Raw genomic sequence first — 139,596 nt, 5'->3', positions numbered from 1 at the left:
TGTGTAGATGGTGTAGGGCTTCGCTGTGTCATGGGGGATGTGGCCTCTGCCCTGGGGGTTGGGCTGGAGTGAGGCGCTGGCACTGTGCTGGCAGCTGGCTCCTCGGCTTGTGCCTTGGTGGTGGTCACCGCTGTTGAGGACACCGAAGCCATCGAAGGGGTGTTGGTAGACTCTGCAGTCACACTGGAGGGGGCAGGTGTGGACCTACTTGTCTTAACCACAGGCCAGTCCTGGGACGTCTGGACAGTGGGCCCTTGTGCTTGGGGACCAGTGGGAGTTGCAGGCCTTGCCGTGGAGCTCTCGGGTGTGGGCTCGGAAGGGCCGTGCGTGCTTGTGGAACTGCTCACGTTTGCTGTGGTCACGGCAGCAGTCTGAGCATGCGGGCCCGACGTAGTCGGCGTGGCTGTTCTTGCCAGCGTGCTACTTGGCACTTGTGCACGGGGCGTGCTGAGCAGTGGGGGCCCAGCAGTGGTAGCGGACGGCGTCCGCAGTGGGGACGTGGGGACGGGCGGCGCAGACGCCAGGGGAGCGCCGGAGGCCGCACCACCAGTCGTGCCTCCTGCAGTGGCTGGAGAGCCCGTGTCCGTCCTGACTGTTCCCTCCATTATGATGCCAGTAGATGTGAGATTGGCTCCTGAAGTCCCTTTGGTCAACGTGACAGGAGAAGTTGTCACTGTGGTTATTTTCTCAAGTGTTTTATTATCACCTGTTTCCACAGACGTATCATTCTTGACGACTTTATTCCACATCGTGTTAGGGGCTAGGGAGAGAAAGAGACACAGTTTCAAACGTGCACACGTGGATTACTCAGAGACCTCTCCGCTCCGCCCCTGCGGGCCAGCCTTGCTGTGCCCCGTTTCCTCCGCCCGGCGGGGTCGGGGAGGCGACGTGCCGTGTGAACACGTTGCCCTCCCTTCTCCCCGCAGCACCGGACGTGCAGCCTCCGCACTTGCATTTTAAAACTCCTTTGCCCTCCTGAACCCCCGGCCCATTGAAGGCTTAAGATTTGATCCAATTCCCAAAACATCAGAGTGGAAATCTCACATGACAGGTGTGACTCGCCATACAAAAACCCTATTAAACACACACCCGGGTTCACAAAGTAGAAAAATTCTTGGCTTTGTGGAGGTGTTCACTCAGGAGTCCTTGAAGATGAACTGTGCCTGGCACAAGGTAGGAGCACAGTTACGTATTTGACGTTTGAATGACTGAACTCGCCAGTGAAGATCATTTACAGGAGACATGAAATCGCGCAGCCAAGCAAGTGAACTTTTCGGGGCTCAGCCACCTGGTCCTGCTGGGGCTCCCTCCCGATGAGAGCCCCAGAGAGGATCGTCCGGCACCCCTTCCCAGCCCAGCCCCGGAGCGGGCCGGGGCTCCTGACTCGCTGGCCTGCGTTTGCAGACACTTCTCTCATGGGCTCAGGGTGCTTTGTGGCCACTGTGGGCCTGTCCAGCAGTCACACAGCTTTCTCACTTACGTAGATCATTAGATGCCCCTTGGCTTTCAGATAAGGACAAGGAGGAAATCCAAACGAGCACAAGGGCTGTCCACATCTTGCGGGTAAGCTGGGAGTGAGGCTGGTGGTCCCCGAGGCTCCCAGCCAGTGGCTCATCAGGCTGTTAATGGTTCCCTTCTGCTTGGCCAAGGACTCTGTGGTCAAGAAAGGACACTGGTCAGCAACAAACAGCCTGGCCTGCAGCCCAGGCTCAGCCTTGCACCTGCTGTGGAGGGCTCTGCAGGGTCCCAGGTGCAAATCAAGCCAAGTGCTCAGACCAGGCCTTGGTGCCCAGGGAGAGCACAACACGTCTCAGCCGTGGTGGGAATAACGACCTGCCCCGTGCCTTGCATGTGATGCACTTCTGACTCGATTTCACCATGAGTCTCAACCTCCACAAGTTCCCACTCTCCCATCTTGACGTTTAGCATTTAGAAGAGGAGAGAGGGCCAAGACTTGGCCATGTTCATAGGGCTAAAGCCTTCTTATCACAAAGACTGACAGAGTCTTCCTCCTCAACCTGTCCCACCGTCTGCAGAGCACAAGTCAAGCCTAATGCACCTGTGTGCACCCTGTGAGATGACCACGCCTTTCACATGGGAGACACTACTTAGCCAGCCAGCCAGCCAGCCATCCATCCATCCATCCATTTATCCACTCATCCATCTACCCATCCATCCATAAGTCCATCTACTCATCCATCCTTAAATCAATCCTTCAATCTATCTATCTACCCACTCATCCATTCATCCATCCATCCATCCATCCACTTATCCACCTATTCATCCATCCACTCATCCATCCTTAATCCATCCATCCATCCATCCATTCATCCATCCATTCAACCATCCAATATTTACTGAGTGCCTACTCATGTGCCAGGTACTGCACTTAGGACAAAAAGATGAAAAACACACAACCCCCCCTCCAGGGGACGTGCAATCCAGCGGGAGGCACAGGACAGAGGTTGTTACAGGCTGGCACAAGTGCTGAGCAGGGGTGTGACTCGGAGCCGGGAGCAAGGAGGAAACAGCATCTGGGCAGGCCTTGAAGAGGGAGGTGGGCTGGTCTTCTGGGCAGAGATCCTGAGGGTGGCAGAGGACAGGGTGCCATAGGGACCCTGAACTCAGCCAGTGGCGGTGGTGGGCATGCCAGGCAAGGTTTCCTGAGAACGTGACACCTGGGCCACATTCTGAAAGCTAGATGGGGACCCACCTGGTGTGGGGGGACAAGTGGCTAGAGAGCAGCAGATGACCACAGCAGGGTCAGAGGCCAGAGGGGAGTGGTGAGACAGGGATTAGGCTGGAGAGAGGAGGGAGGTCCTGGGAGGTCCCACGAGCCCCATGGAAGTTTGGATTTCACAGCAGGGAGACAGGAGCCCCTGCAGAGCCTTAGACAAGGGTATGGCAAAAGCAGGAAGGTGCTTTTAGCAAGAGCAGTAGCAGGGCCGCCAACGAGGGGCAGCAGGGGCCACGATCCAGGCACCTGACACAGAGGGTGTCACTGAATGAACGAATGGGTGAGTGAATGAGTGACTTCTCCACTTCAGAGACCGTAGCGGTCCCCACAGCCCTCTCACTCGCTTGGAAAGCAAAGCCCTCTTCATTCTAATGCTCCGCAGAGGTGATGTGGAGGCCTTAGTGCATTGTTAGAAAAATTGTTTTTTTTAAAGCAAAATAATAATAATGATAAAAGGAAATGGTCACAAGGCAATCAGCACTTAGCAGCCCATAGCAAAGTGAGAGCCCAGGCCCCGTGGCTGCAGGTGGACTGGGGGTGGGGGCGCTGGGGCAGCTACCCACTCGTCACTCAGGGACTGGGACCGCTTGTGTGTGACTCGCTGGAGCAGCCTCTTAGCTCCTCCAGCATCCACTGTCACTCCCTTGAAGAAGCCACAGTGACAGGGAAGTGGGGCAGGCAGGACCCGCAGCGGCCAACGGCATCTGCCTGAGTTCTAACCAAGTGACCCAGGCAAGTCACAGAACCGCCTGAGCCTCCCGCAGCCGCGTGAGGGTGAACCGGGGTTATGCAGGCAGGCACCCAGCACAGCACCGGACTGAGCCACCAGCCCACCCAGCAAGCACTTCCAGCCACACAGAAGCAGCTCCCGTGCGACATAAGGGGTGTTGGGGTTCTGCCTCCTGTAATCAGTGGGGGCTGCTGTAAAGTGGCCCCATAACTGGAAAGCTTCCTCTGAGCACACTCTTCTGGAAGGCTAGTACATTCCATGACACTTCTGATCCCTTTCCAAGGATCACTCGGTTTTTTCTAGCTTCAAATTGTGCTCTCTCTGCAAAGTGGTCTGTCAGGGCTCCTGATGTATCACAGGTTTAGAAAATGACTCAGCCTTATAAACCACAGATTTGCATTTGTTTTCTAGAGCGCAAAAAGCATTCTTTGTTCTGACAGAAAAAAGTGGGGGTGGGGTGGGGAGAGAAGAAACAGACCAATCTTATGACAGGGAAGAATTGAGCCTGGACGGTTTCGGGCACAAAGGATGCACAATCCTCTGTTAGCCAGAGCGATGCAGCTGGGCTTCTGGTAAACACCTGCACTGAAGCGGCCCCTTGGCCGGTCACATCTACGGAATGCACGTAAAATGCTCCCACCACTGGGCCCGGGACGCTCCCCAGGCCTGAGCCCTGGATTTGAAGGTGAGTCCAAGGTCAGATGATGGGACCAGGGTTTCCCATGGGCAAGGAAGGTCTTGGCCCCTTGAACACGCCCCAGGCCTATGGCCTTTTGCTGCCCCGCACTACAAATCTCTAGGGCAGGGGTCAGCAAACTTTTTCTAAAAAGGGCCAAATAGCAAATATTTCAGACTTTGTGGGTCATACGGTCTGTGTCTCAGGTACTCAATTCTGCCATTGTAAAGCAAGAGCAGCCCTGGACTATATGTAAATGGTAGGCATGGCTGAGTCTCAATAAAACTTTATTTACACAAAACATGCAGCAGGTGGGACCTGGCCCATGGGCTGTAGTTTGCCAACCTCTGCTCTAGCGCTGCAGCCAACCTTAGGGTTGTGCTTCAGCTAAGGTAGGCAGGAGCTGATGCCATGAACTGAATGGGTCTCCTCCTTCCTGTCCAGTTCCTCACCCTGAAACAGACAAGGCAGACTCATTCCTGGGGTGGGGGCAGCCTCTTGTTGGTCGTCTGCTAAGGGTGGGTCTTCTCCATTGCCCCGCGTCAGTGAGCTGCAGCCTCCCACACACACAGAGCAGACTCCTGTGAGTGCCCCAGCATGACCACGCAAGGCTGAGAGAGAACCATTGGTGGTAACTTGCATTTGTGTCACAGAAGCAGAAGAGGGCCATAGAGAACTGCATGGTCCCTGTTCCCTCATGTCTGACCCACCTACCTCAGAAGGGAGGACCGCTGAGAGTGCAGGGCCACAGCCAGGGGCCCCTTGCTTACTGAAAGGCTGTCTGTCTCTCTTTTGCTGCCACCCCCTGCTGACCCTGCAAAGCCCCCTCGGGGCCCTCTCTGGGCTCGCTGTCCCATCATGGAACAGGCAGGCCCAGTCTGCAGGGCCTGGGATACTCACCAGAGGCGGCTGCTCAGGGTGTGCTCCCAGCTGGGCCACTTCCTCGGTGGAGCGCTGTGGGCTTGGCACCACGTGACCGGGCGAGGTCTGGCTTTGCAGGTGAGAGCGGTGAGGTGGAGCACTCCCAGGCCACGGCATGTTTTGCGGCACATGTGAGACAAAGGCAGATGCTCCACTCTCATAACAGACACATCTAGGGTTTGAAAAAGAGTCAACACTCCTTAGGAAAGCCGGTGGGGGGAGGGGCAGAATCCAGTGGGGAGGGAGGCACCAAAATAGCCACCTTCAACAGATCATTCAGTATACTGCGAAAATGACAACTTGTATCAAAGCTTTCAATGTCAGAACTTCTGATGTAGCAATTTCTACTGCAGGAGTTTCTTCCACGGAAGCACTTGGACAGATGTCCAAAGGTGGAGATCTACAAAGATACTCATCACAGCATTTACAATAGTAAAAAACTGGAATAGTTCTGTTTGGTCCCGTTCTTATATAAAACACTATGGCTGCTGTTAAAAAACATACAAACCTCTATTTATCAACATGGGAAGATGCATAACATGCGTCACTAAGCGAAATAAGCAGGTTCCACAATAGTATGTGCACCATGATCCTATTTTTGTTTAAATAGATATATATTAAAGGGTCTAGAAAGATTTGTACTAGAACATTGATAATATCCCTGAGAAATGGATTTACCTGTGATTTTCATCTTCCACTTTTTCCTTTTTTTTTTTTTACAAGCATGTATCACTTTCACAAAACATTTTTGAAAGGCTCCAATTAAAGAAAAATACTCTGGACCTGGCACAGTGGCTCACACCTGTGAACCCAGGCTGAGGCGGGAGGATCACTTGAGCTCAGGAGTTTGAGACCAGCATGAGCAAGAGCAAAATCCCTTTGCTAAAAAATAGAAAAATTAGCTGGGTGTTGTAGTGCTTGCCTGCAGCCCCAGGTACTTTGGAGGCTTCAGCGGAGACAGGAGGATTGCTTGAACCCAGGAGTTTGAGGTTGTGGTGAGCTATGATCACGCCACTGCACTCTACCCAGGGCTACAGAGCGAGACTCTGTCTCCAAAAAAAAAAAAAGTAAATTAAAAAAGAAACCACTCTGATTTTCTTCAAATACTTTGAGCTGCTAGGCAGAAAGGCACAGGGATATCCCAACTGATGCAGTTTCACATGTAGATTTTAATAATTTAGAGAAACTACATGACTTACTTATCAGGAGGTGTATTTTTCTAGGAGCCAACCAAAACTTTAGAGGAATGCAGTACAGCTGCAATGCAAAGATGTTAACCGGCACAAAAAATCCTCCATCGATGAGTATTTAACATAAACTCCAGAGGACAGTCAGATGAGCTTATAGCTGATCCCCTCCTATAGTGGGCAGGTATCAGTGGGCGGTGATGACGAGGACCACCGGGGGCCTGCTCCCCAACACAATCGCCCACGAGTGCACACACAGCCACGCACGCATACATTCAGTCACACACACGCGAGCATGAAGTCACACTCGTGCATACACACAGCTGCGCATGCACACACTGCATGTGTGCAGTCACACAAGCACACACGCAGACACACGCATGTGCGAAATCACACAAGTGCGCATACACGGAGCATCCCCACAAGGCTGTCTCAGGAAAGCTGCTGAATACCATCACTGCTTACTCCCTCCCGGCCAGTGGGCTGAGGTCCCTCCCATGGAACAGGAATTGCCGCTGCGCGGAGTCAAGAACAGGCCTTTGCTGTACCATGACTTCACCTCTCTGGAATGGTCCTGCCTCCACTTTCCAAAAGAATATTCTCAATGTCAAGATCACAGTCGGGCCCCTGTGATAATCTTTATAAGTTGACTCATGATGGACAAACCATTAACAAGACTTAAAATGATAGTTTCCCCTGAGAGGGCTTCAGTGAGCCTGAAAGCAGAGCCTGGCCCTTAGGAGCTGCCCCGCTATTCTCAGCATCATCTGGCACAGGCAGGCTGTGTAAAGCTGAGCTCTCTGACCACAGGAGATGGAAAGGATAGAGCACCCTGGGGCAGGAAGGGAATAAGTGAGAAAGAATTAAGTTAGGAGACCAGGGCAGATGGAAAGATGGGAGCTTGGGCTGGTTGCTGGGAGTTCCCTTCTTCAGGGATCAGCTCCCCATAGGCTCTGCAAGGAAGGAGCAGCAGGACACCCCCTTGAGCCACGTGATGCTCCATGAGAAAGGCACCCCCAGATTGTGCCCCTGGACATCAACTTTCTTATCCTTTTCTGGTCCATATCATTGAGATGCCTCCCCACACCTTGTCTCTGATTTCTTGTTTTCCAACCTTGGCTTGATTTTTAATTCTTTTATGAACCTGTTTGTTATATACAGGGTGTTGTATAATTTCAAGTTACATGAAATTAGACTCCAAATAGCTTCTTTTTTTTTTTTTTTTTGTGGCACAGAGAGGTTCCAAAGATCCAACCCAAGTAATCTTCAGGTGCGGTAAAGGACTGTAAACGTCACCCCACCCTCCATCGTGCTATTAAGACTTACTTGGCAGCAGCAGCGTGGCCCCAGTCCCTACTCCAAAGGGGGAAGCTATACATACCAAGGAGTAGGGATTGCAAAACAAATACAGGGCAAACTGCAGACACCTAATCCTGACACGTCACCTGGCTGAACTTTGGTAGTGGAAGCCCAAGGAACACAGACTTATGGTTTTGTGTATATAGACATTGTCCTGTAGTCCAAAGGATGTGACTCCGTGGCAGATGAGAACCTGGAACACTGGATATCATCTTAATTATACTGCTTGCTTCCAGGTTTCTGGAAGTTTTGGTGTCACAGCTGAATGCTAAGGCCTAGTTTTTGCTAGCAATGTGGGTAGATTTGATATTCCCTTTGTCCATCTGGCAGGTCCAGTGTATAAATGGAAAATTTGTACTTTAAATACTCTCCTCGCTGATTTTATTGAAATTTTAGAAATGCTTCCTGGGGGCAGAGGGATTTGCAAGTTGTTAAATTCAAATTTCGAAGCACAATGTTTATTTCTTGTTGCAAACCTCATGGATGCTGATTCCTTATATATCAGCCTAAGGTTAAATGCACACCCTAAGCTGCCACATGGGAGACTACTTAGGGACTCACGTTGGCGAGGTAGGCAGGTGGATAGATGAGCAGGGGAGAAAATCCCAAAAAATGCCCAACACCCTACCAGGTAGAGATTGTCTGGGGCGTAGGCCTGGGTCACTCACAGGGCAACTCTTTCTCTGAGGGCAACACTTCCTGGGGCACAATCTGGTCCTGGATTTGCCCGGGAAAGACCTTTTAGTTCGCCCCCCGGAGTGTCCCCACTCTGCTCCCAAACTGGAACAACCTGCCCTCCTCTTCTCCAGCGTGGGATCCCCTTCAGCCTTCCTCCCTCCTCCTGCCTCTGCGGCCTCATCCATGCTCGGCCCCCAATTGACTCCTGTTCCTTCCTCTCTCCCCCTATTCCTCACCTTCATTCTCCTCGTCTTGCACTCACTCTATGCCCCCATCCGTCGTTTCTCTTGTCCCTCTCCTCCTGCCTCCTCTCGCACCCATTCACCCTCCTGCCCGTCGTGCCCCCATTCAACCTTTCTCCTGCTCCCCACCTCCCTCTCTCAGTTCCAAGCCGGTTCACGGACCCCTGACAGCAACTCCCCAGACAGCAGCGCGAGCCCCTTACCCAGGCGCGGCAGGCCTGCGGCGGCCCGGCGGCCCTCGGACAGCTGGGAAGCGCCCGCACCCCGGTGCAGGGACGTGGCCAGCAGGGCAGCCAAGACAGCTCAGGGCAGCGCGCCCTGCCGGGGCCCCGCCCAGGCCGCCCGGAAGTGACGTCACGTAGGGAGGGCCCGGGGCGGGGCGGCCTGGCTGGGACCCGGAGCGGCCTTGGTGGTGCCCGGCGCAGCCGGATGTGAGCCGGAAGCGAGGGGCGTGGCTGCACTTAGACCCCGCCTCCCCGGGCCGGCTGGGGCTACGCCTAGCGCGTGGCCGGAAAGAGCTATTTTCGGCAGGTCTGCGGCCCGAGAGGGCGTTCGGGGGCTCAGCCGTCCTGCTGTGCTAGCGGGTGTTTGGGGGTCCCGGGGTGGGCAGGTCGCGCTCAGACGCACCTCGACGGTGCGCAGGGTGCCGAGCATGAGGGGTGACCTCCAAATGCCTCGTAAGACCTTCTGCCCGAGCCTCCTGCTACATTCCTGCGCTTCCTCCTCTTCTTGTGTCCAGCCACTGCGGGAGGCTCCGGGTGTCCTAGGAGTCATGGTAGGGTGGCAGCTAACGGCTTGTGCACCTACAGTGTGCCAGGCCCGTCCTAAGCACTTTCCCTGCAGGACCGCTGACTTAATTCTGCAGTAGCGCCATGGAGGAAGGAGCTTCGCCCCCAGACTTGGGCGAAGTGCTTTGTAACTGTTAGACGTGAGGTAACAGTGGGGCAAAACGGAGTGGAGAGGAAAGAGTGTGGGACTTGAATTTAGTTAGAAAAAGGTCTTGCAAGTTACTAGTTGTGTGACTGAATCCCAGTCTGTGTAAGACCCTCCGGCATCCCCAAGTCCAAACCAAAACCTGCCTGTCAAGGATGATCTCACAGGAGTAAACCAAAAAGGCTTTATTTCCAGTTTTATAACCTGCTTTGGGTCTTGGGCTAGGAAAATAAACCAGACACAGAAAGCTGAGAGTGTGCAAAGACAGGCTCAACTATCCATCTCCGAGCTCTAGGAGCACCTGAAATTCAATTTAGAATGTCACCACCGCTGTCTCCACTTCAACCTCGCAGTTTCATGTTGTGTGGAACTTAACCTGCAAAGACATGGGTTTGCTGAGACCCAGGCCAGCTCGGAGGGTATGTGAAGACAAGATCCTTTTGCTTTGTGTTTGCTTTAATTTTTCCAGTTAGCTCTAACATGAGAAGTGCAGTATCCATGCTCACTTCAGAAGTGAAAATATACCCAAACGGCCAACTAACTGTACTTCTGTTTGCCCACCTCAAAACTCAACGTTTATAACTCTGTGTTTTCATTTCCTCTTTGGCAAAATGGGGACAATTTTTACTGCTGAGGCTGAAATTACAAAGATAAAACATAGCCCCTCCTCTCTAGAGCAGAGGCAGCTGGCTCACCATCTGCTTTTGCAAATAAAGTTTTGTTGGAACACAGTCTTGCCTCTTCACTAGGTATTGTCTGTGGCTGCTTTTTCTTTTATTTTAAATGTGGCTGCTTTTTCCATAAAAGGGCAGAGTTGAGTCTTTGCAGCAGAGCCTGTATGGCTCACAAGGCCTAAAATATTTCCTCTCTGGCCCTTTATAGAAAATGTTTGCTGATCCCCACTCTAGAGTGTTACTAGAAAATGGGTTTCAGACAACATCAGAAATATCTGGCAGGGACAATGTGACATAGGAGGAGACTCATTCTCATATGGGGACCTACTGCCGGTCGGTGGTGGATTGGAGGCAAGTGTTCGTTGAGGGCACAGCTCTGGGAACTGCATAGCTGCTTCTGTAGAGTATTCGGAAGAGTAAAGCAGGGCAGGCCAGCGGCTTCTGATGGCCGTGGATAACGTACATAGAGAAAGATACACTTAAATCCTCCAGTTTTTGTCTCAGGGCACAGATCGTTTCATGTGCTTTCTGTGCACAAGTAGCTAAATAAACTCAGGGCTCAGTCCTCTTAGTTGTTGAATTAACGTTATTTGAATATAAGTCCTCAGTCTCAGTGGATGCCACATTAGAAAGTTAGGGCTCTGGAGTAACACTGCCTGGCTTCAAATCCTGACTCCTTCATTTTTTTCACTGAGTGACAACAAACAAGAGGTTTAGACTGTGCCTCAGTTTCGCCATACAGTTGATTTTGGTATTTGCAGTAGTAATGTTTAATAAGGTTGTCAAGTACGCTGACTTAGGAAATACCGCTCCTGGGGAAAATACAGGATTAGGTTCCTGTGAGCCTCTGGCTACAACATTTTTATCAGTCGATCAATACATAACCTAGTTTTTGTGTTTCTTTTTAGACATCTTATTTAATGTGTATTATGGATTCATCAACATTGAACCCATGGCCCAGCACTGTAACTTATGCCTAAACAAAGCTTATCGAACACATGTATTTTCTCCCTAAGGCACAGCACAGCCTTTTGCGCTCAGGAAAACTAGAACGCTAGACAGCACTTTGGCGTTAGGCGCGGGGGCCATTTTAAATGACAAGATCACCAACAAAAAGCACAAAAATTTGAAAAACATGGCATTAAATAGACCCAGAGAAGGGCACAATTGAAACAAGAGGGCAGAGGGAGTGTCAGCTTGCTGGATCTCATGTGGGAACATGCACACTGGTGACTCAAAATTTCCCATTCTGTGCACATGCATGCACACGCCTTGAATGACCTCAGAAGTGTGACAGGTATTGGTTTGGGGGTTAGAAATAAATTTTAGCTAGCAAGTGAATTTGCAAATTTGGAATCCACTTACCGTATGCTAAAGTAGAGAAATAATACAACCTGCCTCATCAGATACTTACAAGAATTAAACGATAAATAAGTACAAGTGCTTATAATGGGTATTACACATACATAGAGCACTAGTGAATATTAGCTATTATTATTACTGATCCTGGAAGAGCAAGACTCTGATATTTGGAATAGGGATCTCTAGAAGTATGGGATGACTCAGAGTCCCTGAGTCCCAAACCGTTCTGAACTCCCTCCACAGTGTCACACCAGGCAGACCCTTCCCTTGTCACAGGAAACTCTCTCTTCCCTTCTGGAAGTTTCTTCTCTCATCGAAGGGAGTTCTCTTTCAGGAGAGGGCCAGCACTTCCCTCCATGCTCTACCCTTTATTGTCATTATTTCCAACTAGAATGTTCATTTTCATGCTCTGAACACAAAACTAAAGATATTAAAATTATGAGAATTTTGAGAAGAAAAAAGAATATTTGCTGAGGATAGGCACAGAGAGAGTCGCTTCATGATAATACAAAATTCAACTCACCTGGAAGCTGTGAAAATTCTAAACATTCTAAATTGGAATGTGCCAATAACAAGACCTCAAAATAGGTAAAGCAATATTGGCAAAACTACAAAGAGAAAAATCCCCAACATAAGGGAAAATTTTAATACATTACTTTTAGTAATGTGTAGAACAAGCAGTCAAAAACCAGTAAGATTATGAGAGACTTGAATGACACCACTAACAAATCCTGGCTAAAGAATGTACATCGGCCGGGCGCGGTGGCTCACGCCTATAATTCTAGCACTCTGGGAGGCCAAGGCGGGCCCATCCCTCAAGGTCAGGAGTTTGAGACCAGCCTGAGCAAGAGCGAGACCCCTGTCTCTACTAAAAAAATAGAAAGAAATTAGCTGGACAACTAAAAATATAGAGAAAAAATTAGCCGGGCATGGTGGCGCATGCCTGTAGTTCCAGCTACTTGGGAGGCTGAGGCAGTAGGATCGCTTGAGCCCAGGAGTTGGAGGTTGCTGTGAGCTAGGCTGACGCCACAGCATTTTAGCCCAGGCCACAGAGTGAGACTCTGTCTCAAAAAAAAAGAAGAACATATGTCGACCACCCTACCTAATAACTGGCTGAATTTGCTCATCACATTTGCAGATAACTCTGACTCAGATGAGTTATAAATGATACAGTGTAGAGTTTCAGACCGTGCTTTGGCTCACCTTTCGGCCTTTTGTCGGCCCCAGAGGGCTACCTTGTCCTTGGCTCTGTGGAGGGTGGCAGGGCAGAGGAAGGTCTACTGGTAAACCCTGGGCCCTCCTGCACCAGAAATCTGCGGCTTGAGCAGGCGCAAGGAGGGTGCTTACCCAGCACGTCTCAGCAGCAGCGGCAGAGCTCGATGCTGCCCTACGTGGGCGAGGGCTGCGGTGCTGTTGGACGTGTTTGCATTCCAGGAACCCAAGGAGCGTGGCTCAGTCTCCCAGACATGGAAAAGTGAGGGTGGAGCAACTTTGAGGCTGAGCAGGAACTCTTGGCAGAAATGGTTGTTTAAAAATTGATTTAAAATGTTTGTGCAAACAGTGCATCTTGAATATCCCGGTTACTAAAATTTTGAAGAGGTCATCATTAAAAAATCTTGATCAGGGACTCTTTGTGGTCATTGTAAGCATACATATTCACTATGAAACAGACATGGGTGGAGAAGAAATGATGGGAATCTCTAATATAAATTTAGTGGAAAAGGACTAATGTCGTTCCATAAAAACTCTTGGTGGACTAGAAATAGAAGGATATTTACTCAACATGATACAGAATAGTTATTTCAGGCTATTACTCTACATCATACTTACTGACTTAAAAAAGCTAGAGGCATTCCTAGGAAAATCAGGAACAATATGCCTGTTCTCAAGCTCTTAGTAGACTTCTGGCTTTTCTAGTCAAAGCAATGAGATAAGAAGAATAAGTAGAGTATAATTTTCAAGACAAATTTTCATTATTTACTAAGATATGAGCAACTACCTAGAATATCTAAGAGAGCCAACTTAAAATCAATTAAAACTTATGAGAACAAGTTAATAATTTGGGTAGTTGCAAAATAAATATGTCAGTATATTTGTCATATACCAACAAAAACCAGCTAAAAAATTTTAAATGTCAGTTACTATGATAACAAAAATATAAAATACTTAGGGATACAGTAGTGAGAAATATTCAGGACATCATTAAAGATGTAAACTTTCCAAAATTAATTCATAGGTTTAATGCACTCTTTTTTTTTTTTTTTGAGACAGAGTCTCGCTCTGTTGCCCGGGCTAGAGTGAGTGCCGTGGCGTCAGTCTAGCTCACAGCAACCTCAAACTCCTGGGCTTAAGCGATCCTATTGCCTCAGCCTCCCGAGTAGCTGGGACTACAGTCACGCACCACCATGCCTGGCTAATTTTTTCTATATATAGTTTTAGTTGGCCAGATAATTTCTTTCTATTTTTAGTAGAGACAGGGGTCTGGCTCTTGCTCAGGCTGGTCTCGAACTCCTGACCTCGAGCGATCCATCGGCCTCGGCCTCCCAGAGTGCTAGGATTATAGGCGTGAGCCACCGCGCCCGGCCTGTTTAATGCACTTTTAATACAAAACCTCATTTTGTATTCTTATGGAACTTAAGAAAATAATTCTGACATTCATCTGTAACACTAAATGGTCAAAACTAGCAAGGAAACTGTATTTCTCAAAATGTCTACAAAACACGTATCACTTTTATAATAGAAAAAAGTGTTTTATAATAGAAAACTATTTTTAGGAGAAATGCTCTTTAACAACAAAAGCCAACTTAATCCCGATACTCATTTAAAAGCAGCATAGTACACAAAAGCTGAGGCATAAACCTTTCTATCCACTGCTTATTAGATTAGTTAGAAGTTCGAGTCACTCCACAAAAAGTGACAAATAAGTAGAAAAATAGTTTTTTGAGAAGAAGGTATGTGATTTGATACTGTTTTGCCCAGAGAAGAAACAAATAAACCAGTTAGAGTCTTGCAGAACCCAAATGGTTTATCCAAGAATTATGTTGGTCAGCTGTCCTGTATACAGTAGCAAATACACAAGTGTCACCTGTCTGACCCATCCTGTACTTGGGAAATGAGGGGCCACTTCCTGTCCTTTGAGATCTTCACAGCAACCACAAACCCTATCTTGTCCTCTGTGTTCCACGTAGACATTGGTTTATTTCCAGCCAAATGGATCCAAATGCCCAGGTACATTGGACTGACTCTAAATGCTAAACCTCACTCACTGTACCTGAGCGTAGCCTAAGTCATAAGGCGTCACAGGGAACCCCATCCGGGACTGCAGCGGGAAATGCTGCCTGTTTCTTCTCCTTTAAATGTCTCATTTCGCTTAAGTTTTCCTGTAGCATTCAGTGTCACTGATCATCCCCCAGCCCCGTCACTCTTTCAGGATTTTGTCTTTTGTGGATCACATACGTTTGGAGATGTCACTTCCTTAAGAGTGTTTGAATTTCTCCCCAGTGTTTCCGGGAAGGCAGCTTGGGCCAAGTGCTAGGGAAAGGCTTCTCATGCCTTGAAAACTACACACAGAGGTGTTTCTTTCCCGAGCCGCAGGGGGGCTATGCCACCCTCTACTTTCCGGAGCACTGCCTTCTGTCAACCTCCCACCCAACTCTGATGGCATCGGACCACTGTCTTCCCTCCACCCCCAGCCCTGAGACCATCACAGGAACTCCGTCCTTGAGTCCTCCTAGTTCTTGTGACCTTTGTGGCTTCTCTGGCCCCAATGCCATGCTCGGGACCCTGTCATCAGTCACATGGAGAGGCTCCAGCTTGGGCTCCCACTTTCGAACCATCCTTCCAGCTATCCCATGTCATTGTTCCCCCCGCACCTGTTCTTGGGCCAAGGCCACACCTGGTGGCCCTTTGTCGCTGCCTTCTCTTTCTTCCTCCCCTAGCTTGGATTCTGTGATCCAGAAAGTCAGTCATTCTCTTGCTAATAGACAGTCTTCAGCTTCCTTGTCCTTCCAACGCACCCATTGGCAAGGGCAATGGCAACGCCAGAGGCAATGCCACACCACGGGGGAGTCCAGCTGTCCACCTCTGCCACGCCTGCACCTGGGAGCTAGAGAAGATCCGTGGTTTCCTGCCTCAGCCGGGCTTCGTGCTGCCAGACCCCATGCTTCCGTGCTGGGCGCCCTCTCCTGTCCATTTCCACCGTCCTCAAAACCGCCTCGTTCACTTTCAGCAGAAGGTCGTGCCTCTTCTTCGAAGAGAAAGCAGCAGCGGCTGCCTGCACCAGGCCTGAATAAATACACATCCGTCCTCTCCTCCTCCCCTCCTGCGCAGTTGGGAGCAGTGTTCCCCTCGCCTGGGGTGTGGGTCCTGCCCTGCACTGTCCCCTTGAGAATTTCACCCGCTGGTTACCGACTGCGTTTCCTGGACGCCCCACCTCTCTCGACGGGCATCTTCCCTTGAACGGTGAGGCAAGTGCAGGTCCTAACCGTCATCCACAGAAGGCACAAATGGGCAGCATAATTCATAGTTGTAAAGTGAATAACTATTTAATCAACTACCTGCCAGGTCAAGAAATAGAACTTTGCCAGCTGTCCAAAAGTTGTCTGTGTGTCCGTGGTTCCTTGGCACGACCCTCTCCTCCTTCCCTCCAGATACCAAGTCTCCTGCCTCTCTCGAGAATCATCTCCTCGCTTTCTGTTACAGGCCGACACCTTTGCAGCATCCTAGACAAACTTAGTTCATCTTGAGTTTCATATGAATGGATGGTGCTGCGTGGGGTCTCTGTATCTTCTTTTGTTCTGTGTTGGGTTTTGGTTGTTTTATGTTGCTGTAACTTGTTTATTCTCATTGCTATTTTGCATGCCATTACACAAATGACCACAGTTTATTAATCTGTTCCTCTTGTGAACCAAAATAAAATCTTAAGCCCCCTCAGCGAACTGAATGGACCCCCTCCTGGCCCAGGAGACCCCAGAAATACCCTGAAGTTGAGTTACTGGCCATGAGAAGTGAGGTCAGACGTGCCTTGTCATATTAAAAGAGCACAGGAGCCAAATGGAAAGGGCTCCTAATGACCATGGTTGGAAAAACTAAAAAAAAAAAGGATAAACAGGGGAGAAGCGACAACTCTTCCTTATAGAAGGATCCCCACAATTGAAGGTGGAAGGAAAGGGGGAACCGGGAAATTACAATTAGAACACCACAGTCAGAGTCGCTCTGGACAAGGTCCGCGGATGAATGTTAAAATTAGTGGGTGGAAATTAAAGCAGAAGCAGGATATTTCCATAGTCTCAAAGTATCTCCCCTAAGACATTTAGTAATTAAAAAGGGAAAAATAGTAAGTTTAGAGTGGAGAATCCTGGCAGATACCATCTTCTCAAGTGCTCAAGGTGAACATCCCCTGCGACGTAAATTGACACCGCAAACCCCTGATCTGATGCACGAGAAGAGCACGTCGTAATGTACAACCTCAACCTAATCACAGAAAAGCGCTTCAGACAAACCCAGATCGAAGGTATTTTACAAAACAACTGACCGCTATTCAAAAGTATCAAAGATGGAAGTCATGGAAGTCAAGGAAAGACGGAGGAACTGTCACAGATTGGAAGAGACCAAAGAGAAATAACAACTAAATACATGTGGGATTTAGGATTGAACTCTGGAAGAGAAAAGGGTACGGGCGGAAAAACGCGAAATCCGAATAAATTCTGTATTTAGTTAATAGCACTGTGTCAAAGTTGATTTCTTAGTTTTGACAATTGTTCTATGGTTACATAAGACGCTAACCAAGGGGGAAACTGGGTTAACATACGCGGGAAACAGGAAGTCTCTGTACTATTTTTGCAGATCTTCTGTAAGTCAAAATTATCTCAAAATAGAAAGTTAAAAAAACACAAAAGAATGGCCATTTTCACAGTAATAAAAAAATTCAATAGATGTCCTATATACAAATAACAGCCAGTTAGAAGATATGACAGATGAAAAATATTAACAAACATCTAGAAAATGTGCAGAATACCTAGGAATAAATTTTACAAGAAATTGCAGGATACCTGTCATGCGCCGATAGGTGATAGGGAGAAACCTTGTCTCTAAACATAAAAAAAATTTTTTTTAATGTATTATGATATATAGCCACAATAATTAGAACGGTATGGGTGTAAACAGAGCAATAGCATGAATTAGAGACAGGTCAAATTGTCCATGGGACTTTAGTAAGTAATAAAAAATGGCTTTTTAAATCAGTGTAGAAAAACCAGATCAGTCAATACACAATGAAAACAACTAAATAGCCAATTGGAAAAATAAAGTTAGATTCCTACTCTTTGCCTCAAAATACAGTCAGCTAAAACAAGATGGAAGTGCTAAAAGTGAAAGCAATGAACTTTCTAGAAGTAAAACTTGAGTAAATCTTTTTTTAGACTTGGGGGTATGGAAGGCCTTTCTAAGCATGGAATGAAGCTTAGAAGGCAAAGAAGTTAGAAAAATTGTGTAAAATTAAAACCATCATAAAGTGAAATACATGCTGGAAAATTTTTTCACAATATATGGGATGAACAAAGATCTTAGTTCCCTAAGTTATAAAGAGCTTGTTCAAATTGTTAAGATGAAGAGAAGAATGTCTCAACGGAAAAATCAGCAGGGCCACGTGCCCTCTGAGGGCTCCAGCGCAGGATCCTCCTTGCCTCTGCCTGTGGCCGGTGGCACAGACAATCCTTGGCATTCCTTGGCTTCCCAGTGGCTTCACTCCAGCCTCTGTCTCCATCTTCACGTGGGCTTCTCCTGCCTGTGTGTCTCTGGGTTTCTGGATCCAAATTTCCCTTCTATAAGGACTCCGATCATTGGATTGTGGCCCACCCTAATCCAGCATCACCTTATCTTATCTTGATTATATCGGCCAAGACCCTATTTCCAAATAAGATCACACTTGTGGGTAGTGGTGTTGAAGACTTCAATGTATCTTTTGGAGAACACAATTCAACCCATAAGGGATATGAATGAGCATTTCACAGAAAAAAATATATAAACGGACAATAAAACATTGAAATATTGCTCAATAACATAAAAAGTTAAAATGGAAATGAGTTTTTGTTTTCACCTATTAGTTTGGCAAAGATTAAAAAGATTGAGAATACCCAGTGTTGGTCAGGGTCGGGGGGTGGGGGGGGAAACACCACTAATTTGGAAGTCATATTTGCATTTTAAAATCTCAATTGCTAATTCTTATTTACACTTTATTTCTATTTCTATTATTTTTTTTTAAGACAGAGCTTTGCTTTGTTGCCCCTGCTAGAGTGCAGTGCATAGCTCACTGCAACCTCAAACTCCTAGGCTCCAGCAATCCTCCTGCCTCAGGCTCCTGAGTAGCTGGGACTATAGGCATGCACCACCACGCTCAGCTAATTTTTTTATTTTTCATAGAGATGGGGTCTCGCTCTTGCTCAGGCTGGTCTTGAACCTCCAAGCTCAAGCGATCCTCCTGCCTTGGCCTCTCAGAATGCTGGGATTACAGGCGTGAGCCATTGTGCCCAGCCTGTCCCTTATTCTTGATGTATAGTCTGGGTTCTCCAGAGAAATAGAACCAATAGGTTATATATTTAATAGAAAGAGAGGGATTATAAGGAATTGGCTCACGTAGTTATGGAGGCTGAGCTATGGCAAGCTGAAGACCCAGGAGAACTCAGTGTAAATTCCAGTCCGAATCCGAGTCCAAGGGCAGGAGCAGATCGGTGTCCCAGCTTGAGCAGCCAGGCGGAGAATGCGATCTCCCCTGCTCTGCCTTTTGGTCTATTCAGGCCTTTGACACAGCGGAGGAGGCGCGCTCACATTGGCGAGGCCAATCTGCCTGACTCAGCCTACCGATGTACGTGTTAATCTCATCCAGAATCCCTCACACAGACAAACCTAGAGTAATACTCCACCAAATGTCTGGGCACCCCGTAGCCCAGTCAAGGTGACACAGATAATTAACCATCCCTCCTGAAGGTCATTTTCCCGGGCTTAGAACACTAGGTTGAGAGTGGTTTCTGCACTTGAAGATCTTCTCCCCTGTCGTCGTCAGCCTGACTGACACTCCTTTGTCGATATTCTGTTATTTTCTCCCCCTGCTTCTAAGATCTCTTTCTTTTTGGTCTCCTACTGTTTCACTGTTGTGCCAGTTTTTAGTTTCTTGCCTCTCTGCCCCAGATGCACCCTTCCTCGTCTGTCAAGAGGGAACTGGACTGGGGGGGGGCCAGAGGGGAGGAGGGGCCACTCGTCCTGTCTCCAGCACGTTCCTCTCACTGGGGCCACCCCACTGGGCAACTTCCCAACAGAGGGCTGGGGGGGGTGACACCTCCAGCCCTCTGTGGGCTCCCCAGGGGGTGGATTCCCAGGGACAGCTGTCACCAGACTCCTCGGTGACCTTTCCACAGCCATGCTCTCTCCAGCAAGGCCTGATCTCTTCCGGGCCCCTCTCCGCAGGGTGCTCTGTCTCGGCCCTGGGGTGGGGGCTGCTCCTGGTATTTGCTGTTTTGTGTTCTTTGGGGTTCCCTTGACCTCTTGCTACCCAACCCCTACTCCCACGCCCCACTGTGGTTCACAGTTCTTCGGCGCACACCCTCCCCATTCCAGCCGCCATGCGGGCCTGTCTCCCGACTGGACGCTCAATGGCACCCCCGAGAGGTCTCTGGGTGGGGGTTTCTTTGCGTTTATCCTGCGTGGGCTCCACGGGGCTCTGAGTCTGAGAATCGGTGTCTTTCATCACTTCTGTAAAACTTTCAGCCGTTATGACGTTGAACACTGCCTCTGCCCCCTCTGGTTTTTCCCTCTGTGACACCAGTTTTGTCCCTTAGATCTTCTCACTCCATCTTCCATGTCTCTTAATGTCCTTAAAAAAACAGCTTTATTGATATATAATTCACACACTACACGTTTCATCCATTTAAAGTGCACAATACAATCATGCTTAGTATTCATGGAGTTGCGCAACCAGCACCACAATCAATATCATAACACTTTCTTCCCTCCCGAAAGAAACCCCGCACTGACTAGCAGTCACTCCCCATCCCCTCTCCGCAGCCCTGGCGACAACTGCTCTATTTTCTGTTTCTGTAGATTTGCCCATTCTGGTTATTTCATATACATGAAATTAAATCATACGTGGTCGTGTTAGTCTGTTTTCTGTTGCTTAAAACAGAATACCTGAAACTGGTAATTTACAAAGACAAGAAATGTATTTCTTACAGTTAGGGAGGCTGAGAAGTCCCAGGTCAAGGGGCTGCATCTGGCGAGGGCCTTCCTGCTGGTGGACACTCGCTACAGAGCCCGAGGTGGCACCGGACATCACGCGGTGAGGGGCTGAGTGTGCTAACTCAAGTCTCTCTTCCTCTTCTTTAAAGCCACCAGTCAACCCAGGCGCAGTGGCTCCTGCCTGTAATTCCAGCAATTTGGGAGGCCAAGGCAGGAGGATTGCTTGAGGCCAGGAGCTCGAGACCAGCCTGGGCAACATAGTGAGATCCTGTCTCTACAAAAAAAAAAAAAAATTTTTTTTTTAATTTAAAATGAAAAAAATTTTTTAAATTTCAGAATATTACGGGGCACAAATGTTTTGGTTACACGAATTGCTTTTGTACAGTCTGAGTGAAAGGTATAAGTGTGTTCACCCAGATAGTGTGCATTGTACCCGTTAGGTGTGAATTTATCTATCCCCTCGTCCCGCCTCCCACCTGCTTGATTTCCACTGAATTTTACTACCATATGTGCACATGAGTATTGATCTATTAGTTCCAATTCAGTAGTGAGTACATGTGGTGTTTGTTTTTCCATTCTTGGAATACTACACTTAAAGGGATGGTCTCCAGTTCCATCCAGGTTGTCACAAAAGGTATTAGTTCACCATTTTTTATGGCTGAGTAATACTCCATGGTGTATACATACACTACATTTTATTAATCCACTCATGTATTGATGGGCACTTGGGTTGTTTCCACATCTCTGCAATTGTGAATTTTGCTGCTATAAACATTTGAGTGCAAGTGTCTTTTTTATAAAATGTCTTTTTTTTCCTTTGGGTAAATACCCAGTAGTGGGATTGCTGGGTCAAGTGGTAGTTCTACTTTTAGTTCTTTGAAATATCTCCATACTACTTTCTATAGAGGTTGTACTAGTTTGCAGTCCCACCAGCATGGTGTGAGTGTTCCTATCTCTCCGCATCCACACCAGCATTTGTTGTTTTGGGACTTTTTGATAAAAGCCATTCTCACTGGGGTTAGGTGATATCTCACTGTGGTTTTGAGAGCTTGTCTGGAGGTTCCAGCAGGGGAATGCAGCCACTCGTATACCCTTGACTGAAGAACGGTCCTCCTCTATTGGGAAAGGTTGTTCTCTTTGAGCACACAGCTTCGGGAGGGACGCACATGGAGCAGGGAGGGAGGAAGGGGACACCCGCCTAGCCAGCATGATCAGCTGAATCAACCCTGGTGATCAATGGGTGACAGACATCACAGCCAGATAGCCCTCACATCTATCATTGTGGTTTTGATTTGCATTTCCCTGATGATTATAGATGTTGAGCATTTTTCATGTTTATTGGCCATTTGTCTATCTTCTTTTGAAAAGCTTCTCTTCATGTCTTTTGCCTACTTTTTAATGGGGTTGTTTGATGTTTTCCTGCTGATTTGCTTGAATTCTTTGTAGATTCTGGTTATCAGCCCTTTATTGGATGTGTAGCATGCAAATATTTTCTCCCATTCTGTAGGTTGTCTATTTGCTGTACGGATAGTTTCCTTGGCTATGCAGAAGCTTTTAAATTTAATCAGGTTCCATTTATTTATTTTTGTTGTTGCTGTGATTGCCTTTGAAGCCTTCTTCATAAATCCTTTGCCTAGGCCGATATCTATAAGAGTTTTTCCAACGTCGTCTTCTAGAATTCTTATAGTTTCATGCCTTAGGTTTAAGTCTGTTATCCATCGTGGATTGATTTTTGTGAGAGGTGAGAGGTGTGGATCCTGTTTCAGTCTTCTACATGTGGCTATCCAATTTCCCCAGCACCATTTATTGAATAGGGATTCTTTTCCCCAGTGTATGTTTTTGTCTGCTTTGTCAAAGACCAGATGGTAATATGAGGATGGTTTTATATCTGGGTTCTCTGTTCTGATCCATTGGTCTAGGTCTCTGTTCTTGTGCCAGTACCATGTTATTTTGGCTACTGTAGCCTTCTACAAAATTTTTTAAAAAAAATTAGCTGGGCAAGGTGGCACATGCCTATAGTCCTACCTACTCAGGAGGCCAAAGTAGGAGGACCACTTGAAGCCAGGAGTTCGAGGTTATAGTGAGGTATGATCATGCTGCTACTGTACTCCAGCCTGGGTGACAGAATGAGGCCTCGTCTCAAAACAAATAAATAAATAAATAAAGCCACCAGTTACGCTTCCATGATAACCCATTAGTCCATCAATTTATGAATGGATTGATTAGTTTATGAGGGCAGACCCAACCACCTCCAAAGGCCCCACCTTTCAATACTGCCACATCTGCCACTTTGGAGATTGAGTTCCCAACACATGAAATTTAAAGGGGGACACATTCCAACCACAACAGGGGTCTTTTGTGACTGGCTTCTTTCCATCAGCATGTTTTCAAGCTCCATGTTGCAACATGTGTCAGTACTTCATTCCTTTTTATTTCCAAATAATATTCCTTTGTATCAAAAATCACATTTTACTCATCCACGATCAGTCAGTGGACATTTGGGGTTGTTTCCACCTTTTGGCTATTATGAGTACTGCTGTCGTGAACATTTGTGTACAAGTTTTGGTGTGGATTTATGCATTCATTTCTCCTGGGAATATATTGTACCTAGGAGTGGGATGCTGGATCCTATGGGAACTCTATGTCTAACCCTTCGAGGAACTGCCACACTGTTCTCCAAAGTGGCCGTGCCACTTTACATCCCCAGCAGAGGTGATTTCCTCCTCATCTGTCCACCTTTCGGAGCTGCACTCTTCGTGGTTTCTTCAGACTATCTCCAGCACATTCACAGCTTCCTATCATGTTTAATCTGTCCATTCGCATTTTCCTTTAAATTTTTTATGTTTTATTTCTGGAATCTCTCTTTCATCCTTTTCTCCAATTTGTCTGCAAATTTGATTTTTTTTTTTTTGCTACTTTATCATATTTTCAATATCCTCTTTTATTTCTCTAAACATTTGAAAAAGACTGTGGTTCTTAGGGTCCTGAGTCCCTACAGTTTGCCTTTTCTGCTGACTCTTGCTCAGGTGGCTCATTTCCCAGTGTGCCCTGGGCCTGTATACAGCACTACTGGGGATTCTTTGACGGCTCAGTTTCAAGTGCCACAGTCACCTAGCCTTGTCAGGCTCCATGGGGCTCTCCCACCTGGGGACCACTTTGTGTTTCACCCTAAACTTGGGCTTGTATGTGGCTCCTGGCTCCAAACTCTTGTGAGTGCAGTGGTGTGTTGAGAAATTGTCAAGGGGACTTTTTCTTTTTATTTTTTTCTGCTCTACCCAGAGCCAAGGCCAACAGAAGGAAGTCTCTTTTCCATCCCCTGGACCTTCATGGGGCAGATTTTTTTTCTAGTTCACTCACTGAGGATGTATCTTTTCAGGGGGTTCTCAAGTTTCTTGGGGGGGTGTTGATCTGACCCCGCACCTTGCTCAGGGCCTGAGCTTTGGTGCTGTCTTGAACATGCTACCAGTACCAGGGAAACCCGGCTCCAAGGCACCAGGACAGAGATGCCCTAAGGCAAGGTCCATTTCTTTCTTTTTAAATTGGAGAATTTCAAATATATAAAAACATATGAAGAATGCGGGGTATGGTGACTCGCCTGCAATCCCAAAACTGTGGGAGGCTGACATGGAGGATTGCTTGAGGCCAGGAGTTCAGACCAGCCTGGGTAACATAGCGAGACCCTGTCCCTACAAAAAAAAAAAAAAAAAAAAACAGAAAAGAAAAAATAAAAAACTGGCCAGGTATAGTGGTGAGCGCCTGTAGTCCTGGTTACTCCCAGGAGGCTGAGGCGGGAGGATTGCTCGAGCCCAGGAATTTGAGGCTGCAGTGAGCTATGATTGTGCCACTGCACTCTAACCAGGGCAAGAAAGTGAGACTCTGTCTCTAACAAAAAGACGAAGAAAATAGTGTAATGACCCCGACAAACTCATCAAACCATTACACATTGTTATTAGTCATTAACCTGTTGCCAGTCTTATTTTATCTCTGTGCCCAGACCTCCCCCAGTATAGTTTTGAAGCAAATTCTAGACATCATACTATTTCATCTGAAAATTCTTCAGTATGTTTCTCTAAAACATAAAGACTCTTTTAAAAAATATAGTCACTGGGCCGGGCGCGGTGGCTCACGCCTGTAATCCTAGCAGTCTGGGAGGCTGAGGTGGGCAGATCGTTTGAGGTCAGGAGTTCGAGACCAGCCTGAGCAAGAGCGAGACCCCATCTCTACTAAAAATAGAAAGAAATTATATGGACAGCTAAAAATATATATATAGAAAAAATTAGCCGGGCATGGTGGTGCATGCCTGTAGTCCCAGCTACTCAGGAGGCTGAGACAGGAGGATCGCTTGAGCTCAGGAGTTGGAGGTTGCTGTGAGCTAGGCTGACGCCACGGCACTCACTCTAGCCCGGGCAACAGAGTGAGACTCTGTCTCAAAAAAAAAAAAAAAAAAAAAAAAAAATATAGTCACTGGCCAGGCATGTGGCTCATGCCTGTAATCCTAGCACTTTGGAGGGTGAGGTGGGACAATTGCTTGAGGTGGGAGTTTGAGACCAGCCTGAACAAGAATGAGACTCCCGTCTCTACAAAAAATAGAAAAATTACCTGGGCATGCTGGCGCGTGCCCGTAGTCCCAGCTACTTGGGAGGCTGAGGCAGGAGGATCTCTTGTGCCCAGGAGTTTGAGGTTGCAGTGAGCTATGGTGACACCACCGCACTCTAGCCCAAGCAATAGAGACCCTGTCTCAAAAAAAAAATATATATATATATTTATGTATATATATTATGGATATATATATTATGGAGATATATATATATTATGGATACATAAATATATATATAGCCACTATATCTGTGTTCACACTTAACATTTTTAATAGTGATTCCCTAACAGCAGTGTTTAGTTCTTTGCTATAATTAGTGTTCAAATTGCCAACTGCCTCAAAAATTTGTGTTATTCTTTTGAATATTACTTTCTTATTATTTCTGTACTTAAAGATGTCCCCTTGGCCGGGCGCGGTGGCTCACGCCTGTAATCCTAGCACTCTGGGAGGCCGAGGTGGGCGGATCGTTTGAGCTCAGGAGTTCGAGACCAGCCTGAACAAGAGCGAGACCCCATCTCTACTAAAAATAGAAAGAAATTATATGGACAGCTAAAAATATATATATAGGAAAAATTAGCCGGGCATGGTGGTGTATGCCTGTAGTCTCAACTACTCGGGAGGCTGAGACAGGAGGATCCTTTGAGCTCAGGAGTTTGAGGTTGCTGTGAGCTAGGCAGATGCCACGGCACTCACTCTAGCCTGGGCAACACAGTGAGACTCTGTCTCAAAAAAAAAAAAAAAAAAAGATGTCCCCTATGTTCCTGCCAACTCTACAATGTCTTGAAAAACGTTTGTTAAATGAATATTATTTCCAGCATTTTTACATATTCCGTACCAAGAGGACTGTCTGTGATTTTGCCAGAAGCAGAAGCCCCTGACCACAGCTTTGTTTTAAAATCTCATTTTTGTGCACGTGCCTAGAACAAAGAGACTGGAAGGAAGTAAATAAAAATGCTAATAGCAGTTAGATCTCAGCGGTGAGATTATATGTGATTTTTGTTCTTTATCCTTTCTTATGTTTTCAAACTTTCCTGCAACGAACATGTGTTAAGTTTATAATCAGAATATAACATAAACTTCATTAACTTAATTAAAGCCATAAACACTGGCTCCTCCCTCTCCAACTTTCAGCGTCACAGTTGCAACCTTACTGTACGGCACACAGGGCTGTCCCAGGCGACCTGCACGTTCCCTGGACTCTTCCTTGGCCCCCACCCAACTCATGGGTGGGAGCAGCCTACTGGGGTGGGCAGGGGCTGAGTGGGTGGGAATCCTCACTGCCTCCCCCTGCCTGACAATCGGCTTGCCCACGACTGGAGGGCCCAAGCCACTAGGAGGGGGCAGGCCAGGCTGGCAGTGAGACTCCTTCTAGAGCTTTTCTTCCCAGGAGATCCCACAATCAGGATGGGAGCAGAGGTGGGGGAGGCCAGCTGTCACAGTGTCCGTCAGCAGCCCCCACTCCGGTTGAGGGGATGTTGGAGGGAGTTAACGTCCTTGACCCTGCACAGGTGATTTGAGCAGCAGTTTGTGCAACGTGCAGTGGGCAGAGCAATCGCAGGTCCCCAGCTCTGCTGCTGACACAGGCTGTGACTCCAGGCCAGGAGCTTAGCCTCTGTGAGCCTCAGTTGCCTGCTGGGGCTACACGGGTGCCAGCGGCTGTCAGAGACCTGTAGGCGTGTGGGCTCCGAGTGCTGGCTGAGGAACAATGTGTCCTGCCTGTGGAAATCACGGGTCCCTGCCCTGAGAAGCTCACAAGTTAGTGCGGATTCCAGGAAACCAACAGAAGGCATGAGGGTGACAGCAGGCCCAGGGAGGGGGCAGTAGGAGGAAAGCCGGGCCTGTGTTCCTCCCGGAGGAGGAAGAGGAGTGAATGTAGTCCGATGAAGAGGCCTCGAAGTCCATCCCAGAGTTGGAACCCGACGCTGCAGACAATCTGTCAACATGGATGGGAAAATTTATTTCCGTTTAGCGGTGCCAGGCTCGGAAGATGACTTACCCAGATGACAACGAGGCCCCCTCTCGGGCATATGCCAGGAAGCAGCAGGTCCGGCCACCCTGCTAACCCAGCCTGGGGCGCTCTGTGACCTGGGAGTAACATTTACAATTCCTACCTGGTCATTTTACTTAATCCCCAACACAGCCAAGCTAGGCAGCTACTGCTGTCCCCACTACACAGATTAGAAAATGAAGCGGTGGTCGGTCCCCACAGGTTGAACCACTTGCCCAGGGTCACGCAGTGGCCAGTGAGGAGGGGGCTCGAACCACGTGCGGTGATCTGGGAGCCCACATGCTTTCCTTTCGTCTGGACAGAAACCGGTGCGTGCAGCTGCTGCGTCTCGGGCCACGTCCGTCTTCCAAGAGCTCGCCGGGCCACCCCCACGCCCACTTCGGCCTCAGAGCTCTTTCCGCGGACCCGGGAGGGACTCCCGGCGCCGGGGAGCCGTGCAAGGCTGGGCGCTGCTGCCCCCGCGTGGCCGCGCGGCGCACTGCAGGCCCGAGGACCCGGCGCGGCCGGCGACGCCTGTCGGGGTCACTCGGGCCCTCGCCGGCCTCGGTCTCTTCCCCGCAGAACCGGCAGAGGGCCGTGTGGGGAGCACAAGTAATGGGGCCTTCAGCTCCACCCCTTGACCAGAGGGACCTGTCAAGTCACCTGCTCCCACTCAGTTTTCTCCTCTGTGAAATGGGCGTAAATTAAGACCCCGAAGGGCTGTCAGGAGGCCTCAGTGGCGCTCCCTGAGAACCTAGAAAATGAGCTGGAGAGAACCCGCCAGCAGCCCCGGCTCAGCAGGGCAGTGAGAAGACCTGTGATCTGACCCTTCCTTGTAAGGAGGAAACAAAGTCTTGGTGCAAAGTCCGCTGCGGCTTTGCTGACTGAGGGGCGGGGGCTCCACATCAAAGGTGCCTGCTGCTCGCAAGGCCTCCGCCCACTCTGATCTTTGGTCAGAGTGGCCAAGGGTGTGTTGGAGAATTACCAACAAGCCGGGAAAACATGTGACCATGACCTGCGGAAGGAGGGGGGCGGTGGGAGGTGGGCCCCCACTTCCAGGGACACCCGAGCACTGGGTCAGCCTCGCCTGCGGCGCCAGACAGGGGCCCCAGGGCCAAGGCCCCGAGAGCTGCCGGGGAGCCCTCGCCAGCTTTGGTGAGGACCCCAGTCCTTGTGGCCCTGACTCCCCAGCATGTCTAACTTCAGGGTCAATGCCAGGCCCAGCCATTGCTGGCCCTAGGAAGCCAAAGAAGCCCTTGCCCGCTCCTGCCAGGACCTAGGGGCTGCTGGGGTCTGAGGGTGGCCCCAGCATGGGCATTCCCACTGGGAGCCTCCACCGAGCTGTCCTCAGGAGGATGCTATGGCTCAGAGAGCCCTGGGCAAACCCTGGCCCACAGCGGTCAGGGCTGCTGGGCAGGAGGGGCTCTTAAGCCCAGAATAACTTTCCGGAGTCAGCATGTTCTACCTTGGGAGGGAAACCAAAAAGACACTTTTCACCAAGTGTCACAAGGGCTGAGACAGCATCCTCTGATAGGCCCTAAATGGACCCCAGTTGGGCCCACTCCCAGGAACGATGAGATCAGACAGGTGCTCAGCCTGTTACTTCACTGGGGCGGAACTTAGGTCTGCAGAATGAATCGAGGGTGAACATTTCCAAATGTGCAGCCTAAGAAAAGCTCGGTGGCCTGATGAGCTGTGACCGGCAGCCTTCAGGGGAAGTGGGAGCTTAGCGCGTTCTCTGGTCGCTTATTACGTTACTGAAGGGTCTAAAAATTACTGTCCTCCTGGTGTCAGAATTCTGCAGAATGACACAGCGGTGAGTTCTAACTCGTTCTCTGTGAATGAGCTTTCTCAAAGCCCTGATTGGAGTCGGCCCCCGGGGGCCTGGTGCCGATGTGCCTTGAGGCCCAGGGCACCGCCCCTTCCCTCTCTGGGGTGGTCTCTCGTGGTCCCCTTCACGATGCCTTTTTTTTTTTTAACAGCCTTGGCACATTTTTCTCTTAATCGTCTGAATGACTGACTGTAGAGTCTTCAGCTTCTTCCTATCCCTTCCCAAATTTGGAACCGTGACTTGAACTTGGGACCAGTTGCTGTAGTAAGTGTCCACTAACACAGCTGCTGTGGCAGGCCACCCTGGGTCCCTTCTGCTAAGTCCGGCAGCCAGTGCCCTTAGCAAGCCTGAATCCAGCCCCTCGCACCATCCATCCCCTCCCGACCTGAGTCCGGGACGCTGTCTCTCCTGGCCGCTACTGCTGTACCCACCAGCTGACCAGCCCCCGTGGGAGTCTGTTCCCTCCCAGCTCAGCAGCCAGAGCGTTCCTTTTATAAATGTAAATCAGATCTTCTCACTTTGTTTGTTCATTCAACAGACATTTGTTGAGCACCTACCATGTGCCAGGCCCTGGTCTAGGCACGGGAAACATACCAGGGAATGAAACAAAATCTCTGCTTTCGTGGTGCTTCTGTGCTGGTGGTGGGAAGAAAGACAAGCAAACATTTAGTGGGTCAGATGGTCCTTCGTGCAAAGGGGAAAAGTAAAACAGAGAAATGGAGCAGGAAGTGCTGGCCAGGGAGGGCAGTGCTGGGGTGTGGTTTGTAGTAATGATTTTCCACAGGCTGCAGGGAGGGCCTGGCTGAGGGGCTGAAGAGATGAGGGAGTGAGCCAGGGAGTAAGTGGAGTAAGAGAGTTACAGCAGAGAGAACAGCAAGTGCAAAGGCCCCGAGGCAGGAGTGTGCCCTGTGAGTCTGAAGACCAGTGGAGGCCGCAGGCCACTGTGGCTAGAGCAGGATGAGATGGTGGAGGGAGAGCGGGTAATGAACTTCAGAGGTAAAGGAAGAGGTGCGGCCACATCGGGCCTAAGGCCGTTGCTTCTATTCTGCCTGAGATGGGAGCCATCGCAAGCTCTTGAGCAAAGAAGGGATGTGATCTGACTTGTTTTAACAGGCTCACTGGGGGCTGAGAGGTGACTCAAAGCAGGTGGCAGTAGTACAGGTGTGAGAAGAGCCAGAAGCCTGGATCTGTTTGGAAAATAGAGCCAACAGGTTGTGCTGTGAGGGCTGGGCATAGGGTGGGAGAAGGAATCAGCAAGGGGTTCTGCTGCCTAAATCCCTGTCATGTTCCCCACTGCTATCAGGATACGGCTTCGGCTCTTGTTCCCAGTCTGAGGTCTGACATGTGCTGGCCCCAGCTACCCTCGCCCACTGCATCATCTGCCTCCTTCCACCCCTACTTCCATCCTGTGTAACCTGGCCTTTTAATTTTTGTTTTATTTTATTGTTTTTAGAGACAGGGTCTTGCTCTGTTGCCCAGGCTGGAGTACAGTGGTGCTGATCATAGCTTACTGCAGCCACAAAGTCTTGGGCTCAAGCGATCCTCCTATCTCAGCCTCTCAAGTAGCTGGGACTACAGTTGCACGCACCACTGTGCCCAGCTTTTTCATTTTTTCATTTTTTTTTTTTTGTAGAGACAAGGTCTTGTTATGTTGCTCAGGCTGGTCTCAAACTCCTGGTCTCAAGGGATCCTCCTGCCTTGGCCTCCCAAAGCACTGGGATTACAGGCATGAGCCACCTTGCCTGGCCAACATTGGCCTTTTGTGGTTCCTCCTCCAAGTCCAGCAGACAGGTTGGCCCCTGTTCCCTTGATGTTTTCTCTGCCTCAAGGGCTCCTCGGTGGTACTTCAAATGTCCTTACCTCCCAAGTCAGAATTTCCTCCAGACATTGCAGCCCAACACCCTTCACTTTTCATTCCTTGTGGTCTGTTAATGGTGCTTTTGCTTTTTAATTTTCTCTGTCTTCTTGTTTGTTTGTCTCGGTCCCTAGCATATAAACCCCATGAGGATGCTCTGCCTGACCACCAGCCTTGCAAAGCCGTCACAAATACATGAAGAACACACGCATTTGTGAGTAGCCAGTTGTCTGGGCCAGGTATCGCAAGTCCTTTCTGCACCTGCAAGGTAGGCATTGCTGTCCCCACTTTATAAGGGAGGAAAGGGTGCCTGGAGAGGTTCTATTTCCACCTGCCAAGAGCATAGTGGTTCCAGAAAGCAGCAGAGCCAGAGTCTCAACTTGGGCCCACTGATTCCAGAGCCCCTCCTGTGAGTCTTCAGGGCTCTGCCCGGGTGAGATTCTCCCTCTCTTAGGCCCTCTTCTGCACCAGGGTTCCTGGCTGAGCTGACTCCGGTGGGCGCAGAGAGGGTAAGTTTCAGGGGGAGGTGGGGAGAAAGCGAGCCGGCTTGTCAAAGGACTCAAAGGCCAAGAGGGGCTTTCTCTCTCAGCCAGCATAAAGCACATTTAGGACAGCCGGTCTACTGCTTAGTCTTCGGGCGTCATAATGAATAACTAATGTACAGGGCATATGTTTCATTTAAAAGTAAAACCTCAAGCCCACCCCCACTCCCAGCCCGCCCAGCTTCATCCACTTCTGTCCCTGCTCGGTCCCTCCCCAAGTGAGAACAGGTGTTGCCCCAACGGGACCCTGCCTTGCCCGGGTGGCGGCGGTAGCAGGAAACCGCACAGACCTGGCTTGGGGCTCCTGGCTTCCAGCCTTGAAACTGCCTCGCTGTGTGCCGTTAGGCAATTCCGCCCCTCCTCCCGTGCCTCAGTTTCCCCACTCGTAAAGGCCAGGTCCTCGCAGCTCGCTCTACAGGTGACGCACCTGCTTCCGGTACTGACCCGCCGCCGGGCCCTGCGGGCTGCAAACCCTGTGCGTAGCGCCGAGCCTCCTGGCGGCCGCCCCCAGGACAGGGCGGGAGGCGCGAGGAGGGGCCGCGGGGACCCAGGCCGCCGCGCCCGCCTCGCCCCGGGCCGGCTGCGGGGGGCGCCCGCGGGAGGGCGCGGCCGGCGCGGGGGGCGCGGGCGGCGGCGGCGGGGGGCGGAGACGCGGCGCGGCTTCCGCTCCCGCGCGCCCTGCTCCCTCCTCCCCGTCGTCCTGGTCCGCGGCGCCCGAGGGGGGAGGCGGGAGGCGCCGGGAGCCGCGCGAGGAGCCGCCGCCGCCGCGCCATGGAGCCGGAGTGAGCGCGGCGCGGGCCCGTCCGGCCGCCGGACAACATGGAGGCGCCGCCGTCCCGGCCGCCGCCGCCGTCGCCGCTGCTGCTGCTGCTGGCGCTCTGCTGCAGCCTGGCCCCCGCCGCGGGTAGGTGGGCGCGGGCCGGGCGGGGGCGGCGGGCCGCGCGGACAATGGCCCGGGCGGCCCCGCGGCCAAGTGCGCGGGCGCGCGCCGGGGCTCGGAAGCGACTTCGCAAGTTGGGGGCGAGTTGGGGCGCGCGCCGCGGACCCCCGCCGCCCGGGCACCGCGCGCCGGCCCTTTGTCTCCCCGCCCGGGCCCTTCCCGGGAACGCCGCGTCCCGGGCCCGCGAGGAGGGCGCGCGGGTGGCGCCGACCCCGCCAGGTGCGGCGCGGGCGGGTCCTCACCTGCCCGTGCCCAGGCGCGCTCGGAAATGCGCCCGCGGGAAGTCGGTGAGCCCGGGCCGAGCTCGGACCGTGTGGCCTCGGGCCAGGCACCGAGCAGAGTCTGTCGGCCCAGACAGGCCTGGCCTTTCGGGAACTACTTGGGGAACTCTCTTCGCGAGCCTGTGCCAGCGGCCGCGCCGCCGGCCTGCGAGCTCCGAGAACTGAGTCAAGTTACAGCGAGAAAGTTCTGAGCCCGGGCGCGGGGCGGCCTGGCCTGTGGCGCTGTCCCTTTGATCTGCGTGGTTGTCGGTTTCCTAACGCACTGACACCTGCCAGGTGCTGGGCGACCCGAATGACCTGTTTGGCCGCTGAGGCCCCAAATGGTGGCGCCCGGCGGCAGCTGACCGCCGCTGACCGGTGTCCCTCTCTGGGGCCCGCTGCGTGGGGGTGACGTGGTTCTAGAGTGTGGGGTTGGGCAGTGTGCTCGTGCCTCAGTTGTACACTCCCTTGGGGAGATGGAGGGCTGGGGAACTTTCTCTCCAACTTTTGGTGTGTCCCAAGGGGAGGAGTTGAGGTCAGGAGGACTCGGGAAACCTAAGCAGTTGTGAAACGCTACACATGTTCTTTTAATTTGGAGATTGCCATGTGGGTTTTGAAGCAAGCCTCTTGCTACCTAAATCATTCTCTTCCGATGTGCGTATTTTGTTGTTCTGGAGCGTGGCTGTCCAAGTGGGCATGGCCAGCAAGTGCCTGTGCACACCCCGGGTTCTTCTGTTGGTGGCAGTTGGTGGTGGGGGGGGACGTCGGGTCCCTTTGTCTGGGCTTCTTTAAGGCAGACAGCTGTCTCCCTGAACATGTCCAGTGTGGACGTTGCAGGGGGGTGGCCTGGCCCTGTGGTTGGACCCCCAGTGCACCCCTCCATGAAGGTGGAGGGGCAGCTAGGAGCAGAAAGGACTTTTCCTCGAGTCCCCCTGCCTCCCTTGGGAGCCCAGAGATTCTGTGGTTAGTTTCACCCCAAATTCCTCTCCCGGGAGCGTGTTTACATTTTTGGGCCATGTCTGGTGTTAGCAAAACAAGGTGAAGACAAAACAATGACAGTATCTGGATAGTTCAGGCTGACGTTGCTCCTTTTCTCTCCGGAAATGCCTGGGTCATGAAGGCAAAAGGTTTTTTGGGAAGCTGTTTGTTTTAAAGGTGGGGTTTCTAAGCCAGCTGTGCTCTTTCACCTCATGCAATTTTGGGTTTTCTGTACGTTTTGGGGTGACATTGCCGGAATCGAATGCCTGTCGTCGTGTGATTCGAGCCCCTAAGGAGAAGGAATTACATCTGTGGAGTTCAGTTGTATATGAGGCAAAAATAGAGTTGATTATTTTAACATTAGGAAGCAAGGCCTGGGAGCACCAGCTAACGTGAAATCTAGTCCTAAAATGGAACGAAAGGCAGGAATCTTTCTGCAGAACTGTTTTGACTGTTCCTAATTTGTTATATCCCTGATTTTCTGTGTTAGGTATATATGCCTCAGTCCAGAATGAAGCCAGTAAGTGGGCAGCTAATTATTTTTCCTGATTGCTTCCTGTTGCAATTTGAAGCCGTGAGCCCACGGAAATGCCTTTGTTCTAGTGGTCCTGGGGCTGAGGGCGGCGTTCCCCAGCCCCGAAGCCCCAGGCCTCTCTCCTGGGCACTTGTTCCAGGCCTGTCCAGGCATCCCCCATCCCCAGGGGAGGTTACTGTGGTTGCACAGGGCCTGGCCCATAGAGGGCCCAGCAGGCCTGTGTTGGGTCCACTAACTGCTGTATGGAGTCCCTGGTAGAGTCCCCTCCAAAGCAGGGCCCTGGTGCCTTTAACCCTCCCATTCAAATCCAAGAAATTACCCCATCAACCCGATCCAGCATTTGTTCAGCCCTTCTCTGGGGAGATCCACCTCATGGTTTCTGTTTATGGAACAGGTTTTTGGAACCTGTTTAATTTCAGCTGCGCTGTGACACTGTTCAGGCATTTAGCAGGATTTGCACACGGGTGGGGTGTGGGAGTGCAGTGAGGTGAGGTCTTGGCATCGTCTCCTGCCTTGCAGTGACAGTTTGCCAGGGTTGAGAGTGGAGGCTTTGGGGTCAGACCAGCCTGGCTTCATGTGCTCAGCAGCTGTTTGACTTTGGGCGACTTACTAAGCTTCTCTGTGACTAGAATCCTCACCTGGTCCCTTCCCCTCCCAGGCTGTTGGGAGCAGTACGTGCTGCGTGTGAGACCCTTAGCACCGTCCCTAGCCCAGATGAGGGACGGGTGGTGGCAGAGCCGCCGTGACTGCTGTTGTGTAACAGGGTCCTTGATCTTTCTGGCCTGGATGATCTAGAGGCTCTTGCTACACAGCCTGGACTTTTTTCTGTGCATGACCTTGGAAATCCATCCAGCCGCTGACGGAGTCCTGTATTGTTCCGGCCCTGAGTGGGGGTCTTGGAGTAGTTAGCTCTGTGGATGGAGCCCTGGGGTCTAATCCCAGCCTGGCTGCTTGCCGTGGTGGGGAGCTTGGGTGGCCGGCTCCACCTTTGCTGCCTCAGTTTTCTCTTCTGTAAAACGGGGATGATAATCCTTTCTACCTCCAATTCAGCAGGTCAACGTGTGCCTGGCACTGCGTCAGCTCTCATCATTGCTGCTTCTCTTTGGTGTCCGGCATTCGGTGTAGGGTGGTACCGAGAGGCAGATGAGGCCTGGCACCTGCAGGGCTTCACATGCCGAGGGGAGGGCAGGGAAGCAGAGGCTGATATGCTATGGAGAGGCGGCCCCAGGGCTGCTGCACCCTCACCCTTGGGGTGACCTGCGAGACATCCCAGAACCCAGTCCTCAAGTGCCTGGTGGTCTCTGCTGAAGTTGCCAGATCGTGCTGTGGAGTCTGGGTGTGATCCAAAAGACAGTGGAAGCTTCTGGAAGACTTTGTGCAGGGCCGAAAGGAAATGCAGGCTGGAGTCAGATCTGTCCTAGGTGAAAGGTGTTGAATTTTTTTTTTTAAATTGAGGTGAAACTTACATAATATAAAATTAACCATTTTAAAGTGTATACTTCAGAGGCATTTAGTATATTCACAGTGTTTACAACCATCACTTCTATTAAATTATAAAACATTTCCATCACCCCTAAATAAAACCTCGTACCCACTGAACGTGACTTCTAGTTCCCCTATCTGCAGGCCCTGGCAGCCACCAATCGGCTTTCTCCATGGACTTGCCTATTCTGGTTATTTCGTATCAATGGAATCATGGAATACGTGTTCTTTTGTGTCTGGCTTCTTTACATAGCACATGGTTTTCGTGGTTCATCCACGTTGTGTCGTGTGTCAGTGTCTCAGTCCTTTTTATGGCTGAATAATATTCCACTGCACGGTGGACCACATTTGTCTACCTGTACGTGCACCCATTGAGTCGATCTTGTCTGGCTGCATCTTTCAACAGTGTGAGGCGGGCTGGGGCGGCCCGGTTTGGACAGTCGGAGGATCCCGCCTGAGGTCCTCCTGCCACAGTTCAGAAATGTGCCAGGTGATGGGGACAGGGAGGAGAGCCTGGGGCGCTGGAACGGCAGAGTGAGGCCAGGTGCAGCCGCACAGAATCCCTGAGAGAACCGGACACTTGTGGTTTATGAGGCCTCGCAGACACTTAACCGCTCTCAAAATGGGGAGTCTGTTGGGGAGGCCCTGGTGGGCGCTGGGCCACATCCAGCTCTTTGGCTTCGTGGCTCTGTTGACACATTTGTTCAGAAAGCAGCGGTGTGTCGGCTCTGAGCCAGGCCGCCGGGGGGCCTTCCTGGGGGCAGCTTGGGCCCCAGTGTGACATGCGGAGGCAGCTGTGGCCGCATAAAGAGCTGGTCCATGGGTCCCGCCGGCTGGCTCCGTCTGCTCTCTGCTTTCTGTTCAGCTCTGGAAAGCGGTTTGCTGGCTCTCAGCCTCAGTTTCCTCGCCCGAGTAACTGGGAGGAAGGTGTCTGCCTCGCCAGTGCTGGTTGGGGCTCATGAGCTCTGCCCCCCAGGCCGTGTGGGAAAGACACCGTGGGTAGAGCCCCGGGTTTCCTTTGAAGAGTTCCCCGAGGAGGAGATTGGGAGCCACAGTCCGCAGTGCCCCGTCCAGCTGGCGGCCGGGAGGCGGGTGAAGGTGTTCGGGGTCTGCGCTCTGTCCGTCTCCGGCGCAAGACAGCGCCGTGTCGCTGCTCATTCCTGAACCCTGTGCTGTTGTCCCTGTGGCTCCAGGTCCAGCCTTGGGTTTCCGCTTTTTCCTGGTTTGCCTGTCTCCTTGTAGGGGGCAGGTGACACTTTGCCGGCCTGGCTCATGGTGTGCCGGAGCCCGTGGTCTGGTCTGCCGGGCAGCTGCCCGGAGCTCCCTGGGTGGCTGCAGCCGCGTGGCTGGAGCCTCACGTTCTGATCAGCCTGAAGTGCTGTAGGTTCCATCATGTGTCTGCTGCTCTCTGAGCCTCCGGCTTGGGGCCTCCCTGGCCGTGGACCCCCTTGGAGGTTGTCATGGTCAAGTTGCCTTTGAGCCCTTTTTCAGGAGTGGAAGGATTGTCCTTTCTGGGTATTTTATTGTTTGCTTTATTGCACATTTAATTTATTATGCATTTTAAGCATCTGCTTTCAGTTCGCCTTACTGCAGTTTTTCTTGTGGTTGCACCGAAGTGAGGATTTGCTCAGGGAGGAGAGTGGTTTTTAGCTTTCATGGGGTCTCAGGTGCCCCTGACGGCGGCTCCTCTCCCAGGAGGAGGGTGAGGGTGGCACGTGCACATCCTTGGTCCAAGGCCCTCGAGGACCCCGCAGGGCTCTCAGTCCCCATCACTGCCTCCCTCTGGGACCGTGAGGAGTGCTCGCTTTCTGTGTGCCTCAGTTTCCTTACTTGTAAAATGGAACCAGCTGATGCCAGTCTCTGAGGCCTTTTCCAGCACGAGGCTTTACGTTTTCCTTCCTTCATGATCCTCATGCCTCTGGACCACTAGGGATTGGGGATGCTCCCAGAGGAGGTGCCTCTTCTGTGCCCTACTTGGCCCTGCTGCTCCTGGTTCTGACACTTGCCTTCTGGGTGTCTGGCCATGTGGGGTCTGCCTGGTGCTGTCACCTGGAAATCGTCCCTAGTGCCGAGGCCTGGGACTGTCCCCATGACCAGCCCTGCCCACAGCAGGTCTCTGCCCTAGTGTTTCCCGCAGGTGCCAGGCAGATGGGATTCTTAAGGGGGCACCGCTGTGTGGGTTTGGGGCTTCCTAGAGAAATGGGCTGTCTTGAAAACTGCTTTCCTGGGCTCGACTTTCCCCTTCTCTGTTTGGTTATTTTAAATTTGGAAGCACTTCCTTTTTTTTCTTAATTGCTATAAAATATATATAACATGAAATTTGCCATTTTGACCATTTTTAAATACACAATTCAGTGGCATTAATACATTCACAGTGTTGTGCAACCATCACCACCATCTGTTTACAAAATTTTTCCATTACCCTAAATACACTGTGTCCCCATTAAGCAGTCACTCCCCCGTTACCCCCTACCCTGCCCCCTGGAACCTCTATTCTATTTTCTGTCTGTATTTGCCTGTTACAGGTACTTCATATTTGTGTAATCATATAATGTTTGTCCTTTGATATCTGGCTTGTTTCATTTAACATAATGTTTTTGAATTTCATCCATGTTGTAGCATGTGTCAGAATTTCCTTTTTATAGCTGAATAATATTCCATCGTATGGGTATACCGCATTTTGTTTATTCATTCATCTGTCCATGGATACTTGAGTTGTTTCTACCTTTGGCTATTGTGAATAATGCTGTAATGCAAAATTTAAAAAAAGTAGTAAAATATTTTAAAAAGGGGTCTAGGGGCTGGAAAAAAATGGAAAAATGCTGTAATGCACTTTGGTGTACAAGTATCAGTTTGAGACTCTGTTTTCAATTCTTTTGGGTATATACCTAGAAATGGAATCACTGGTAATTCTATCTTTAATTTTTTTTTTTTTTGGAAACAGGATCTTGCTTTGTTACCCAGGCTGGAGTACAGTGTTGAGATCATGGCTCGCTATAGCCTTGAACCCCTGGGCTCAGGTGATCCTCCTGCCTCAGCCTCCCAAGTAGCTGGGATTATAGGTATGCACCACCATTCCCGGCTAATTTTTCTGTTTTTAGTGGAGATGGGGTCTCGCTCTTGCTCAGGCTGGTCTCAAACTCTTTAGCTCAAATAGTTCTCCTGCCTTGTTAGGATTACAGGTGTGCGCCCGGCCAACAGTGTTTGATTTACACTTCCCTGCCATTTGTATTTATTTTTCTGCAAATTGCCTACCCTTAGCCTTGGCCCATTTTTCTGTTGAGTTGTTTATCCTTTTTTTATTGATTTGTAGAAGGTCTGTATTTGGTTCAGACATTAATTCTTTGATATATCTGTTCCAGATTTCCCTTCTGGTCTGTAGCGAGTCTTTCATCCTTGTTTCTGGCAGCATGTTATCATAAAGACATTAAAAATATTATGTAATCAAAACGTTCAGTCTTTTCCATGTGCCTTTTGGATTTCATGCCTCGTACCTTTACCCCCAGATTATAAATATGTTCTCCTTTGTGTTCTTCTGGAACTGTTACGTTTTGTGTTTTACATTCAGACATTATTTGATCTGGTGTTTTTTTTTCTTTTTTTTTTTTTTTTGGTACACGATGCGAGGTAGGGATCTGGCCAGTGGACAGGGAGTTGTCCCAGCACCTTGCTGGTCGTCCTGTAAAATGCCATTCTTTCATGTGTGGTGTCCACAGATGTCTGGCTCCTGATTCCGGATCCTTCCATGTTCCCCTGGCCTGTGGGTATCTTTCTGTACCAATACGCTGCTGTTTTAATCTCTGTAGCATCAGAGTATATTTTGAGATCAGTTGTGCAAATTTCCTCCTCATTGTCCCGTTCAAAAAACCCGTTGGCTCTTCTTGCACATTCACTCTTTTGTGATAAGCTTCAGAGCCAGCCTATCAGGTTCCATCCTTTGATCTCTTGATCTGGGGACAGTAAGTGGTGACATCCAACAGGTGTCAGAGGCCTGGGCTTTAAGTGGTCTCTGGCGGGCTAGCTGCTCTTTGGCTGTGGAAATCAATTCATCTGCTGGCGATGGCGTGGCCTTGACATTTGTGGGTTTTGTTGACATTTGTGGAGTGCCTTAGGGGTGCCGTGTGTGCCCGGTTGCCTGAGACACCCCTGCTGCCTCACTCACACCAGTGTCTGCTCGGGAAGCAAACTTGAATGCAAACTAATTTCAGCATTAGCCCAAGGGCAGATATAATTACTGAGTAAATTATTGCTCCCCTCCCCTAGTTCATTCCAGAACAAAATTTGAGCACCTTTAATTTCTTCCCTGGACTGTACCCCTCTATTAGCCCAGATGGGGAGGCGGTATCTGCCTGGCAAAACTCTCGGGAAATTGCTCAATGGGGCATTAATAGCTGCCTGAGCGCGTGGCCCCGGCCGGAACACGTCAGCCCGGGTGCCTGGGTACCTTCCAGACTTCGTCCACTCTCGGGCAGCTGCCTCCTTGGATTCCACCCCAGGAAGGAGCAGGCAGTCTTTGTGATGGGAGCAGAAGCTCAATGTCCTCACTCCTGCAAGGTGGTTTTAGAGCAAGACGTGTTCTGAGCTTGCCTTTGAATGAATGGCAAAGGCCGTTTCGCCCCAGCGCCAACTTGGTTCCCAGAAGGAGGCTGGACTGTGGAGAATCAGGGTGTGGCCGTGCTGTCCTGGCCGCCTCCTCACTCAAGCCGGAGCTTTGGCGTCGGCCTCCACGCCAGTTCCTTCCCGGCTGTGTCTTCCACCCGGGCTCTGAGGCTTCACCTGTAGCCCTGCAGTGCTCATTTGGTGAAAGACTAGATTCGGAGTGGATGACATTAGCTTTCTAGAACTTTCTCTTTGCCTGCCCATTTATCTAACACTCTGGCCAGACTAATTTTTCTAAAATAGTTTTCATTATGTTCTTCTCTTTCTCAGAAAACTGTGTGGGTTCTCCAACGTGCAAAGTTGGAACTTTTCTGCCCAGTGTGCTGTGCTGGCCTGCCCCATCCTCTCCTCCTCAGAATCTGGAACCTTCTGTGGTCCACCTAGCTTGGAGGGCCTTGAGGGCACGACTGTCTTCATCCTTGCCTTTTGCCTCTGGCTGGTGTCCGGGAGATGCTCAGTAACTGTCCCGGGGCCGCCAAGGCCATGTCTGTCCAGGAAGCGGGTCCCGCCCATCCTTCTGCTGTGGCTGTGCTCCTCCGCCAGCCCCAGATCCAGCCCGGCTGTTTCCCGGGTTGTAGAACACCTACCTGTCCTGCTGCGAGACAGAAGGCTTCTGGGGCCAGGTATGGGCCCCTCAATCCTACCCAGCAATAAGAGCCCCTATTTCCAAGGTTGGACTTTGAGGGGGCTGGCTATAAACAAAGCTGTTTTACTTTGGGAAGCCCAGTGCACCCCAAATGGACTGGACTGTGAAGTCCCGTGTCCACGTGACACCTACTGATCTTTGCAGCCCCGATTTGCGAGATGTCACCGTGAGGCTTGGGCACCTGTATCCATCACTAGGCATTTTTACCATTTTTCGAAAAACTTCATGTGAACAGTTTTAATCATGCAAAAAAGAAATAATAGAACAATGAAGTTTTACGCTAAAAAGAAATTTTGGTGCTTTTGGGTTAAAACTACAGAGTAGGTGGCTGAGTGAGTGGTATTTTTAATGTGACTTCAGAAATTTGAACACAAAGAGTGTTGCCCCTTTGAGGTTACGCCCTTGAGAGTCCGTGGCCTTGTCGCCTGGCCACTGCTCCGGTGGCCGGGTTTGCTGCAGTGCCCAGTGATCCCAGGGGCCGTGCCGTGTGGCAGGAGAGCGGCCTCCCTGCCGCTGCCCACTCCCTAGGGACACTCGTTCTGCTCCTGTGGCTGCCGCTACCCGCAGTCCTTGCCTCGCTCGCGGCTGCCGCTCTGAGGATGCAGAGAAGCAGAGGACGCTGACCGGCCGCGTGGGGCTGCGTGCTGCTGCCTGCGTCCCCCGCTTCAGAGCAGCGCTGGAGCTCTCCCTCCCGGGACGGCCGAGTTGCCGCATCCCTAGTCCTGCTGTGGAGTAGCTCCCGGAGCAGGGGACCTGGGCGCAGCATTGCCTCTTCCTGCAGGGCAGATGACAACCTGGCTGCAGCCAGAACCGTGGGCCATTGCCTCTGGCAATGGTCTGTGAACAGCATGTCACCTGTGCTGGGCCCCTGGGCCTGGCGGGCTGGGCTATAGAGGGCTGTGTCCACAGGGGAGGCTCAGAGACAGGGTGGGCCTGATGTGACCCCATCTGCTGACCTGGGTGGTCTCTGCCCCGGTGGCCCCCAGGCTGCCTGGCTTGTGTTCCCCCAGACGCCGCGGAACAGAGCCGGCACAGCAGCTGGTGCAGGGTCCACGTGTTCCTCGTCAATGCCCCATCTCTTTGCAGGAGGCACCTGGGCAGTGCACAGTTTGGGATGCACGGGGGATTCCTCAAAATGAAAGAGCAGAACAAAGCGCAGCTTTCATCCTTTGGGCTACCAATTTTAATTTTTAAAAAATTTTTCTGTATGCTTTGAAAGATTTTATCCTCTCAAGGAAACCACGTTTATTAAGTAATAATCTCTTCTGCTTATTGGTCCCACACGTGTGTGCTGGCTGAGCAGAGCTGGTCCAGCCAGAAGCAGAGGCTGGCGGGGTTTCCTCCGTCCCCTCTTGGGGAGTTTCCGTGTGGCTTTGCATAGTGTTGAAGCACCCTCTCGGACCCAGGACACCTTCGTGGCCCCTGGGGCTGTGGGACCTCAGGTTGGGAATAACTGATTTGGAGGGTGATGTGGGGATCTGCTCCAGGATCCAGGCGGGTCTGGCCACCCGGTGGCCTCCTTATCTCTGAGGGCCCAGAGAGCCTGCTCAGGGCTACCCAGGTGAGCATTTCTCCTGCTGGGCTCCTGTGCCCTGTGTGGCCCAGTCCTGGACCACAGACCTGTCTGTGGCTTCCTCTGAATTTACCAAGGCCCTGGGGTGCTCCGACGGCACTAGGATGGGATGTGGCTGGGAGTGGGACCCTACCACGCCCACCACCTCCCGCCCGTGAGTGGTCACTCATGCCCCAGGGTTCTTGCTAGGAACCTGCCTGACCGAGGATCCGCAGGCACTTAACCAGTGAGCTGACCTTCCTGCCGTAAGGGTTTAGGTATGTTTTAGGCGGGAAACAGGGAGGTTCAGGATTTTCCCAGCTTTACTGGCTTATATCAGCAAAGTAGGATGTAGAAGCAGGTGGATCACGTTCCAGCCTGTGATCTGTGCGGTCCTTGAGCAAGAGGGACATGTTCAGTTCAAGTGTGCCCCTCCAGCTCTCTGTCGGCGTGAAGAGCACAGGTGGGCCTTGTTCTGTTCTTGCCTGCGCACAGTGCCTAAGGCCAGCGTGGTCACCAGCGGGCACTCTGGAAGGCTACCCCACCTGGCACAGGTGGCTCGGGCTGTACTTCTGTCCAGCAGCCACTCCCAGATGCCGGCCTCCAAGCAGAGGCTGCTGTGCCCCCAGCCTCCTTCCCTGGTGTCCCACCCCGTTTGCTGTGAATGGCTGAGGGGGTGGCAGCAAACTGAACTGCAGGGTCAGAGGTCCTGGGGGCTGCCCACCTGCTTGGCCTGTGAAGCAACACACCTGGCTCCCTCCCAGCTGTCCCTGCCAGGCTTGAGTTTCTGCTCCACGCAGCACTGCGGTCTTGGACATGTGTTAACTGTGCTGGGCCTCAGTTTCCTCACTGATATTGAGGATCATCGTGTCGCCCCCACAGGCCTGTCCTGAGGATGCAAAGAGGCCGTGTTGAAAAGTGCTTAGCAGGGACCTGGCTCCGGGTGGGCGCTCAGTAATTGTTAGCTGTTAGGATTGTTATTGCATCATAATTGTTACTCTGCATGGTGAGGGCCCTCGGGCGGCTCCAGCCCATTAGCTGGGTTAGAAGGTAGAAAGTCAAGTCGAACTACCCACTGCGTGGAGCCTGACCTGTCCATGCAGAGTTGGCCTTGGAGTCAGTGTTTATTCTGTAGCTGGAGCCCCGGTGGGGTGGGCTTGGGAGCCCTGGGGGATCAGGTGCAGGTATCTGAGGGCATCACCCCTCCTGGGGTGTCCACTGTCAGAGGTGCAACCGGGCTGTGTTTTGGCGGCTGGCCTTCTATTTGTGGGTGTTGCCAGGGTGATCCCGCCTCTCCCTCCTCAGAGGAAGCTGTTAGGGGACCCTGCCCTCTCTTCTGTTGCCCTTCTTCTCACAGCAGGCTACCGCTCCCCGTCTGACCAGCAGCCCTTTCTCGTCCCCTGCATTGGTGCTGTCCTCCCCACACAGTGTCAGTGTCACTGCTGAAGGCGGAGAGGGGACCCTGAGCACCGGGGTCTTCACTCTCTGGCAGAGGTCCCTCCTGACCTGGTTCCCTTGCCCTGGGTCATGGATGGTCAGTGCCTCTGCCCTGGACCACAGGCCGGCCCTGTGCCCAGTGAGAACCCGGTGATTAGTGAGAGCTGCTGCCCTCCAGCCTGTGTGCTGGGCTGAGTCTCTAAAGTGGAGGGTGGGGCCCACCACGTCTCTTCCAGGCCTGCTGTGGCTCCCCGCTGCCTGCGGAACAAGAGCTCCTGGCCCTCGGGCTGTCAGTTCAGATGGGACCAGCCGGCCTCCCCCTTGGTCTGGGTGAGCTCAGGCCTTCCCTGACTTCTGTTGCTCTCTAGCCTGGGCGCCGTTTATGCCTCTAGCAGTGTGTGCTGACTCTGTGCCCGGCAGGGAACAGGACAGACAGGCAGGGGCTCCGTCCGGATGCTGAGAGACAGCATGCTCTGACCCTCAGTGAGTGGGGGTCCTACCGCAGGTGAGAGCTGTGCCGGGGAAGAGCCGCTTCCCTGTCTTCCCTGCTCGTGTGCTACCAGGACCCCCGGCCTCCTCTGGAGGGGTCTCTCCCTCTCCGGAAAGCATGGTGGCCTCTCTCCCCGCAGTGTTTGGGCTGCCTGGCCAGTTATTCTTGTGCTTGGACCTTCACACCAGCCCTGGAGGCAGCGAGGCTGGCCTTGTCTTTGTCCTGACTTGGGCTCAGCAGGGGTGGGGTTTTCGCCATGCTCCCTCCCTCCGTCCCTGTGCATCCTGCTCATTGCGCCCCAGGGGCGCTAGGCCTGGTCATGTGGGAGTTGTGTGGCTCCACACCGGAGTCCCCGAGGCACCCATGAAGCCCAAGTGGCCCCAATGAGGACGGGTCCCTGGGGAGCGTGGGGTCTCTATCCTAGGTTGCTGTGTGGCTTCCGTGCATAGTATGTCCACACCCCCATCCTGCAGATGGGGACACTGAGTCTGAGGAGAATATGGACCTGGCCCAGTGTTATGCAGGGGTGGTGGGGCCAGGCTGCGGCCTTGGTGTCCTACCTTTGGGTCCCATTATCTGCCCTGCCCACTCTGGCATGTGGGGGCCTGGGGTGACCCCACACGTGGGCAGGGGAGGCGTGTTGACCCGCCAGCCTGGCCAGGCTGCTCTTTCCTGGGACCTGCTCTGGAAGGGACGGCTGTGGGCCCTGGGCTGCAGCGTGCTTCTCTTTGTCATTTCCTCATCTTCCTGAGGACAGAGGGGCTGTCCTGGAACACAGGACTGGGATGTGTGGTTAGGGAACCAGGGGCTGGGAGGGGCCGAGCTTCCTTCTGGGTGTGGCAGGAGGGTCGCTCAGCACCTTGGGGGGCAGATCTGCCCACTCTGATGCTGCTCCTGCTTCTGACACTTTTGAAAAGAGATCTGGGGGTCTTTCACTTGCCCGATTAGGCAAAATGAATAAATTTTAACTTTCATAGAAAGAACCTGAGCATTTGATCTCCCCTCGTCACCGATTAGCCAAGAATGACTTTGCTTAGGTTACTGGTCCTCTTCGTGTCTGAGTCTCTTCATCTGTACAGGGGACAGTAGTTTCACCTCCTGTGAGGATTAAGTGGTGTCAGGTGTAAGGAGCAGGCTCACAGACAGTGTGCTCCAGGTGTGCTCAGGTGTGGTGTACGTGGGACCCATGACACTGGGCCAGGCACCTTAAGAAAGATCAGGAGCTTCTCTCCAGGTGTTCTCCGTGGGGAATTCGGTTTCGTCCTCAGGAGCCTGCCTGCAGAGGCCCCGGGCCCTGTGAGCCCTCAACGGATGCTCGGTGGAAGAGCTCACCTGGGGTCTGCAAAACCATAACCCTGGGCCTCTCCGAATTCCGTAACCTCAAGACCTGACACTTAGCTTGGTTCCAAGACGATCAGAGCTGGTCCTCAGCACTGGACTTTGTCGGTATCTCCCAAACCCACGTAAACGTTCAGGACTAGGAAACGCCAGTTCCTCACAGAGCATCGTTAGCATCTCGAGAAGCTTCAGAGACCAGGAGGCGGCAAGGGGTTAAAAGCAAACCATGCACTCCTGACGAGAGTTTGAGTTTTTTCTTTTATCTGATTGTTTTCATCTGTCCAGTTTGCTGGCATGGGACAGAAGTGTCACTGGAGCCTAAGGTGGCGTCTTTTGTGTGGCTCCCGATGGCAGCTTTCAGGCCTGGCACCGTGTTGCTGCTGTTTCCCAAGAACAGTAGATCATTTGAAAGCAGAGCTTCCACATTTTGCTCAATAAAGAGATTTTGTGGAGTGATGATAAATTTGGCATGTCTTTATTATTATTTTTTTTTCAATACTTAAAGAAAATAAAAGCTGGTACAAAGGTATGTTTGTTTCTGAAATGTGTTTCCTTCCCCAGATGTTCTTTTCTGCCAATTCTAAAATGCATTCTGAGCTCAGTTCTCCAGTTTCCTCTCTGGGGGGAAGAACAATGAGACCTTTGTAACCACACAGGGGAAACGGCGGCTTCCCTCTCCAGTGGGCGTGGGGGAGGGGCGGAGCGGTCCCACCTCTTCCCACCTCGGTGGAAATGACAAGTCTGTGCCAACCCAGAGACTCCGGCTGACTGTTGGGGCTTTGGGAGACTCATTTCCCCGGGTGGCAATTTGCGGGGTCATGTCTTAGGAAGGCACCACCGTCTGTGTCTCTGTTCCTGGATCCTCGAGTTTGCAGTGTGGCCTCGTACTACATTCTCACAATCTGCGTTGCGTTTGTGTACACTGGGGCCTGGTACTGTCTTTGTTACCTGGAGTTGAACTGACCCTTTTCTTCTGTCCAACACGGGTCCAAAGGGTAATCCAATTCCCAGCACGCAGCGCAGAGGCAGAGCTGGTGGGAGGACCAGGTCGAGCCTGGGGGTGTCACCAGTGTCCAGGGGCGCAGACCTTTGGCTGCTCTGCCTTTTGCTTCCTTAGTTGAGACGGGCGGGGTGGGGTCTTTGGGGGAGCCGTGAGCCGTACACAGGCCTACACACATGCACATGGTGCCTTAGAAGTACCTTCTTAGTTGGTTTTGAAGGACAGCTTCAGCTTAAAAGATTTGTATGAAGCTTGTATCAATACTTAGGGTATCTTTGATGCTGGTCTGAATTAAGAGCTGTCTCTGTGGGGTTGCTTTATTTGGGGTGTGCATTTAATCAAAATCCTTATTTTTAAATAAATGCATCTTACTGTGGAACACCCGAGATATAAAATCTAGACTTAATAGATAAAAATAGCTAACTTTTGTTTTGCATTTACAGTGTGCTGTGCAGGTTCTAAATGATGTTTGATTTCCTTTAATCCTTCCTGCTGCCCTGTGGCCTGGGGGCTGTCACTGCCCCCGTTTTATAGGTAGGGAAACTGAGGCTGGGGGAGGTCCAGTAACTTGCAAAGTTTCATGCAGGCAGAACTAGAGATCGGCAAACTGTGGTTCCAGTGCCTGTGTCTTAACTGCTATTTGACTTATAAAAGTGTTTTCTTTGGCCTGTAAAGGAAATCAGCTAAGAGCCTGCAGGGCATTTGCAGAAATGTGGTGCTGAGCACTCCTTGTCAGCTCAGACCTCAGTCTTCTCATTTACCGCATGAGGAAACTGAGGCCTGGAGGGGACAGTGACATCAGAACCACTCTCCTGGGTGGTCTGCAGCTGTGGCCACTCCTCTTGCCTCCCATATGAACCTGAGCGGCCACCTGGGGCCTGTTCAGGTGGGCCTGCATGACCTCGGCTGAAAGCTACTGACCTGTCCCACGGAGGGAGCAATAGTGACTGTCTTTCCCAAGTCAGCCTCCGTCCCAGGACCATTTCTTTCACTCTTTGCCGTGGCCTTGGGCCACTTCTGGGAGCTTGGCAAGCCGGGAGCCGTTGAGCTGAAATGGTATGTAATCAGAATGCTATATTTTGTTGAAAATAAGAATGTTAGTAATGGGCTGGTTTCTGGCAAGTCAAACTGGGACTCTGAAATACATATTTTTCTCTGCTCTGCTCTAAACCTTCTAATTAGTGAAAACGCACATTTGCAGACATAAATCAAATGTCATATTCCCTAACAGCTTGTCCTACATATCACTGAGCTGGAGCGTTCCACGGTTGCCAAATCAGGGCTTGCAGTGTGTGCACGCACGTGTGCACGCCTGTGTTAGTGAGGAAGAGACAGAGGTGCCCCCTGGGGAGCCCTGGTGACCGTTTCCTTCCCTCCCAGGCTCCTGGGCATCCGATCCCCTCCTGCCCCTTCCCCCACCCCCGTCAGCACGTGCGCGGCCACTGCGGGCAGATATAGATGTTCGCCCAATTAAAACATAATTAGTAGGGGAAATGGCTTTCAGGGGAAAGCACTTTCTCTCAGGAAAATCTCTGCTGTGCAGTGTTCCGTAGCTAGACCCTGCCTCCCTCCAACAGTGACCTCCACCAACAGACTTGGCTTTGGAAAAGCCAGTTTGTCTGTGATAACTGGCCCCGGTGCTTGGCGTGTCTTCCCCTTGCTGCAGTCTTGGCTGGACGCAGACAGCACATGTGAACTCACAGCTCTGGTAGGTTCCGTGGGGTTTTGGGGTGAGGACTCGGTGGGGAGCTTGGTCAGTTGGGGTCATTCTGGTTCTGCATGGCATTAACCAAGCAGTGTCACAGAGACCGTTGGCCCTTTGTGTTCGTGTCTGGTCATTTGTCACTTGTATCTGGGGTGGTTCATTGCCAAGTTTCACAGTAGCCAAATCAAGAAAGTTACTGGCCGTGACCAGAAGGTGGCTCCCAGGCAAGGCCTTCACCTCCGTGGACATTAGCCTTACGTGTGAATGGGAGAGGAGGCTGGCTGGGGGCAGGGAGGGGGACCGTGCTGAGCTGGGAATCTCCACCATTCCAGAAGTCCTCCGCCTGCGCCGGTTCTCTGCCAGCGCCTCCTATTCAGTGTACTTAAGTATTTCCCATTTCACTTCTGCCCCTAGGCCAGTGTTTTTCATATGTGTTCCCTGAGTCAAAATTAAAAAATGTTCTGCCATCAGATACATTGGGGGTTAGAAAGTGAACAAAGTTTCTTCACTGCAGGACTTCTCAGAGCCTTTAAAGTGGTAATTATGCCCCAGGCTGAGTCCTCCCTTCCTAGGCATCCTTTACAGGTTGAGAAGAGAAGGCAGGTTATGGGTGGGGCCATGTGAGCTGGATTGTACCTAAGCTGATGCCTGACATCACTAACACTGTTCTGTCACCCTCGCTTTGGTGTGGCTTCTTCAGAGTTGTCACATTTGGGCTGTGTGGAATGACCCAGCAAGTCCTTTGCTTGTCTCCCAGGATTTTGCAGAGTGGCCAAGCAGAGGCCCGGGCCAGCTCCTTTGTGGGGCCAAGCCCAAGCTCCGCCCGGAGCGTAGGTATGGAAAGAGCTGCCTCTCCACTTGCCCCATGGCCTTGGTGGCCCTGTGTCAGGGCCACAGCCCCCAATCTGCAGTGGAACAGCAGGGTACCCATCCCCCCAGTCCATCTCCCTGTTTAATAAAAGCCATGAGGCCCCTGTCCTGTTTCTCTGTGCTCAAAGGTGTCTTAAACAAGTGACCTCATTTTCTTTTTATCTTTTGCGAGTGACTTCTTACTTCCTGCTCCAGCCCCAAACGTGTCCCCTGTACGTTTCCTGCTCGCCTGCTTCCCTGACCTTTGAAATGTGGTTCCTGCTCGGGAAACTTGCCTGGACCTCAGAGTTAATTACGGCCTTCCTCTGGGGCCGGTGTGTGTGTGCACGTGTGAGTTTGAGTGTGAATGTGAGTTGTGTGAGTAGAGTGTGTGAGTGTGTGTGTGAGGATTAGAGAGGATGGGAAGGGGGCTGGGAACAGCAGGAGCAGGGTGCCTGAGCGGAGAGGCAGAGGGCCAGCTCCAAGCTGCGTGGGGAGCCCGAGGCTGGTGCGTGGGTTCAGGAGGGGAGGTTGGGGAGGCATGGCTGGGCTGGGACAGGGAAGGTGGGGCCGTGTGGGAAGGGGCTGGTGTTGGAGGTGCACACCCTCTTGGCAGCTGGGCCCTGCTCTGCACCGGGGCCCCGTTGTATGGTGTGGTTACATGCTTAGGGGAGTCAGGATGAGCTGGACAGGCTCACAGAGGACATGGGCTCTACCCTGGGCCCCAGAGGCCAGGTCGTGTTCGGCCAGGTGTGGAGTACAGGGAGGGTTTTCTGGGAACTGCCAGAGGCATGGAGGTGGCTGGGGTGGGGTCTGCCGGAGGCTTGGTCTACTCAGGTGGGGGTGGGGTCCATGTTGAGGGGCCTTGGGGGCTGAGGGGACCAGGAGAGACCTCCTGGCTTATTGGGTCCTGAGATGGGTGGGGGGCGGTTCTTGGGGTACAGGTAGTTCAGCCAAGGTGGAAGTGGGGGGAGCAGAGCCATTCCCGGGGCACTGGGAGATGTTATCCGGGGCCCCACTCCGCCTTGAGTTTGCCGAGTTTTCCATAAAAGGCAGAACATCTGCTTGGTTAAGGGAAACCCAAGATTTTATTATTGTTGTAAATGTCAAGTCCCTCATTTAGAATATTTAGACAACTGCAGAATTGTGTCACTGACTCGAGCGTATCTTAGTTGGGTAAAAGGCCGAGTAAAAACACGAAATTCTGTTCCCAGAATTGTGGTTACGCTGGTTGCACGAGGATTTGAGTGGCCACCGCCTCCCCAGTGGGAGTGACGCGTAGACACTGGGCGCTTACTGTGAGCTGGGTGCGGGGGATTGAAACATGGGGGTGGGACGGTCCCTGGCTTCATGGAACTGTCTCCAGAAAAGAGATGTTGGGTGTTTACTGTTGCTTTTACCTCAACTGGGAAAGTTCCATGAGGAGCTAAGGTATGATTTTGCCGAGAACGTTGTCAGTGGCACGGCAGTGAATATTTTCAGCCGCTTCAAGGTACCTGACTTCATTCTTGGTGAACAGGTGTATTATCCTTGTACTTGTCCTTGGAAAGGAGGGACTGAGCTTTGTGTGCTCAGAACCGAGGAGGCTTGTTCGCCTGCACTTTGGGAGGCTGTGCAGGTTTCTCCTCGGTCTCCATCATTTTAGTCGGATCAGTGGTTTTCAAACATTTCCTCTCAGGGAGGAGGTAGGACTTTCCGGTTTGGGGATGGAGAGGCTTCCAGGTAGCCCAATCCACGTGTCCTTGATCATGTTTTGTCATAAAGTTCGTGGGAATTTGCAGACTCTCTGTTACAGTCATGCCAGTTTTATTTTTTTTTAAGTATGGTTTGAATTTTGTATAAACTGCTTAGGATTATATCTGAGAAACAACGTGCAAGACCTATATGCAAAACATGAGTAAAACGTTACAAGAAGACGGTAAAGAGAACCGAAACAAGTGTTCCCATCTGGGAAGATGGTACCCTAGAGGTGGCACTTCCCCCAGACTGACCTACAGTGCTCTTCCCTTCCTGTCCTTCCCAGTGCAGAAACGCTGGTGCCTGGCATCCCCAAAAGTAGGGTGGTGAGGGGTGCAGAGTGGGTGTGCCAGGGTGATGCGGCCTCTGCGCCCGGCATCCTGGAGCAAGGTGGGTGGGTACGGCAGAGACTGCCAGAGCGACGGGAGGTTGGTTATGTTGCGCAAAGGAGTATATTGATTGAGCAGATCGGTAAACATATTAACAGTCACAAAAGCCAGGTTTCTCATTCTGGGGAGGGGACTTGCACAGAAATGGGAAGGACTGGGAAGTACCCGAGGCAACGTTTAAAACTGCAAGTGCTGCCATGAACTCATGGATTTTACCAAGTACGGATACACAGAAATAGGTACGGCGTGTGTGTCTAGAAACATACGCATGTACATGCAGCCGATGCTTGTTGCTCATGGTAGCTACTTTCTACAAAGGCGCTGTGAGCGCTAACTTCCTGAAGACTGAACCGTCGATCCCAGGGGACACACCGGGCTGGGTCCCTAAGGTTCCTACAATCCTCTGGTCACAATGTTTTTGTCAACCGGTCAAGACATAACTTTGTCTTATGTGTACTTCTGTTTAAAGACACCCTATTGACGATACATTGTTGATTCATTAACACTGACCTCATGGCCGGCAGCACCATAACTCGTGCCTAGCAAAGCTTGTAGCGCCCATGTCTTCTCCATGGAAAGCACATGGTGAGATTCTTGCTTCAGGGACACCAGGCAGCACGTCAGCGCCGTGGGGGGCACATTTTCAGCAGAGAAGTTGCCAAGATAAAGCACAAAAATGTGGAAAATGTGGTACTAGCTGGATTGAGCACAGGGCACTTGTTTGCAGTGCGGGAGCTGAAACAAGGTGGAGCATCGCGGCCCCGTTTGACCTCAGCCCCTGACTCAGTTTTTTCGCAGATTGTGAAAGTGCCGAGAGTGCTGATTTGGGGGTTATATGTAAATGTTAGCGAGGAGGTGACCTCTCGGGTACGGAACCCGGGAGAAATGAGGATGGGCTGTGCCCACACTTCCTGGCTACGTCGCATGAGAGGCCCAGACGCAAGGACCCGGCGGCAGTGAGCGCCCAGGTCTGGGTTCCTCAACACTGTTCTCCGCCAGAAGGAAGCAGACCCCCAGCAAAAAGGCTGGTTCCAGGGCTGAGGCAAGGAGAGGTGCAAGGTGAGCCTGGGGCATCTCACTGTGCCAGGAAGTAGGAAGTCCTCGAGGAAGGATGGGGCCAGGGGTACACAAGAGCCACCTTGAGGGACTCTTCGCAGTCCAAACCTAGGAAAATTTGTACATAAAAATAAATGACAGTATTGGATCTAACCCATCTAGTAACATAGGAATCGATGAGTGTACATTGACTTAAATAAAGGAATAAGTAGTATATTGTGGACATGCCTTAATGACCAACCCATGTTTAAAACAGAATCCGGAATGAGGGCTGTAAATGTAGTTCAAAGTCATCTTTTTAGTGGCTCATAATATCCTATGATATTACTGCACCGTAAGTTTGCATTTACTTACATGTTATTTTTTTTTTTTTTTTTTTTTTGAGACAGAGTCTCACTCTGTTGCCCAGGCTAGAGTGAGTGCCGTGGCGTCAGCCTAGCTCACAGCAACCTCAAACTCCTGAGCTCAAGCGATCCTCCTGTCTCAGCCTCCCGAGTAGCTGGGACTACAGGCATGCACCACCATGCCCGGCTAATTTTTTCTATATATATTTTTAGCTGTCCATATAATTTCTTTCTATTTTTAGTAGAGATGGGGTCTCGCTCTTGCTCAGGCTGGTCTCGAACTCCTGAGCTCAAACGATCCGCCCACCTCGGCCTCCCAGAGTGCTAGGATTACAGGCGTGAGCCACCGCGCCCGGCCTTTACATGTTATTTTTAATTGTGGTAAAATACCCATAAAACTTACCGTCATAACCGTTTGTTGAGTGTGTAGTTCAGTGGCATTAGAATACTCACATGTGTGCAACCACTGCCACGCCCGTCTCCCCCATAATTGAATAAACTATTGAAACCAGACTTTCACTACCGCAGACTATAGTGCAGCAGGCATCATCGTACATCTGTCTGTCCTGCTGGCTAAGCTGTGACATTTTGCTTTCATGTATTATAACAACTTAAAATGCTGTAGAAATCCCAACATGGGATGCGAGGGTGATCTGGCTGCGACATCTGTCACCGCATGGATTGCCAGGGTAGGTTCAGCTGATCTGGCTGGCCTGGGGGTGTCCCCTTTGTCTCTCTCCACTCCACATGTTTCCCTCCTGAAGCCATGTGCTGGGGAGAGGACAACTTTCCCCGACACAGGAGGACCATTCTTTGGTCAGGGTGTACAGGTAGCTGCACTGCTCGGCTAGAGCCCCCCAACGAGCTCTCAAGGTTCGTTTGTAGGAGGACGTGGGGTAGGCTGCACGTGGTGGTCTGCCTTTCTTAAAAAAAAAAAAAAAAAAAATCCCAACGTGGATCTTCGTGGAACTTGGGAAGCTGATTCTAAAATGTGCAAGGGGTATAATGGGCCCGGGACAGCCAGGATGTTTCTGAAGGAGATGAATCAGGGGCCGTACTTTTGGGACGTCATGCTGGTGCAGGGTAGACAAACAGAGGACCTGGAAGTGGACTCAGGTGTACCTGGAAATTTGGCAACTGTGGAGCTCTTGCCCCTGGGGCTGGGAGTGTGAGAAGGTGCACAGGGTTGTATTGTGAATACCCAGTTTGAGAAACTCAAGCTAGAAGGTACCCGGAGCTGTGTCAGGTGTTGTTTGTGAGTAGAATTAACTAACTAGAATGCACAGTCGCATCTAGGTGTCCCACCTGGGCATGCTCAGCATTAGCAAGTCATGTTCGTCCTTCAGGGCTCCAGATCTTCCTCCTCCAGGAAGCCAGCCAGGTCTACCCACAGCCAACTCTTCCTCCTCCAGGCTACAGGCACCGCCTGTCCACATGCTCATCCCACCTCTTCTTAGGTGGTGGTTGGACTGTGTGTGTGAGTGTGCATGTGTGTGCACGTATGTCCTGCCCAGCCAACATGCAGGCTCCTTGGATGTGGACCCATGGTGTCTTCCATCTCTTGGCCTCCTATAGGGCTGGCGCTGGAGAAAGGGTCATTCCTGACTGATTAATCCGTAGTTCGTGTCCAGGCTCCAGCCTGCTCCAGTGAGCAGTTGGAGGCCCAATGTAATGCTTGGTGAATATAAATAAGGCATGTACTAAAAATGTTGCTTATTTTGGTATAGTAGCAAAGGATTGGATTACCTTGAATTGGGTCTTGTTTGGTGTAACCATGTAAACAGTGTAAAATATAGGCTATTGGAATGGAAGCCCAGACATCTGTTATGAATTCTATATATAAATATTGGATATGCTTACATGGGTTAAAATGGGATTGTTGGCACTTGGGTTTGCAGACTCCTGATTCTACCGCAGGAGTCTCTGATCACGGGTCCTGGTACCCAAGGCAGGAGGGGGCAAAAGCTGGCCTTGCTCTGACACTGACTTGCTGGGGAACCTGGGAAGGGCAGACAGGCACCCATTCCAGAGATAGATCTAAGTTCTCTCTTCCCGCTCCCTAATAGGGAAGTGCCGGGAGCCCATAGCAGAGTGTGGGGTGTCTCGAGCGCACGCTGAGAAGGGCTGCCTAAATCCAGGGTTGCAAAGGGTAATTTGCACCCCATTAAACCTACTGGGAACCAGGACAGACAAGAAGAATGCCACAGGAAGAATGTCACGGGGAATTTAGCCTGTTCAGTGTGCACTGGTGCCTAAAAAAAAAAAAAAAAATTACCTATTTTTATTGAGAAGAAATTCACATAAGATAAACCATTTTAAAGTGAACAACTGAGAGACATTTAATGCATTCACAGTGTTGCGTGGCCATCACCTCTATCTGGTTCCAGAACATTTCCATTACCCCGAAAGGAAACCCTGAACCCCTTAAGCAGTAGTCCCCGTTCCATCCTCCCCCGGCCCCTGCAGCCAGTGATCTACTTTATGTATCTGTGGATCCCTGTGTTCTAGACGTTTCGTACAGGTGGAGTCATCCAGCATGGTCATTTTTGTCTGGCTTCTTCACGGAGCATAATTTTTTAAGATACATCCATGTTGTAATGTGTGTCAGTATCTCATTCTGCCTCCCACCTTTTTTAAGAGATGGGGTCCTACTGTGTTGCCTAGGCTGGTCTCCCAACTCCTGGGCTCAAGTGATCCTCCCTTCTTAGCCTCCCAAGTAGCTGGGACTACAGGCGTGTGCCACCACACCCAGCCTCCTCCTTTTTATGGCTGAATAATATTCCATTGTATGAATAGACCATGTTTTGTTTATCCACTCATCAGTTATGGACATTTGGGCTGTTTCCGCGTTTTGGCTGTTGTGAATACTGCTGTGAACACGTGTGTATGTGTATTTGAGTCCCAGCGTTCAGTTCTTTGGGTGTATAGGTAAGAGTGGCTCTGCTGGGTCACATGGTCATTTTACATGTGACTTTTTGAGGAACTACCTGTTCTCCACAGTGATAGAGGTGTCTTTTAAGAGTAGTTATCATTTCCTGCTTTATAAATGAGGAAACTGAGGCTTAGAGGGGAGGTGACAAGCCTTGCGCTGCGTCTCACAGCTGAGACCGGGCTGGGGTCTGAGTCCGTGTGCTCTTCCCTGGAGGGGGCCGGCCCAGGGCTGGATGCGTGAAGCATCTAGTTAACAAAAACCACCACCTCCTCCGGCTATTATTTATTGAGAACTTAAAACGTGCTACTACTGGGCGAAGCCTTTGTCTGAATTGTCCTGTTTAAGCCTCACACTCTGATGCGGAGGTGCAGTAATTACCCCCTTTTCACAGACAGGATGCCCAGGTCGCCCGGGCCAGGTCTGAGCCGGGCTGCTAACCCCGGAGTCCTGCCCCGAGCGGCCACCCTGCCAGGGCTCCCACTTTGGAGGGCTGACCTGGTCCTTCTGCCCTCGTGGTACGTGGTCCTGAAAAAAACAGTTGCACAAATAGCTTCATGGCAACATGAATGGAATTTGGAGTTAGAACATTAAAAAATACTTCTTCGCCAGCGTACTAGTGAGACTCCTCTCCCCTGCAAGGCCACTTTCATTTTAATCCGTGTTTCCACTCGCACTTTCTCTTTGCCGTCCGTTCTAGCACAGGTCCGGGGTCGTGGTTGTGTTGCATGTGTGGTTTTTCTTTTCGATGACATGTCACACATTTTTGATTTTATCACGATCCTTTTTACTTTAATAGATACAACTTTTCCACTGAGACAACAGTCTGGTTATCCCAACATTGGAGATCATTTATTATTTTTTTTGCTATTACAAATAAGGCTGCAAATATTGTGACTAAGACCTTTTCCTTCTTTCCGATAGTCCTTGGGGTAACTTCTTGTGAGGGTGATCCCTGGGAGAGGGTTTAAACATTTTATGGTCCTTAACACAACAGTTGTCACAGTGTTTTCTGAAATGTTTGTTCTGGAGTCTGTGGCCACCAGATGACAGTCTGTTTGTTTTTCCTGGTGATCTTGTGTGGGTCCTGGGGGCCCCGGGGTGTGGCGTGTGGCCGGGCCCAGTGGCTTCAGCCCTCGGCCTGTCCACCCTCCCCAGGCTGGTGGCTCCCAGGTGCCGCCTGGCACCTCCCCAGCCCTGTGGCCCCCCTCCTCTTGCTTCTTAAATTAGGTCATTTCTTCCTGGGATGCCTTTTCACTGCCCAGAGCTCAGGCCAGAGGTCAACAGGTCATGGCACCTTTATGAGGGCTACGGTCTCCTCACCTGGGGCAAGTGTAGCTGTGACCCCTCACCCACAGGGGACTGTGAAATGAGAGGTCTTGGCATGTGGGGCAGGAGCCTGTAGGACCAGCACCTGCCACCCCCACCCTGTGCTTCCACCCCAGGACCTTTGCACAGGTTTGCCGCTCCCTCCCCTCAGTAGGCCTGCTCTGACGTCTCATGTCATGCGTAGCCCCCCACTCCCTTTCCCTGCTCTGTTTTCCCAGTCCTCAGCCATTATGGGCAAATGTTACTAAAATCTCCTTATTGATGGTGTTTATTGCTTGTCTGCTTCCCCCATTGGAATGTAGGACCATGAAGCTGTGTTCTTGGTGAGGCCTCTGTTCTCTGCCCTGCGAGGTTGGGACTCCTCTCCCAGGGCCACCTCCTGCGTCCACCCTGCTCCCTTCCCGGACTCTCGCCCACCCGCAGCCCCCTCTGGGGCTGGCTTCTCTCCACCTGGGCTTCTAACCCCCTTTGGAGAGGAGGGCGGCAGACCTGCGGCAGGGGCCCTGGGTGGGTGCGTGTCCTCCCCACGTCAGCCAGGTCTCAGCCAGGGTTCCCAGACCGGAGGAGGGGGAGCTCACCGCCTGTGCCCTGGGGAAGGCAGAGGCCACCCACACAGAACCCGTCCCCCACTGTGTGCCCTGGGGCCACCACCAGGTCCTCCCCCAGGTGACAGCACAGTGATGTTGTGGGTTCCTCTTAAACTTAGAGTTAAGCATGTGGTTGTTTCTAGAAGCCAGAGCAGCTCCTGGAAAGAGCCCGCCTGCCAAGGCCCGCCAGGCCCGGCCTGCCTGCTGCTGTCAGAGGTTGGGAAAAGCACCGGAAATTAAACCGCCCCCATCTCTGGCCTTTGAAGAGCGCACCTGAACTGCCCGGGAGTGCAAACCTGGTGAAATGTGGTCTTTCCAGTTTGAGGAGAAAGAACAGAGCAGAGCCAGGGGTTTTGTGCTTCCAAGAGCTCTCTGCCTCCCTGCCCTGGGCTGGCCCTGGTCTCCCCCTGGGACCTCTGGCTGCAGCAGGAGGCGTTTGCTGGGCTCCTGGGTGCGGTGGACTGCCCCCTGGAGCGGAGCGGACCTTCCTTCACAGCGTCCCGCCTGCCTGGGAAACACAGCCGGAGGGAGGCTCCTCCCTCACCTGCCTGCACACCTGCCGGTGGGGCCACTGCCTCCTGGAGGAGCTGGGTTACAGCAGGACGCTCCGTGTCCCGGGCCCTGTCCCTGCTGGTGTTAGCAAGGGGCTCTTGGGCTGGAGCTGCGTCCATCCTGGTGGGGGACTTCATGGGGCTTGGCGACAGCACCGTGTGTGTGTGTGTGTGTGTGTGTGTGTGAGAGAGAGAGAGAAAGAGAGTGCATACGTGTGTGTGTGAAGTGTGTGTGTGTGCATTCGTGCAAGTGTGTGTATGAGAGTGTAGTGTGTGAGAGTGTGAGTGTGTGTGAGTACGTGCATGTGTGTGAGAGTGTGTGTGTGAGCGAGAGTGTACTGTGTGTGTGTGTCTGGGGAGAGGACCAGCTTCTCAAAGGGCTTTGTGACCCCCAGAAGGTTGAGACCACAGCATGGAGTTTTGACATGCCTGGGCGGGTCACGCCTTCGATGGATGAGTGGGGACAAGCTGGGGTCCTTGCCGAGGGGAACCTTGGGCCGGCTGGGGCACGGTCAGCCTCATGCACAAACTGAAATGGGGTTATTGGAAGTCCCTGCTTCAGGGGCGACGGATGGGGACTTGCTCCGGGAATGCTGAGTTTCCTGGGTGTGTGCAGGGCGACCTTGCTGGCAGTGGCTCTGCCGGCTTGTGCCCTGTGGATCCCGAACACAACCCTCTTCCCTGCGAGGCCCTCCTGCCTCCAGTCTGTATTGTTTCTGCCTTCTCCGAAAGTCCTGGACCCTCCCTCATGGTGGGTGTGATTCCCACCCCCCACTGCAGCCGGCATCTGACCTGGTAGCGAGTGCTCCCTCTCCCTAATGGGGCAAGGACTGGGCTCTCCTAGGCACCCCCTTCTCACCTCTCACAGGGCACAGGTGGCTCACTGTCATGGAGTTGGGGTGCCTGTAGGCTGGGCGGGGTGGGTAAAATGCAGCATTCCTAGAGCAGCTACTTCTGGCCGGGCCCAGGCAGGGGCAGGGTGTGAGCAGGCTGTTCCTCCTTGGGTGCACAGTCCCCTGGGACGCTCAGCAGATCGGGGAGCAGTCTCGTGAGCCGCCGGCAGGGTGGCCTGTCAGCAAGGACACAGGGAAAGTTTTGTTTTCAGTTTTCAAAACGTTTTCATTGAATTATATACGCACAGAGAAGTGATGCATTTCTACGAACTGAACACATCCCTGTAACCACACAATGGAGTGTTCCAGAGCACTGAGGCCTTTGGTGCCCCGAGGACTTTGACCTAAGCCGTGCAGGATCCCCTGTAAGCCTCATTTCCCGCTCTGTAAAGAGGGGTGGTATCACCCACAGCCCGAGCAGGTGTGGGACCCAGGGCGTCCCTGTGTGTGAACTGCAAAGAGCTGTCCACCTCTGGCCACGAATTTTATTCGCTGTCTGGACCTGTTTGGGGCAGGGAGGGGGTGAGATTGGGGACAAATTTCAGCATGCTGGGGCGAGATGCTGTGACCGTGTCCTCCTCCTCAGAGGTCAGAATGCCTAGTTCAGCTGCAGTTGTAGCATCCCAGTGTTCTATTTTATTCTTTTTAAAAAAAATTTTTTTTATTGTGGTAAAATATGGTGAAATAAAATTTACCATCTTAACCATTGTTTTTTCTTTTGGAGACAGAGTCATGGTCTGTCACCCATGCTGGAGTGCAGTGGCATCACCATAGCTCACTGCAGCCTCAAACTCCTGGGCTTGAGCCATCCTCCCACCTCAGCCTCCTGAGTATTTTGGTCCACAGGCACACGCCACCACACCTGGCTACTTTTTCTGTTTTTTGTAGAGACGGGGTCTCACTCTTGCTCAGGCTGGTCTCGAACTCCTGGCCTCACACGATCCTCCCACAATGGCCTCCCAGGTTAACCATGTTTAGGTGTACAGTTCAGCAGGGTTAAGTACATTCGCGTTGTTGTGTAGGCAGCACCACCGTCCGTCTCGTCTCCAGAACTATTTTCATCTTCCCCAACTCAACCGTCCCTGGTGAGCAGCAGCGCCCCCATTCTCTCTCCAGCCCCTGGTGGCCACCATCCTACTTTTCGTCTCAATGAATTTGACTCCCCAAGTGCTGCATAGAAGTAGAGTCATACGGCGTTTGTTTTTTGTGACTGGCTCATTTCACTTACCATCATGTTTTTGGTGTTCATCCGTGTTGTAGCGTGTATCAGAATTTCCTTCCGTTTTAGGGCTGAATAACATCCTATTGTTTGCATAGACCCCATTTTACTTCTCCATTCATCCCTGAAGGGACGCTTGGGTGGCCTCCACGTTTTGGCTATCGTGAATAATGCAGCTATGAACAGGGACATGCAAATGCCTGTTCTTGTCCCTAATTTCAGTTCTTTGGGCATAGGTCCAGAGGCAGAACTGCTGGGTCATGTGGTAATTGTATTTTAATTTTCTAAGGAACCACCATCCTGTTTCCCATAGCAGCTGTACCATTTTTTATTCCCACCAATAGTGCGCAGGGATTACAGTTTCTCCGCGTCCATGCCAACGCTTGTTACTATATCTTCTATTTTTTTGATAGTAGCCATCCTAATGGGTTCAAGGTAGTATCTCATTGTAGTTTTGATTTGCATTTCCCCAATTATTGCTGTTAAGCATCTTTTCATGTGCTTCTTGGCCATTTATGTATCTTTGGAGAAATGTCTGTTCAAGTCCTTCACTCACTTCTGAGTTGGGTTGTTTCTTTGTTGTTGAGTTTTGGGAGTTCCTTATATGTTCTGGATCTTAATCCCTTAACAGCTACATGGTTTGGAGCTATTTTCTCCCTTTCCATGGGTTACCTTTTAACTCTGTTGATAGTGTCTTTCGATGCACAAAATCTTAATATTTTCATAAAGTTCAGTTTGTCTGTGTTTTTTCTGTTGTCATTGTCTGTGCCTTCCCATTGTTTGATTTTTCACAGTGTCCCTTCCTGCCACACAGTGATGACGGTGGTGGTGGAGCCCCCGCTGCAGCTGTTGAGGACTCGAGTCCCCTCCTGCAGAGGAGGTCTCTGGGAGTGGGAAGGACTGGAATTTGGGCAGGTGCTGTCATGGCAGTAGAGCCCGAGCTCTGAACCATCCATCCTGCTGCATGGGGGACTCGCCCCCTTGTTCTGGTCCCCAGCACTCCCAGGTGGCCTCATAGAGATCACACATCCTTCCCCTCCTGAAATGCGACTGACTGAACTGAGTGTAGAATTCAGTGATGTGATTTTCATTGCCTGAGTTCTATTTGTTGTGATTTCCTGTTTCCAAAGGAACATCTTGGTGGGGGTAGGAATGTGTGCGTGGCTGGGTCCCCCATCTGGGCGGGAGACCCCGGTGGTCTGCCGTTTTCATGAGGAATGTCATCTGTTTATAGCCAAGTCTTAAGATGGCTTTTTGGGGTGTTTGTGGCCAGCTCAGCCCTGCTAGATGCGGATAAGAACATCGATCAATGGAACTCCATGGAGGCCCCCCACCTCCTTCTGTCCATATTTCATGGTTTTACGGTCTCTCTGAAGTGTGTGTAGATTATTGGACCCTCTCGGGCTTGCCTCTGGGGTCTGAGGCATCTGGAGGGGTCATGGTCCCCCCAGATTCTCATTCAGCCGGAAATGAGACCCTTGTCTGTGGGGTAAGGGCTCAGTAGAGGCAGGAGGGGCTGCAGGCTGGGCGGGGGAGGTGAGGGCAGATCAGAATGCCTGGGGTGGTGTGGTGGAGAGGGGAAGAGGAGGTGAGGCCAGGCCAGGGAGCCTGACCTCATTCCACATGGCACTGGCACGGGGAACTATTGAAGGTGTTTGAGCTGCGGGTGGCCTTCCAGAGTGACCCTTTAAGCCTGCTCATTGCGGAGCTGTCTAGGACCAGGGAGGACAGAGGTGGACTGCAGAGGTGCGTGGGAAGTTGAGGCCACAGTCCCTGGAAGGGGCCTGACTTCAGCCAGTGGGTGGAGACATGCAAGGGAATCTTGAAGCTCTGTCCAGCCTGAGCTCCACATCCCAGCCTGTGCCGGGGCTTTGAGTCACCTCAAAAAAGCTTGGCCTCTTGGCCAGGCCTCTGCCAGGCAGCATGGCCAGGGCTGTGCCTGCCTGTCCCCTTCCTCTGCAGCAAGCTGGCAAAGGTGATGTGTCTTCTCTGCAGAGCAGGGTAAGGCCTCCGCAGCCTCCGGAAGACCTTGTCCGTGGCATCGATGTGGGAGGTGGTGGGAACAGCAGGGAGAGTCTCCCGTGCCTGGGGGTGGGGAATGAACATAGCAGTGGTTGAATGAATGGTAGCTGTCAGTCCAGTGATAGGAAGACTGTTTGCTGCGCTGGAAGAGCCTCTGAACGGTGTAGGCCGGGGCCCCCTGCACGACTTCCTGGCAGCACCTTGTGGGTGGAAGGAAGGAGCCGGACGTTGTGGGCACAGGTGGGGCAGGTGCCAGGGCTGCGTGCCCTGCCGGCTCGGCTGGTGGTCCTCACGGTTTGCTTCTGCTCCTGCAGCCTCCCCGCTCCTGCTGTTTGCCAACCGAAGAGATGTGCGGCTGGTGGACGCAGGCGGTGTCAAGCTGGAGTCCACCATCGTGGTCAGCGGCCTGGAGGACGCGGCGGCAGTGGACTTCCAGTTCTCCAAGGGAGCCGTGTACTGGACGGACGTGAGCGAGGAGGCCATCAAGCAGACCTACCTGAACCAGACCGGGGCCGCGGTGCAGAACGTGGTCATCTCCGGCCTGGTTTCGCCCGACGGCCTGGCCTGTGACTGGGTCGGCAAGAAGCTGTACTGGACGGACTCAGAGACCAACCGCATCGAGGTGGCCAACCTCAACGGAACGTCCCGGAAGGTCCTTTTCTGGCAGGACCTTGACCAGCCGAGGGCCATCGCCTTGGACCCCGCTCACGGGTAACCCTGCTGCTCCTCCTCCTGGCTCCTTGGCGGGGGGCTGCTGTGGTCCTTTTGCATTTACTTGAGCCCCAGTTTCTTTTTCAGAGAAAACTTGTCAATCTTAAAATGAGTTCCTTTTCAGAATTTGTTGTTGAGAATTATTTTCCCTCAGTATTCCATAGTTATGTTTGTTTTTTAAGCCTGCATGCTGGAGGCATCTGATGTCGCCGTGGATTTGAACGGTTAACCACAACTTTGCTGTGTGTGTGGTGGGAGGCCCAGGAGTGCGGCAGGTGGACTTTGCACCTTACACCTGTTTTACAACTGCCTTGGCTGAAAATGGGTCAGAAAAGTGCAGCTCCTTGTCTGGAAGCAGAACTTGCAAGGGGTGGTTTCTCTGTCTGTTCTGGAAGCTTCTCTGTCCCCTCTGCCTGCTGGGCTGACTGAGCTCACCGGGGCCCTTGAAGGCTCAGGGCGTGGCCAGGAGGCCCAGGTGGGTGTGCGTGAGTGGCAGTAAAGCTAAGAACATGTGCAGAGTTGAAGGCAGGGGTGGAGGTTTTGTGGGGAGATGGCTGAGCTTCACTGGCCAGTAGGCCAGGCTTATTCCAGACTTTTCTGAACAGAGGGAACAGTGTGTCCAGCCCCTCCTTCGCCCCACCTTTGCGTCTGCTCTGGTGGCCCAGGAGTGACGCTGGAGTGTGGCCCATACACCTGTACCTGGGCTGCCTGAGCCAGGCCCTACTCGGCCAGTGGCTGCTGACCAGTTCTGTGCTGTTCAGTTGTCAGAAACTGGCGCACGTCTTGAACAAAAAGCAAGAGTTTTTTTGTCCTCGGGCTCTGTTGGAAGCACTTTGCATGTTCATTAATGTCACCACAAGCAGTCCCAGCTTCCCTCCCCAGGTGAGGAGCTTCTGTGGGACGGCCCGGATCCGCCCAGTGAGAAAGTCCCAGGAGTGGGCCGTGCGCCCAGGCCTGCCGCGGGAGCCTACGCGTCCGCCTTCCTCCCCGCAGTCAGGGCCTGAGAGCCCTTCCCTCACTGTCCGAGCTTCAAGGAGGACTGGAGACCCCGGGCCCTAGTCCTGATGCCACCAGCTTGCCATTGCCCTTGGCAGTGGCCTCCCTGGAGGTGACACTGGTTTTGTGGCCTGCGCAGTAGCTGGGCTGTGAGGGGCGGGTTGGCGGTCTATGCAGAAGCCCCCGGGCCTGCCCAGGGCACTGGAATGAGGGCCGGGAGGTAGGGTCTGTCCTGCCAAAGCTGGTGTTTGGGAGCTCAAGGAGCAGGCCAGGTGAGGGGTGCCTGGTGGCCAAGTTAACCTCTTCGCTTGGCATGTTGGCTTAGGAAGCGACTGGACTGGCTTCTGACGTGTGTGGGAAGAGCTTGAGCCTTTTGGAGCCCAGCTGGTTTGTGTGAAAGCTGAGTGTGTGTGAGTGTGTCTGAGCAACTGAGTTTGGCAATGGGAGGGTGTGAGTCTGCGTGACTGAGTGTGCACATGAGTAAGTGTGTGTGCAGGAGTTTGTATGTAAGTGTGTGTGCACGAGCATGTGTGCAAGTGGGTATGTGTGTGTAGAATGGGTGGGATGCGGTGGAATTTACAGCCCAAGTATTTTGCCTCCCTGAGGTCAGGCCAGAGCAGTCTAGTGACCCCACTGCCTGAGGGGCACCTGAGCCCCAGCCTCCCGGGGTGCCGTGCTGGGCAGTCACCCATCCCATAGGCCCCTCTTGCCCCCTCCAAGTGGGCTGGCATCTGCAGCTGCCCAGGGGCCAGGCTGACCTGCAGGGACCGTCTCTGTGCTGCCCAGTGAACTGTCTCCCCCTCAGACCTCTCCCCACCCTGCAGTGTGGTTCCAGGACCCCTGGAGTCACTTGCCGCCTTCCTGGGAGGTGATGGCTAGTGTAGCCGTTTCCGTGGCCAAGATGGGGCATCCGTCCGTGGCGGGAGAGGCTGAGGGGAGCAGTCTGCTGGAGAGCCCCAGCCCAGGGCCGGCTCACGGTCTGCTCAGCCCTCCTCCTCCATCCTCCACACCCCCCAGCATGGGATACTGCGGCTCCTTCACCTCCCAGCTGGGCGTTCAGCCAGCATTTACGAGCACCTGTGCACTTGGCTGGGAGGTGCTTGTCCAGGCTGCAGACACAGCCCAGTCTCTGCCCTCGAGGCCCTTATAGTGTACGGGGGTTTGGGGGACTGATAATTGGATAGTGTGTCTGGGAGGGATGTGTGCCTGGAGGAAAATAAAGCGGTGCCCAAGGACCGGAAGGTGGTGGCGAGGGGCTTCCCATCGGAGCTCAGGACCCTGGGAAGGCCTCTTGGTGAGCTTTGAGCAGAGACCTGAAGCAGATGAGACTGAGAACCGTGCAGTCCTCTAGAGGAAGAGCATTCCAGGCAGAGGGAACAGCCAGTGCAAAGGCCCTGGGGTAGCTGGGGGCTGGGATTGTTTGAGGGGCTGTGGCAGAGTGAGGGGGATGTGGGGAGGGGCAGATCTGGTCTTAAACCTGGGAGTCACCTGGTCTGACTCACGCTTATGGGAGCGGCTGCTGGAGTGAGAGTAGGCTGTGGGGTGGGGTGGGGGCAGGAGCGCTGTCAGTAGTCATTACTGTGATCCTGGTGAAGGGGGCAGTGGCTTGGACCAGGGGCGTGGCAGCCTGGGGGTGAGAAGTAGCCAGATTTGGGATCTATTTTGAGGGGAGAACCAACTGGATTTGCTGGCCCTCTGCATGTGGGTTGGATAGAAAAGAGTCAAGGATGGCTTGGTGCTGCTCTGTGCCTCAGTGTCCCCATCTGTACAGAGATATGACCACGTCACACATCATGTGGAAAACACCAACAACTACTTGTGGATCCAATAAATGTTAACTGTTACAACAAAAATGCCCTTTCCCCACCACCCAAAGTATAGTCTCCATGCCTGTGCAGTTTTCTCTCTTTAATTCCTCATGGCTTTTACCATGTTAGTTGGGAGGTGCTATGTGCTTGGTTGGGAGGTGCTTGGCACTTGGTTGGGAGGTGCTTGGTGCTTGGTAGGGAGGTGCTAGGTGCTTGGTTGGGAGGTGCTTGGTGCTTGGTAGGGAGCAGTCTTCCCCATGCTTACATCTGGGCTGGCCTTATCTGCACTATCTCTGGGAGCCAGTCAGTCTCTGTTTGGCTCTGGCTTTGCTTATTAAATGTTTGGAATAGTTTCTTTATGCTCATGTCTCTGAATTCTCTCCCAGAAGCACACCTGCTCTCCCCAGGATCACACCTGTGGCTACCCCATCCTAACCCTGTCCCTGGGGCAAAGTTGACCTTGGTGTTGATGCCTGGGCCTCTCCCCACACCTTCCCCCGCCCCGGTGAGTTGCCTGATGCATGAGGGAGGAAACAGTGGATGCAGCCTCCCTCATCAGATCGAATGGTGCTGGTAACACTGGACATGGTCCCAGGTTCCTCTGTGATTGTGGTTGAGGTTTGAGAAGACTACTCTGTCCTCTTAGGCACCGCATTGCCCAGGAGGGGACTCCAGCCCGTCCACAGAAGCCTGTGGGCAGCACCCTCACTCTTACTGAATGCTGGCCTGAATAGTGGTCCTCGGGTACAAGGTCGGGCTCCTAGTCCAGTGGGCAGGACCCCTGTCCCAAGCACGGGGACAGTAGAGGGGAGAGTTTGTCCTGTGTCCTGGCTGCAGGCAGGAGGCTACAAGGAGCAGCTCGGCCCCCTCCTTGCCTGTTGAGCCTGTGTCACCTCCTTGTGCCTTCTTGTGACACTGTCCCCAACCAGGCTCCTTTCTCAGAGGACGGGGCTCCTGCCCGGGCCATCGTCAGGAAGGGAGGCTCTCGGTCCGAACTTCACCTCAGTGTGCACACGAGCAAGAGCCCTGCAGCCAGGAGGGGCCCTGGCTTCCGAGAAAGTGGTTTCAGCAGCACAGGTGGCCCAGCTCAGACGTCCAGGCAGGTGGGGGGAGGCACGTGCCCCCAGCGCCAGGGTGCCCATGTGGGCTCTGAAGAGGACCCGCTGGCCCTCAAGAATCTGGGGCCTGGAAGATACCAGCCCAGCGTGGGCGGAGGCCCCGGCCTGGGCCAGCTCCATGGGGGCTGCAGTGGCCCCAGGGGCTCAGATTAAAGCCTGGGTGAAACCCAACCCCCTCTTTAAAATGCAGCATGGCCCTTCCCTAAAATAACACACGACCACAACCACAGCAGCCTTTGCAGGAAGGCCCTGCTGCAGCCCTTTCTTCGGAAGTCGATTTTCCTCCGTGGAATTTGGCTGGGCTTGTGGTGGCGTCTGAGACTTTGCAAGAGCACGTCCACGCCAGTCGGTCCCTGGAAACCGACAGACTTGCAAATTCCCCATTTAAGGAAGCCAGCAGGCCTGTTATGAAACTCGGGGAAGGAATGTGAGTTATGCTCCACATGGAGGTCCCGGATCCTTCATGTTTTTGGCCTTTTCCAGGGGCCCCGGTGGAGCGTTTTAGGAGGGACTGCATGGCTCAGTCTGAGATGGATTCTCCTGATGCCTCTCAGCCAGTGGCGGGAAGTCCGGGTTCTCCGAGGCTGCTGGGGGTGGGAAACGTGCAGGTAGAGAAAGACGCCTGCCCTGGGCCCTCGGGAGCCTTTGCCGGGCTGGCCGCCAGCACCTTGGAGACTCAGGCTGCCAGGAAAAGTTCACCCACACCCCGGCCCTGCTGGCGAAGGGGTGAGTCATGATGGCCAGGCTCAGGCCCTAACCAGACACCATGCTGCGTTCCCAGAGCTGCCACTTGGTGCTCGTGAGCAGGGACAGGTCAGCCTTTCCGGTGCTTTGTGTCCTCACCTGGCTAATGGGAATAGCAGTGCCTGCTTTCCCTGCGTTGGGCGGGTTCACAGGAGACAATGTGACAGAGGCTGCTTGGGGAGGCCTCCGTGTGAAGCCTGCCCTCTGCTTCTGTCCCCACTTAGCTGGAGAAGAGGGGTGTGGTGACAACAGCTGAGTGCAGTACGTTTGTTGTGAGCTATCTGGTCACGGCCCCTCCGGAAGGTGGCGGTGGTGCTAGCTTGGAAACGCCACCCTGCTGGGAAGCCTGCCTGACCCTACGGATGTGGCTGGCCCTCGGCCACGGCCACCCGAAGCTCCCGTGGCTGAAGAGCTCCCCTGGTGGGGGGAGGTGGCAGCCGTGCGTAGGTCATCTGCCCTCTCCTGCTGGACGGAGACCCCCAAGGGGCGAGGCAGAGCTTGTTCTCCCCATGTCCCCAGCTGCCACGTTGGCCCCTGGTGAAGGTCAGCTCAGGGCTCACTGAAATGGGCTGAAGTCTCGCCTCTGAAGAAATGGATTCCCAGAGCGTGGAGAGACACGCTGGTACGAGAGAGACCAGCTCCAGGAGAAGAGAGAATCTGCTCGCCTGCGGAATTAGGATGTCTGCGCAGTGCCGCCGTTGTGAGGTGCAGCTGAGCCCAGGGACCCATCCGTCCCTGTCCCTGCCTGGGTTCTTCTCTCCCCGGCAGCCATCCCGTGGGGTGGCAAAGTGCCCTGCCCTCCCCAGTCTCGGGGTTCCAGGGCTGACCCCCGTGCGCCCAGCTTGAACAAGCTGCCTGTCTCCGGGGCCGGGGCTAATGGGATTTGCTGACAGGCCTGGCTGACCCTGTGCCCACCCCAGGAGGAGGAGGACGATGCCACGGGGGAGCCAGCACCATCTCACTTAGACCGGGGTTGGGGGGCTGCTCCAAGGGCGGTGCGGGCACTGTCCCCTTCTTCTGCCGAGAGGGGTAGACAGAACAAAATAGGTCTGCCAGCCCTGTGGTCCGTGGCCCATCGTGGCCGACTGGGATGGGAACCTTGTGTCCTCCAGGCTGGTGTGGTTCCCCTCTGGTCTCCGCTGAAGAGCCACGCCCAGTCTCCAGGCACACACCCTGCGGTCACCTCAGGACTGGGCGCTTTGTCTGGGCACTGGCGAGGTTGGGACCTGCCCTCCCAGACGCTGGACATTGTCTCTGCTCACATTGTCTTGGCCCACTGGCTAGACATCAGACGGGGGAGCCTTGTAGGATGTGGTTGTTTCTCGTGGATGTGCGATGTCTGCCCCTTCTGGAAGGAACCCTGAGAACATGGCAAAGCCAAGTTACCCACAAACCCACCCCGAATAGCTGCCGCTGTTATTTCAGGGCACACCCACCCATGTGTCTTGTTCTTTTTGAACAGACTTGACTTTTTAGAGTAGTGTTAGGCTCATGGCAAAATTGAGCCCTGAGTGTGGAGAGCTCGTGCCTGCCCCGCGCCCCCCCATGGGCTCCCCACGCCCGCGTCCCAGAGAGCCGTGCGCTTGTTACAGCTGCAGACCTGCACGGATGCGTCATTGACACCCAGAGCCCACGGGTACAGTAGGGTCACGATTGGTGGTGTGCACTCTGTGGCTTGCTGTGGTACCGTAAAGGACAGTGCCAGTCGTTTTCTGTGCTCCCCCGTTTACCTCCCCCAGCCCCTAGCAACCGGCGATCTTCTCACTGTCTCCTCAGTTTGGTATTTTCCAGAATGTCTTATAGCTGGGATCCTACAGTACGCAGCCTTTTCAGACTGGCTTCTTTCACTTAGGAATGTGCTTTTAAGTTTTTCTCCATATCTTTTCATGGCTCAATAGCTCATATCTTTTTAGCACTAAATAATATTCCATTCTGCATGTTTTGAATTGCCTTTTAAAGGGTCTTCTATGGCATTTTCATAATAGTGAAAAATCAGAAATAACCTAAACATCAACGTGGGCTATTTAAATAACTTACAGTACAGGACACTATCCGAAGAACAGGAATCTTGATGTTAATGAGAAGGCAAGGTGCTCGGAATTTATCGTTAACCGAGAGCTAGTTGGAAACAATGTTTTCATTGCTCACCTTAAGGCAGTAACACTCAGAAGCCCATGCGTTGGTCATTTCTGGTGGGTGAGATGTTGGGCAAACTCCTGTCTCTGGTGCATCCATCTGCGTCTGTGCAGGCGGGACACAAGTCGGACGCAGGTCCGTGTTAGCTCTCTCTCCTCTTGCCTCTGCCGTCCTCATCAGGTACATGTACTGGACAGACTGGGGCGAGACGCCCCGGATCGAGCGGGCTGGCATGGACGGCAGCACCCGGAAAATCATCGTGGACTCGGACATCTACTGGCCCAACGGGCTGACCATCGACCTGGAGGAGCAGAAGCTCTACTGGGCCGACGCCAAGCTCAGCTTCATCCACCGAGCCAACCTGGACGGCTCGTTCCGGTAGGTGCCCGCCCGGCCCGGGCTGCCCCTTTCCCACTGCCCCCAGCGACCCCCAGGGCTTTCGAAGGCAGTCCTTAGCTCGGTCCACAGTCTCGCAGCCCTGCGGACCTGAGGAATGCGGGACTTCCCAGAACTCGGGACGGTGATAGAGAACCCGTGCTGCCTCTGACGTCACATCCTGAGCAAGGTTGGTGGCGTGTGCCACCGAGCCCCTGGACATTTCTGCAGTAAAACGTGCAACGTTCATTCCAAGTGGGGCAGGGAAGAGGATCAGTAGCCCCACATCCACGCACGTGGTTTGCCACTGCACGAGCAGCAAAACTCTTTCCATTTTCAGAGTGTTTTGGATTCCGGAATTGCAGGTCAGGGGTTGTGGCCGGACCAGGTTGTGAACAGTTCATGTCCCTGTACATGCTACCCTCACGCCCATCCCACCCCAGCACATAATCACCATGAAGGCAGCCGCAGGGGTGGTCTCGGTCACTGGGAGCTATGTCAGTCATCACTGTGTCCCTAGCCTTGTGCACAGTAGGGGCTCAACAAAGCCTGCTGAATGAATGAATGGACATGGGTTTTTCCTTTGCTGGGTAGTTGTCTTTAAAGCTTTCTGGTCAGCTGAGCTGCACAACCCTCTGCCTTATGACCCCTTAGACGGAGAAATATCCCTTCTGCATATGGCTAAGAGGACCAAGTACTGCCTGCTGGCTCTGAGCCAGGGCTTGGGGACCCTGCTGGGAGGGTGGAGCCCATTCCCACGATGGTGAGCTCCTGGCTAGGTGCGGGGTGTGGTGAGTGCCAACACCGAGGGCCGTGGTGACCCTGCACGGGAAGACTCGATGGCCAGATTCCTGCAAACGCAGGCAACACCCACTTGAACAGACTCGAGGATGTCGGCACACTTGGGCCATGTCACCTGGGCTTTGCGTGTTAGTTACCTGTTGCTGCGTAACGAGCAGGGTTTTGGGGCAGGGGGTGTCAGCAGTCAGGCGCAGCTTCTCTGGGTGGTTCTGGCTCACGGTGTGTCCTGAGGTTGCAGTCAAGCTCCCGGCTGGGGCTTGAGTCATCTGAAGGTTTGACAGAGGCCGGAAGATCTGCTTCCAAGCTCACTGCTTCCAAGGCCCCTGGTTCCTCCGGGGCCTCCTTTTATGCTGAGCCGTGCGTCTTGGGCTGGTTTGAAACCTTCTGTCCCATTGTCCTTGGAAGCACAGGCCCCATGGGTCTGGGTCTTGTATGAGATTTGCAGCGTGGCTTCCCTGGGGACCGTGGTTCTTCAGAGCCGAGTGGTCCTGGCAGCTATGAAGGGTGGATCTGAGGCTACAAAGGCTGCAGGCTGGGGGTGCCCGGGTTAGGGGATGGTGGCGGGGACAGTGAGGGTGATGGCAGCTGAAACATGGTGATGGTGATGGTGGCCCTTCCATAGCACTGTTTTTCAGGGACATTTGTCTGCTGTTTAATGCCCACTCCAGCCTACGGAGGGTTTGCTGTTGTGGTCTCCTGTTATGATGCACAGAGAGGCACGTGCACTCATCTGCAGCCACACAGGTGGCCGGAGCCAGGGTGGGCTTTCGGCCCCTCTCCCACCTGCCTTGCTTCCAGACTCTTCTGCTCTACAGGTGGCTAATGCTCCCTGTGGACGCACCAGGGCCGTTCAAATGGAAGCAGAGCTGTCAGGGCCCCCGCTTAACTGTGGCCATGGCTGGGGCTCTTCGCTGCTCCGAGCTTCAGGCCTTGTATGTGAACTGGGATGGTAGTTGCACGTACGCACGTGTGCAGAGGGTCCAACGTGGCCACTTAGGCCACTCAAGGGCGTGGTGCCTGGACTGAGCGAGCTTTCAGGAAAGGCTGGGGTGCTCGGAGAGCTCCCAGGTCTGGCGGAAGTGGAATGGAGGAGGGGGTGTCCTGCAGACTGCGGGGCCCTGGGGGGCGGGGGAGGGTGGTCCTGGCTGAGGCAGGCACAGCGAGAGGAGCAGCCTGAGGAAGGACGGGCCTCTGGCTCCTCGGATCAAAACAATGGCAACGTTGTGGAAAACGGTTTGGTGATTCCTGAGGATGTAAACGTTGACTTAATGTAGGATCCAGCAATTCCTCTCCTAGGTACAGACCCCAAAGAACGGAGAACAGGTGTCCAAATAAACGCTTGTATAGGAATGTCTGTTAGCATCACTCACAGCAGCCAAGGTGGAAACAGCACCCCAAACGTCCACCGGGAGATGGACGGATAAACAAACCCTGGGCTCTGTACGTCGGAATATTGCTCGCCCAGGAAAAGGAGCAAAGCGCTGACACATGCTACAACGTGCATGAGCCTTGAAAACATCGGGTGAAGTGGAAAAAAACAGACACAAAAGGCCACATATCGTTTGGTTCCATTTATATGAAGCATTCAGAATATTGATAGGTAAACCTGCAGACAGAAGGTAGATAAGTGGTTGCCGGGGCCCGGGGGTTCGGGGAACAGGCGGCGACTGCCGACGAGCATGGGGTGATGAGCCGGGTGGAAGTGGGGGACCCCGGCCCTGCGATCTGCCAAGTAGCACTGAATTGCTCCTGAATTACTCACCTTGAACTGGTCAGCGTCGTGTCACGTGAATTTCACCTCGGCGCTCTCTCCTAGGTGCTGCACCAAGGCTGGGGACGCAGTGGTGACCTCCCCCACTGGCAGCCCCACCCTCAGGGAGCCTAGCATAGGGTCAGGGGTCACAAACAAACGGCCACACGTTCCTGTGCCTCATGTTGCCATCCCGCTACCCGTGTCCGTAGTCTCAGCGCACACGAGTCGTTTGCTGGGCACTTAAGCGCCTGGAGAAGAAAAGCTTTTTATTGCTTAATTTACTCTGAACTTTAAATTATGGGCTTTACAAGAACAAGCAAGTGCCTTCGGCCAGATTGGTATTACATTAAATCTCAGGGCAGGAGATGGACACTTGTCAGCTGCTCTTTGTCACCAGGGGTGGCTTCCTAGGTTCTCCTCTGGGGGAGACTTTGCCGCTTGACCTCTGGGACCGCCTGTGTCACTGCCACCAATGGTGGCAGGATGGCTGGGTTTGGGGGGAGCTGTGCACACGCCGCAGAGGTTTCCTGGAGACACGAGCGGAGGTGACAGCGGAGGTGACTCCTGGTTGCTTTCCCTGGTCCCGCATTGCTGAGTTTAATACAGACGGGTCAGCGGAGTGGATGGAGCCATGGAGTGACGGCTTCTCCCCTGCCTCCCGGCCCGCAGGCAGAAGGTGGTGGAGGGCAGCCTGACGCACCCGTTCGCCCTGACGCTCTCTGGGGACACTCTGTACTGGACGGACTGGCAGACCCGCTCCATCCATGCCTGCAACAAGCGCACCGGGGAGAAGAGGAAGGAGATCCTCAGTGCCCTCTACTCCCCCATGGACATCCAGGTGCTCAGCCAGGAGCGGCAGCCTTCCTGTGAGTGCCAGGTGTGGCGGGGGCTGGGGCGCCTCCCTCCCCCAGGCGGTGATTGCTGGGCCCCTGCGGAAGCCCAGGGTCTGGGGCGCCAGCATCTCTGAGGGGTGGAGGGAGGTGTGTGCAGGTGTGGGCAGGCCGCAGACCTCACCCCTCTGCAGAGCTCATGGGGGCGGCTTCCAGGCTCGGAGGTGGCAGTGGGATTCCTAAGGAAAGCTGCCCAGTGGAAGTTACGTATTTATTAATGAACAACCTGCTCTGAGTCGGTGGTTCTCAGCCTGTGGGCTCCGTAGGGTTGTGGCAGAGGCTCCTGTGACAGGTGACCAGTGGGGCCAGGGCCCTAGGCTCACCCAGTCCCATGGGGATGGTCACCTACCCCCACGGGACCAGGGATGGAAATTTCAAGCCATTGTGGAAAGTTTGAGCTTTGAACCTGGAGAGGGGGTGCAGGGGTGACATCAGTTCTCAGTGCAGGACAGAGGGGAGGACAGGGCTCTCTGGAGAACGTCCACGCTTGGGGCAGCCCGCACGCCTGCGCCAGCGTCAGGGAGGGCGGCGGATCCTGCCGGCGAGGCGGTCGTGCCAGTGACTCCATCTTCCAGGGGTGCTCGGCCCCGGCGTTCCCCTGGGCAGAGGGGGGGGTGCCAGGAGCATTTATTGAGTTCAGCTCAGTTGCTTGTTGGTCACAGAAGGGCTTGGGAGAGTCCCCGTAAGCGGTGCAACCCTGGCCTGGGCCAGGTCACCAAGCGTCTGCAAGGAACCTGCGGGGTCCATGCATGTCTTCAGGGCAGGACAGGCCTTGCGCTTAGGAGCCCACTGACTCAGGGGCTGTCACTCCCACATGGCCGGGCCTGAGAGCCTAATGCGGGTGCGTGGGGGCAGCCCTCACAGAGGGGGTGTCCTCTGGGGTCGCTGAAGCAGAGGAGCGTTTTCTCCTGGCAGGAGCTTGGGGAGGGGGCCAGGTCGGGAGGGTGCCCCTCCAGGGACAGGCACTTCGGGGTGTGAGGGTGGCCAGGAAGGTCACAGCTGGTTTTGGAGAAATCGCAGACCGAGGGTGGTCGGCCACGAGGCAGGACAGAGCGGTGCCCGTGGGGAAGGGCCCTAGTGCCACGCGAGGGTGGCGTTTGGGCAGAGGGGCACACTGGGGACCGTCATGGGGGCTGAGGAGGCGGGGTGCTGACTCACTTGGAAGCAAGTGAGTGGCAGGAGGTGGTGGGGGTTGCAGGCCCTGCTCTGGAACTTTCTCTCCCCTTGTCCTTCCTTCCCAGTCCATACTCAGTGTGAGGAGGACAACGGCGGCTGCTCCCACCTGTGTCTGCTGTCCCCAAGGGAGCCTTACTACACATGTGCCTGCCCCACTGGCGTGCAGCTTCAGGACAACGGCAAGACGTGTAAGGCAGGTGAGGCCGAGCGCTGGCGGGGAGGGGCCCAGCCTGGTGGGATCAGGCTGCCGCCGCCTTGGGAAACCAGCTCAGGAACTGGCTCAGAATGATCTGCGTGCTTTGGCGAAGGCCTGGCACGGGTGGGCTGTGCATCCCAGTGGACTTTGGCACCGACCAGACCTGGATTGTGGGCAGATCTGGGCTCTGCGGCCCGACGGGTGAATAGTCTCAGGCCTGTTACCAGCCTTCTCGGAGCCTGGGGTCCCCTGTCTGTAAAATGACACCGTAACAGCTGAGTACTGTTGCCGCACACAGTGATCACAGCCTACAAGCTCGCTGTCGTCAGCTATCAACCAAAACTGTCGTAAGAAAGGGCAGCAGCGTTAGAGGACGCTGCGCAGCAGGAAGCCACCGCGGTCCTGCGCCCCGACAGACACAGTCCTTTCCTCCCCTCTGTCTGTGCACCGCGGCTGCTGCACCCCCGCCTTGCGGGGTGGTTTCGTCTCCTGCTTTTCCGCTTTTCACGAGCATTTTTCCACGGTGACAGGAACATGTAATTCATTTTTATCCTCGAGTCTCATTCCCACGGAGCCTTCACGCCGTCACAACTCCCCTATGGAAATTCAGGCCACAAGCATGTTCTGACCCGGCGTTCTCCCGGACGCACGGAGCTAAGCTGATGTCCTTCCCCACATGCGGTTTGTTTTCTTTGCTTCAGATGTTTGACCACCTGTGCACTCTCCCCCTGGTTCTCAGGCGCGCACTGCTCCGAGGGCCCTCGCCACGGCGTCGTTCCTCCTCTCTGAGGCTCTTTATTCCCAGGTGTGGGGCTCAGGGTGGGCTCCTCTGGAAAGGATACCGGTGCAGGGCGCAGCCTGTCTTTGGGGTGCTCTGGGGCCTGGCACAGCTGGTTGGGCCTCTGGAGCTGACCGTGGGGCCTGGCGCGTGAGGGGCTTATTACGAGGTGCCAGGAAAGCAGCCATCCCTGGGACCAGTCCTTGCTATAGCTGGTGGGCCAGGGCCTGCGCCCGCCTCCTGCGTCAGCATCCCGCTGGGGAAGGCGAGGGAGGCAGGGGGCTTCCCAGGTGGGCTGGCTTCCAATGTGGGAATGTCCGTGTGGTAGGGTCGCAGGTGTATGGCCCACTAAAACCCTCCCTGAGTGTCCAGGTGGGGAGGTATTTCCTCCCTCTGCCCAGCTGCTGCCCCAGCACATGGGGGTCCACCTCTAGGGGCCGTCCTGGTCCCTTGTGCCCTGGGGGAGCTGTGGCCAGGTATCGTGTGTGTGGTCGTGGCATTTGTGGTGGGGTGGGATTTTTTATATGCTCCCGGCAGGGTTTCCGTGTCGGGTGAGGACTGCGGGCTGCCCAGGAGGGTTTGCCTTCTTATCGTTTGGTTTCTCTCCTTCCCGGAGAGAAACCAGGAAAGGGGCTCGAGACAGCAGGGAGCGGTCGCTACAGTTAGGCTGAAAGACAGAGGGGAGAGAGTGTCACCAGGATGTGGGCACAGATTAAGAATGAGCAGTTCATCCTGACAAATTGAAAATATGGAGTATGTAAATTCCACGATATCCACCAATAATTGCCGTGGGCCTCTCGTGTTGGGAGCGGAGAATGAAGCAGTTAATCAACCGGCCTGTTCCCTGCTCCTCACCTGGTGTGTGTGCTGGCTGGGGCAGGTGTCGGGACATTGGCACACGAGTTAGTGAAGTCAGGACAGACTTGGCTAAGAGGAACGAAGGGCAAAGGGCATGAGGAGGCTGGGAGGAGACGAGTGTATGGGGGGTGTGGCTACCTGAGCTGGCGGGTCGGGATCTCTCCCCCGGAAGCACCATTCCAGCGGAGACCTGAAGGGTTAAAGAGCAGAGGAATGGTGTAGGGAACAGCATATGTGGGAACCCTGAGGCATTTATTTCACTTGATGTGTTGCAGGAGCATTTGCAATCACAGGAGGTAAGTATGAACTTTAGTGTCCGAAGGACATCTTTTCAAGCAGACATATCATTTAGCCATCTTTTTGCTTCTGGGTGTTTCTGTTCTTTTTGTGGTTTTGCTATTTCTGAGTCTCACTGCCGTAGGGGGTGAGAGCTGGCTTGGGGCCTGGGCCCTGGAATTAGAGGGAGGTGGGTCTGGTGTCTGTTGCCACCATTGATTGGTGATGCCTGCCCAGATGCTTTCTGGATCGGTTGGTGATGTCTGCTCTGGGAGAGCATGGGGTGCGTCTGGAAGCAGGTGTGGTGACTGTCTGTGCACTTGGCGTGTCCGAGCCGGGCTGTGTGTGGACGTTTGTAGAAGTAGTAGGGGATGGACACGGCCCCTCCAAGATGGATTGTGCCATAGTGCCTGCCGGGCATCTTGCCTGACAGAGGAACCTGTGCAGGGAGCTCTGGTTAGGGGGCCTTGTGAGGCTCCCTCGTGCGTCAGAGTTCCAGGAATGGGGTTCCAGGCGAGGTAGGGTGCAGGCCCCGATAGAATCCCAGAGTCATGGTCCAGCAAAGTGGCTCAGCAGGGCAAGCCTGGAGTCCCCAAAGAGCTTGCCCTGGGTTGCAAAGGGTCGTTGGTCGTCCAGGGGGTCTGGGGCCTTGCCACCCGGTGCCGCCGCCTCTCTTCCATGAGATGGGGGCCCCAGGACCAGCCCTGCCCAGGGAGGCCACAGAGGACCCACCTGTTAACAGGAATGGAAAGTGCCATGCAGGGTGCCCAGCACGCGGTAGGTGCACAGTATACACAGCCAGGTCTGCCATCCATGCCCTCCTCACTGTCACGTTGCCACCATGACTGGCACCTCAGGTGCTGTGGCCGGTGCCAGGCCCGTGAGAGCTGGGGCAGGTTCGCCTGAGGTCTGGATCTGCCTCTGTTGTCCAGGGTCCTCCCGCATGTGGGGATGGGCTGTCACTGGGCGGCCAGTGGAGGATGCTCATTTCTTTTCCAGCCACAAGAGGTGGAGGCTGGGGCTCAGGTGGAGCCCCTGCTCCTTTCTGGTTCCCAGCGTCCGATAGCTGGGCCCTCCGTGTGCGCCCTGGGGCCTGGCCACCCCTGGCCAAGCCCTTTGAGGGCATCTTGGTCTTTCTGCAAATGTTTACTGTTTGGCTGCATGTCCAGGCCCAGAGCGGCCCTGGGGAGTCCTCAGAGCTCACTGTCCTGCAAGGGGGTGAGTGGGGCGGGCAGGGGGCAGGCAAGGGGTGGGCCTGTGTGTTGAGCAGAGTAGAGGAGGTTGCCCGGTCACAGGGCCATGCTGGGAAGCCGCAGTGGGAGGGCTTCCCAGAGGAGGCGGTGCCAGCAAACTGGCATGGGCCTGGTGTCTCTGGCCTCAGCCCTGGTGGCTCTGCAGTGTGGAGATGACAGGACAGACACTTGTGGAGTTGAACCGGTGGATCAGCCTTTCCAGTCCAGAGCTGTCGGGGCGGAGGGGCCCAGTGCACAGCCCGGGCTTCCTCTAGCGGGCTGCCAGCGGCCAGACTCCCCGGGGTCTCAGCCGTCAGGGGTCACCTTTCCCTGCTTCCCCCCAGCTGTGAGAGGCGCTGTTAATAACTCAGTTGGAGAATGCTGAGTGGAGCGTGAGGGAGAAAGACGCTTTTGTGTCCTTCGGAGGCCCTGCTCGGGTGGGAGCGTGGGCCGGGCTGGGGGCGCCGCGCAGAGTCACCGCGAGGAATTTCTTACTTTGTGCACTGAGCCTGGAGTTTTCTGCTGTGTCTGGGATGTGTGTCAAAGGGAGGGAAAGCTCATAGATGAGACACAAAAGGGATACGACCAGGAGTCTCATTTTGCATGAGAATGTGACCGTTGGGTTCACTTGTTAAAATAAAAGTGGTTCCCAAGCTCAGCCTCTTTGTGGGCTGCCCCTCGGGCTTCCCGTTAACTCACTGGCTGGCGCCGGGTGCTGGCGTTGCTTCTCCGTCCCCGCCTGGCCCGTCTGAAGGTGGAGTGTTCCAGGGCGGCTGGCGTGGAAGAGATGAACAGTTTTCCAAAGGTTTGAGAATTGAGGAGAAACCTAGAATCTTCTCAGAAGCATTTCAAGGGTTTGCCACCAAGATGGCTTTCTGCAAACTTGAGGTGGTTCTAGAATGTCTTTCCATATTTCTAAATCCAGAGAGATATAGGCATTAGTGAGAAATGGATTCTGTCCTTGAGGGGCCTTTGGTCTGTCTGGAGGACAGACTCAGCCCGTAGACCCCAGGCCGGCACGTCAGAGACGCAGCCGGAGCGAGGCCGGAGGGGCCACGGGCTTCAGGCTTCACGGAAACAGACCACGCCGGCAAACTGGGGGTTTTAGGGCATGGATGTCCTGACCTCCGGTTTTTACTCCTTGCCACAAACTATCACATTAAAGGAAAACTTTCTATTAAAAGACCATGATGCTGTCACCTGAGCACTGTAGCTGTTTTCCTTTCCCGTGTGAGCGTCTGTTGGCACGTGTGGCTGTGTGTCCTCGTGGACACGAGTTATGCGTGGAATTCGGATTTTGACCGAGCCCATGTGCTTAGCGTACTGACTGTGAAAACCGCCTGGAGATAGTAGCTGGCAGGCAAGGGCCAAATGGAGCAAGCACTGTTGCAGCTGACGGCATGGCTTTGAGGTCCCGGTGGGCAGAGGCCTCGTGCAGGGCACCCAGCCAGTGGGGATGTCAGAGCTGGCCGGAAGGGAGCGGTGCCCGTGGAGGGCTGCCAGTTCCCAGGAGGCTTCCGAGGTATCCAGTGGGGGATAGAATTCAGAGTCGGGCAGAGGAGGCCCTGGGGCCACGTGGAGATCTCTTGGCTGCGGAATCGGTGAGGTCCAGTGTACCAGGGGCATGAAGAGCTGAGGCCACGTGGCGCTGGGCTGGCAGAAGTGCAGGTAGCAGAGCAGGAGGCTGTGCTGATGGGACTTCTGCCTGTTCTCAAAGGGAGATGTTGGAAGTGACGCTCAGGCCAGGAGGGTTCGGGGTAGATGACATGGCTGGCTTTGTAGTTGGGAGCCTGCCAAGGACTCTGGTGGTGAGGAAACGCGGTGTCAGGCAAACCCAGGATCAAGAGCACCTACTTTCAGTTGTATGATGGTTTTCTATTTTAAGTTATCGTGTTATGATACTTTAGCCCACGTCCTGGCTGTGTGACCTTGGGAAAATGACTTAGCCTCTCTGTGCTTTAGCTCCTCACTGGTAAAAAGGGGACTATAATGGTACCCGCTTCATGAGGTTGTTTGGAGGGAGACCCGGCTGCTCAGCAAATAGGTGTGCTTGAATTTGAACTTGAATTGGGAGCCAGGCAGGCAATCTGATTCCATGCCAAGAGAGCAGTTCTTCTTGAATGTTTGGAATTAGAAGTAGCCACCAAGGTTGGGTGCTGCCAAGAGGAGCTGGGGGCAGGGACAAGGGGAGAGGGCTTGTCCTGGCAGCTCAGGGCACGTGGCCCCCTCTCCTGTGGGGCTAAGGCCAGCATGTCTTGGGTCAGGAGCAAGGCCCGCTGTGTCAGAATCACTCTGACTCTTATGACACATCCAGATTCCCTGGTCCCACCCTCGACCCACCCAGTCCACAGGAAGGGACGTGTGAGGGAGGCGGGAGCCCAGTGGGCCAGTTCCCCAGGGAGGCTGATGTGCGCTGGGCTGGGGACCACTGGCACAGCGAGAAACATCTTGGGGTTTGCAGCCGGAGCCCCAGGCATGACTCTCAGATCCTGGGCTCTCCTTGGGTGTGTGAACTGTTATGCTTCGTGGGGTTGGAGGTGAAGACGGTTTTGTGATGCTGTGAATCTGTCTTTTCCTTATTTTGAGTGAATGAAAGCCAGCCCAGCGTAGGGGGTCGGATGCTGTCCCTGAGGAAGGGGCTGAGATGGCGGCCACACCAGGACCCCAGTGAACGAGGGAGTGGCGTTCCTGGGGTGCACAGATGTCCCCTTAGAGGTGGGAGTGCGTGGGGGATCCTTGTGCTGTCATGCGCCAGCGGAGCCGCAGTTTTCTCGTTTGTAACATGGAAAGGGCAGGGTGACCGCCTTAGTGTGGTTGGGGGGCTCAGGTGAGAGCTTTCCGATGTGCCTGGCCTGGTGGGGTCAGTGCAGAGCGGACACTAGACAGAACTCGCCCTGCGTGGGCTCCTTCCCGTGGCTCCCGAGGCCCCGTGGGTGGGTAGGTGACTGTTGGCTGTGGGGTCTCAGTGTCTCCTGTCCCCTGCCCCTCCTGGAGTGGCCTGTGAGACAGGAAAGGATGTCCAGCCAGCGTGGCCCTCCGCTGCCTGGCTCTGCCCCAGCTCAGTGAGACCCTTATGGGTGCCTTGCTGTTCCTGCAGCTCCGAGGACTCTCGTGCCTGGGAAGCTGGAGCATGGAGGGCCCCTCCTGGGCAGGGAGCCGCGGGGCCTCCCGGCCTCCCCGCCCCCTCCGCACAGAGGCGCACAGCTGGCTTTGGTTTCCCCCATGTTTTTCCAATTATGTGGAATGGGCTAAAAACAGCAGGAGCGGGGCCTTATTTGGGAGTTGCCACCACTGTCCTCAGAAGCTGCAGCTCCCTCGCTGCTGGCCCCTCCGCGTCCTGTTCTTTGTGGAACGTGCCCCTGTTGTTTTGACTTTTGTCACCCACGCAATCTTCCCGGCTGGGGGCATTTGGGCAGCGGTACGTGCTGCTCAGGGGCCACGCGTGCCCTGGCTGGGTGACTCGCTGGGGCTGTGTCCAGAGCGTGCCGGGCGCAGGGGCCCCTCCCCAGCCCCCCGGCGGGTGGGGGCTGAGTGCAGGGCGGGGGCTGTGATTTACGGTGTGCCCGCTGCGCCTCGAGGGGCCTTGTTTCAACAGATGTTCATCTGTCGGGGACAGGAAACGAAAAGAAGTTGGGGATATGGTGGGGGTGGCGGGAGGAACAGGGGGTCCACTGTCGGGTCTGACGGGCAGACTGACACCCGGGCCTGGCGGTCAGAGCCCTCACGTCTGTCCGTCTGTCCGGGTGGATTAGACACAGGAGCGTGGCCCGCTCAGCTCGGCAGGGAATAACCGGCGTTTGTTCCCGAAGTCTAGCCGCCTTGTCACTTATCAGGGAAGTAGGTCAAAGGGAAAAGAAAGGAGGCCCTGTGGGGCTGAGTCTGCCGCCGCTGGGCTGTGATTGGCGTTGACTTTGCAAACAGAAGGCAGCTGCTGTTCTCAGCCACGGACTGTGAATTTTTAATAGCAAGAAAATCAGACCGCACAGTCCAAGAGATGGTGGAACAAGCCTGAGCACTGACTTTTTTTTAAACCAAGGTGTAACTTGCAGACAATAAAAAGGCACACGTTTTGAGTGTATATTTTGATTAACTTTGGCAGTTGTATGCGTCTGCATAGCCACTACCCCCGTGAAGATATAGAACATTTCCTCCACCAGCGAGCACCCTGGGGCCCCCTGCAGCCCCCGCCCGGCCCCTCGGAGGCAGTTGGCGTGTTGCAGAATGTCATAGAAATGGAACCACATCGCGTGTGTGCTTTTGTGCCTTGGCCTGAACACTAAGTTTCAAAGCTATTGAAAGAGGAGAGGGGAACACACCATGTCCTTAGAAAGATAAAACTGTCATTCTGGGACTGGGGGCACAGACCAAACAGCCCCTCTTGGGTGCAGTGGGCTCTGTGGACACCCCTTACCATGGCCTGCAGAGTTAGATTGTGGTCACCTCGGCCACTGGTCTTGTCCCCCATGCCCTGTCCCGTGTCCCCCCTTGTCACTGCAGTGTGAGCCCAGCTCCATCCTGGCCCCAGACTGGCTGCAGAGCTCGGACACCTTCCCTTTATCTCGGGAGGGTCGCCGGGCCCAGGCCCTGGCTCTCGCTGGGCTGCAAGCCCCGTTCCCCCTGCTCCCCTGGGTTTGGCTCCCGGGGAGGAATCCTGCCTTCCTTTGCATGGACCAGTGTCAGGGCCTGGGAAAAGTGCTGGGAAGGTTGGTTAGTTGCCTTCAAGAGCGTTTGCGGTGGTGAGACCTGAGGTTCTTTGGTCGTCAGGGGAGCAGCAGCAACTTCGCCAAGAGGAGCCTCCCGTTGTCCCCTCCTGGCCACCCCCAGGGAGGTGGGGCAGAGTCAGAGCGTCTGAGTTCTGGCCTCAGCCCTTCGCCGTGTGGCTGGGAAGTGCAGGATTGTGCTGCTGCCCTGGGAGTGTAACGTAGGCTCACATCTCGGGAACGGCCTTATAAACTGTAAAGTTTTTGCACTTGAGTTAGGTTCAACCGTGTGAACTGCTGATAGCAACCCTCTTCCTCCTAGAGAAATGGCATTTTCACATGTTTCTAATCTGTTGTTTCAGCCACGGCCACCGAGGCAGGGTAGGCAATAACCGTAGTGATGTTTCTTGGGGGCTGCGACAGGCACAGTCAGGGCTTGCTCAGGCCACAGAAGAGCCACAGGTGGGACTGCGGCCTGGGCATCCTAGCTAGGGGCTGCCTCCCGGAGTCCCTGCCCCACACTGCCCGGGGCTCCCCACCGCTGAGCCTGCCCGCCGTGGTGCGGAGGGCCACGCGTGCGTCGGGCTGTGCTCAGCTTCGGGAGCCACAGAGGGTGTCGGCAGCAGTAAGAATGTCGCTGCTGTTTGTTGAACACCTACTGCGTGCCTGGGCTCAGAGGGAACTCTGTGCAGGCTTTTTAAAGAATCAAGGCCCTGCCTGGAGGGCTGGGGTATAGCCTTCTTTTGTCGTTTGTCACCAGTTATTTTACACTCCCCACCCCGCTCCAAATTCTTAGGTTTCAGGCTGCCCACCTTTAATTTGCCCCACACAGGCACACTTCCCTTGTACGGCAGTCTCTCCTGGGCGGGGGCGGGGAGGATGTGTGCGTTTAATGTCACAGTGAGGGGGCCACGGGCATGGGCTGTGTCGTGGGATGCTCCCCGCCTCGCTGAGTCTTCCATGTGGGAAGCAAAGGTTAAGTTGCAAGCTCAAGGTCACTCAGGAAAGGGGGCCGCAGCTGGTCTGTCTGCCCAGGGAGCCGGTGCACTGACCATTGCACGGCACTGCCTGTGTGGTGAGCAGCCACTCAGCGGCCGGCCTGAAGGTTGTGGTTGGGGAGCGGGGGCGGAGGCAGCCGCAGAGGACCACGTGGGGGCCGGCACCTGGGGATGGGAGAGGAAGTGGCCAGCCTGCAGCGGGGTCCCGGGGCTGGCACTGACGGTGTCACTCCCTGACTGCCCCAGGCCCCTGGGCAGAGCAGTGACTTCCCCATCTTAGAGTTGAGCAGACAGAGGCCTGGACTGCTGGCCATGGTGCCTGCTGGTCTTCTCTTGGTGGCCATGGCCTTTCTGAGCGCTGTCTGGGAGTTCCTGGGGGGCTGTTCGGGTAGACAGCTGCTCAGGCCTCAGGTTGCAAGCACAGCCAGCGTCAGGCCCAGCCACTTCCTCTGTGCCTGTGACCCTGTGGTCACTCGGTGAGGTTTCTTGGGTTAAGGTGCGGGCCCCGGTCTCAGCATTTGTCCAACCACTTACCCCAGAGGGGCAGTGGAGAAACTTAATCAATTGCTCAAAAACAAAAATAATCTGTCTGCCTGCCAGCTGGGCAGCCGCCGCAGCCGGGCTGTTTATGGCCTTCGAAACTGCAGAGTGGACAGCTGCCCGCAGTGTGACCCGGTTCTGCCCACGCGGCTCCAGAGCTGGGAGGTGGCTGAAGTCGGCTTTGCCTCCCGTGGGGGCAGCCCAGGAGGAGGCCCCGGAGCTTGGAGCGGAGCTGGGGTGGGCGTCAGGAGGCGGGAGAGGCCGATTCTCAGCTTTCGCTCAGATCTCAGCTTTCTGTCTCCAGCGTGAAAAGGAGCTGGAAGTGTGGAGCTGTCCTGGGGGTGCCGGCTGTGGCGGGGACCCGCGGTGGGGGAGTGGGCCTTCCCGGGCAGCCTGTAGCCTTGGAGCCGCGCTTGGTCCAGTGGGGAGGATGGTGATGTCCACTCTGTCCGCTGGGATGGCCAGGGCCCCGCTGCAGAGCGATGGGGGGTCGGGGGGCCCTGCCGCAGTCGTCCGTGATTTGGTCGGTACACTCCCTGGGAAGTGGTGTTATTTTACTTGTTAAAAAACCCTTTACTCACACTGGCGCGTGGAAGGGACTGACCATGATGACCTTTCGGGTTCCTACCTGCTGGGCCATCCGCCACCCGGGGCTCCTCCTCCGGGGCTCCGTGAGGGCCTGTCGGTCGGCCACAGAGTTGCTGCAGTGGGTTCTTTTACCCTGTTCTTCCTTCTGTCAGTTCTCCCTTCAACACCGTGTAGACCCTGGAAGTTGGATAAACCGCTGGCCTCCTCGCCCCGGCTTGGCAATTCAGTGGAGGGGCAGGTCCTTCGTGTCCCCGAGGTGTCCCAGGAAGAAGGTGCCGTCCCATAGCCTGACCCACCTCCACACCTGGGCCGCGAGCGCCTCTAAGGATAAACCCATTCTCCCGTGTTTTCAAAGCCTGTTCCTCTCCTGTTGTGAAATAACATTTATATGTTCACTGCAGAAAGGAAGACATCATAAAAAATAATGAAGAAAATAAAAACAACCTGTAGTCTTGCCACCCAGAGCCAGCTGCTGCTACCACGTCGACGTGTGGCCTTGTCTGTTTTCTGCGCACACGTTCAGCTCGGCTCTCGCACGATCCGTGCACCCCGTGTGCGCAGCGCGGCGCCCGGCTCTTCCCATCTGTCGTTTGTGAGCCTTCCTACGTCGTTAGCTTTTCTCCGGAGTGTGACGTTCAGTGCCTGTAGAGCAGCCTGTAACCTTGAACGCCCTCATTCACTTAAAGTCGGTAAAGTGCATTATTTTTAATGTTGTGGGACACTTAGGTTGTTCAAGGCTCTTTTCCTTGGGTGTGGGTGTTGCTGCTGTTACGGAGCCGTGGCGGTGGTCTGTACGTGTGGGTCTGTGTCACGTCTAGCTGCTGCCTCAGGCCGTGTTCTCCGAGGGCCAGCGGTGGGGTCAGTGGGCCGCAGGTTGCTGTCCAGGAAGCCTGTGGTGGTTTCAGTCCTTCAGGAGGCAGGAGGCGACCCAGGCTGAGGGTTAAACAAGCCGTTCCACCGACTGGATGGCAACGGGGCACTCGCTTCCGGTTCCATATTGCGGAGAAGTGACCCATTTTTGCATGTTTTATCGACTATGTTTTTTCTTCTGTTAATTTTTACTTATGGTCTTTGTGCATCTATTGCTAAGCTTTTGGTATTTTCCTAATTGACTTGTGTGCCTTTGTATTTAATTTTTTTAAGAAAATATTCTTCATCTTTTAGCAGTTTTAGGTTTATAGAAAAATCGACTGAGGCATACAGAGGGTTCCCCTATATCCGCTCTCTCCATTATTGTGAATTAGTTTCTAATGTTATGAAAGTCACACATATTTCTAGTATCAAGCAGGGCCTGGCACACTGTGGCCACAGGCCAAAGCGCTCACCTGTGTTGTGGGACAGGCTGGAGCTCAGGACGGTCTCTACGTTTTTACGTAGTTGAGAAGAAAATCGGAAGCGAGGTGTCTTGTGGCGTGTGAAAATGATAGGAAATTCAGGTTTTGGTGTCCGTGAGTACAGTTTTGTTCGCACACGGTGGTGAAGTCTAAGGCAGGCTGCTTTCCCGCTATGACGCAGAGCAGAGCCGTCCGCAGCAGCAGCCCTGCACATATTTACTGTCCGGCCTCTCTGGGAGGACGTTTGCCCACCCCTGCTGGAGAGCTAGAAGGAAGAACAGGCATCGCCCAGAGATAACCACTGTTGACATTTGAGCGTGTTTCCTTCCAGGCTTTTGTTTGAGGACGGCTGTCTGTTTGCTTTTGTGGTTGGGATTCTGCTACAGGCGTGTCGTTTGCACGAGGCTTCCTTGAGGACAGGGCTGGGCTCAGAAGTGCCCCTGCGTCCTGCGCACAGTGGGTCCTCAGCACAGTGGGTCCTCAGCAGAGAGTGGTGACAGGTGGGCAGCTCAGACTCTGGTGAGCACCTGCCTGCCGGCTGCAGAGCGGCTGTGGTGCTCCCTGTCCTCTGTGCTCTGCCCGGGCTGTCCCTTCTGCTGTGGTTCCCTCCCCCAGCCTGCCTGGCTCACTCGCCTTTGCTGCTCCATGGAAGCTGTCCCCTCACCCATTGCTGCAGGCTGGGCACGGGTTGAATCGTGTCCCCCAAAAAGACATGTTGAAGTCCAACTCCCGGAACCTGGGTGTGAGCCCTAACTCAGGAATAGGGTCTTTGCAGGTGTAATCAAGCGAGGGCGAGGCCATCCCAAGGTAGAGGGGCCCTGAACCCCCCTTGCTGGGGTCTGAAGAGGAGGAGAAAGGACGCAGAGACACAAAGGGGAGGCTGTGTGGCATCAGAGCAGGGTTGGTGTGACGGCCACGAGCCAGAGAACTCCAAGCATTTCCAGCAGCACCAGGGCTGGAAGAGGCAGAGGGAATCCTCCTCCAGAGCCTTCGAGGGAGCGCGTCCCTGCCGACACCCTGCGAGGCCGTGGGTTTCCGCTGTTGCAGACCCCCTGTGTGTGGTGACCTGTCTGGGCAGCCCTCAGGGTGTTCACTTCCATTTGCGTATTACTGAGAAATTACCCGTTTTTCGTGTTGTTGAGTGTTTTTTCTTCTGTGAGTTTGTATTTATGGTCTTTGCCTCCTGCACGTTCTGCCCGTCTGTGATCAGGGGCCGCTTTGCCTGGGTGGATGGTGGCAGGGAGGACGGTGTGAGCTGGACGTGCCCAGGACTGTGGGCCATCGTCTGGGACTGCTGCTTTGTTTTGAGGAGAACACCCCCTGCCAGGGAGCTGTGCCCTGGCCTGGCCCGTGCCCTGCACTTGCCCCTGTGGCAGGGACACTGCGCTTCTCCCCTGTGCGTGCAGAGTGGGGGAGGAGGCTCCAGGGATGGCCACCCTGCGGCAAGAGGAAGGTTTCACTTTCTTTGGCAGTGCTGTGGGGCTGGCTATTTGTTTAAACAACCCCAAAGAAAACCATTTGGCCAAACTGTTAGTTTCTAAACAGTTTACTTCCCTGGTATTTAAACAAACTGCTACCCAGGCGCTGTGGCTGGTCCCAGGGAGGGGGTTGGCCTCTCCTCTCCATGGCCCGGCGCAGTCGACTGCACCCGCCCGTCCTCCCCCAGGCCTGCACACCCACGGCGAGAGCTGCTGCAGGGACCTCACTGCGGACCAGCATGGGCACCAGCTCAGCAAGCATCCGGCGAGCCGGGCCGGCGGCTCTCTCTGCAGCTGCTCCCTGCTGACCTGGCCCTGGACAGAGCGCCCCACCTCTGGACTGGGGTCGCCTCTACGCTGGCACAGCTCACTCAGACCTTCAGGCAAACAGCTGGGTCTTACCTCTGTCCCAGGTATCACGGTTTCTGGAAAACTCAAAAACCTCAAAGGCCTTGCAGCCCAAGGGGTGTCGGAAACCCCCCCCCCCTTTGGAGTCAGTAAATCTCTACAGATTGACTCCAGCAATGACTTACAGCCTCAGCCTAAGGAGCTGCAAGGGATGCTGAGGATGGGGTTCCTAGTGGGGGGGTGTGCATGAAGCTTTGGGTTGACCTGGTTACCAGAGGGCTGGAGCCAAGTGCACTCGGCCCCTGAAGGTTCTGGGCCCATCTGGGACACTGTGGCAGAATTTGCCACATGGTGACAGCCACATAAATCCCAGAGGCACTTGAACTGGAGAGCAGACCCCCCCCATCTCAGCAGGCCCCCTGCAGATACCCCGTAATCCTTGCCTTCCTCCCCAGCCCCAGGTAGAGTCTGTGGTTGTGTACTCACAGATGGTCTCTTCACTTAGGTCTCCGCCCTGTGACCCCAAGGGCTTCACAAGGGCAGATCCCACGTCTGTTTTGTCCGTGACTCCATCCCAGGCCCGGGCCCTAAAGTAGCTACCCACAAAGATACTGATGGGATGACTGAGCCAGCCAGGTGCCAGTGTGTGCTGGCTCCAGTGATTGAAGTGTTTGGGGGACCTTATTTTTCCACTGGCTGCTGTGTGTCTTTGGCCTGGGAGCTTAACCTCTCTGTGCATCAGGTTTCTCATTAGTAAAACGGGCCATAATCATACCTCCAGGGTTGACGTGTGAAGATCGTGTTATTTTAGGTGATTTGTTAGGAGGATCATGGGAACAAGGACTTGCAAAGCAGGCTCAAAATGTGTCTTGGGACCAAGTATCAGTTTCCATCTGGGAGCAGCGTTTTCTTTGGAGCCATCGTGGAAATACTGCTTGAGGTCAAGTGTGATTCGACGGACACCCCAGGGAGGCTGGCGTGGCCTTGGCTTGGGAGCCTGCGGCCTCTTTGGAAGCTTTTGCAGACACTCCTCGGACAGAGCTCTTCTTGGCCGTGCCGTGGGGGGCTCCATGCGTGCCCCTCCCTGCCTGGTGGCCAGTTAAGCTGGAACCCTCCGTGGAGTTGAGTTTATGGTCCCCTGGATGTCGGAGCAGGACAGGGCCTCAGATGCCATCGGTTCTGGCCGATTCTTCACTGTAGATGTGGAAACAGTCCAGAGAGGGCCAGGGACCTGCCCAAGGTCACGGTGAGAGCAGGCCCGGGAGGCGTCCCTCTTGAATTCTCCCTGCTCGTCGTCCCAGGATGTGGAGCTGCCTCTTGACGGGCAGCTTTGGTGCCTGCTCTGGGCGTGGTATCATGCTGGGGGTTGTGGAGGGTGAAGGGGGCCTGTGCCAGAATCCCATGAGCTGGTGGGGGTGGTGCCCTGGCAGAGGGGCAGGAACAGCTCCCGGAGGAGGAGGGGGAGGGGAAGGGGGAGGGGGAGGAGGGGGGCAGGAGGAGACGTGTGACCTGGGCCTGGAGGGACAGGTCGATGCTGATGTCCGCAGAACGTTTTGGGAGCGTAGCCCAGAGGGAAAAGTCTGTTGGAATTCGGAATTCCCACCGCCCCGCCAACACACACCAAATCAGAACTTGCATGACTACCTTTAACTAAATCTGAATTTGGTTTTCAGAGGTTTACCACTGTAGTCTGGCCCTTGGGACAACTTCCCAGTGCTGCTCGTCACCTCACTTTCCCCACCTCCTGCCTCAGTTTCCCCGGCCCTGGGCATGAGCAGCTATTGCTGTCCCGTGGGTGCCCTCTAGTGGAGGAACGGGATTGCGCTCTCCAGGGCTTGGGGCAGGAGTCGGGACCCAGTCCTGCCCTTGCTGGAAAGGCAGGACGCCGGGACCCTGCGAGGACTCTTCAGGTCTCTGGCTCCTTGTGGCAAGAAGCCAGCGTGGAGGTGGGGAAGGCCGTCTGTTGTTCAAAGGCTGCGGCCAGGCTGGGGACCAGGGACACTGGGCAGTTGGCTGCGGGGCTGGGCCTGGGGGCCAGGGCCTGAGGGAGTCCCCTGGGCCAGTTTAGTCGCTGTCCCCTGTGCTGGGAGGGCACTGTGACCGCAGGCGGTTGGCCCCAGAATGCTGGAAGCAGTCTCTGGCTTTGACCTTCTGGGTTCTGTGGGTCCTTAAGACCAGAAAGGCTGGAACAAGTGAGTGGACGATGACCCAGCTCGGGGAGGCAGCCACATGCTGACCCCAGCAGCCTCAGATGGCATCTGTTTTGGGGTTTGGGGGTACCCTGGGGACCCTGAGTCTGCTTGAGGCCCCGTGTGCAGCTTCTGCTGGGAGTTCTAATAGATCCCAGCAGGAGGACCAGGACGGAATGAACGATGCTGGTGCCACGTGCGCAGCCTCCTCTCCCTCGAGGCCCTTCGCCCCAGCATTCGTCTCCACCTCGGGCCCTGGGGGTCAGGAGCACGTGGCGGGTGGGCCACAGGGGTCCAGAAGGGAGTCCTATAGTCCCCTGTCCCCCACACCGAGCTCTAGAAATCTGAGAAATTACTGGAGTGCTGGGCGTCTGCACGCCCCCCCCGCAGCTAGAGTAGGTGGTAAAGGGGGTCCTGGGGCCTTGGGCCCCGGAATTTGTAAACCGCTGGGCCAGAGGTGCAGGACCACCACCCACAGCTGATCTTGCAGGCCCTGCTGGCCCGGGACGCTCGCTGTGCGCCAGGCCCCAGGCGGGATGTTGCTACAGCGTCCGGGCAGAGCCTGAGTCCTGCTTCTCTTGTGCTGAGCCTGTGTCCTCAGGCTGCTCTGGTAAGTTAGGCCGCACACAGGTACCTGAGTACAGATAACTTTCTTTGGGGATTTAACACATGCAAATCACGAAGGCCGACAAATCTTGCCCTCAGCTAGAGGGAGGGGCTTTTACTTGAGACCAGAATCGTCCAAATGACCTCTGTGCCCTGGCTTGTGTCCCAGCTGTCTGCAGGGGCATCCTGGGAGGGCTGTGCTCTCCCCGATGCTCCTACCTGAGTGTCACCCTGAACCCCTGTCCGTCCACGAAGGGGCTCAGCCCCAAAGCTACCCAGCCTACCAGGCTCGGCCCAAGGTGTAGCGGAGACCCAGGTGGCTGTGGGTGGGGACTTCGTGGTGGGGTCTGAGACACAGTTTGAGGTGTGTGGACAGTGCCTTGCTTGTTCTCTTTGGGACCCCCACCTGTAGGACCCTGTTTAGAAACAAGATCTGAGCTACTTGGGGTCATTGCTGCAATCTGAGGGCCTGTTCCCAAGGCCCCGCTGTGTGGAGGCCACGGTGGGCCGTGGCGGAGCCACACCCAAGGAGTCAGGGCCCCCGGGTCTCATCCTGGCCAGGGCCCAAACATGCGGGCCCTGCAGATGTTTCTTAGGTCTTGCCTCGATTATCTGGTGTGTCAAATGGTCCCTAAACTCGTCCCTGAACTTTTAGCTCTCAGTGTAGCTGAAAGTGCCCAGGGTCTCTGGGCCTCGGAGCCAGGACTTGCCTTCATCTCGGTGCTCTGTGATTGTCTGTGAGTGACGAAGGAGGTTGATTCCCGTGGCAGCCGTTTCCGGCCCGCCTGGGAGCTGGGGTGGTCAAGAGGAGCACTGGGGTCTGAAGCTGCCCTTGGGTGGACCCGGGGAGAGCTTCAGGGGGCCCAGAAAGGGTGAGCACCTGCTAGGTGGACGGCTGGGGTGTTGGGCAGTGTGGCTGGCAAGTGGGTCTGGAGCCCTGTGCCCAGGCGGGACGTGGGGTAGGGGCTGGTTTGTGGCTGGGAGAAGGGCTGGCAGGAGAGAAGGGAGACTGACTGGGGCAACTCCCATGCAGTGGTTGAAGCCAGGTGGCCTGGCTGTGTGGCTTTTGGCTGGTTGTGTAGCCTCTCTGTACCTCAGTTTTCTCATGTATAAAAGGAGGAAACACAGAGGGCCAACCTCATAGAGCTCTCATGAGAACAAACTAGTGACTGTGTAGGATAAGCTGGGTGCATGTCACCTAACGTCACCTGTTGTCGTGAGGAAACCCTTGGGGACTTAGCTGACACCCTCCCCTCCCCTGCTACTCTGGGCCTAGTCTATCACGCCTGACCCTGACCCCACTGCTTGTGTCTCCGCAGGGGCTGAGGAGGTGCTGCTGCTGGCCCGGCGGACGGATCTGCGGAGGATCTCACTGGACACGCCGGACTTCACCGACATCGTGCTGCAGGTCGATGACATCCGGCACGCCATCGCCATCGACTACGACCCGCTGGAGGGCTACGTGTACTGGACGGACGACGAGGTGCGGGCCATCCGCAGGGCGTACCTGGACGGGTCGGGGGCGCAGACACTGGTCAACACCGAGATCAACGACCCTGACGGCATCGCAGTGGACTGGGTGGCCCGCAACCTCTACTGGACCGACACAGGCACTGACCGCATCGAGGTGACGCGCCTCAACGGCACCTCCCGCAAGATCCTGGTGTCCGAGGACCTGGATGAGCCCCGGGCCATCGTGCTGCACCCTGTGATGGGGTAAGATGGGGCGGGGGGCTGTGTGGATGTGTGAGGGAGAGTTACCCAGCCCTGGGTTCTGGAACATTCTCTTGCATCAGAATCCCCTGGAGGAGGGCGTGTTAAAACATGGTGGGCCCCACTCCAGAGTTGCGATGTGGGATGCCTGGGTGAGGCCTGGGAACCTGCATCTCTGACGAGCTCCCGGGCGGTGCTGACGCTACTGGTGCTCGGGCCTGGCCCTGGCAAGCGCTGCTGTGGACGGCTGTGTCCGTGTGCAGAAAGCCCCGGAGACCCGGGCGAGTCGTTTCTTCTCTGGGCTTCAGTTTCATCTGCAGAAGGGAGCGGTCCACCTTGGTGGGGGTCCCCTGGGGCTTTAGTGTCACGGAGGCAGAGAAACTGGCTGTCAGCTCCAGTGAGGGGAACGTGGCCCTGAGGACCTGCTCCCCACTCTGCCACCAGTGAACTTGGTCATGTCACCACCTCCCTGGGCCTCTGTGTCCTCGGCTGTGCGGTGGGGGAGGGCAGGAAGCAGGCTCCAAGGCCCTGATGCTGTGAGTCCGAGGCTCCCCAGGGAAGTGAGTTTGCAGGCAGGTGTGTGAGATCGAGGGGTCTGGGGAAGAGTGTTGGGATGGAAGGGAGGCTGGTGAGCTGGTCAGCCGGACCAGACTCGTTGGAAGCAGAGACTGTGGCCTGGAGCACCAAAACCTCCACCTCTGGGCTGCCACCCAGGATCCAGTTTCCCTCCTCGGGGGCCGCAGGGAACAAGTCACCTGTCCTTTGCACAGGGGAGCCCTTCAGCTGTGTGCAGAGGGTTCCACTCTGCCCTTTCCTCCCTCTGGGTGCTCATCCCACGGGTCAGACGTGAGGCTGCGCCAGACCCTTGGTGGGGCGTCTCCTGCCTGCTGCCCTGTGGGATGGGAGACGAGCCTCTGGCCTGTGAGCCCAAGGGCCCAGGCGGGGAAGCCCCCGTGGGGTGGACACCGCTGTTCCTGCGGAGCTGCCGGTTCTGCACACCGGGCCTGCCGCGCCTATTTAGGCCCCGTTTACTGAGCACCTTCCGTGTGATGGGGGCGGGTGTCGCCCTCGGCGTTGGGGATGCAGCCGGGACAAGACAGGAGGGCGCTGTCATGGACATCCGCTTCTTCCCCAGCCTCATGTACTGGACAGACTGGGGTGAGAACCCCAAAATCGAGTGCGCCAACCTGGACGGGCAGGAGCGGCACGTGCTGGTGAACGCCTCCCTCGGGTGGCCCAACGGCCTGGCCCTGGACCTGCAGGAGGGGAAGCTCTACTGGGGGGACGCCAAGACAGACAAAATCGAGGTGAGTCATCACAGGGGAGGGGGCTTTGGACCGAGAGAGAGCACTGGTTCAAGAAGCCGTTTGGTACAGATGCACCATGGGGCCCGGCACTGCCTGCCCGTCCCTGGGCCCCAAGGTTTGCACAGCGGCCAGGCCTGGCCACCGCTGCAGCCTCACGTACCTACCAGGTTGGCATCGATGGACTCCTGGGCTGTGCTATTTGGGCAAACGGAACACAGGCGGTCCCGTTCCTGAGATCGGATTTGTACGTAACTCGGATCCCTGATGAACTGTCCTTCTCTGTCTGTCTGTGAGACCAGCTCCTGGCATAAAGGCTGCGCCAGCGAGCTGCTGTGCCGTGCGAGTTTATTGACCTGCGTCGAAGAAACTAGTCCCCGAATTATTAACTTAATTATTTAATTATAAATTACGCCATGGGGACTTTGGGAGCCCCCACTTGTAAGGATGGAGCCTCACGCTGCAAGTTGGGTTGTCCGTAACCCCCGGGCTGCCTGTACTAGAAAACGTAATTTGTTATGATACTTTTTGACAAAAAGGCCTTTCGAGGGTCTGAGCCCAAGTTGCCGGCACACGGTGTACTGTGGGTGCATCGGATGTTATCATGGGAGTCGGGAAGAGGGGACATGACACCCTCTGCACTAATTTTGCCACGACTTGTGAGCCTTGTGCCGTTTCAAAACACGGAGTTACAGCAAAAAATAAATGACATATCCACCACCCAGCTGAAGACGTAAAATACTGATGCAGTCGAAGCCAGAGGCGATCGCTCTCCTGAATATGATTTATTCTCAAACAGTTAGCGTCAGAGTTTTTTGCTTACGTGGATGTCTCCGGCAACACGTGCAGCCTCACTCTGCCTGTGCTGAGACGATCCCAGTGGCGGCGTCCCGTGTGTGTTCTGGGGCAGCTGGCTTCCTGCTCACCTCCGAGCATCTGCTGAAAGTTTGTTTGAGGGGCTCTCGGCGCCAGTGATAGTGACATTTATCCCATTGCAGGCAAGTCCCTGACACAGGAACCTCAGGGCAGATGCCACCCTCTTTCCAGTGGCTTCCGAACCATCCTCATGTGGCTGCGTCACTCCTTGTTGCTGTCACCATCAAGGGGCACCTCTGCCCTTCTCACGGCTTGCAAGGGAGGCCTGAGCCGGGTGGCCTGCAGGGAGAGGGCGGGATGGAGAACACACGTGTGTCCGAGTTGCAGGATTTCAGACCTCGGCACAGCAGGGTCGGGAGCTCGGTGCTGGGGGAGGCGGGACGGACGACCCTCCCACAGACACCCGGGGAGCAGTAGTGGCAGCCGCCCCTGTCGGGGCTCCTGTAAGTGACATTCTTTAAGGCAAGGCCCTTACTTCCGGGGCAGCTGAGGATGCTTCATCTTCATGTGTCCACCTGCCCGTGGGGACAGGCCAGGGACTCGAGTGTCCACGGCACCACCTCATAGACTCCCACAGCAATGATTTTCTTTATTGTGGAAAAATAAACATAACATAAAAATGATCATGTTAACCCTTTTGCAGTGAAACTATTCAGCGGCATTTAGTACATTCGGAGTGTTTTGCAACCATAATCGCTGTCGACCTCTGGAACACTGCCATCGCCCCAGGGGGACACCCCGTATCCACTGCATTCACTCCCCGTGCTCCACCCCGTATCCACTGCATTCACTCCCCGTGCTCCACCCCGTATCCACTGCATTCACCGCCCGTGCTCCACCCCGTATCCACTGCATTCACTCCCCGTGCTCCACCCCGTATCCACTGCATTCACCGTCCGTGCTCCACCCCGTATCCACTGCATTCACTCCCCGTGCTCCACCCCGTATCCACTGCATTCACTCCCCGTGCTCCACCCCGTATCCACTGCATTCACCGCCCGTGCTCCACCCCGTATCCACTGCATTCACTCCCCGTGCTCCACCCCGTATCCACTGCATTCACTCCCCGTGCTCCACCCCGTATCCACTGCATTCACTCCCCGTGCTCCACCCCGTATCCACTGCATTCACTCCCCGTGCTCCACCCCGTATCCACTGCATTCACTCCCCGTGCTCCACCCCGTATCCACTGCATTCACTCCCCGTGCTCCACCCCGTACCCACTGCATTCACTCCCCGTGCTCCACCCCGTACCCACTGCATTCACTCCCCGTGCTCCACCCCGTATCCACTGCATTCACTCCCCGTGCTCCACCCCGTATCCACTGCATTCACCGCCCGTGCTCCACCCCGTATCCACTGCATTCACCGCCCGTGCTCCACCCTGTATCCACTGCATTCACTCTCCGTGCTCCCCAACTCCCCCCAGCCCCTGGCGACCATGGTGCTGCTGCCTGTCTCTGTGGATTTGCCTATTTCTGGACATTTCATGTGACTGGAATCGTGTGGATTTGGGGGTCTGGCTCCTTGCCATAGCATAATGTTTTCAGGGTTTACCCATGTGGTACCACGGGTCAGAACCTCATTTTTTTTTTTTTTTTTTTTTATGGCTGGATAATGTTGTGTTGTGTGGCTGGAGCACGTTTTGTTTATCCTTTTATCAGTCGATGGGCAGTCGTTTCCCGCCCTTTGTCTATTGTGTGCAATGCTGGCATGAACATTCATGTGCAAGCTTTTGTTTGCACACCTGTTGTTAATTGTGTTGGGTATACACCTGGGGTAGGATTGCTGGGTCGTATAGTAACGTTAGTTTGACTTACTGAGGAGCCGTCAAACTGTTCCCCACGGCGACTGCACCATATTCCACCCCCTCTGGCAGCGCGTGGGGTTCTGATTTCTCTACTTCCTCACCAGCACTTGCTCTTTTCCACCTTGGAAAAAAATTCACCACGGCCGTCCCAGTGGGTGTGCAGTGGTGCCTGTGTGGCGTTTGCATTTTCTTGGTGACTAAGATGCTGACCATCGTGTCCCACAGCAGCGTTTTGAGGTATGTAGCCTGGTCTCCGTTTGCAGAATGAGGAACTGAAGTTTAGGGGACAGTAACTTGTGCAGGGTCACACAGCGAGCAGGTGGTCTCCAGGTGGTGTGACTTCAGAGCCTACCAAGCTCGCTAGCCCTTTTCCGAAGGCCCCGCAGTTTCCCGGTGTCACCGGCAAGGCCCGTAGCATTTCCTGCCATTTCAGGTGAGGGCAACAGCAAAGCCCAGACAGGTGCGTATTGTCCGTGGGATGATCTGTATCAGCTGGTCCAGATGGGAGCGGGAGCGGGTCCTGTGGAGGGGGACGGGCATCTTAAAGGAGAGAGGAAAGAATCCCAGTCTCCATAACGTCCTTGGGCAGTTAGGAGGATCAGACGGTTTGGTGGGGTCAGGCAAAGCAGGAAGTGCAGTGAGGAAAGGGGGTGTGGCTGTGGCACCCCTGGGCCTGCACCCGCTGGTGCCTTCGTTGTTGCGATGACGTGAGCGTGGTTTTTGAGTTCGCACTTGTGGGATCAGTCCATGCATAGTGCAAGCCCTATAGACACCACAGGGAATATGAACGTCACGTGCCCCGGTGTGGACGAGCAGAGGGGACGGAAGTTAGGCGGCAGACGGGAGGGAGAGAGGAGGGGAGGGCTGGAACACCCTGGTCTCACAAAGCAGGCTGGTGAGAAGCACCGAGAGAAAGGTTGGAGCACATTAAGACCCACCGAGGAGCTAAAAATGGGGACATCACAGTCACAGGAGGGTAGGGAGGGGTGACCCCTCCCTCCCTGCCCTCCACAGCGGCTGCTTCTCACTGTTTTCCCAGCCTGTCTTCAGCCCGGGACACCTCCTTGACCCCTTTCCTGAGTCAGAACCCTAGGGTTGGAATTTCAGCTACCACGGATGCCCTTGGCCACACTCAGCCCATCCTGTGTCCCTCCAGTGGGTCCCATTCCCGCCCACCTGGGCTTGGGTGTCCACCTCTCACGCCATGTGCCCCAAGACACAACTTTATTTGTCAACGTGACTAGTGTTGCTGTCACCCAAAGGGGTCTCTGACTGGTGACGCTCAGGCTGTGCTCACCCCTTCCCTGGCCACCGCCTCAGCTCTTACCTGAGTCCCCGCCCCACCTGCCTACCTGCCCTTTGTTCTGGAAGCCTGGGGTCACCTTCAGCCACATGCCATGGTCTTGTGTGTGTGGGGATGACCCACGCCCTCCACCCACTCAGCTGCCCGGGGAGGGTCTTCCTTTCCAAAATGGTGACATCCTGGTTCCTGCCCAGAGGCTGGAAGCTGTAGCCACCCACCCCTGTCCAGGGCTTGTGCTGTGGCTTGGCCACAGAATTATCATCATTGTCATCGTCATCACTTACCTGTGAGCAGACCTTGTCTCCCAAAGCAGACGAGAGCTCTCTGCGGTCCAGCTTGAGCTGGGGTCACTGTGCTGACCCCAGGTAGGCCCAGGACACACCAGGTCTGGGTCAGCAGTGACCTTCCGGTGCCCCTCTGTATTCCCACCCACACGCTCTCGGTGGCCCTCACTTGCCCCTGGCCTGGACTTTGTCCCCTGCCCTGACGTTTACTAGGTAGGTGGCAGTGACGTTGGCACATCCAGAATAAACACTCATTGCAGGAGTGACAGAGGGGGAGCCCGGTCAGCTGTGCTGTCCACGGCACCAGGGGAGAAGCTCGACCGCCGGAGCTGCGAGCCCCGTGCGTGTGTTTCAGATCTTTTTTATTGCATGAAACCAGGTAACCATAGCAGTCTGCTTTGGGGTTTTGTGTTCGACAGCGTGGGGTCATTATTGCCTCAGACGACAGAACTGTTTTCCCTGTAAACGTGCGCTCTCGAGAGGTTGGTCTTGTGCTCACATCTCTTTGCACAACCAAGTCAGCGGGAATACAGGATTCTTTATAAGGAAATCACGCGTCAGATGGCTTCCTGGGGTCCCCGTTTTGGGGCCGTCCTGCAGATCTCACAGCAACGGGTGCTGCTCCTTGGAGCGTGGCTGAGGGGGGTTCTGGGGTCTCCTTGTCCGTCCGTCCCAGCTGGCAGGTGTCTGTTCTGGCTGCCTTGGGACAAGAACTGAAGCTGCAGCTCGCAGAGCAGGGCCGGACCCTTTGGCAGCTTTGGGCCTCAGGCTGGACCATGTCGTTGTCTGTGGACTTGACCTCCTGGGTCTGCTTTCCTTCCCTGAAAAACGAGTGCACAGGGACACCGAGAGCCGGGGTGCAAAACTATGGCCCATGGCCTGGGCCCAGCCCGTCACCTGTTTTTGCGCCATTCTCAACCTAAGAGAGGTTTTTACATTTTTTAATTATTTGAAACAAGTAAAAAGACTATTTCATGACCTGTGAAAATTATAGGGAATTCAAATTTCAGCATCCACGAATAAACTTTGTTTCTTCCATCAATAAAGTGCCGTTGGGACACGGCCATGCCTGTTCACGTATGTGCTGTCCACGCTGCTCTTGCAGTCTGGAGACCATTATGGCCTCAGAGCTGAAAGGGTTTTCTACCCTTTACAGAAAAATCTGCAGACCCCCATCCCAGGAAATCCATCTCCCAAGTTCCCTCTTGGCTCCGGTGCTCGTGGGTGTCCCAAATTTGGTCCTGTTATTTCTGAATTCTGTCTCTACTCGTCCCTCTCCCAGGAGTCAGACCAGGCTCGTTCTCTGTGGCCCCTCTGCTCGTGCTCGGTGAGAGGCTCCGCTTGGCTCCGGGATTCTTGGAAGGTCTGGCTCCAGGGAAGGGGGTCGCCTGCCGCCTGGGGCCCAGCGGGAACCCGCTCCACTTGGGGGAAAGGCCTGATCTGGCAGGGTGGTTTTACAGATGTGTTGTTGCTGGTCACGGTGTGCTGGAAGTTGTTGTCCAAAGACCACTTGGGATCATTTCTTTTCTCCGGCATCAGAGCAGCTAAGAACTGCTCTTGCAGCCTGATGTTTTTGCAAGTTGGTGAGTCAGCGAGGTGCTCCGGGGCTTCCGTAACCCAGGTACAGAGCAGCGGGTTCAGGGAGGCTTCCAAGTGGCCGTGAAGGTGTCCGAGGGAGGCTTTGCTCATCAAGGACACGCTGGCCCAGAGCCACCACCCTGCCCTTGCTGTGGGTGCAGCCGAGGAGGAGCCACTTATGGCCTCCCCCCACTTTGTTTGGGGCAGCCAGGGAGTGGGGAGCAGGGTGGAGAGAAAAGTGGCTGCCAGCCAGCACCTGTCACCATGGCTCACCCAGGTCCTCTGGGCTCCTTTTCATTGTTTGTGGACAGAGCCGGGAGAGGCGGATTCCTTTGCCTTAGTTCAATTTAACGTGTCTGGAAATTGAGTTATTAAAATTAAGAAAGTAAGGAAATACGACCAGAAGAGAAAAATCACAGAGATATATTGCCTTTTTGGTAGATTGAAAGTTCAAGTCATTTCTTTTTCTAGGTAAGGATTATTTTCTTTGTCCGTGTCCACGTACTGCACTGATGGGCCAGCCCCCAGCTCTGCTTACTGTGAGTGGAGGAAGGGACAAGGGTCCCTGCTGGTGTCCCTTGCACAGGGACTCTTGTGCACTGCCTTGCCGTACACCGGGGCCAGGTGGCTTCCTGGTGTGGCTCTGTGCTGCGGGGAAGGGCCCCGCCTCTCAGGGGTGTGCGTTCATTGCCTTTGTGTGCCTTTCTGTTGGCGGAACAAGAGCCCTAAACCATTTGGGACCAAGGGCCCATCACCTGCCGTGCACTGCCCCCTCGCACTGCCAGGACTGGTGCAGCCTGGGCCAACCCAGCGTTTGCACCGGGCTGGCCCTGCAGAGCCCCCTGGGAGCTGCTTTAATACTCCTGGTTCTGCTGTAATTCCTCCAGCTGGGGCCCGGCCATGCGCTCTGTTTTGTGAAGTTCCCTGGGTGACTGCAGCTCCTGGGCTAGTCTAATCCCTTTAGTTACAGGTGGAGACACTAGGTCCCTGAGGGTGCAGGGACCCACCCAAGGGCACAGTGCACCTGGAGCCCAGCTCTGCCCATAGCCACGTGCCCTGCCCTGCCCTGTTGACCCAGGAGTTTTGCCCTGAGCCATCCAAGAACAGAGGGCCAGAGTCTTTCCTGCTCAGCGTGCATTTAGTCTGTCTTGTATTTTTGCCTATGTTTTTGCCACCTGCAAAACAGAGGATCTATAGCTCTTCTCATGAGCCGGAAATGCAGGCTGGCTGCAGGGGGCCTGCCGAAGCTTGCCTGCAGTGGCTTTGTTCTCTCCTCCTGGCCTGAGAGCCCGAGAGCTTGGATGTGGTGCCTTTACCGAGTCTTCCTTTTAACATAAGCTTCTTCGGGATCATCGATCATCAGAACCATGTCTTACGCTATGTGTTTCGGCTCGTTACTGCGTTTTTATGTTTGACGGTATTTCCTCCTCTGTAGCTTTTGCGGTAGTTGCTCTTAATCAGCACTGACTCTTCGAGAAGAAGATTGAGCTTTTACATCTCAGAGTAAACAGGGTGGAAAGTATCTCAGACCTGCTGGCTTAGATGTAGAACAAGAGGTGCCCTCAGAGTTCATCTGGTCCTGACTGAGCAAGAAATTAGTTCACAGGGAAGTGGGAGAAACTTGCCTCGGGTCCTGCTGTTGCTTGGCCTTTGGCAACTCTGTGTGGTGGGTGTGATCTGGGGACCCCCCACCCCCAGCGCCTGGGGCAGGCCTGGCTAAGGGACCCCAAGACCCCTTCCTGTGGCGCACACCGTGGTCGGAGACCCCCCTTGGTCCTCCAGGCACCGCTGCCCGTTGGTCAGCAATGGTGAGGGTGAAGACACCTGTTTGCCCTGTATGTTCACATTGTGCCGCCCATCCCAGCACAACGTCCACACCCAGGCAGGGGAGGCTGTGGGAAAGGGCTCCTGAGCTGGCCCTGTCACTGCCCGTCATCTGGAGACATGGCGTCATAATGCAAATGTCATTTATCTGGCATCCCCGATGAGCCACGACACCTGGTGTGTTTTGGTACCTGGCACAGTGCAGACGGAGCGGAGGATCCTGGGAGCCCAGGCCTGAGGCGGGGTCAGGATTGGCTGTCGCTGGCGGGGCCCCAGCCCATCCAGACCCGTGTCTCTGCCGCCACAGGTGATCAACGTTGATGGGACGAAGAGGCGGACCCTCCTGGAAGATAAGCTCCCGCACATTTTCGGGTTCACGCTGCTGGGGGACTTCATCTACTGGACGGACTGGCAGCGCCGCAGCATCGAGCGGGTGCACAAGGTCAAGGCCAGCCGGGACGTCATCATCGACCAGCTGCCCGACCTGATGGGGCTCAAGGCAGTGAACGTGGCCAAGGTCATTGGTGAGTCAGGGAGGCCCCGGCCATGGCTCATTCTTGCTGACTGGCACAAGGAAGAAGTGTCCAGCTGGGGTGCCCCAGTCTGGGGAAGGGCAGGACAGGAAAAGGTGACAATATCTGGCCAAGGACAGATGGGAATGGGGGTGGCGTACGGACCAGGGATGTTGACCAGGTAGTGGCTATGGACTAGGAATGTTGGTAGTGGTTACAATACTGGCTGACATTTGTTGGGTTCCTGCTGTATGCCAGGCGCTGGCTGAGGGCCTTAGTGCCCAGAGCAACCCCGTGTGCTAATACGGTTACTGCTCCGTCCCTGCGGGGGCAGAGCAGGCAGAGCCGCGCAGCTCGTGGTGCTGAGCCCAGGGCTCAGTCCGGGGTCTGCCTTGACCTCATCACTGGGCCGGGCTGTGAGTGTCGTCCACTGTGGCCAGGCTTGACCCTCAAATGCATACACACCCCACCTTTACTTGGAAACCAGGATCTGCAAAAAACTCACTGAGGAGGTTGTTGTTTGACACAATAATTTGTCTCTTTCTGAAAAGGACTCCAGGTCAGCAAGTCACACTGGAGAGATCGGCGTCCAGGGGCGGGAAGGGGTTGCTGTGCCACGGGGCAGGGGCTCTGTTCCCAGCGGGGGCCTGGTACCTGGTACCTGGTATAGTGCCTGCGTGCTGGAGGTGCCCAGCAGACCTCTGCTGGACACACACATGAGTGGACAGAGAGGACCCAGTGCTCACCGCCAAGCTGCCTGAGGTCTAGTGGGTGAGACGCCCGAGTGAGCTGTTACCAGTCGGGTGGCCTCACCTGTGATGTCAGAGTGCTCCCTGGCTTTAGCATGCGAGGGAGCTAATTGAACTTGGAACTGAGGCAGTAGGTGGGGGCAGGGCTTGCCCAGCGGAAGGGGCAGCCGAGCAAAGGCCTGGAGGTGAGGCCGGGCAGGTGACCTCAGAGCAGCTGGTGCTCCTAGTCGAAACCTGGGCTCCTGATGCAGAGAGGACGGGAGGGTGGGCTGCACAGGTTAGTTTTACCGGCCACTTTTACAAACACATTTGTTAGGCTGGGCGCAGTGGCTCATGCCTGTCATCCCAGCATTTTGGGAGGCTGAGGCAGGAAGATGGCTTGAGCCCAGGAGTTGGAGGCTGCAGCGAGCCATGGTGACACCACTGCACTCCAGCCTGGGCGACAGAGAGAGACCCTGTCTCAAAACAAACAAACAAAAACCTCACAAAACACATTCATTATCCACTGTGGAGGGTGAGACTCAACTATGAGTGATTGTTCAAAAACCAAAAAATAAACCCCAGAGATAAAAAAGGACGCACCTAGAGGGCTGTGATTTAAAGGTGAGAAATCTCCCCCCAATCTGATGGTTTACTAAGGGAGATAGGGGAAAGGATTCTTTAAGCTTAAATATTTAGCACTAGATTAAAGCCAATTTTAATAGCGTTTTGGGAGATGAGTGAGATTAACAGACTGGATAAAAATAAACAAACATGCTGCGTGCTGTCTACTTCCGTGAAAAGAGCTCCCTGTAACTCTCCTGGGAGAGTGCGAGTTTTCAGGGTTGCTGAGGATGTCACTGACTTGCAGGGAGCAGCTGGGTGGGACCCGCGGGAGCCAGTCCCGTCCGCAGGCTGGGAGGGGCGACTTGCCTGGCTGCCTGGAGGCATCACTGCGTCCCGGGCTGGCCCGCCCGGCGGGGCCCTCGCTGCGCTGCTCCCTGACTGCCGGTGTGACCCCGGCAGGTCCTCTGGCCTCTGGTTTCCTCGACTGGACACTGGGCTTGAGAATACCTGCTGCCTGCTAGGCCGATGGAGGGAGTTAAGATAGGTGACCCAGGGACCAGTGCCTGGCTCGTGGCAAGGCCCAGTGAGAGCTGCTGCTGTTACTGTCACTGCCACTCGGCCGTACCAGGGGAGAACTTCAGTTGCCGTCATCCGGGGCTTTCTCCCAGCGCCCCACCTGCTGTCCCCTGTTGACGTGTGATGGGAGTAGAGCCGTGCGCGACGGTGGCTGGGTCCCGCCGCTTTCTCTGCTGGCCCTTGGTGTTCAGGGCCTGTGCTTTCGCCTCCAGGAACCAACCCGTGTGCAGACGGGAACGGCGGGTGCAGCCACCTGTGCTTCTTCACACCCCGAGCAACCAGGTGCGGCTGCCCCATCGGCCTGGAGCTGCTGAGCGACATGAAGACCTGCATCGTGCCCGAGGCCTTCCTCGTCTTCACCAGCAGAGCCGCCATCCACAGGATCTCCCTGGAGACCAACAACAACGACGTGGCCATCCCGCTCACGGGCGTCAAGGAGGCCTCCGCCCTGGACTTCGACGTGTCCAACAACCACATCTACTGGACGGACGTCAGCCTGAAGGTACCGTGGGCTGATTGCACGTGAAAACTTGCCTGAATGGTTAGGCCTCAAAGGCTTCAAAAAAATTTTTTTTTGAAGAACTATAGTGTTTATTATAACTTCATTCAAGCTGTTAAAATATCAGTGAAAAATTTTTTTTTTTTTTTTTTTTTGAGGCAGTCTTGCTCTGTTGTCCAGGTAGAGTGCAGTGGCATCATCATAGCTCACAGCAGCCTCAAACTCCTAGGCTCAAGTGATCCTCCCGCCTCAGCTTCCCGAGTAGCTGGGACTATAGGCTCATGCCACCTTGCCCAGATAATTTTTTCTATTTTTGGTAGAGACAGGGTCTCACTCTTGCTCAGTCTGGTCTTGAACTCCTGAGCTCAAGCAATCCTCCTGCCTCAGCCTCCCAGAGTGCTAGGATCATAGGCTTGAGCCACCGCACCCAGCCAGTGAAAGTATTTTTAATAAACAAATATGAGTGACTAATGAGCAGATCCTCTAGACACACAGGCTTTTATAGAGTGGTTGTGTAAACGCGAAACACTGGTTGTCAATGGCCCTTGACTTCAGACCCACCCTCCCCGCCACCCCCCGCCACCCCCTCACCGGTGCCCATTTGCTTAGCAAACCCTTTCCTCGTTCCCAGTACAAGTGCAAACATCTGGACAAATACAGGAAAGGACTTTTTCACTTTTTAAAGTGGGGCTTGGCAAACGGATCCATGGGCGGGCCTCCGGGTTTTGTAAATAAAGTTTTATTGGAACGTGGCAGTTCCATCTGTTTATTGGTTGTCTGCAGTGGCTTCTGTGCTCCTGAGTCGAGCTATGGCAGCCGTGTGGCCTGTGAGGCCCTAAGTATTTACCGTCCGCCCCTTTACAGAGCAAGTTTGCTGATCCCTGTTCTAAAATACTGGACAACTGAAACAGTTAATCATTTTTTTAATTCTACTGTTTATATTACATATCTTTGAAAGATTTTTTCTGATTTTAAAAGTCATAAGGGTTCTTTGTAAAAAAAAAAAAAAAATATATATATATATATGTACATATATAAAACAGTATAAAGTAGAAAATAAAAGTCACCTGTAACCTCACTAGTCAAGAGTCAACCATTTCTGACACTTCTGTGTGTTTCCTTCAAGCCTTTTTTCTCCAGATAGTATTTCTCATAGTCACAGTCTTACACTACAGAGAATTCTATATTGTGATTTTTTTTCCATTTAACATTGTAAAAGGTGTTTTATTTAAGCTGTTACAAACTCTTTAATATTTTTGAAATGTGTAAAATATTCCACTGCACAGACATTCCCTGTTAGACCTAACCATTCCCAATTCCAAACAATATCATAGTAACAAACATCTTTGGAACCAGGCATGGTGCGAGCCTGTAGTCCCAGCTACTCGGGAGGCTGAGGTGGAAGGCCTGCTTAAGGCCAAGAGTTCGAGACCAGCCTTGGTGGCATAGTGAGACCCCATCTGTACAAAAAATTTTTAAAAATTAGCCAGGTGCAGTGCCGCATGCCTGTAGTCCCAAATACTTGAGAGGCTGAGGCAGGAGGATGGCTGAGCCCAGGAGCGTGAGGCTGCAGTGAGGTATGACTGTGCCACTGCACTCCAGCCTGGGTGACAGAGTGAGACAGAGTGAGTCTTTTTTAAACAAAACAAAACAAAGCTCTGTGTATACTGTGCGTAAAGCCTTTTTCTTGTATCTTGAATAGTTCTGTGTCTTTTATATTTTTCTTAGTTGGAAACTTAAAGTTTCAGGAGGAAGATTCCTGGGTGAAAGGATGCAAATGTTTTCAAGCCTCACATAAGTACCTATGTGATATGTGTATCAATGTCCAAGTTGCTCTTTCTTAAAAGGTTGCATTTTGTTACATTTCAAATGTTCGTTTTAAAGCTCTTGAATATTGGCGACCTGATCCCAAATGTGATCAGCAGTTGCTCCAGGTGGCCAGGCTCCTCGTGGTTAGGTGTCTACAAAAGATGCTGGTTGCTAAAACGTGGCCCTTTCCCTCCTCGCCTGCCGCCAGACCATCAGCCGCGCCTTCATGAATGGGAGCTCGGTGGAGCATGTGATCGAGTTTGGCCTCGACTACCCCGAAGGCATGGCCGTTGACTGGATGGGCAAGAACCTTTACTGGGCCGACACCGGGACCAACAGGATCGAAGTGGCCCGGCTGGACGGGCAGTTCCGGCAAGTCCTTGTGTGGAGGGACTTGGACAACCCAAGGTCGCTGGCCCTGGATCCCACCAAAGGGTAAGGGCCGTGTGGTCTGTGGTGTGAGTCCCCATGCCCTGCGACCGCTCTGCCCCGGCCAGTACAGCTGTGCCAATGAGGCAGAGGGGCTGGCTGCCCGCCTGGCACTGTGCGATTAGAGTTGCACTGACCCCCATTCCCTGTGACGGTGGCCAGGGCTGTTGGGACCCTTGGGGGTCGTCTGGTTCACTCACGGAGGGAAGCTGAGGCCAGAGCAGAAGGAAAGGATAGAAGCCGCTGTATCAGGCCCTGTGCTGGCTGCGTTCACCTGGGCTGGCTCATTGGAGCATCTGGGGTGGGTGTCTGTGTCTCCGATTTCACATATGTGGAAACTGAGGCTCAGAGAAACTAAGTGACTTACCCAAGGTCATGAGGCCAGTTAGAGCAGAGCCTGGCCCGGACGTTCTGTCTCAGGCTCCCGTCTAGGCCTCTTTTCCCGGCACCGTGTTGCCAGACTGTGATCGCAGAGTTGGCGTCGAGGTCCTCAGGTTTCAGGCTGTCCAGGAGCGGCTCCTCGCAGGCCACTGAGCTGCAGCTGAGCACCCGTCTCTGGAGGGAAACATGCTTTTATCTGCCGGGCGGCTCGGGGGCCCTGCCGTGGGCACTGGGGCCAGACAGGCCCTGGGCAGGGTCTGTCCCTGGACCTGTGCTTGCTTTCCTGTGCGGCGGGCACAGTGCCCACCCCGTAAAGTGGCCGTGATTCGCACAGAGCAGCTCGATCCCTGCCTGTCACGTGCTCTGCTGTGGGAGAAAGGAAGATTCCAGGACAGCAGGGCACACAGAAAGTGGCCCAGGTTTAAGGGGAAGAGCACGGGGACCTTACAAAATCCTGGCTTTGGGATGTGTTTCCTTTTCTGGATCTGCTAAGAGGAGGAAGGAGGAGCCGGGGGAGCAGCACAGGGCTGAGTCTGCACCGCGACCTGCGAGGCTGCCTCTGCCTGGGCCTTGTTTTCCACCCTCTTCACGCAAGGGGATTGTCCATCCATTGTGCCCCAGTCCATCCTGGCTTCTGCCTTTTTCCCCGCGTGCAGTTGAGCTTAGTTTGCATGTGTCCTGGCAGAAGCTCCCCAGTCTGGGTGTTCTAGACGCGGCTGCCTTGTCTCCTGCTCTCGTGTCTGTAAGTGCGTGTTTGGTCCCCTTACAAGTGAGCTGCTGCCGGAACTCAGGGAGGTGCATGGCGATGGCCTTGTAGGGATGTTTGGGCTGCAGGGGTCTCACCCTTTCCCTTCTTCCAGGACATGGCTTTCTCCAGGAAGGGAGGGCCGAGCTGAGCAGATGGTGGCATTATGTGTCCCCTGCCACCATCTGCCTTGGTGAGAGTGGACTCACCGATCCTGCCTGCCCTTCTCCCCGGTGCCTTCCAGCTACATCTACTGGACTGAGTGGGGCGGCAAGCCCAGGATCGTGCGGGCCTTCATGGACGGCACCAACTGCATGACGCTGGTGGACAAGGTGGGCCGGGCCAACGACCTCACCATTGACTACACTGACCAGCGTCTCTACTGGACCGACCTGGACACCAACATGATTGAGTCGTCCAACATGCTGGGTGAGGGTGGGCCGAGGCCCTGTGCTTTGGCATGGAGGGTGGGGTGGCTGGGTGTTGGCCACCTCCCAGCCCCACCGCACTGTGCCCCTCTGGCCTGCAAGTCCCCTGTAGGAGGTGTGGACACACCTTGAGGTCATCAGCCTTACCCTCCTGGGGGTTGTCCATGTCCCCCTGTGCTGCCATTGCTGTGGTTGTGTCGGGAGAGGCCCTGGTCACAGCTGTTCCCCGTGCACCTGCTGGCACCAGTTCCCAGCTAGGCCCTGGGCAGGGACATAGCAGAGGTTTTCATTGATGGGGAAACGGAGGTCCAGGGAAGTCACATGACTTGCCTGAGGTCACAGAGCTGGTGAGTTGTGGAGCCCTCCTCAGACACCAGCGCTCAGTCTCCACCCAGCCTTGAGTACCCGCTGTGCTCGCAGACTCCCAGCACCCCTGGGCCACTCTGTTTCATCTCCTTGGCAGATGGCGAAAATGGGGCCCAGGGAAGCTTTAAAAAAACCTGTCCCTGCTTATCCAGCTATAAGGGCAGGATCTGAACCTAGAGCAGGAACTCAGACTATTCTGCTAGAGGGGAGTGGTTATGTTAGTTGTCCTGGATGATGTGCCAGGCGACTGGGGCCACCGTGCTCCCCAGGGACCCCCCACCCCGCCAAGCTGGGAGAATGGAAGGTTGATGGAGCACAAGCTCCCAGGGCTCAGACCTGACTCCCAGGCAGGCCTCAGCTTCTGGGCAGACAGGGGAGGAGAGGGTGTAGCTGGTCATGCAGCGCTGGGACGGTCACCCAGGCAGCCCTGGCTTTGGTGATCCTAGGCTGGCCGATTGTACCGTGGGCCTGGCAGAGCCCCTGCGAGCCGTCCAGCGCTGTGGGGCCTGCAGGAAGGACGAACAGAGGTTGGCTTCCTGCCTGATCACTGCTGCTGCCGTCTGTGGTGGGTGTGGTTGTGCCGTTGTGTGGACGAGGACACCGGGGTGTAGGCGAGCTGGATGCCTCATCCCAGGCACTGTGCGGGCAGAGCTGGAGCTGGAACCCCAGTGTCCCGGTTTCTGCCTAGGGCAACTGCACCCGCCATGGACTCTGACTGCCCCGGTGTATGAGGCCAGCGGGCAAGGTCTGAGTGTGTCTTTGAGACCCGCTCCCCAGCTCGGGGGTGAATTGCGTGACCTTGCTTGTCTGGTCTTTACCCGAAACTGGTGCCAGACCAGAAACCGATCCCAGCACAGTTGTGGTTCCTGAAATATTGTGCTCATTAATCACCCTGGAGTGAGGACAGTCCCAGCTGAAAACCACAAAGTCCTGGTGACTGGCCTCAGCCTGCAAGTCGAGGATGGCCGTGCGTGGGGGGCCTGGCTGTCACTCTGCTGCGTGTCTTCTGTTCCATGCTCTGGGTGTCACTGAGCACTTGATTAACAGTGTGGACGGCCCCAGGCTTGTCACTGGGGGAACAAATGAGAGTTACGATGCCTGACGTGGCAGGAGCCGGCAGGGACATGGACTTGGAGCCTCACTGCCCGGGCTGTTCCTGGCCCTGCTGCTTAGGGATTGTGTGACTTTAGCCAAGTCACTTGCCCTCCTATGCCCTGGTTTCCTAGTAATAATGGTACCTTTCTCACAGAGTTGACATAGGAATTAATTAGATAATGTGGACAAAAGCACCTCTCACCTGCCTGGCACCCACTAAGTGCCCCCTGAGGGTCCTCTGAATCTCCGTGAGGTCTGACCGCGTTGTGATTCTTATTGCTATTAATACGTAACTTACAGTATAAGAAGACACCACCATTTACTGCTGACGTATATTTGGGTTGTTTCCAGTCTGTGACTATTACAAATAGTCACGCACCGCATAATGTCCGGGTCAATGACAGACCACATGCATGATGGTGGTCCCATAAGGTTATAATACCATATTTTCACTGTGCCTTTTCTATGTGTAGATATGTTTAGATACAGAAATACTTCCCTTGTGTTACAGTGGCCTCCAGGATTCAGTGAGTAACATGTCCGGGTTTGTAGCCTAGGAGCGATGAGCCGTATCATGCAGCCTGGTATGTAGTGGGCTATACCAGCTAGGTTCGTGTAAGGACACACTGTAGCGTTTGCACAACGAAATCGCATCATCGCGCCTAACGATGCATTTCTCAGAACATATCCCTGTTGTTAGCGACTCATGGCTGTACTTACTGCTGTGGGCATTCTCGTGTGTGTGGTTTTGGTGGGCGACGCGTGCATTTCTCTTGGACATACACCCAGGAGTGGAGTTGCCGAGTAGGCGGATGTTCAGCTTTGGTAGACCTTGCCCGTTGTACAAAGTGGCCAGAGACTTTAAGGATTTCTCGTGGCTGCCAGGCTGCAGGGTTGGACCACCCGTGCTTAGTGGCCTGGCTGTGCCATTGCTGACGCCGTGCCCACGTGTTTCCACGCAGGTCAGGAGCGGGTCGTGATTGCCGATGACCTCCCTCACCCCTTTGGCCTGACGCAGTACAGCGATTATATCTACTGGACGGACTGGAATCTGCACAGCATCGAGCGGGCCGACAAGACCAGCGGCCGGAACCGCACCCTCATCCAGGGCCACCTGGACTTCGTGATGGACATCCTGGTGTTCCACTCCTCCCGCCAGGATGGCCTCAACGACTGCATGCATAACAACGGGCAGTGTGGGCAGCTGTGCCTCGCTGTCCCTGGTGGCCACCGCTGTGGCTGTGCCTCGCACTACACCCTGGACCCCAGCAGCCGCAACTGTAGCCGTAAGTGCCTTTCTTTCCCCCCATACCACACTCCCACATTAGATTAGGCTGGAGCTGAGGTTGAAAGGACCCTTTCATCCCTTACTAAGGTAAGGACATTACCTTAGTGTACGTGGATGGCTGGGCAGGTTGTGCACTGCACAAGCCGCATAATGCTACTTGGAGGCCCAGGCTGGGTGGAGGACTTGTTGCATCATCAAGACACAAGTAAATGGGCCCAGCCCTCAGCTGGAAGATTCTAGGGGAGGACTCTGGATGTGAGAACCAGTCGCTCCACTCGTATTGCTGGCATGATGCTGAGTGCTTTCCACGGCACTCGGTTACTCCTCAAGCGTGTGGGTGGTGCGTAACACAGTCCCCATTTCACAGAAAAGGAATGTAAGGCAAAGAGTTGTGTAGTAACCCGGCCAAGGCCACACGGCTGGAAAAGTTTGAGCCAGGCTCGGCTCCAGGTGGGCCGGCTCCAGAGACCCCCTTGACCAGGTGGCCTTGCATCAGCTCAGTCCTCACACTGACCTCTGAGCTATAGGTGGGCCTTTCTGTTCTTGTTTCAACGATGAGAAAAGAGGTTCAGGGAGTCCAGGGTGACTTTTCCCACGACCCCTCAGAGAGTGCAGGTGCATCCTGCTGGCAGGCTTTTCTCCCTTGACACCGGCACAGAGCCAGTCGTAATCCAGCTTCTACGCAGCACTTGGCAGTTCATAAAGCTCTTTGTCATCTGGCCTGTCTGAGCCGCAGGCAGCCTTGGGCGCCCCCAGGGCTGGTCTTGCTGCCCGGTTGTATTGATGGGGGCTTGAGGCTTTGCAAGATTCGTGGGCCGTTGGAGGCCCTGGGCTGGGATGTGACGGGTCTGGGCACCCTCTGGTCACCTTTCATCCATGGGCCACGCCGTGAAGGGTCGCGTGGAGGTGCAGGTAACCCAGGCACGGAGGGGATGCTGTTCCTCAGAGTCTCTTGTGGCCGGCAGACCTGGGGTGACAACTTGGATTTCAAACCAGCCGCTGTAACCCCCACACGGTAGCTGCGCTGGTGTCCTCCCACATGCTCCGAGCGCCATGGTTTCTGAACACGAGCAGCCGGACACAGGTCTGCAGACCGCTGTCACCTGCCGCGAGGGAGGGGCCGTCCTGTGTTCTCCCTCTGGAAAGTAGGGTCTTCAGGGCCTGTGCCGGTGACCTGAGGGAAGGCCCGGGGGCGTTCTCAGCCCCCCAGTCCCTGGCTGCCTTGAAAACCACGGAGACCGGGATGCGGGGAGACCGTGCTGCTCACGGAGCCTCCAGGCACCGGCTGCCGGGCCCAGCCTCGTTCCCGGCGCAGTGTTGTGGGGCGACGTGCTGCTCACTGACACCCTGAGGAGCGTTCCCTCCTGGTGGCATCGTCATGTGACACGGTTTTCAGCAGTTCACCGGGGCAAACTGCGCAGCCATCCAAGCGTCACGGACATTTGTGGGTGCGAGTTTGGTGTTTGGTGCCACAACCCTCCTTCTGTCCTGACGTTTTACCGATTTACAAATTTGAAATTTAAAATAACACATGTCCTTTGAAACTTCAGAGACACGTGTACCATGGAGAGTAGAATCCCCCAGGCCTCCCGTCTTTCCCAGGGGCAGCTGGCAGGTGCGTGTGCAGGCGTCCTCGCTGTGACGAAGTGGCAGCCGTCCGCCCCGCCGCTCCCTCGTCAGCCTGCAGGCGCTGACACGCAGCCCCTCGCCTCTGCCTCCCGCAGCGCCCACCGCCTTCTTGCTGTTCAGCCAGAAATGCGCCATCAGCCGGATGATCCCAGACGACCAGCACAGCCCAGACCTCATCCTGCCCCTGCACGGGCTGAGGAACGTCAAGGCCATCGACTACGACCCCCTGGACAAGTTCATCTACTGGGTGGACGGGCGCCAGAACATCAAGCGCGCCAGGGACGACGGGACCCAGGCAAGTGGGCCGTTGGAAGGCGTGGGGCCGCTTCCGTGCAGAGGGGGCCGGCAGAGCAGGCCTGGGTCAACAATGATGTGGGCTTCGATTACGGAGTTGCAGGGTATAACCCCGAGTGGGGTGAAACCTTAGACAGACTGATTTCCTAGCTGTTTCAGTGGTTGGGGTCAAAACCCACAGGAGTTTTTCCTCCTAGGGCGGTTTTGTGTCTCGCAGGGGCAGTTGGTATTGGTTACTCCAGATTTGTCTTCTATTTCGTAGGAATTGTACAGTCGTTTCTGCTACAGTGCAGTGGTGCATGCACCGTATTGTGCAGGATCGCGTGGTAGAAACACAGTTTATGGGGAAGGGGGCCGGGGCACAGCGCCCACAGTCCCCATCAGTGACACACAACAAAAGAGATAAGAAGCTGATATATGCTGGAGCACCTTTTCGCACGTGCTAAGTACATGTATCCTACAATCATGTGAGCACTGCAGTAAAAGCGCCGCGCTGTTCCTTGAAAGGCCTGGAGTTGGCCGTGGGCACGAGCACCGGGAGGGTTGCAGCGCCTGCGTCCTGTGACGTGGCGGAAGGAGGATTGCGTGGGATCGGATGGAAAGTTCTAACCCCGGGTGTGGATGGCCGAGACTCGTAGCCCCCGTGGTGACCCAGGGAGGTGGGAGGTGGAGGTGAGTGTCTTGCGTGTCCGTACCCGGCTCTGTGCTGGGTGTGGTTCTCTGTGTTCACTTAGTGTTTCTCACAGATGAAATTATGCAGGAGCAAATGGGAAATCTGTGCCACGCTCCAGCTGTTCTGTGACACCTCGCTGCGAGGGAACAAATCTGTGTTTTCAAAATGAGTGTTGTAGCAGAACTGACCACCATACGTCGTCAGGCTCGTGTGACCTGTCCCAGGGAGGCTGTGTGCTCCCTGTGGCCTCAGACCCGCCTGGCAGCTCTTAACGGTGGCAGCAGGGACACAGCGCAGTCGTCATTGTGGAATTCGGGGACGTGCCTGGCTTGTGCGTGGTGCTGTTTTCCAGAGACTCGTTCACAGAAGCAAGCAGCCTCTCTCTCCACCGAGTGGCTGGCGTAGGAGCTTATGTTGTCTTGATGAAATCTCGGTATCTTTCTAACAGTGAGGCAGAGAAATGCTCCTCTGTAGGGACTTTGAGAAGATTCGCAGTGTCTGTAAAGTCGATTTTGCCGTCCTGCCCCCGAGCTGGACACCCCTTTCCACCAGAGCGTTCGTCCAGCCACGATTGTGAGTTAAGTCATAGTGTGAGGTCCATGTCCTCGGTTGATGGCAAAAGCCAACCAGATTGAAATCCACAGCGCTGCCTGGGCAGCTGTGATAATCCTCTCTGTGGAGCAGAGTCACAGAGGAAATGGGTTCCTTTCATCTTACTTGGTGCAGGTGACAGGTGCAGGTGACAGTCGCAGGGAAGCCTTTGGAGAATGGGAAGTGTTAATTGAGGGATGGTGGCTTCCTCTGGGCTTCCCTGCCTGGGTGCAAATTGCCTTGGAGTCTCATCGGAGAAGGTCCTTTTATGGCGTCCACGCAGAAGTGGGTGAAGACTTTGAAGAAAACCCTCCTAGGGAACAGCTTCTGGGGTTCAGCTTATTTAGGAAACGTGTTTTCCCATCCTGTCCCTGGCAGGGCTTGGCTTTAATTCTTCATTAGGGCTGCGCCCACCCCCCAGGGGCGATGTTTAAATTAGGATCCAGCTGGCTGAGGTTATATTTTCTATTTTTTATTGTGGTATACATTTATAACATAAAGTTTACCATTTTCACTATTAAACATATTCAAGTTTACCATACAGCTCAGTGGCACTAAGTACGTTTACGCAGCCGTTTGGCCGTCACCACCCTCGATCTCCAGAAAGTTCATCTTCCCAGACGGAAGCTCCGTCCCCACCGAGCACTAACTTGCATCCCCCTCTGACCCGCCATTCTGCTTTCTGTCTGTGAATTTGGCTACTCCGGAATCATACGGTATCTGTCCGTTTGTGTCTGGCTTGATTTACTCAGCGTGCTGTCCTCAGGGCCCGTCCGTGCTCTAGCGTGTGTCAGACTTTCCTTCCCTCGCGTGGATGGGCCACGTTTCGCTCATTCACCGGGCGGTGGACGCCGAGTTGCATCTACCTGCGGCTGCCGTGAACACCGCCGCTGCAGACAGTTCCGCGGGCTGAGACTTTGTGCTGGGGAGGAAAGCGGGCATTGCTTGTGGTGGTGAGCAGGATTCTGTTAAGAAGTTTTGCGCTAACGTAAGTGTTATTACTTACGTTAAAACTGGAGCTCGGGTTTCGTGAAACTGCCCATCTGCGTGAAGCTTGCTGTGTGGCTTTGTCAGGCCTGGTTTTCCGCCCGGCTCCCGCAGACCCTCCCCCTGCAGTCGGCCCAACTTGGCCCAGGGTCAGCCGGGCTCTTGCTCCTCTTCTGGCCTGTTGGCTGCACCAGGCTGGCGTCCCCAGCCAGGCTTTGGGGAAGGAGTGTGTTCAGTTGGAGGTGACACACAGCCCCCCAGGGACACATAGCCCCCCGGGGTCCACAGCTCCGTGGGATGGGGAGTCATTACCTACAAAGACACATAGACACGTGATGCTTCACAGTGGTGCTTCTTGTCTTGATGAAAGTGATGCCCTTACAGCTGCCCAGCTGCCGTGTGTGTGTGTGTGTGTGTGTGTGTGTGTACAGGGGGAGGGGAGCTGGGTCCAGGAGGCCGGGCCGGGGGAAGGGGCTACTTCTTGGCCGCCAGCCCTTTCTTGCCCACCTGGAGACCTCTTGCTTTCGTAACTGCTGAAAGAGACCCGAAATGACCAGTGCTCAGAGTCACCCTAAGATAATTCCCTCTGAATCTGGAAGGGAGCAGAGCAGAGGTGTTGGCCCCATTCCCTGCTTAGAGGAAGGGGCTTTTCATCCACACCCTGGGTGGCAGCAGCCCAGGTGCCCCAAGCCCCTTTGCACCAGGCAAGGTCACCTGAGAACCTGAACACAGCTGCCTATTGATGTAGCCCAGGGGGACCAGATCCACTAGGGCATCAGGCTTCTGGAATGGGATGGGGGGATGAGCGTGATTCTGGGCCTGCCCCTCCTTCTGCCTACAAAGACACGTGTAGGGGATTCTCTGTCTCTCCAAAAGCCAAGGCTCATCGCTGAGACGCAGCAGATGGCGTGGGGTCAGGTGGCGTTCGGGAGAATCTCCTGGGGAGAGACCCCCGGAAGTGCAGAGAGGGAGAGCCGACTTTGAGTCTGAGAGACGTGGCTGCCCTGGGAGTCGTCCCTGTGCCCTCCCCTGCCCCTGCACTGCAAGCCTGGCTGCACCCCTGCCTGTTTCCCTCGGGAAGGGGGTGGTGACAGGTGACATCTGGTCCCCGTGCCCACTATGTTGACACTACATCGAGAAAACAAGATTGGAGGGTCTTAAGTGAAAAGCATGAATCCTAGAAAATGGGAAAGAAAGAGAGACGATGTCTTGAGAGGGACTTTGTGGTGCTGGTGACTGTTTGGCTGTCGGTGGGGCGTCTGTGAGCAGGGACAGCCGCCAGTCTGGTGGGGCACAGCCAGGCCCCTCTGGCGGGTTCCCCGATAGGCCCTGACGTTGGCGGGAATGACGAGCGTATTCCCGCAGCTGGTGCCTGAATCACTCTTGGACGGACACGTGGTTAAGACTGATTGGACAGCAAAGGTCCCCACCAGTGTTAGAATTTTGACTTTCAGGCTAAACTCGGGAACCGTGGGCTCTGCCGTCCCCGAGCTCTCGCCCGCGGGTGCTCCAGGGTCCCTGACGCATGCATTTGGCTTCTTTGCTTACAGCCGTTTGTCTTGGCCTCGCCAAGCCAAGGCCAGAACCCAGACAGGCAGCCACACGACCTCAGCATCGACATCTACAGCCGCACACTGTTCTGGACGTGCGAGGCCACCAACACCATCAACGTCCACCGGCTGAGCGGGGACGCCATGGGGGTGGTGCTTCGTGGGGACCGTGACAAGCCAAGGGCCATCGTCGTCAACGCAGAACGAGGGTAGGAGGCCGGCGGGGAGGGTGGGTGCTGTGGGTGTGGGGCACGGTGCTGCACCCCCAGGTGTGCCCGGCCATCTGCTGGGAGGGCCCTGGGGCCCTTCGCCGATGCCAGCCTCTCAGAGGCTGGGAGGGACCTCGTGCCCCGACATGGCAATCAGCAGCTTTCCAGAGCCCCGGCCTGCGCAGTCAGAGCAGGGCATGGAAACACAAACTCGCTCACAGCGCGGTGGGGACGCGGAAACACGCCACCCCACCCCACTTCCAGCACCTCGGGGAGCTTTGTGGGAGGCTCGGGAGAGACGTGGTAGGAATTCAGCACCGGACAGGTGCGCATTGGAGCCGGTGGGCTTTGTGCCGTGCCCCGTCGAACTTGGCCCCTGTACAGAAGCCCCTTCCTCAGTGTCCCAGGCGGTGGCGGTTTGTTCCCTCACGTGTGTTCCGCTGCGAGGAGGCCTGAGGAGCTTCTGCCTCCCCGAAGGCCCCGACACTCCCCCACTGGTCTCAGAGTTTCCGGTCGATGGGAGAGCACCTGGGCCACGTTGGTACACTTGGGGGTCCTCAGAGGGAGTAGCCAGGGTGGGAGGGGACCCGAAGCCACACAACGTGAAGCTCAGGGGCAAACTGAGCACGGAAAGCTTGGGGGCAGGAGCAGGTGGCTGTCTCCCGGTCTCTGCGGGGCTGGCACTACAGCCAGCACGGGGCCGGGCCGGGAGTTCGCATCCTGACTCCGTCGCTGACTGCGTGTGACCTCGGGCAGGTGGCGTCACCTCTCGGAGACTCAGTTTCCTTGTCTGTAAAAGTGAAGATGACAGTAGTGCCGGGTGCGCAGCGCACGAGGGCGCAGTGAGCGGGGGCCCCTGTTTGAGGTGCTGCCCGGGAGCCGGTGTGCCGCCCCCGGGGATGCCCGAGCTCTGTAGCAGCTGAGGCGTTAGTTTCTGGTGGTAGTTGTCACAAATTCCCACAGACCAGGTGGCTTAGAATAATAGACGTTTGTTCTTTCACAGTTCCTAAGGCCAAAAGTCTGAATCAAGGTGTCGGCAGGGCCACACTCCCTCGGAAGGTTCTGCGGGGGGGGGGGGGGGAGTGTTGGAAACTTCCAGCTTCTGGTGGCTCCAGGCATCATTTGACCTGTGGCATGACTCCCGTCTCTGCGTCTCACTGCACAGAGGCCTCTTCTGTCTATTTTCAGAGCACTCTCATTGCATTTAGACCTAACCCAGTGTGTTCTCATCTTGATACTTAATTGCATTTGCAAAGACCCTGTTTCCAAATAAGCTCACATTCTGAGGCTCTGGGTGAATGTGAATTTTTGGGGGATGCTGTTGAACCCAGTACAGGACATGACCTGTCAGCCTTGGGCCAGGGGGCCTTCTAATCTGAAACCATCCACAGCCTGGCCGGATGCCCTGGACACCCGGCAGGATCGGGGCAGCCTGGCGCTTCTGTAAGCTCGGGGCTGGCAGAGGAGACGCCTCAGCGGCAGCAGGAGCCCCCAGCACCTGTCCTTCACCCACTGCCCTCCCGCAGGTACCTGTACTTCACCAACATGCAGGACCGTGCAGCCAAGATCGAGCGTGCGGCCCTGGACGGCACCGAGCGCGAGGTCCTCTTCACCACGGGCCTCATCCGCCCCGTGGCCCTGGTGGTGGACAACACGCTGGGCAAGCTCTTCTGGGTGGATGCGGACCTGAAGCGCATCGAGAGCTGCGACCTGTCAGGTACTCCCCCCAGGGCCTCCTTCCCGGCGCCGGGTCCCTCGGAAGTCCACAGGGGACAGAGCAGGATTGCACCCTGGCCTCCGCCCCACCTGTGCTAGCAGCTGCTCCACCGTGGGCCTTCTTGGACCAGAGCGGGGCTTAGGTCCCCTGGCTGTTCTCTACAGCGGGCTGGGTGGGGACGGGGAGGTGCTGGGCTTGCAGAAACCGGTGACCAGAACCACAGTTGGGGCCAGTGGCCTTGATTCCAAGGCCAGCCCAGGTGGGAGGAGAGGTGTCTCGGGGCTTGTCCCGGATCTGCCTGCTTCCAGGGCACCTGCACCGGCTCCCAGCCCTGGCCAGAGCACAGGCTTCCGTGGGCTCCCTGGCAGCCCCCTCTTCCAACCTGTGTTCTCGCGGACCGAGTGTGGGGTGAGCCTTTGAGGTCAGCTACCGCTCAGGGGCCTCGACCTGCTTGCAGGGGCCAACCGCCTGACCCTGGAGGATGCCAACATTGTGCAGCCCGTGGGCCTGACTGTGCTGGGCAAGCACCTCTACTGGATCGACCGCCAGCAGCAGATGATCGAGCGAGTGGAGAAGACCACTGGGGACAAGCGCACGCGAGTCCAGGGCCGTGTGGCCCATCTCACGGGCGTCCACGGCGTGGAGGAAGTCAGCCTGGAGGAGTTCTGTATGTGGGGCTGGCAGTGGGTGGTGAAGTGGGCGGGGGTCCCTTTGGGGAGGGCAAATATCTGACCAGAGCACAGTGACCCCCGAACCAGCCCCCTTGGAGGAAGGCCAGTGTGCGAGCTGGCCTGACCTCAGCTGGAGTTCAGAGGGTACCCGGATGTCCCAAGGCATCGGTGGTCATTTTCTTTTGCTGCAGAACAGATCACCACAAAGTTAACACTTTAAGGCAACAGCCACTTGCTGTCCCGCAGCTCTGTAGGCTGGAAGTGCAGGCACAGTGTGGCTCACCTGGGTTCTCTGCTCAGGTTCTCACGGGGCCAAAATCAAGGTGTTGGCCGGGCTGGGCCCTTAGCCGAGGCTCTGGGGAGAAATCCATTTCCACGCTCATTCAGGGGGTTGGTGGTGGTTGGACTGAGGCCTGTTTTCTTTCTGGCTGTGCGCCGGGGACCACTCTCACCTCCTAGAGCCATCTCAGGTCCCCGCCTATGGCCCCTTAGTCTCAGCCATGGAGAGGCCCTTGTGTCAGCCCCTCTGACATCCCCTTCTCCTGCCACCCGGGGAGCCCACTCTCATTTAAAGGGCCCTGATGAGACCCAGCCCACCTTTAGGTTGGTCTCCCCTTTGATGAACTCAGAGTCAACTGATTCGTAACCTTAATTACTTCCACAACATCCCCTTTGCCATGTGAGGTGCCGGCACGGGCCTGATAGCTCATCACATCCACGGTGCTGGCGGTTAGGGTGGGAAATCTGGGGGGCATTTTAGGATTCTGCCTGCCACTGGCTTGCTGTACCCTGGGCTTGGGACCGAGGGGGCCTCTGCAGCTGGGACCCCTCGTTTCCTCCTCCCCCTCTGGAGGTGGCCAGCTGTGTACGAAGGGGTGTGTGCGAGCGTCTGCCTGTCTCTCTGTCCTCTCACTTTCTCTCTCTTCATTCAGGAAATACACGCAGACCGCAAGCTGGGAGCTTGGCTCTGGGGACAGAGCAGTGAGCAGGGCTGTCCCTGTCCTGTGCTGTCCATGGTCTGGCCACGTGGCAGACTCACCTCCAGTGGTCGGGGGCTGGGGGCAGCACCCATCCTCACCTCTGCCGCCTCTCTGCATCCCACTGTCTCCACAGTGTCTTGTCCACCACTGATCCTGTGCACTCTGCCTGCCGAGTCTGGTGGAAACCTGTTCACTGCCTCCACCCGGTCCCAGCCTGCCGTCCCTCCAGGCCTCCCCCTGGCCTGGCTGCTTCCTCTCTTGTGCCCTCAGCTCTGTGCCATGCAGCTGGCAGGTAGTCTTGTCCCAAAGGCACCTGTTCTTAGGTTGCAGCTATTGCCTGTCTCTACCCCGCTTGCCCAGGACATACCAGGTTCCTCCAACTCAGGGCAGCCCCTTCAAACTCTGGCCTTCTGGGTGCTGGGGCTGCTCGCCCACCTTGCCAGCCTCCCCTGGCTCCTTGCGGCCATGCCCATGGCCCCTAGAGTCCCTCTCTCTGTTACCTTCCCCTCTGTCTCAGTAACTGCTCCTAATCCTCCCGCCTCACTTGGGTCAGTGCTCAGCTCTACCTGTGGCTGGCACAGTGATTTGACCCTCTGGCATCGCTGTGGGTAGCATGTTAGTACGCTGTGTATGTTATTTCACAATAATCCCATTTTACAGCTGAGGACAGCAAGGCGCAGAAAGGGTGTTAACTTGTCACCTGCCACCTGGCTCATAAGTAGGGAGAGGCTTGGATTTGCGGCCAGAGCCCATGGCTTGGCCATTGGACTTCCCTGTGGCTTGTCCCCTGTGGGTTGGGCACATTGGTGTTCACGTTCAGTAGAGTCGTGTGTAAAATACGAACACATCAGCCGCAGTGAGGTCGTGGGGCTCCTTGCTCTGCTGTCCTTGTGGGTTCTCGGCCAGGTCCTGGGGAGGTGAAGTTGCTGGGTAAATAGCTTCTGGACAGTTGAGGCACCCAGTGGATACAGGTTAGAACACCTGTGTCTTCCTGCCCCTTGTGCTGTCCTCAGCAAAGTCAGGGATACTGGGTGTCATTGGGCCTTCAGCATTGCTGGCAGATGGTCAGCTTGGTGAACGTGGACCTCACGAGTCTGGATCTGTTGCCTGCTGTTGTCAGTAGAGCCAGGAACACTGACCAGCAGCCCCTGGGAGCTGGAGGGATGGGGACCCAGGAAACGTTTGAGCAGGGATCAGGCTGGAAACCAGATGTCCCCATGGGTGCTCTTGTGAGATGTTTTGGGTGACATGGAGCGTCTCCTTGTTTTTGGTGAGGGCACGAGAGGCTTAGATGAATTCTCTGTTTACTTGGGGTGTGGGCCTTTCAGCCTGCTTTCCTGTGAGATCTCATAGCTAAACTCTAAACCAGGGCTGGGCACCCAGGCCAAAACCAGACCGTTGCCCGTGTTTGTAAATAAAGTTTTATTGGCACACAGCCGCCGCACCTGTTCTGTACCATCCATGGCTGCCTTTGTGCTACGACTGGCAGAATTGAGTAGTTGTGAGCGACGGGCCAGCCCACAAAATGAAAATTACTAACTTTCTGGCTCTTCGTAGAAAAAGTTTGCTGGCTCTAAATCTTGACTTGCCATTTATAAAAACACCTAATCCTTGAGGTTGAGGTGGGACACTTGATATTTTTCTGGGTAGGATAGGGTGGGGAGTGCAGAGTGTTTTCTGCCATTTCTTCTCACCTGGGGGTGGGCAGCCTGCCCTGCCGGCCGCCCGCTTCCTGTTCAGGTTGTTGGACACATTTGGGCAACTGAGTGGAGGAGTGTAGGTTCCCCGGGCCTTGGTGCCTTTGCTGCTTAATTCCCATGTGTATTAGTGTCCCATAGCTGCTGTAACAAATGACCACAAACTGAGTGACTTAAAACAACAGAAATTTACTTTCCCACTGTTCTGGAGGCCAGAAGTCCACGGTCAAGGTGTTGGCAGGGCTGTGCTGCCTCCGTAGGCTCCAGGGGAGGGCTGGTTCCTTGCCCCTTCTGGTACTGGCGGTTGCGGGTGTTTCATGGCTTGTGACTGCGTCACTCCCACCTCTGCCTCTGTCTTCATGTGGCCATCTCCTCTGTGTCTTTATCTCTTCTGTCACCTCGTATAAGGACACTTGTCATTGGATTTAGGGCTCACCCACATAATCCAGGATGACCTCATCTTGAGGTCCTTACCTTAATTCCATCTGCAGAGACCCGTTTTCCAAATAAGGTTCTACTCACAGATTCCCTGGGTTAGGACGTGGGCATATCTTTTCGGGTGTGGGGGCACCATCCACCCCACTATACCATGAGAGAGAGACGGATGGGCAGTGTGGGTTGTGGGTACAGTGGGGGCTGGTGCGGCTGGGCTGTGATGTTAGACTAGTTCTATGACTGCTTCCATCTTCCATTTTTGTGTCAATTTCTACGTCATTAGAAACAGACTGTGGTCTGTCCATACGGTTAAGTGAGAGGATCTCCCATAGGGCCCTGGCCTACAGGAGGGCCAGTTCTTGTGAATTCTCACCTAGCCCATCTCCACCACCTTCCAGACTGCAGTTCTGAGGTGGGAGGCAGAGCCTGACCTCTCCTGTCTTGTTTTGTCCCTGCAGCTGCCCACCCATGTGCCCGCGACAACGGCGGTTGCTCCCACATCTGTATCGCCAAGGGTGACGGGACACCACGGTGCTCATGCCCAGTCCACCTCGTGCTCCTGCAGAACTTGCTGACCTGTGGTGGTAGGTGTGACCTTGGCACTTTCTGTTGGGATGATGTTCAGGGACCCGATTCTCTGCCTGCTGGATTATTACCTGGCATCCTTTTAAAATCACTTCCGTATGGCATCCAATCTCCAAATTAGATCATCTCTTCTTTTGCTCTCCTTTCTTTTGAAACATATTATATAATGCATTCAGTGCTATGAATTTTCCTCTAAGTGTTGCTTTTACTGCATCCCACAAGTTCTGATAAGTTGTATTTTCATTTTCAGATAATTCGTATATTTTTATATTTCTTCTAAGATGACTTCTTTGGCCCACATATTATGTAGAAGTATTGTTAGTCTTCAGATAGGTGGGGATTTTCTAAGTATCTCTCTGTTACTGATTTCTAGCTTAATTCTACTGTGGTCTGAGAGCCTATTTTCTATGATTTCTATTACTTCAAATGTGTTAGGGGTGTTTTTATGGCCCAACATTTGGTCTATCTTGATGAATGTTCCATGTGCGCTTAAGAAGTGTGTGGATTCTGCTGTTGTTGGATGGAGTGTTCTGGAAATGTCAATTAGATCCAGTTGATTGATGGCGCTGATGAGGGCGTCTGTATCTTTCCTGACTGCCTGCTCCAGCTGCCAGTGATTGATGGGGACATGAAGTCTCCAAGTCTCATAGCAGATTTGTCCGTTCATCCTTGTAGTTCTGTCTTTTCCCCTCCTTCTCCCCTGACCCTCTTCTCCTGCTAGGGCTTGGTGGTGGTGGTGGTGGGAGGGTGAAGAAGGTGGGCATTGGGGTCAGAGAGATCTAGATTCAAATCCCAGCTCTGCCACTTCCCAGCTGAGCAACCCCGGCTGTCACTGGCCCTCTTTCAGTCTCTGTTTTCTCCTCCATGAAATTGAGGGCACTTACCTAGTGGGTTGTTGTGGGCAGTAACATTCAGGCACTTCACCTGGTCCCTGACATGTGATGTGCAGGAATGCCAGATGCTGTGTCACCGGGGTGGCAGGTGGAATAAAAGTGCCCATCTTGATATCACCCTGGTGAAGCCCACTCCCCAGGGCTTCCTCTCTGCTGCGCCCGACAGTCTTGGATCATGTGGTTTCTGTGCTCGGCTCAGCTCCCCTTCTCCTCTGTGAGCTGCAGGGGGGTCAGCGTCCTCCTTGTCCCCACCCCCATCCTACGCACGGGGACGGCCGCACACACAGGCTTGGCATGGGGACACCTGTTCTTTCCAGTGGTTTGTCTTGCTCCTGGAGAGACTGGCCGTTGCCTGGGAGCTCGGGGAGGGAGACCCCAGCACCCATCCTTCTGGAGCTTTCTCCTGCCCTGCCTCCCACCTTGAACCCCAGAGGGTTTGGTTAAGAGCAGGGGACACATTTTGTGGCTGTCCCCCTTCCTGAGCTTCCTGGTGGCTTTTCTTCAAGTTCCTGCCCAGGGCTCATGTGGCTTTGCAGTCCAAGGATGTCCTTGCAGCTCCCCAGACACCAGAGCTGCCCGGCCAAGGGAGGGGATGGTAGACGGCCCCCCCCACCCCGCCTCCCTCCACCTGCCCCGCCTGGGCTCCGGCCCCCCAGCCTCGGGGACACCAGGCTCCTGCCTCATGGCTTGGGAGACATGTACGTACTGTGCAGGTGCCTCTGGGGAGACCACAGAAGGCCCAGGACGCTAAGGTTCTCAGACGAGAGCAGCAGGAGGCCGGCGGGGCCGGTGTTGCCTGAGTGGTCCCGGCGTTTTGGACCTCGCCCCAGCCGGCGCGCCCTGGCTCTGCCCCTACCATTGCAGATACTCCTCCTGAGGACCTGGTGGCGGATGGGCTGCTTCTGCTTTAGAGATGGGGAAACGCAGGTGTCGGGAGGCTGAGGGATGCCGTGGTCTCACGGCTGCTGAGGGAAGCTCGGGTTCCCTCCCGGCCCTGCCCGACCCTCCAGCCACGGCTGCCTGGCCTGCTGGCCGGTCGCACCTCATGGCCTGGCCCCACAGGTGGCCCAGGCGCCCTCTTCTCCCCTGCTGGGGCTCAGGTGAACAACAGTGCGGGCCCGGGGCCTCTGGGGCTCCGGTGCAGGTGTGGGGCAGGCCACCGTCCCCACGTCTCCCATGGCCAGACGCAGTTTGCAGACGGCCCTTGTTGACTCCTCTCAGATGCTGTGGGCGCCTGGGACCCTGCTGGCCCTGGCGTGTCCTTCTGCCGAGCCCAGTGATGACAGTGGCTTCTCTTTGTTTCCCAAGAGATTTGTCCTTGCTCAGGTCCCTGCATGTCACCGTCCCTGTTCTCCCGAGTGATCTGTGCGGTTATAGAGGAGGCACAGGGGTTCCGAGTGCCCGGAGGCTCACACGCATCGTTGCAGCGGGAAGGCATGCTTGTTTCCTTGTCAGAGCCTGGCGTGCCGGGACTGCCGCTCAGCATTAACGTGGCGCTTTGGCCGATTTCCCAGCGTCCCCTCCCCGAACCAGCCTCACTCCATTTTCTGTGACTTTCCTCACAAATGGTGGGGGAGTCCTGGGAAACAGGGGCAGCCCCAAGGCTGAGGGGCTGTGCTGGTGCCCTCGTGCTTGGCCCTGGCCACAGTCCCCGGTAGGAAGTGGCCCTTGCCCTCCCAGGCCACCTCCCTCAGGGAGCCTTCCCGCCCTCCCCCGCGGTGTCCTCAGCCCTCCTGCCTTGCCTCAGTCTCCTCCTCTGCAGGGGCCTGGGACCGGGCGACCGTGTCCTTTGCCAGCTCCCGCCCTGCTCATGGGCACACTGACCTCCTGCAGGGTCTCTACTTCCCTAGCAGCCCCAAGCCCGTCTCAGGGTGGGTGCTGACCACCCACCGTCTGCTCCTCCATCTCCTGACAGGGGTGCAGTGGGCGCTCAGGTGTGGCCGGGCCCAGGTGTGTGCTGGCCCACACCGGATCCATAGCCTGGCCTGGGCCTGAGGCCCGGAGGAAGGGGACTTGCCCCGGCTTGTCAACAGTCAAGGCTGAGTTCCCGCCCAGGCACTTCTGCCGTGTTTGGGGTGGTGCCTGCTGCTGAGACCAGGTTCCCAGCCAGCCTCTTTCCCCTCTGCAGTGAAACACAAACAGAAAGGTGCAGTCGTCTAGCCACAGACACCTACGACGCCCTGCCTTCACTCTGCACCGGGGCGGGAGGTGTGAGTATGCACAGATGCGGCGATGGAGGACGTGTGGGTGCAGCTCCCGGGCCTCAGGGACACGCAGCCGGCGCGTGTCTCCTGCTCTGCAGCCTCATCGCGCCGTGGCCCGGAGTTCCCTGGGCAGGACCGTGTGTGACATTCTCTGTCCCTTCCACAGAGCCTCCCACCTGCTCCCCCGACCAGTTTGCGTGTGCCACGGGGGAGATCGACTGCATCCCTGGGGCCTGGCGCTGTGACGGCTTCCCTGAGTGTGACGACCAGAGCGACGAGGAGGGCTGCCCGGTGTGCTCGGCCGCCCAGTTCCCCTGCGCGCGGGGCCAGTGTGTGGACCTGCGTCTGCGCTGTGACGGCGAGGCCGACTGCCAGGACCGCTCGGACGAGGCCGACTGTGACGGTGAGGCCCTGCACCGCCAAGGCCACTTGTCCTGCCCTCCTAGGTGTGGCACTTGGGGCTCCGTCTGGCATCACATGAGTAGGGGCTCTGAAAAACCTTCGCTTGGAGAAATCGCCAGGTCCTCCACACCTTTGGGAAGGAAAGATGTTAGTTTTAGGCCCAAGAAAGAAAAGCGCTGTGATCAGACCGCCATCCTGTCCCACCAGGTGGTTTGACTTTAAGGCAGACAGAGCGAGGCCCTCTCGCCTTCCCGAATTCACTGAAGAGTTTTATGGAAACTCAGGGCAAATCTGGGAGTGGGCTGGAGGTTCCACGGCTCACACACTGGTAAATCCCAGCCCAAGACAGTGTGTCCTCCACTGAACAGTGTGCGAGGTAGCACTCTTCCCTGGGTGGTCTCTAGCAACCCGTTGAACCAGGAGTTACAGAGAGATTTGCTTAGGCATCCTGGGCCCACTCTGACCAGCAGGATCCTCCTTTAGATCTTGACAGCGAAACATTTTTCTTTTGTGCCTCCTCTGAATTTTCCTTCCATAAATGACCTGTTTGGTTGGTTACCAGAAAGTCATTCCATGCATAGCGAAGACAGGGTCCCCTTGTCTCTGGTTCCTGGGGCGGGACAGGAGGGGAGCTTAGCTGGTTGGCCAGTGCTGAGCCGCAGCAGCTGCCTTCTGCATGGAGCTGCGGCTCCCTTCAGGCCAGCACTGGGAGGCGCAGGCAGCGGTCAGTGCCATCCTAGCTCTGCCTCCCTCTCCGAAGGCCATGGGCTGCCTCCCTATCTCCGAGCTCTGCCAGGGCCCTGTCACTCCCTGTACCACCCACTCGGGGAGCCAAGGCTCTTCTTGGCTGTTCCCCTCGTTGGCACTTACCCCACCCCACCCCCTGTAACCTGGAGAGCCTTGTGCAGAGCTGTCTGTTAGTCTTCGAGGTGTGTGTGCCTGACCCATGATAGGCGCCTGTCAAATACCTCCTGGGGGACGAGAGGAGCACTGAGGTCTCATCCCTCCCCTGGCGTGGCATAGGCCATGGAACAGTGGAGACGGGATCAGCTGTGACCGGTCCTGACCTGGTCCTAGAAAGGGTCCCATCCGCCCGCTCTCCGCTTGGAGCCCAGACCTTGGGCGGCCCCAGCCTCTGAGTGTGCGGCCCCTCCTTGCAGCCATCTGCCTGCCCAACCAGTTCCGCTGTGCCAGCGGCCAGTGCGTCCTCATCAAGCAGCAGTGCGACTCCTTCCCTGACTGCATCGACGGCTCCGACGAGCTCATGTGCGGTGAGCCAGCTTCCGGCAGAGGGCGTGGGCGCCTGCGCTGGGTTCCCCCGGGAGAGTGGGGCCTGGGCGGGGGAGGAAGTTTGCCTTCTAAGCAGGGTCTCAGGGGGGCCTGAGGGAGCTGGGAGGTTCCTTGGGGGAGGCAGTGGCCAGGAGGGGAGAGAGTGATCTTGTGATCTGTAGGTGTCCCCAGCTGGGCCACAGGCTCTTAGAGACAGTGCCTCGCTCAGCAGCACCTGTCGGGCAGCAGGATTACTCTGAAGGCCGTGGTGGTCCTGATCCCCGGCTGCTGGCTGTCAGGCTGAGGAGCGAGGTGCATGCATGTGGATACACATATACACGGACATACACGCATCTCGTGCACACTCACATACACAACATGTCCCACATGCCACTCAAGTGACATGGCCTGTATATTCAGGGATACAGGGGCTAGAGTATGGGAGGCCAGGGCAGTCAGGGAAGACTCCAGGGAAGACTTCCTGGAGGCGGTAGCTCTTGAAAGGCTGTCTGATTCAGACAGGAAGGGAGCTGGAGTTCCAGATAGGAAATAGGAAGGAATCAGTGTTTCTGAGGACATGGCCACCCCCTCACTGCAGAGGGACCTGGTCTGAGAGCTCTTCCGGCTGCCAGAGAGTGAGGAGTCTGGAGGTGGGGGGTGTGGAGAGGAGGTTTCCCCAGGGTCTCCCTGAACACTTTTGCACCTTCATGCCAGCCCAGGTCAGGCACCTCAGGTGCCATCTCAAGAGGGACCTGGGGACAGATGGCAGCAGCGGAGGCCACAGGGGTCCCTGCTTCTCTGCTGGGCAGGTTCCCAGTCTGACCATGTCTGTGCCTGGGCCTCAGCGTGACTGTGGGCCCCACCGTGTAGGGGGTGATACTTGCTCACAGTCAACTTTGTCACCAGAGCCAGCAGTTGTCCTCCCCTCTCCTTTGGGGTTCTGGCCTGCGGGAGGGGTTGTAGTTGACTGTGCTCAGGATCGTTGGCCCACCCCATGGGAAGGGGAATGTGCCTTTGTCAAAGTTGAGTCTGGAGCCTGGAAACCTCCTCCGTGGCGGCCCCACCCTGTGGCCAGGTGGGCAGCTCCTCAAACCCAGCTCCAGGGCCCTCCCGCGCTGCAGAACCCAGGGCCAGTGGGAACGCACTCACATCCAGCCACCACCCAGGGCCCCTGGACAAAGGAGACTGGTTGAGGGGATGTGGGGAGGCCGGGTAGGGGCCGGGAGGAGGAAGAGGAAGGTGTTCCTGGCAGGCTGCAGGCCCTGGGATGGGCAAGGCTGCCCGGGCCCAGCCCCGGCCTCTCCTCACCGCCCCCACCCCCGGCCCTCCGTCAGTGGGTGCTGGGCCCGGCAGAGCCACCCCCAGGGCATGCAGTGTCAGCCCCCAGGAGGGCCCATTCCTCTGGGTTCATGTCGGCCACCCCTTCCCCTCTGTGCCCTGCAGAGATCACCAAGCCGCCCTCGGACGACACCCCAGGCCACAGCAGCGCCATCGGGCCGGTCATCGGCATCATCCTCTCCCTCTTCGTCATGGGCGGGGTCTATTTTGTGTGCCAGCGTGTGGTGTGCCAGCGCTACTCGGGGGCCAGTGGGCCCTTCCCGCATGAGTACGTCAGCGGGACCCCCCACGTGCCCCTCAATTTCATAGCCCCGGGCGGCTCCCAGCACGGTCCCTTCACAGGTAAGGAGCTCGAGACCGAGGGCCCGGCAGGGACGGTGGTGGCCGGGGTGCCGCAGCCACGCGCCTCGTGTGCACATGGCAGACCCTGCGGCCCGGTCCCGGCACTGGCCTTCCTTGCCGGGCCTGTGCTCGCGCCACAGTCCCTCAGCACGGAGGCCTGTGCGCCCACGGCCCGCCCTCTGGAGGGGTGGGGGATCCCTCAGACTTGCCCTCGGTATTCTTGTGGGACGTGTCCTGAGTCATCCTCAAGTCCTTATGTCCCTCAGAAATGAACGTGGGGGGCAGCTGGGCTCCCTGTAGAGCTAACAGAGTCGCTCATGTGATAGCAGCTTTGTCTTAAGAGCAGCTAGGACTTGTGGCTGCGCAGCTAGGGTTTCGACGTGGCCTGGGCACCGGGAGCGCAGGTCAGGCTTCTGGATGCCCCGGGGGCTGCACCACGGGGCTGGACCTTGCTGGTTTGCGTCACATGGGTGCTCGTGTGTCTGGGAAGGTGAGGTCGCTGCGAGCTCTGAAGGTGCCCCTACGGCTCCAGGGCCACCTTGGGGATTGCCCCGGGACCCCTCTCTGTCCCAGCATCACCCCAAGTCAGTCTCGTCAGGCCCGATGTCAAGGTGCAGATGTGGCCTGATTCTCCCTGGGGGGTGAGGTCATCAGGGTTTCTCAGGACCTCCTGGAAGCCCATGTGGTGGCACCGTCACCATCCCAGCAGCCCCGGAGGGCGGGGACCCGTGTGTGCCTGGCAGGCTCTGAGCCAAGCCCCACTGAGTTCCCACAGGCCCACGGGCCCCGGGGCAGGTGCTGGGCGTCTGGCCACTTGATGTGAGCCTGGGTGAGCTTGTGCCGGACATGGCCAGAGAGGCCTGTGGGAGGTGCGGGCTGGATCTCGGGGCAGCAGAGCTGGGGAGGATGCAGTGTGTCTGTGGCAGGGCCGGGCCACCTGAGCCACCTCGTCCCCTCCCCTGGCAGGCATCTCATGTGGAAAGTCCATGATGAGCTCCGTGAGCCTGATGGGGGGCCGGGGCGGGGTGCCCCTCTACGACCGCAACCACGTCACCGGGGCCTCGTCCAGCAGCTCGTCCAGCACGAAGGCCACGCTGTACCCGCCGGTGAGTCGCGGGCAGGGAGGGGCGGGTGGGCCAGCCGGGCCGTCACCGTCAGTGCTGGCCGGTGGGGGCTTCCCAGAGTGGGTGACTAGCGCACCGTGCGGGTGCTCACCTTCCTCCCTCTCCACACCCCTTTGGCTTTTTTTTTAATGACCTTGTTTTCTACTTAGAAAAGTGTAATCCTCGTTCGCGTGGGTGATCTGAAAACCACAGGAAAAGATAAAGGCTGAGTCTCACCCGTAGTCCACCGGGCGGTCTGTGTTCCGCCAGCCCCTCGTGGCTGTGGGCCTGTCTGCCTGCGGGAGCTGCCCGCGGCCCTCCCCCCGGCTCGCCCTGTTGTCCCGCGCAGCCCTAGGAAATAGCTGGATTGTTTTCCGAAGGACAGACGCAGGTGATGTCTGTGGGCAGCGGAGCGGGTGAGGGCTGGCGCTGGCTGAGCCTCGCCCTACCGCGCAATGTGAAGAGGCTGCGGCACCGATGCCCTCCGGCTTCCCGAGGGGACCCTCGGCGGGCACAGCCCAGGGTGCCAGGGCCAGCTTGTGTAAGCACTGGGCTCTGACTTGACGTGCTTTCTTTGCTTCTCATTCCTCCCAAACCCAGTCCTGCAGCCCTGTGCCATTCTAAGGTGAGAACAACCGCTTAGGCTTCCTCTGGGGTCTCCCCAGTGAACCCCGCCTTCCCGGGCTGGTCCTTCATGCCCTTCTGAGTGTCTCTGACGTCTGGGGTGTTCCCTCCTTATCGCACCTGCCCCTGGCAGGCCTGACGGGTGGGGGCGGGGCATGCAAAAGAGGGAGAAGAGGGTTCTCTCTGGTTTGCTAGACAGGAACTGAGTTTCCTGTAGGCCCCAGGGCCTGACTGTTTAGGGACAAAGGAAGCCCAGAGCCAGAGGTTAGAAAACTCCCACCATTCTTCTTGTGCTCCTGCTGCCGTCGCTCCCAGAGAGCCCACCTAGCCAGCTGAGCACAGGACCCCTGTAAGGCCAAGTTTACTCCAGGAAGCAGCTCCCCTCGCTCCCCTCCCCCGCCCTTCCCGAGCATGCACCAGGAGGCTCAGGGGAGTGACTTCTCTGTCCAGGCTGTCAGAGAAGACACTGACCAGCCAGCTGTGTCTAGACGCTTGATGGTTTAACCATGCAGTTCGCCCACTGGCGTGTTCACAGATGTGTGCAACCCTCACCGCGGTTAATTTTAGAATGTTTTTATCATCCCTAAAGAAACCGTGTATGGAGCCGGCTATTTTTAAATTAGCAAAGTGATACGTACCCATGGCACAAAATTCAAAAGGCACCGAAGAACCTGCAGACGGAAGAGGCCCCACCCCCATGCCAAGCGGGGACCCCCCCACCGGAGGCGTGTCCCGTGGTGGGTTTCTTGTACGTCCTCCCAGGGGTAATCCGGACCTACACAAGTACACAAGAGTACGGACTTTATTTTCCCTGCAAAGAGATCATAGTAGGTTTTGTGCAGTTGTAAGAAATACTCCGGAGGGATTTGTCTGCCGCCTGCTCAGTTTCCTCCAGTGGGAGCATCCTGCCCAACTGCGTAAGCACAGTGTCACCGCAGGACACGGGTGTGACCCTTTGACCTTATTCATATGTTTTACATATGTGCTTGTGAAAACCCAAAAGATGGCAGCTCAAGGAGCCACTCAGCCTTGCCTGTCGCTCAGGGTACTCGAAAGCTGGCCCTGACCGAGCACCGCTGCGGCGCCCGGCGGCCGCACACGCCCTGCCGTGGCACACGTCAGCCTGTCTCTAGGAGGAGGTGCTGTCAGCCCCGGTTTGCATCAAGGGGTCTGAGGAACCGAGTGGCAACTGCTGGCCCTGGGCGTCCTGCCTGCAGGTGCTGGGGCCGGGCTGGCCGACTCTCAACACTCCCAGACGCCCCACCTCCCCTGCACCCGCAGCTTGGTTCTGCTTCAAGGGCAGCACCGTCCTGTTCTTAGTGGCTGAGCAGTGCCCTTTGTCAGGTGTGGCTGGGCCCCTGCGGACAGTGTCCGAGTCCCCCTGCAAGGCCGAGCCTTGGCCATTCTGACGGCCTTTGCCAAATGGCCTCCCCAGAGGACAGTCCATCTTTCTGCCAGCAGAGGGCCACACGGCAAGGTTGTCCCTGTCGAACTGCTCTCCACCCGTCTAATGCAGGGAATCATGTTGAAATCTTAAATATTTATTTAGTTAGTTATTAATTATTAGAGACAGGGTGTTGCTCTGCCACCCAGGCTGGGGTGCAGTGGTTCGATCACAGCTTGCTGCAGCCTCCAACTCCTGGACTTGAGATCCTCCCACCTTGGCCTCCCAAAGGGCTCGGAGCTAGGACTACAGGTGTGTGCCACCGCACCTGGCCTGTATTTCTTTTATTATGAATGACACTGAACATCTTTTTTTGTGTGTTTAAGAACCTTTGTCATTTTATTTTTCTTAGAAGGGTCTGTGCATACATCCTTTTTATATTGGATTGTTGATACTTTCCCTACTTATTGGCAAGATCTCTTTAGATGCAGAGATGCTGAGGAAATTGGCCCATTGCCTGGGATATGTGTTGAAAATATTTGTTTCCCAGTGTTTTTGTCTTTTGATTTGGGTTATGGTATGTTTTGCCATTCATCCAATGCAATTGTTAATCTTTTATGGTGCCTGATGTGCTTTTGGTCATGCTCAGAAAGGCCTTCTCTACTCTGATCATAAGAAAACTCCCTTCCACGTTCTCTTTCTTAGTGTCCTCATGCTTTTTGTTTTATGTTTAAATCCTCCAACCTCCCGGAATGTAGTGAGATGTACAGGTGTCCACTTGTCTCTTTGCTGTTGGCTGCCAGGTGACTTGCACTATGGTATGCAGTCAGGAGACAGAGACCACGTGGTAATTGGAACACGGGAAGTTTAGTACCTAGGCATGTTAACAGGGCTTGGAATGACAGGGCATTGGCCAAAGAGAGAGAAAGAGAACTCTGAGGCCGCAGGAACAGCAGGTGGGCCAAGGTAGCGCTCCCAAGGAAGAGACCCCCAGGGCTGAGATCCAGTCCTTGTTGAACAGGGTATAGCTGTGGTTCACCAGATGGCTGAGAAGTCGCTGAGGTGCTGCAGTGGTGAAACTGGACAGAAATCTGCCCACTGCAGTATTTGGAAAACATCCTCTCACCTTAATGTCCCCAGTGCCCTGCGGGGGAGGAGCAGGCATACCCAGCAGAGGAGGGGGCTCGGGCAGGATCTCAGCTTGCCTTGGAAGGTGCAGGTGAAGACCAACCAGGTCCAGCCAAGTTACGGCAGGTGTGGAAACGGGAGCCCACGGGCCCGGGGCCAGGGCAGCTGTGGGAGGCCTTGCCGGCTGCTTCTCTGCCTGCCCTCTGTTCTGGACGCCCCACGCCCACCCGCCCCCCAGTGTTGTGCCCTCCAACCTTGGGGTCAGATCCTGCGGGATCCTGCGCTAGCTATCTGGGCTGAGTGGACCCTCCCCAGGATAAGGAGCGGGGCCCAGAGCTGCTTCCCAAGGGCAGGGGAAGGGCTGGGACTTCCTGCTGGTAACTCTCAGTTGTCAGGGCAGCCTGTGAAGCAGGTCTTCTTGACCCCATTTTAGAGATGCATAAATCGAGGCTCAGAGAGGTGACGTCCCTCCCCAGGGTTCATGCTACAGCTGGATGAAACAGGACTTGACCCAGATATGTGCAGCATGGAAGGCTGTGCCCTTTCTACACCCTAGGGGACCTGGAAGAATTCAGTCCTTCAGGGCACACAGTGACGGCCCTGTTCCCATTTCTCTGTAGGAGCTTGGATCGGGCCGTGTCCTTTACAGGGATGGCTGTATGGGACCCAGTAGGCCCTGCACACTTTGAGCTGGGTACAGGGCTAGGGTGCTGTCAGCAGCAGTTGCTGGGGAGGGTGCAGACCTGTGTGGGGGTCCCTCTGTCCCTTTGTGGGGCTGGTTGTATACTTCCTGGCTCTGGAAGGCACGTTCACATGGCAGATTTATCTACTTATTATCGCAGTTTGGGGGCAAGTGGCAGTACAGGCCCTTGAGAAAGGGGCGCCTTTTTCTGGCAGTGGGGCTGGGGCCCCTCCCTCAGCGTGGGGAGCCCTGCGCATGGGTCAGGGCCGAGCAGGGACACAGAGCCACCTGCGTGTTAGGAATAAGGATGCCGTTACAGGAGTTAGACTGTCTGGTGGTGGCAGGAGGTGTGGAAGTAAAAGTCAGAAGGAGAGTTAGCGGAGAAGTCCCCGAGGAGCTTGGCCAGGTGCTCCCTGGTGCAGGTGGGCACGCCGGGGCCGGGGGACATCTGCTGCTGCAGCCGGTCAGGCTGGCTACGACGGGGGCTGGCATAGGAGTCTGGGGACCTTGTGGAAGTTCTGCCTCTACGGCCGAATGTCTGGGTGTGGGCCTGGAGTCACTGCTGGCCTGCAGGGCTGGTGACTCTGGGAGGGTGAGGTCACCGGGGCCAAAAGTGCCCCTGTTCTCTGCCTCTCACTGCAGCGACCTTCAGGGCAGAGGGGGTCTGCCTGCCCTCCACTTGCCGCGTCTCACCGCTCTGACCAGAACGGGACCAGGAAAGGGCTCCTGGGAAGCCTGGGGCCGGCTTGGCAGAGCTGGCCCAGCCAGGGCCCCTCCCTGTGGGGACAGTGCAGGGCGGGCTGGCAGGAGGAGTCTCAGCTGGGCGAGGCCCCGAGTCACCTCTGCTTGGCTCTCCTCAGATCCTGAACCCACCTCCGTCCCCTGCCACGGACCCTTCCCTGTACAACATGGACATGTTCTACTCTTCCAACATTCCGGCCGCCGCCAGACCGTACAGGTAGGGAGTCCCCACCAGGGCCCTGGACTGTCGTGGCCACGTGGACTCAGACCAGCCTGTGGTGGGGGAGGGCCCAGCCGCTTCCTGCTCTCGGTGGCACCGGGCTGCCTCCGGGAACCAGCGCAGTGGGGTTGCAGCTGCTTCAGGTAGCCCCGGGAGGAGCACTTGTGGGCCAGGACACGGCTTGGAGCTGTCGGCCCTGAAGGTGCCACCAGGGGTGTTCCCACCCCATCATCCCGCTGCAGGGGAGGCCGAGGACTTGGGCTTCAGGGTCCACACGCGCTCTGGAATCTGGCTGTGGGCCCCTGACCATCACGACACCGCCTCTGGGCACCTCAGTCCCAGGGATGGAATGCGAATGTGGAGGCTGGTGCTCCTCCCAGCCCGAGGGCGTGGCCATGTCAGGACGATCCTGGCTTCTTACTGGCTGCGCCGGCTGTTCGTCCTGACAGCAGTGCCCGCATTGGGGTGACGGGCCCCTCCTCCCTGGGATGTCAAGAAGTGGGGTCCGGGTAAGAGCCTGGGGTGGACCCGGGTGAGTCTCCTGACCTTTAACCCCGTGATCTCAGCCAACATGTCACATCCCCCAGCAGCACTGGGCCTACTCCGCAGGGGCAGTGGTGGGTGGCCCGAGCCCACCAGCGCTCTGGCACCCCGGGCCTGGGTCCCGGAGCCGCGGGGCCTCCTGAGCGTGGCGCCACTCGCCACCTAGTGGCAACTTCTGGGAACTGCAGCCTGGGCAGCGGCCCGCCTCCATTCCCAGCCCCTCCGTACTGAGTCAGCACCTGCTCAAGGACCTGCAGTGGCCCCCTGGTGCCTCAGCATCACATCCAGGCACTGCTGCCCACCTCGGGCTGTCACAGTCACAGCAGCCTCATCCGCTACTGTCTCCAGAGTTACCACATCCACACCAGGCAGGCCAGCCCCGCCTGTCCCTCCTTGTGCCTTTGCTCCTGCCACCCAGCTCTGGGCCCCACCGCTGAGACATCTTCCCTCCCCACAGTCTGACCTTACAGCAGCTGGGGCCACCAGGTGTTGGCTCCACCTTCCCGCCCACCGTGAGCCCCGCTGTGCTGGGGCCGGGCTCCTAAAACCCACCAAGATCCCAGCCTGGACTCAGGCTGTGTGGCCTGACTCGGGATTTCTGGGCCCCAGCAGGGGTCAGGCAGCCCCTGGGAAGACAGGGCAGGAGGCATCTCCGGAGTCAAGTCGCTTTAACCCAAGATGGGACCATTCCAGGCCCATCCGTCACCAACGTTTACGGTGTGATATTACGGTGAATGGTTGTCGAGCACCTTCTAGGAACAGTCGGGAACTGTTTCTAGCACTTTTCCTGCCGAATCTCCTTTACTCCTCACAAGCCCCTTTTGAAATGGGTACTGCTTCATGCCCCGTTTTAATCAGTGAGAAACTGAAGCTCAGAGAGGTCAAGTACCTACTGCCCATGGTCAGCCAGGCAGGCTCCAGAGGCCTCGTTCTCCACAAGGGCAACCCCACAGGGCCTGGGCTTGGCAGCCACGCCCATGTTAGAGGCAGGGACATTGAGGCTCAGAGAGGGTGCATGATGAGCCCGGGCCACACAGCAGGTTGGGTCCCGGGTCAGGCCTGCCTCTTCCGGAGCTCGTGCTGCCGCGGACAGGGCTTTCCTGTTTGCAGCTCCGGATGCCTGTGCCCACCAGAGCGGACATGCACACGGGCCTTCCTGAATCCCTGCCCTGGCCCACGGCGTTTGTCTCTTGCAGGCCCTACATCATTCGAGGCATGGCTCCTCCGACAACGCCCTGCAGCACGGACGTGTGTGACAGCGACTACAGTGCCAGCCGCTGGAAGGCCAGCAAGTACTACCTGGATTTGAACTCGGACTCAGACCCCTACCCGCCCCCACCCACGCCCCACAGCCAGTACCTGTCGGCGGAGGACAGCTGCCCGCCCTCGCCCGCCACAGAGCGGAGCTACTTCCACCTCTTCCCGCCCCCTCCGTCCCCCTGCACGGACTCGTCCTGACCTTGGCCGGGCCACCCTGGCCTCTCTGCGCCCCTGTAAATAGTTTTAAATATGAACAAAGAAAAAATATATTTTATGATTTAAAAAATAAATATAATTGGGATTTTAAAAATGCAAGAAATGTGAACAGTGATGGGGTGGGCAGGGCTGGGAAAACTTTGTACAGTGGAGAAATATTTATAAACTTAATTTTTTTAAAACGTAACTGCCATTCTTTTGTGCCCTGTGTGCATTTGAGTTGCATGTCCCTGTGGAGCAAACGCTGACCCCTGGACTGAGGTCAGCGTCGCGAGCTTGTCCTGAGTGAGGGTCCCTCTGTCGGGTTCCCCCAGGGAAGGGCTGAGACCTCTGCAGGGGCTGGCATCCTCTCTAGGAGGTGTCCTTGGCCTCGAAGACAGGGCAGGCTGCACGGACATGTGGATGGCTCTGCGTTGCTGTCCTCAAATTCTTGGTAATATTGGAGAAAGGGCCTACATCTTCACGTTGTACTGGGATTATGTGCCTGGGCTTTGGGCTGTTCCCAGGCCAGTCTTGGCTGCCCTGTGACCGCTTGTGTGCTCGCCCAGGGCTGCTGTCCATCGCAAGAGCAGGGGGCTGCTTCTGTGCCCACCACACTGGGTGGGCTGCTGAGCCCACTATGCCGAGCTACACTTGCCCAGGCAGGAAGGACCCCCGGTCCTCGTGGGGCAGTAGGCAGGCGAGGCCTGAGGCCTGCTGTGTGCCCACCCCGGAGGTGCTGCAGAAGACAGGCAGAGAGGCCCGGCCCCCAGGGCGTCCCAGACTGTGGAAGGAGATGGAGAGAATCACATGGGGAGGATGCTGGGCTCCTGAAGGCCAGGCAGGGGCTGCCGTCTTCAGAGGGCAGGGAGAAAATGCCCAGTGCATCAGCCTGGAACGTTCTGAGCCCAGTGAGAAGGCTGGCGGGAGGTGGGCTTGGTGCCGAGTGCAACTCCACTTAAGGACCAAAATAGAAGGCCGGGCACGCTGCCTCGTGCCTGTCATCCCAGCTCTCCGGGAGGCTGAGGCAGGGGAGGATCGCTTGAGGCCAGGAGTTAGAGGCTGCAGTGAGCTGTGATGATGCCACTGCACTCCAGCCTGGGTGACGGAGTGAGACCTTGTCTCAAAAAAAAAAGAAACGAAAAATACAAGGATCTGGAAGAAATGCCTAGAGTGAGCCTGCAGGCTTCCCAATGGGACCCTGAAAATGAGCTGACCAACAGCTGAGGGAGAGGAGTCTTGTGGGCGACCAACTGCTAGATGTCCTCCACAGTGGGAGGACACCCGAAACACACGGGGATCCTGATGACTGCTCCACCAGGGGACAGCTGAGGAACATGTGGGCACACGAGCCTGCCGGCCCTTGGTTTCCTGTGACAGACCTTCAGGAGTCGCCACCCCTGCCCCGACTGCCCAGGAGCCCCCTAGGTGAGGGGTCAGCATTGGCAGTGATGGAGACGGGCCGACTTGCTGGCGTGGAGAGCAGACAGGGGTGGGGACCTACGCCCAAGGCCCCGTAGACGGGCGCTGCACCTTTGATGGCGCACCCGCCCGGTGAAGATTCCCTGCGAAAACGTCTGTGAAAAAGCCCTGTCAGTCAAGTGTCTGGCTAGTAGCAGGTCCTTGGCAAATGGAAGCTGTGACCTGTTAGAGCTTGGGGAAGTGACAGACTCGCCCAAGGTCACACTGCTAAGACCAGCAGAGCCAGAGGGTCACCAAAGCTCCTAGGCCCAAAGACCGGGTTTCCTGCCACCCACGTGCCGCAGAGCTGCCTACGGGGGCGCTGGTCTCCCAAGCACTCAGGGTTCCTGATCTTTCAGGCTGGACCACGTACCCCCAAGGTGCTCGGGACAGCAAAGGTGTCAACCTGGATAACCTAGTGGAGGCCACTTTTGACTCAGAAGCAGCAGCTGCATTGTGGGGGTCCCCCATGAGCACCCCTACTCTGCCCAGCCAGACATCCAGTCTGAGAGGGCCTGCCAGGGGTCAGGGAAGGAGTGGCCTGGGCTGCTGGCCCCTGGTACCTGTGTGGGCCCGGAG

At 55.2% G+C, this 139,596-nt stretch overlaps 2 protein-coding genes across 3 annotated transcripts in view; one reads left to right on the top strand and one right to left on the bottom strand.

Annotated features, from left to right (window-relative positions):
* C6H11orf24 (chromosome 6 C11orf24 homolog) overlaps positions 1-8,842 on the bottom strand; it is a 9,477-nt gene extending 635 nt beyond the window's left edge. The window contains exons 1-4 of the mRNA XM_069470298.1: positions 8,734-8,842; positions 5,044-5,236; positions 1,481-1,653; positions 1-760 (exon numbers count right to left, since the gene is read on the bottom strand). The exon at positions 1-760 is cut by the window's left edge and continues 635 nt beyond it. Coding sequence (XP_069326399.1) covers positions 1-760; positions 1,481-1,556 — 836 coding nt within the window. The 5' untranslated portion in view covers positions 1,557-1,653; positions 5,044-5,236; positions 8,734-8,842. The remainder of the gene's footprint in view (positions 761-1,480; positions 1,654-5,043; positions 5,237-8,733) is intronic.
* A 23,390-nt stretch (positions 8,843-32,232) lies between these two features.
* On the top strand, positions 32,233-137,758 carry LRP5 (LDL receptor related protein 5). Of its 2 annotated transcripts, none has more exons than XM_069471736.1 (23): positions 32,233-32,443; positions 62,781-63,177; positions 70,160-70,357; positions 73,578-73,774; positions 75,040-75,171; positions 92,415-92,811; positions 93,944-94,115; positions 102,095-102,311; positions 104,383-104,672; positions 106,687-106,913; positions 108,278-108,462; positions 110,885-111,208; positions 112,935-113,134; positions 116,935-117,143; positions 118,670-118,860; positions 119,318-119,527; positions 123,102-123,227; positions 126,492-126,728; positions 127,888-127,998; positions 129,440-129,676; positions 130,643-130,782; positions 135,458-135,555; positions 137,298-137,758. In XM_069471736.1, the coding sequence occupies exons 1-23, from the start codon at positions 32,359-32,361 to the stop codon at positions 137,557-137,559; spliced, it is 4,842 nt and encodes a 1,613-aa protein (XP_069327837.1). In that variant the 5' UTR covers positions 32,233-32,358; the 3' UTR covers positions 137,560-137,758. The 2 variants fall into 2 exon arrangements, with proteins under 2 accessions (XP_069327837.1, XP_069327838.1); XM_069471737.1 differs by lacking the exon at positions 32,233-32,443 and adding an exon at positions 62,405-62,419 and having other exon boundaries at positions 137,298-137,658.
* Positions 137,759-139,596: the final 1,838 nt, after the last annotated feature.

Source organism: Eulemur rufifrons, chromosome 6, assembly GCF_041146395.1.
Source record: "Eulemur rufifrons isolate Redbay chromosome 6, OSU_ERuf_1, whole genome shotgun sequence".
In the NCBI taxonomy this organism is placed as follows: Eukaryota; Metazoa; Chordata; class Mammalia; order Primates; family Lemuridae; genus Eulemur; species Eulemur rufifrons.
Note: the sequence above shows the minus strand (reverse complement) of the source record. Positions and strands in the feature narration are given on the sequence as shown.

Coding starts and splice junctions, on each gene's coding strand:
- LRP5 (XM_069471736.1), top strand. CDS start 32,359: ATGGAGGCGCCGCCGTCCCGGCCGCCGCCGCCGTCGCCGCTGCTGCTG. Junction 75,172..92,414: donor CGGCAAGACGTGTAAGGCAG/GTGAGGCCGAGC, acceptor GTGTCTCCGCAG/GGGCTGAGGAGGTGCTGCTG. Junction 113,135..116,934: donor CCAGGGACGACGGGACCCAG/GCAAGTGGGCCG, acceptor CTTTGCTTACAG/CCGTTTGTCTTGGCCTCGCC.